Source organism: Haliotis asinina, chromosome 6 (genome assembly GCF_037392515.1).
Source record: "Haliotis asinina isolate JCU_RB_2024 chromosome 6, JCU_Hal_asi_v2, whole genome shotgun sequence".
Classification (NCBI taxonomy): Eukaryota; Metazoa; Mollusca; class Gastropoda; order Lepetellida; family Haliotidae; genus Haliotis; species Haliotis asinina.
This window is the reverse complement of record NC_090285.1, coordinates 32,760,395-32,904,573: the sequence shown is the minus strand read 5'-3', so window position 1 is coordinate 32,904,573 and position 144,179 is coordinate 32,760,395. Positions and strand designations below refer to the sequence as shown.

Below are 144,179 nucleotides of genomic sequence, written 5' to 3'. Positions count from 1 at the left end.
TCATTGCTTCCAAAAAAGAGGGAATATAAATATACTTTACATCTAACCTGTACACTTGTTGTTTTTCCAAATTAATGATGTTTTACATCTTGGAAAAGTGGTAATCAGCATCATGTCACAACTGCAATGAAACAAGGGTCATCAGAAGCTGACATATTCCCCTGGCCCCCAAATATTTAAAAGAATAGTTACTGGGGGTATGGTAGGTGAGCTGGCTAAGGTGCCAGGCCAGTGACCCAGCGAGGTTGAGGTGTCAGGATCGAGCCCAACTGTGATCGGGTGTAAAAAACCTTGAAGTCAACTTTGTGTGCAGACTATTTCAGTGTTGCAGACCTCTAATGTACAGTGCACAACCCACAAATCCGTTGGCATATAACCAGATGGTGGCCACATGGATACTGGCAAACTCAAGTACAGCAACATGCAGGGAACTTGGACTAAGTACTGTGACTATGTGTCCCAGTCCACCCAGCTGTGAATGGGTACCTCGTAAGGATGGGAGAGTCACAATAAAACGTGGTGCACCTAGTGGCAGCATGAGTTGCATACTCCCCAGGGAGTTGAGATTGATAATACAATGTGCTGTTCAGACTGACATCCAGTGTTCGAGGGAAACAATACCAGTGCCTTGAGTATGTACTAATGCGTGGATATGTGTATATATAAATATCCTCTATCATGTCATATCATATCATGTCATGTCATGTCATATATCATACCACACCATACCATACCATACCATACCATACCATACCATACCATAGCACATCACATCACATCACATCACATCACATCACATCTCACTTAAGGTTAAAGGCCAGCTTGACTAATTCCAAATCATTTCCATGAAAAATATAAATGCCATATATCTGTAATCAGCAAAGTCACCATTTCAAGATCTGTATCATATATCTGCCAAGATCTGTTGAAAGATATGAAATGGTTTTCGAGTTGTGCTCCAGGAACAAATCCCATCCCTCTATTTTGAGACCAAGTCCATGGAAACCAAGAAAAGAAGAAGTCACAAAAACCTGTAAATACCAAAAGGCACCACTTTGGGGTCAGCCACACATATCTACCAAGTTTTACTGACAGATATTTCAAAGTTTTTTGAGTTCTGCTCCGGAAACGAAACACACCTATAACTTTTGAGAAACTTTTTGTCCTAAACGTTTCCACGGAAACCGAGAAAATAATAAATCACAAGAGTCATCAGAAGATGACATATCCCCCCGGCCCCCACATATTTGAAAGGACAAATCATCTAACAGTTACTTAATGTCTTTTTAGACTAAGTTTGAATTGTTTCAAAATCAAGAAAAATATAAATGCCATATATCTGTAAACAGACAGGCACCACTTCAAGATCCTCCATTTTGAGACCAAGTCCGAATTGTTTCCCTGGGAATCAAGAAAATGATAAATCACACAAACCTGTAAACAGCAAAAGGCACCACTTTACATTCTGACTGTTATATCTACCGAGTTTTGCAGAAAAATACTCAACGGTTTTTTAGTTCTGCTCCAGAAACGAACCCACTGCACCATTTGACTAAGACCAAAAGAAATGCCAAAAAACTGTCACTAGCAAAAGGCACAACCATAGGTTGAGATTACTGTATCTATCAATTTTGGTCTAAAATTATGAAACGGTTTTTGAGTTATGCTCCGGAAACGAACTCCATCCTTCCCTTTTGAGACAAAGTCTGAATTGTTTCCAGGAAAAAAAATGACAAAAATCTGTAAATAGCTACAGGCCCCACCTCAATGTCTGTTTGGTATATCTACCACTTTTACTGAATAATATCGAACAGTTTTTGAGTTATGGTCTGGGAAGAAAATCATTATGGACAACCAGACGGACAACAGATGAGATGTTGACTATAAAAGGGAACTGAATGATACTTCAATACTTTCTCCTGTCCAACATATCCATAAAGAGGAGATTTTTTGCATTGAAATAGCTGTTAGAGACAAATTAGGTCTATTATAACCCTCAGGTAACACTATTTCAAAAATGCTTTGCAAAATGTATTTCTGCATTAATGAAGAATCTTTTATAATCATACATATACCGTGGGATTTCACTCATTTGTCACAAAAGAAGGGGGTCATGTCATAGTTCCAAGCAAAGGCATATTTCGAATATCGAATAATGTTTAAACCTAAAAACTAGTAACTACACAACTTCCTGTTCATAAATGGTCAGTTGTTTGCCTTCCTCTGCTGACACAGCAGAGTCTACTACATTAAAGGAATATGATTTTGATACTCATGACCTCATGTGATTGAGAAATTGCTTCAACAACCCCACATTTTATACATTAGTCAGTTTTTAAAAAAATGATGAAAATTTAACCCTGATAACTTAAGGAGTTTATTGGTTACTCTTCTCAAAGTGAAAAAAAAACCCTCAGAAATACAAATCTAATGAATAAGGGTAAGTGAGTCATTAAATTTGATAATGAGACACAGCCTGGACCAGAAGACTTACTAAACATGGTATGTACCTACATGTCCAGTTGTGACAGCATCTACAAGGTGGTAGAGGATATCAGTGCAAAAGGAGGGTGCTTGATTACATACTGCCAACATTATACTAACTTGGATGTGAAGGCTTCTGATTATGCAAAGATACACCTCCCCAGTCACAACAAGTCTTTCTACAAGTTGAAAATGGTGTCAATATCATGGTACATGTCAAATAAGAAATTATCAGCCATGAGACTAAATAATTGAAAGCCATTAATGAAAAAAGTGTTTTTTAAAAAGAAAACTATGTCTATTCATATGCGAAAAAGGTCAAACAGAAAGAATGAATCATATGCAACATTGTTTACTTCAATTAAAAGGGTTTGTGACATGTTGTGCCAACAACAGTGAACACATTTCATACTCACAATACTCACATCTTGTGACTTTACACGAAGATTAACTCAGACACCCAAATAAGTGGCAGAGGTGACTTTATCCTAATTTATTGTCAAATTTATTGGTTCTATAAATTTAGAAACCAGGTAACAATGACTCGATGTGGGCTCTTGTCACTGATAGACCACAAAACAAAGCTGTGTTCAAATCTGGGCCACTAAACAATCCATTCCATTTAAAGTAACTATAGCTTCACGCCCAGTACTATGAAATCTGTCACTATTTGCCAAATGGTATCCATGGTAAAATATCAACAGGAAAGCATAAAAGTATGAATTATTAAAGTGTGTACTTGCCTTTACAGGTTGCTTAAAACTGAAATGTTTTCCCACAAACTTCCACAGCAATATTATGTTTCACTGAAAAATAACCTCTTTTAACAGGCTCTTAACATGTTGCTGAAAAGTTATCACCATATTTTAGCAGTATTTACGAAAATATTCCACACAGTCAGAATTAGTTATGGTACTTACTGAGCTGTTCACCAATATGGCCTGTCAGTTCACTGTTGCTGATCATGTTTTCATATAAGATGGCAGAAGAGAATCATGGCAGTATAAATTGGTGTTTCCTCACAATTTACTTGATCGCCATTTCAGAATTCCTTGTCTCATTTGTGAATTAATGTATGTTTGAATGATACAGTAACCTCTGATATTTGATTGTGTGACTGGTTGATTGATTTTTGCGGTAGACTGATAGGGAATGGAGCAATTAATCACTTTTGTTAACATGAACTATTATGTATGATACAGATTGTTGTTATATTGATTGTGTGATATTGCCCTGACTAAGGTGAAAACATTTATGCAGTTCATAACTTTTTCTTTAATTTTCCTCTTATGTTACATCCCATAAGATTCTTGAGCTGTCCTTTAGTGTTGTGAAAAAACATTGCAAACAAAACAGAAATTGTTAATTCAATGCCCCAAACTGTGCACACTGATACTGATGTATTGGCGATAACTGTTAAGAAGCAATTACTATCTGACAGCCATAATGGCATGGAATGACCATCTCAATTTTGCTGTGTCCACTGTCAACAATGGTCACCCGAAGTTTCAATCTGAAACACACTAAACAACCTTGAAATTGGGGTCAAATCATGGATGGGTGGAGTCAATACAATGTGCAGATTGTGGACCAAAAGAAATGTCAGTAAAGTTCAGCATCTTTCATCTGATGTTTTATGAAAGCTATCACAAGTCACCCTGAAGAAATTCAGCCCAGACAGAACAGCCCATTTACACAAAACACTGTATTCTCCTATTCCATTATATGGCAGGGGGATAATAATGAATAATGTTTCTCTGATGATACATCTGTATATCCGGAATGGGATCCCAAACTTTCGACTCTAGAAAACCGTTAGCAAAACCCACTCAAAAACATCAATTTGTCGAGCAAATGACGTTAGTGCCACATCAGGTTTTGCATGTGCAATCGTTCATGTGATCATTGCATCGAAGTTTTCTTCATTTGCACATGTTTGCATTGGCCTCAAGAACTGAAACAAGAGTCATCAGAAGATGACATATCCACCCGGCCCCCACATGTTTTAAAGGGCAAATAATCTGAGAGTTACTCATTGTTTTTTTAGACTTAGCTTGAATTGTTTCCATGGAAATCATAAAAATTATAAATGCCATATATCTGTAACCAGCAAAGTCACAATTTCAAGACCTGTCTGACATATCTGCCAAGATCTGTCGAAAGATATGAAATTGTTTTCGAGTTGTGCTCTGGGAACAAAGCCAACCCCTCCATTTTGAGACCAAGAAAATAACATATGGAAACCAAGAAAATAATACATCACAAAAATCTTTAAAAACCCAAAAGCACCACCTTGGCGTCTGCTACACATATCTAGAAAGTTTTGCTAACAGATATTAAGAAGTTTGAGAGTTCTGCTCTGGAAATGAAACACACCTCTCACTTTTCAGGCAAGGTCCAAAACGTTTCCATTATCACAAGATCCTATACATAGCAAAAGGCACCACTATAGGTTCTGATTGATATATCTACCAAGTTTTGCAGAAAAACATTGAACGGTTTTTCAGTTCTGCTCCCGAAACGAATCCCATCCCTCAATTTTGAGACTAAGTCTGAAACGTTTCCATGGAAACCGAGAAAATAATACATCACAAGATCCTGTACATAGCAAAAGGCACCACTTCAAGTTCTGACTGATATATCTACCAAGTTTTGCAGAAAAATACTGCATGGCTTTTGAGTTCTGCTCCAGAAACGAAGCCCACCCCATCATAAGACTAACACCAAAATGTTCCACAGAAAAACGAAAAAAATATAAATGCCAAAAATCTGTAAATAGCAAAAGGCACAACCATAGGCTGAGATTACCATATCTATCAACTTTGGTCTAAAAATATTGAATGGTTTCTGAGTTATGCTCCGGAAACAAAATGATTACGGATGGACGGACCGACGAGGCGTCGACTATATATAAAAAACTATATAAAAAAACACCTTTAAACCACAGTTCTAACGATACTTTAAATGGCATGACAGTCAAATGTGCAACGTGAATGTGCCGTTGGCATGTGAAAAAGCGGGAAGATCAGTTATTGACGTCGCAAGAGCAGTGGGATGCAGATATCGTACTGTGTATGACTTGCGAGGTCATCTACATAAAAACTGGCACCACTTCTGATTGCAAAAGGTCGGGTTGTCCATGTGTGACGACACAAGCAGAAGACCGTCAAATCATCCTATGTCACCTACGTGACAGATTTCTGCTGGCTACACGAACCAGGGCTGAGATGTTAAGAGGTCGACTGTCCTCACGGACCATTTGAAATCATTTGCGGGCAGCCAGTCTCCATTCTCAACGTCTATATTGTGACTTGACATTCTGTATACCCATGTTTTGGAAAGGAGGTGTAGCCTAATGGAACTGATTGTGGCACTGTCAGTGTATTGAGTACATCACTCAGTTCTCAACGATGAAATAAAAACAATTTAACCATCTTGCCTTCTCCTGTTCTTTTATAGTGCCCTAAAGAAGGAATATTTCTTTTTTGACTCAGAATACTTAAAACCTTGTCTGCACACATTCTGCAGAAGTCATCAGACTAGAAAAGAAGCAACTAAATATTAGAAATTAGTTTTAATTACTGCATGGATAAAAAATTTCAAGAACACAAAATTCTTACACAAAATCATCAAATCACAACTCTAGCTGCCCTTAAACTCCAACAGGGTCTTAAGTTCCGACTGGTCCTTTTCAGAAAAGGTAGGGCAAAATGAAGATGCTTTTCATTTCCTACCACTCTCTTGGGGTGTCTGGGGCTGGATGGAGCTCCCCTGAGCAGCTGCCACAACCTGTCATCTGCCCACTGACTGTTCGCCATGAGGCGCTGAGAGTGCGGAAAGTGGTGACTGAAATGAGAGAGAGAGTGAATGAAATATTTGGTCTACAGAAGGCTGTACAAGCTCCAAGTGATCAGGGGAATGGTCTCCACCAGCCACAATCAACCATGAGGGGCCAGGTAGGGGGCAAGACTTCAACCGGAGCTTAAGACCTTGTCGGAGTTTAAGACCAGCTCTAGCTGCCGTTAAACTCCGACAGGGTCTTAAGTTCCGACTGGTCCTTATCAGAAAAGGTAGGGCAAGATGAAGATGCTTTTCATTTCCTACCACTCTCTTGGGGTGTCTGGGGCTGGATGGAGCTCCCCTGAGCAGCTGCCACAACCTGTCATCTGCACACTGACTGTTCACCATGAAGCGCCGAGAGTGCAGAAAGTAGTGACTGAAATGGGAGAGAGAGTGAATGAAATATTTGGTCTACAGAAGGCTGTACAGGCTCCAAGTGATCAGGGGAATTGTCTCCACCAGCCACAATCAACCATGAGGGGCCAGGTAGGGGGCAAGACTTCAACCGGAGCTTAAGACCTTGTCGGAGTTTAAGACCAGCTCTAGCTGCCGTTAAACTCCGACAGGGTCTTAAGTTCCGACTGGTCCTTATCAGAAAAGGTAGGGCAAGATGAAGATGCTTTTCATTTCCTACCACTCTCTTGGGGTGTCTGGGGCTGGATGGAGCTCCCCTGAGCAGCTGCCACAACCTGTCATCTGCACACTGACTATTCACCATGAAGCGCCGAGAGTGCAGAAAGTAGTGACTGAAATGGGAGAGAGAGTGAATGAAATATTTGGTCTACAGAAGGCTGTACAGGCTCCAAGTGATCAGGGGAATTGTCTCCACCAGCCACAATCAACCATGAGGGGCCAGGTAGGGGGCAAGACTTCAACCGGAGCTTAAGACCTTGTCGGAGTTTAAGACCAGCTCTAGCTGCCGTTAAACTCCGACAGGGTCTTAAGTTCCGACTGGTCCTTATCAGAAAAGGTAGGGCAAGATGAAGATGCTTTTCATTTCCTACCACTCTCTTGGGGTGTCTGGGGCTGGATGGAGCTCCCCTGAGCAGCTGCCACAACCTGTCATCTGCACACTGACTATTCACCATGAAGCGCCGAGAGTGCAGAAAGTAGTGACTGAAATGGGAGAGAGAGTGAATGAAATATTTGGTCTACAGAAGGCTGTACAGGCTCCAAGTGATCAGGGGAATTGTCTCCACCAGCCACAATCAACCATGAGGGGCCAGGTAGGGGGCAAGACTTCAACCGGAGCTTAAGACCTTGGCAGGGATCACCGAGATTGTCAAGAAGGGATAAAAATATTTCCATAAATACTCCGAAATTGTTGATATTTAAGTGATTTATAGTTATGAAAGAAATATAATTGACATTTAAAAGTCAATAAGTGTACTGCCTTGAACAACAACCGTTCCACAATGGTATTCTAGGGAGAACAGGCCTGCTGCAGACATATTACCTGGTGAAGGTTTTGGCATAGTGGTTATTTTTTTATGCTTTATATTTATATTGGCTTCATACCAGAAACTATTAAATTTACACTTTAAAATAATTTATCTGTCTACTTCAGATACAAGACCAAAAATGCAGAAAAATGGGTTGTCATTCTAGGAAAAAATGGGACATATTTTTTTTTTTTCAAAATGTGAACTAGCACATAGCGTGACTAGCATTGCTTCGGCCTGGGTAACCTGTCTTACATCAGTGCACTATCAGAGTTGACCCACTTTTGACATTCGCGGAAATAGCCTAATTAGGTGTGACAATATGCATCGCATAAGTATATTACGTCGGATGACAATATATTTTACTGTGTATGGAAGGATTGCAATGAAAAGTTAGGGCTGGGCTGAGACATGGCATAGTCTAATGTCAGCCAGTGGATGTTCTCGAGATGGCTTTCGAAATCGCTTCAGCTCCGCCAATGCTACCTGTAGGAAGCTGCGTCTAAAAAATTCAAAAGCACATTATATTGAATAAACGGCACATATACTAAATACTTACACATACGTCGTATGCATCTTGTGGTTGAGACATTGCATAACGCAAAGAGGCCTGTCATTGAGACATGTATTCTATCCTTAGTTCAACGGAAATCATGGTTGCCTATATGTGACGTAGCATATAAGCTCCGCCCACTAATGATTATTCATGTTCAATCGGGACTTAAAGGGGCACTGATGCGGAGCGAATAATGTTTCTCGACAACGGTCTAATTACGAAACCAAACTGCAAATTGGTCGGCGCCCGCTCCCTCGACCGTGACGGGCAAAGGGACTGGGCTCCTGTCCATATTAGCACAATTTCTTCACCTAAACAGTCAAGAGGCCGGATGCCCATCATATGCCATTATTTAAAAATATCCACGGTATTCCTTGTCTGATCGTAACCAAATATCCCAGCAGTGTAGTTTTTTTCCCGATGCTTGGATGGTATAGTGACTGATCCAATTTGATCCTGTTTCTATCCCGAATATTTAATCATGTTGCGTGAAAATATGATGTCTACAGACACGTAGCAAGCCATTTGTTTCAGTCCGAAAGATTGCAAAGCTTTATATTTAGGTAGTTTTGAGTGTTAGTTCAGCTGTGATAGCAAATATCATACGTAAATTTTGGTAGCTATGGTAGGTAACTACCCTGGTTTATTATTTATGATAATAAAAACACACAGTTGATTTATTTGAATTCGTAAACTAAAAACGATGACTTTGCCTTTGGTAGAGAAATCTGAAATTTTTCTTACGTAAAAACCCAACTTATTACACCTATATACCCAAGTACAGAGAAAATGCCAGTATGTATTCCGTATGTAACGAAGTTCCGTTCGTATCCTCAAAACAGTTTCGGCCCATAAGTGTTTTCAGGCTGCATGCGACACAGAGATTACATCTTCCTTGCTGTAACTCGCGTTTGATGGTGTAAACCTACACGTGTTATTTGTCATCATTCTTTTGATGGACAGTTAATGAATTTATAACAGAAATTGGAAATCAGCCTGCCATGTTTCCATGCTCGCGTTGCCCGTCTTCCGTCATCGGCAGTTTGTCCGAAATAAATCTAACATCCCAATGCATGTCGTACACAAACACAAGCTAAGTCTTGAATGTTCACACTATCTTCGGAGGTCCAATATACGGGGGGACATTCCACGTCAAAATCGACAAGTTTCCTGACAGTGAGTGAGATCAAGCAGTTACAAACCGTCGCCGTGTTGCTCGCTCTCCTCTCAGTGACTCTTCTGACGACGAATAACTTTGCCATTAACAATGTTTCCTAACAGTCACTTAAGTTGATAAAGATTAAATTTCAATTCAAAATGTGTTTGTATTTTTTGCCTTCGTGCAAGAATAGCTAGTCAATATTACTTAATATAATTAATTACTTAATAGCATTACACTGGGAGTTTACGTCCATAGTGACGTATCACTGTTTTCTTACGCGACCTTCACCTTTACGTCAATCGACTGATTTCGCTTTACGTGGACTTACTTGTTTAGAAATAAAATGTTAGATACAAAAGGATAATAAAGAAATTAACACTCTCGCGAGTGTGTCATATTGTTTTGACGAAACTCGTGTCAGAAAAATCCATATTTCCCGCTTCCAGTAGCAAGTGCGAAAATCTCATTCGGAAAAACCGAGATGTTAGTATACTTCAGTTAATTAGCAGTATCTAACTAAAGATAACTGAAAAAAACTGGCACCTTGAAAAAAGTGTGCAAACAGCATACCGGAGGTGATCAGGAAAAAATTGAGATATCAGTATGATACAGAGACCTTGTAATAGGTGTCACAGTGATGACTAGGAAAACCTCAGATATCAGTGTCATACGAGCGTCTTTTGAAATAGTAGAATATGGAGAGAATTGGGAATACATGAGATATGAATATAACTGAGGCGTGTTGTAACAGGTAAAACGGTATCACATTTAACGCGATCAGGAACGTGTGACATAGTAGCACAAAAGGAAATAACTATTTACACTAGCTGTAGTATGCACCTGCTCTCGGTATAGATTTCAAAACACCTTTCTATCGAGAATCCTTCACTCATCTTATTATAATATACGGTTTATGTTATATTATAATTTACCACTGCTGTTCTAGTTCAGAGAAAAATACTCATACATATAAAAGAGCTTGAAGACTGCCAATGCCGAAACACGTAAAGCATACAAAGAAAATACAATCTAGCATCCTGTCCAGTGGCACCTTCCTGGTTTTAACAGTCTCAGCGGCTCCTTGTTTGGAACGGACACAGTCAGTGTCATCCAGAGGCATGACCTTCACCTGTCTGCGTCCTTGGGGGTCTCCGTTGTCCTGGACATTCTGGCGGTGATGGTGGACATTCTGGACCAAGATAGTGGCAGCGATGACGAGAAAGCTTTGGATCTGCACCATGACGAGATACATGGACAGATTGCAAACATAATCAGATGTTGAGGGTGTAAAGTTGAACGTGGAACAAGAACTTCCTGGACAGATGTATGTAGAATGTGGCTAGTTCGTAACTTTCTGTTTCAGTATACGTTCTTTTAGCTGATGTAATGTTTACAGTCTCCCATTCTCCATTGGTTTGCAGGTTCAGGTCGTCACCGCCAATAGTGATTTCTTGTTCTAGGGTGATCTTGTATCCCCCCCTGAAGAAAACAACACTAGACATATCTGACTGTCAAACGGATAATTTCTCAGATCTGTTTTGCACAGGATAGATGTTGTCATTGCATTCTGCCAGAAAAGACGACCATCATATCTTAATGTGACAGGCATTGACGTCTGCAAGGGGCCATAACCCGAGGCCTTATTCGCCAGAATCACATTTGGTGTCCATAACTCCTGAACTGCAAGTTCCACTCGATCTATACCTGAGTAATTAGAAGGATTCCACTTCAAAGATGAGTCCGTCCAGACAAGAGTTACATAGAACCCCAATTTCAGAATTTGGTTGGCATCATCTAGATCATGCACCTGAACCGGCCCAAGTGTGATAGTCACATGAGGAACATGTGTTCTGGAGACGATGGGTGGTCCTAAATCTAGACGAGACTTCAATATCTTCAGACTCTCTTTCCAGTCAGCATTCCCGAAGACACTTGGAGACATTAGGGAGGCAAAAGCACAGACGAACATCAGCCTAACACAGCTCATCGTCACACCTGCCCACCTAGTACTGCAACTAACGAAGACAGAAATAGGTGTTGCTCGATAATTCACACACAGTACCACTGCGCAGATTCGTACTTTAATCACTGACTACGTTAATGGGAGTGAATATGTCCACAAACATATTACAGCGGAAATACAGTCTCCCATTACCGATTAATAACTGACAATGTATTCTCGCACATGAAGACTGACGCCTTTAAAACATAAACCTTAAGTGGTCAGCACATTCATGCCGTGCTGGCTGGAATCTAAAACGCACGAAATTTAGCTGTGGCTTTTATCTTTATTGACGTTATATGGCGAGGCAGTGCATCCCTCGACTGGGTGACAGACAGACAGTCTATCTGGCAGGTGTGGTAAACATCGTTAATGCACATAAATGGAATTCAAACCAAGAGAACTGATTCAACACTTGCTGTGGTCATGTCTCTGTTCTGGTCAACAACATGAAGGTAAATTGAAAAAATTGGAAATTTTTATTCAGTATATCATATACTGATATCTCTCATTCGGGGCATGTTTCCATCAAAACTAAATGTTTTCATAGACTAAGCGTTTGTTTGAACAGCAGTAAGTGTGTGGAGGGTTTGGGTGTGAATGTCGGAAACTGCTAAATGCTGCTTTTTCCTTCATTCCATTTTCGTTTTTTTTTTAAAAAATGGATTAAGTTGGACAAAGACATTTCCACGTGATTAGGGAATAAGTTTGACCTTATATGTGATGACATATGTGTTGACATATGTGTTGACATAGTTTGAACAATGTCAACAGCAGACAGCCTTTTTTACTGGATTTTTATTCAAATCACAGGAAACGCCAGTAACCTCGCAATTCCTTGGGACTTCATGGTCTGTTCAGATGGCCACATGAATCATAGTTTTTTATCATGTGAGCAATATGAGTGACTACCGCCAGTTCGTCCCCAGTGCAGAATAGCGCTCCTTTTGACAGATATATATAGGATACAAAACGACCTTCCGTGTAATACCACTTATGTTAAAAGAGTTAATGATTTGGTATCTAAATACTAAATATTTAACGTGTTTAATATAAATGGTATTTCACGTAAGCGGGGTTAGTGTTCTGTTTATTACTCGCCAACACTAATTGACAGAAACAGTGTCGAAATTGCCTAAAGTGTGAAGACTCTCAGCAAGGTCTTGTAAAATTGAGAAATCGACATTAGCATTGTGACGTCACGACTTTGAACCATTTTTACGTCATACGTCAAGCGGTATTACACTAGTGTAATATGGCCGTAAAACATTACACTGTAGTATCTTCAACGGACGAGTAATAATTAGTCATCTTCTCTCGAACTACCGGGTCAAACACGTGCGATATATCCTGGACGTCTGTACTGGCATAGCAACTAGTGTCAAGAGCTGTTTGTTCTCGATGTACGATGTACGTGTATTGTTTAGTAGTTAACAACTTGTTTCACCATTTCCTTCGACGCATACGTCATGAGATTGCTGAATCGCCACTCACATTGGCGTGAAACCTAACACACTCAACCCAAATTTGTTTAGCTGCTTAAGTCTGTAATAAAAACAAGTAAGACTTAGAACTTTGTTCTTTATAGCTAATGAGAAATATTCGATCTGGAAATGATGTATGTTCAGTTGAGACCGCATAACAGACGGGGTCTCACACAGTTCAATGTATTTTACTTTACGTCAAATCCACGGTATGTACGCTTCGGTCGAACAATTAAGACTGACTACGTCATGACAGTTTCAATATTATTTTCCATGCTGATGCGGCAGACTCAAATGTTTATGTATATTTGTAAATAGTTCCTAGTTAGCAAGATCACATTAAGTATCAAGGTGAATAGCACTGTTTAAATTTAATAACTTACACTATTAAACATTAAGAACACTTATAAGAATCTTAGTAATGTTTTATGCTTTGTTTTACTCTTAGTCCAGGGCTCTGCATAGTAAGCAAGCAATATAACACTCAGTCTAACCGCCACTAATTGTCGCACTGCATGCTTTCGACAGTCTTTGCCGCAGCTCTCAAGTCATTTCTGTTGTTCACTGGTAGGCCAAGCTGACAACTGCTTAAGTACAAAGTTCAGATTTTAAACTCAGATGTTGTCTGGTCTTGTTGAAGGCAACACATAGCTATGGTCGTGAGAAAGTTATGATTTAAGGTTGGTCCATATTGTATAAAATACTGTATATATGGATAATTCCTTGTTTATTATAATCAGAAATATGATTTACGGTAGCACGTAATTTAGACTTGATATACTTGGAATATAACATATCCTATTTATATGTGTAACAGATGAGCTATCAGATCACTATGTTATAGCAAATATATGTAATATTTAAGTATTAAATGCAAGGCTAAACGTATATTAACTGAATCTCAGGCAACTTGTAAAAGTAATCACTTGTTCATTTGAACGCATGAATGTATGTTTGAATGCGTGTATGCATGTATCTTTGATGCGTGTGGTTAACTGATGCATATATGTAGTTCAATGTACTTTTAAACCGCCTTTTATGGCATATAGAGCCTTGTATAGAGGCTCTTTGCATACATTGTTATTTGCCATGCAGATCTGTGGTCACTCAGACGGATATCCTGATGTATCAGCTTGGGTACAACCAACCTGGTATGTAATGCCTAAATGTATATCATAGATGTATTAATTATAATATTTCCTAATGACGCCTTCAGCTTTTATGATCGTTGCATATTTGTATCGATGTTATGTAACATTACAACTTGTGGCATGGTTCAGATGTATTTGATCAGATGAATTACATACACTTGATAAGTGATTTGAATATGAGCATACATTATTTTTTTAATTGTATTTAATATATTCCCTGTGTTCTTTCAGACTGTTTAATGCATAGAGTGGTAATAAACACGTCAGCCTCACAACCCACAGCTGTTTGTATTCTTGTAAACCAGACGCATGGTGCTGTTACAATGATTGTGGGAGATTTAATCAGCGAAGTGCTTAGAAAGGAGGGTCCAACATTTCCATACTTAAACTTGCTACAGACAACTATCACAAAGGGCAATACTCGTATAAGCCGTAGGACAAACTATTGTCACAAGCTGAGTACTTGGACCATTCCTACAGTGTTTGTGGGAGGTATGGGAATATATATCCTCTTATACCGATGCTCCTGCACTAAATATACAGGAAAATAATAATATCACATGTGTTCAAGGCACCAAAAGAGTCAATGATAAACAGTACAAATTCAGTTCACACGTTGTTTATCAATACAAGCTAGATTGCCACGACAGCGGAATGGCATACACGTACCTGAAATTGCGGACCCAAGATGCAACATAAACATTCAAACCTCTGAGCCATTATTCTCGAGAGGTATTTGATTTCAGTTTTGATTTGTCAATGCAGTCCACTGATAAACATCTTCAATCACTATGACAACTCAAACACAATAACGAACCAGAGAGATAGAGAGAGAGTGTGTGTGTCTGTCAAACAGCTAATGTTGCATGATATCCAGTACTGGAAGTGAGCGTTCCATGACTGGTATGCCAAAGTAAGATAAACAATATCTTGGAGATTGGCCTTCCATTTCTCATAAGAATATGTGAAAATATTGGGGTCGACACACAAGAAATTACAAAGACAGGGGTGTGTGTTTCAGTTACTCAAAGCACCTTGATCACAGGGCACACAACATCACAGGCCTTGAGGATGTAAAACACATATGATGCACATGATGTCAGTGTCTCCATCATAACACGTCCCGACATTATCAATTTAACGTGAAAATTTAACTGACGTGAAGTCATTGACTGAGGTTGTTTTCGCTAGCTTTCTAACGTGCACAAAATGCACAGGTCATCAAGCCGGAAGCCCACATATATCTCAAACTCATGGATAGCTTTCCCACATGAGTGAAATACGCATCTTGTCGGGAAGCGCCGTAAGATCTCCAGCTCATGGATAGTTTTGTCCTTGTGTGGCCCTAAAGATACATTGCATCTGCTGGTCGTTCTGAAACACTAACAAGTTTCATAAGCCATAAAGCCATATTATTTCCATTCCACTTGCAGACCTTGGTGTTTTACACTCAAAGTGTTTTACACTCAAGCCAACCTTCAGTAGATCATATGGTTTAGTTGTGCTTCATGACTTTTATCACTTGCATGACAATATCACTTTTCTTTTCAAATTCCTGATTATCATGTCATATGTTTTAGCTCACTGACTGAATATGGTGTTATCAAAATAAACAAAGTTAATCTCGGCCGTTAAAAATGAACCTTCTAATTATATTTAATTCTCCAGCAACCTTTCGGAAATATACAGAATGGCAGCTTTAAATTTTCAGTTCCCAAACAGAAAACAAACGGGAATGCCTTATGCAGTCGTCATCCGTATATGGAAAGGATGTCACGTTCACCTTCAGCCTTTTGACCACAACAGGGCGCGAATAGATCACGTGATGAATGGGCAGGACAACTTTAACTACCCATAATTGCATCAGGTCGCCTCTTTTAGGGTCATTAACACATTCCACCCAAACGTATATAAAAGAGCCTTTGAACATTAAAACTGAGGAAGTAACTGGGTTTCATACATGCGATGTCTTCCATAAAGGAATATAGTCAGATGTGCATTACTCTAGAGCATGACACGAGGCAACCAACAGTTCAGTATTGCGTATTCTTTTTGTGAGTTGTTTTACATGTGCATTGAATATGTGCCGGGTGCAGAGCTGTGTCAAGATGTTTGGAAATATAGGGCGATTGCAACAGCAACATAATGCAGACGTCTCTAAATAACTGAAAAGACAGTTTAACAGTTTAACTGAGCTATCACTCTAAACCAGGCATCAAGAAATAGGCGCGATACGTAGCATTTGATGAGATTAGGAAACGCTTCCGGTAACAAGTGCGAAAATCTCATTCGGAATAACCGAAATATTAGGATTATTCAGTTAATTAGCAGTATCAAACTAAAGATAACTGAAAAAGGGCACCTTGTAATAAGTGTGATGGTAGCATACTGGAGGTGATCAGGAAAAAACCTGAGATATCAGTGTGATACGGGCGTCTTGTGAAATTGTAGAATATGTAGGGAATTGTGAATAAATGAGGTATGAATATAATTGAGTGAGTGAGTTTAGTTTTACTCAGCAACATCCCAGCTATATGGCGGCGGTCTGTAAATAATCGAGTCTGGACCAGAAAATCCAGTGATCAACAACATGAACATCGATCTGCGCAATGGGGAACCGATGACATGTGTCAACCAAGTGAGACAGCCTGACCACCCGATCCCGTTAGTCGCCTCTTATGACAAGCATAACGCCTTTTATGACAAGCATGGGCTGCTGAAGGCCTATTCTACCCGAATATAATTGAAGAGTGTTGTAATAGGTGAAACGGCTGCACATGTAACTATTTATACTAGCTGTATTATACTCCCACAAAGATATAAATGACATCACTTACAACATTTCCAAGCCAAAGTATTTTCCACACTTATCCCAATACCAAAGAACAGCTCTCAATACAGACTTCAACACACATTTCTGTCGAAAATTCTTCACCCATCGTATCACAATGTTGTGTTCTATATTTGCTACTACTCTTCAAGTTCAGAGAAAAATACTCATACATATAAAAGAGCCAGGAGACTGCCAATGCCAAAACACGTAAAGCATACAAAGAAAATACAATCTAGCATCCTGTCCAGCGGCACCTTCCTGGTTTTAACAGTCTCGGCGTCTCCCTGTTCGGAAGGGCCACGGTCAGTGTCGTCCAGAGGTGTGACCTTCACCTGTCTGCGTCCTTGGGGGTCTCCGTTGTCCTGGGCATTTTTGTGGCGATGGTGGACATTCTGGACCAAGATAGTGGCAGCGATGGCGAGAAAGCTTTGGATCTGCACCATGACGAGGTGCATGGAGAGGTTGGAAACAGAATCAGATGTTGAGGGTGTAAAGTTGTGAATTAGACTGAGAAAGAGAGCATTCGAAACAAACACGGTCATGACAAAGCCCATCTTCTCCCCCGAGCTAGCAGGCAATAAAAAGACGAAGCTGTTGAGAGCAGACTGTAGACACATTGGGAAAACCAGGTTCAAGACGTGGAACAAGTACTTCCTGGACAGATGTATGTAGAATGTGGCTAGTTCGTAGCTTTCTGTTTCAGTATACGTTCTTTTAGCTGATGTAATGTTTACAGTCTCCCATTCTCCATTGGTTTGCAGGTTCAGGTCGTCACCGCCAATAGTGATTTCTGGTTCTAGGGTGACCTTGTATCCCACCCCTGAAGAAAACAACACTGGACATATCTGACTGTCAAATGGGTATTTTCTCAGATCTGTTTTGCACAGGACAGATGTTGTCATTGCATTCTGCCAGAAAAGACGACCATCATATCTTAATGTGACAGGCATTGATGACTGCAAGGGGCCATCACCCGAGGCCTTATTCGCCAGAATCACATTTGGTGTCCATAACTCCTGAACTGCAAGTTCCACTCGATCTATACCTGAGTAATTAGAAGGATTCCACTTCAAAGATGAGTCCGTCCAGACAAGAGTTACAAAGAACCCCAATTTCAGAATTTGGTTGGCATCATCTAGATCATGCACCTGAACCGGCCCAAGTGTGATCGTCACATGAGGAACATGTGTTCTGGAGACGATGGGTGGTCCTAAATCTAGACGAGACTTCAATATCTTCAGACTCTCTTTCCAGTCAGCATTCCCGAAGACCCTTGGAGACATTAGGGAGGCAAAAGCACAGACGAACATCAGCCTAACGCAGCTCATCGTCACACCTGCCCACCTAGTACTGCAACTAACGAAGACAGAAATAGGTGTTGCTCGATAATTCACACACAGTACCACTGCGCAGATTCGTACGTTAACCATCAACTACTTAAATGGGAGTGAATACGTCCACAAACATATTACAGCGGAAATACAGTCTCCCATTATCGATTAATAACTGACAATGTATTCTCGCACATGAAGACTGACGCCTTTAAAACATAAACCTTAAGTGGTCAGCACATTCATGCCGTGCTGGCTGGAATCTAAAACGCACGAAATTTAGCTGTGGCTTTTATCTTTATTGACGTTATATGGCGAGGCAGTGCATCCCTCGACTGGGTGACAGACAGACAGTCTATCTGGCAGGTGTGGTAAACATCGTTAATGCACATAAATGGAATTCAAAACAAGAGAACTGATTCAACACTTGCTGTGGCCATTTCTCTATTCTGGTCAACCGACCTGACGGTAAACTCTAAAAAAAAATGATGGAATATTTTTTTTAAATTATCGTCAGTATATCATCTAATATATATCTCTTTGTAAAAGGCATGTTTCCATCACAACTCTATATTTTAAGAGTAAGCGTTTCTCTGAACAGTAGTGTGTATGTGGGAGGTGTGCGTGTGGGTGTGGGTGTGGGGACTGCTATATGCTCCCCCCCCCCCCCAACCCATTCCATTTTCATTTTCAAAACAACTGGATTAAGTTGGACAAACACGTTTCAACATGATCAGGGAATCAGGCTGACTTTATATGTGTTGATTGGCGTGGCAGTTGTGTGTCATGGCTTTGCATTACGTGGTATTTACTATAGTAAAGAAGTAGAAAGAGCAGAGTTGAAATTATGTAAGTGGACTCTTAGAGTTAGTATATTTACATCAGATAACATGGTATTGGGGTAATGTTGACGTTTGCCTCTACAGCTGGTACAGCGGTGTCTCATATATTTAGGAACAAACATGGCTGATGTCACTGGAGAAACGCACAGTAGTGTCAAATTCAAACTCGCATAAAAAGTATATTACTGAAGTACTGACCTCAGTATTTAGTGATGTATCCCTTCGCAAGCAATGATTTTCCTCAGACGCCGCGGAATAGACAAATATAGGTTTCTGATATAGTTCACCGATATATTGTCCCACACGTCGGATTTCTTGGTCCAAATCCTCACGGGTATTGATGTAAACAATACGTTGTCGCAATCGATTTTTCAGTAGTAGCCAACAATTTTCTGTGATAGTGGCATGTGGAGACTGTGCTGGCCACAACATGCCACTGGTGTCATTTCCTTGTTTATATTCTGCTACGATACGGGCTCTGTGCACAGAAGCATTGTCATCTTGAAATATATAATTTTCATTGGGGACAATAACGGGCCATAACTGTGAGTCACGAATATCAATCTATTTCTGAGCATTTCTGTTACCTCCCAGTTAGTGTCTCAACACCGTGCCAAGTAACACAGGCCCAGACCATCAAAGAAAGAAGTGCACGACACCCGCGGCTCAAACACTGCGGGGTGCACTCTTCTCCTGGTCTTCTCCACACATACCACGGTTATTTTCTCCAATGACTATTTTACATTCATCTCTGAATATGACACCACTCTTCATTAACACACCATCGAAGTTTTCCTCTGGCCCAAGTGAGACGTTTTTTCACATTCATTTCTCTAATTCTGACGTTCTTTCGAACGACAATCTTTGACAATTATTTTCGAATAATTTCCTTTGAATTGTACGCTTGGAGACAGTTCTGATCCTATTCTGGTTAAATGCTAGGGTAATTTCTGATAATGAAGAAATACGTCTGCTTTGCACTAACGTTAAAAGTTGATGTATCTATATAAAGTATGGAAATTGAGAGCCAACACTATTACCACACAAGTGCTTAGCCTTGCAGCTATTACTGGTACACAGTAGAGTTTCTACCTTGCATAGCATGCGTTTGTACTTATGTGAAGTATGGAACTTGAGAGACAACAAGCACGATGGCCTAATCCATAAACATGGAAACTGTGACCCAACACCACTAACACAAAGCACTTAGCTGTTCAGTTATCACTGGTATACAGTAAGATTCATCATTTAAAACCAGAAATGTATAAAATGTATTTTATTGTCCATATAATATTTATTACACATTTTCACACTTGTGTCTGTTCAGCAGCTACATTCTCATTATTATGATATCACTACGAAAGTGTGTATCATTGGTCCGAGGCCTCTTTTTGAATAAATCTGTTGTGTTGACAGAGTATGAACAATGTCAATTTCAGACAGCCTGTTTTAAAGGATTTTTATTCAAATCACGGTAAACGCCAGTGACGTCGCAATCCTTCGCCGCCTCATGGTCTGTTGTGGTAGAATGAAGAAAAATGAAAGTGTTGAACTGTACGGGGCACCCTCAACCTAGAACTGATTCATTGGTGTCCCATGTAAGCATATATAGTATATTCAGAGTTTGTTCACCAAAACTAACAGTTAACTAGCCTGGGGTGTTTGGAGTTTCCCACACAGGCTGATGATCCCATTTTGACAAACTTCAGATGACCACATGAATTTAGAGTTATTAATCTTCTCAGCAATATGAATTTATAGTGTCTTCCCTCAGCTTGTCTCGAATATCACGCCTTTTGAAAGCTATTTAGTCATCTCTCGAACCACTTGTGTCAAACATTCTAACTAGTATGTATGAAAACTTGTACATCTACAAATGTGGGTCTACTGATAAAGTCATGGGCATCCGTACTCGCATGGTAACCAGTGCCAAGAGCCGTTTCCGTTTGTTCTTAGGTACTATGTACGTGTATTGTTTAGAAGACAACTTGTTTCACCCTTCCCTCAGACTGACACGCCCTGATATCAATCCTCACATTGACATGAAACCTAACATACTCATCCCCAACTATATTTATTTATTAAAATTTGTAATACAAACGTAAGCCTGTTCTCTAGGGGTATAAATATTCAGTCTAGGAGTGATTTCATGCATGTTTCAGTCGAGAAATGTTTCATGCATGATTCACTACGAGTAAGAGTGTAACTGAACACCAATTCCATGATACGACGCTACACTTTCCATCAAATGCACAGTAGTGTCGTTTAATTGGTGAAGTGTTTGCAAAGGTAGGTCCAACAGTTCCCAACATAAACCTGCTTCTGACAGCTATCACAAAGGGCAATTCCTATATATATAAGCTCTCACCGAAGCTCACAGAAATATCATATCATGACATTTCACACAATCCCCAATGTAACTGGGTTCCGATTCGAAATGTGAAGATTCAACGGTCAATATAGGAGTGAACTTTGTGACTTGTATAAAGTCGACCTCAACGAATGTGGACCAGAGACATCACAGATCAGAAAAAAGAAATGTCTGCAAGAAGTTCCAGTGACGTGTTGACGTGACTGTCTCACTCGTATGTTTCCGAAATAACTACTCCAAGTACTCGGAGATGGATTTATTGTCTATCTAAAATAGTGATACTGACTTTAAGATTATTGTGCAACATACCACGTCGGAGTTGACACGACACATTATGTAAATATAATGAACATTATTTTTAAAATACAACAAAGGTGAACACGTCTAAGCACAAAAAGCACCAACATTAACATGAAAAGTGAAAGCAGTTCCCGACATGAAACATGAATGATGGTTGCAACGGCAACATAATTCAGACGTCTCTAAATAATTGAAATGACAGTTTAACAGTTTCACTGAGCTATCACTCTAAACCAGGCATCAAGAAATAGGCGCGATAGTAGCACTTTAAGAGATTAGGAAAAGCTTTCAGTAACAAGTGCGAAAATCTCATTCGGAATAACCAAGATATCAGCATAATCCAGTTAATTAGCAGCATCTACAGTAAATAAAAAAACAGGCACCTTGTAATACGTATGACAGTAGCATACAGGAGGATGATCAGGAAAAACTGAGATATCAGTATGATACAGGCGTCTTGTAATAGGCGTGACGGTAGTATACAGGATTTGATCAGGAAAACTGAGATATCAGTGTGATGTGGTCTCCTTGTAATTACGGAATAGGTGTGACGGTAGTATATAGGAGGTGGTGAGGAAAGACTGATACGGTCGCTTTGTAATAGGTTTTACGGTAGTATACAGGATATGTATAAATATTGGGATCGACACGCAAGAAATTACAAAGACAAGGGGGGTGTGTATAGCGGTAATTACTTGACGCACCTTGATCACCGGGCACACAACATCACAGGACTTCAGACTGTAAAACTGTTGGTTCCAGCTGTATGTGGGGCTCTGTTGGGATCTCTGTGTGATGATCAGAGTACCAAGATTTTGGATAAGAGACAGTGTGGTGATACACATGATGTCATTGTCTCCATCATAACGCGGTCCCAATTCCGAAATTATCAATTTAAAGCGAATGTTTTCAAACTTTACAACCATTGATAGAGGTTGTAACATATTTTCGCTAGCCTCCAACGTGTACGAAATACACAGGTCATCAAGTTGGAAGCGCGCATAATATCTCAAACTCATCCATACTCTCCCACGTGCGAGAAATACGCATCATGTCGGGAACCGCGCGTAAGATCTCCAGCTCATGGATAGCCTTCTCTTTGCCCGGTCCACTTACTCAGTTATTGCTTGTGGACGAGAGAACCTTATGGTTTGTGGCTAAAACGCATGCTTGAACAGCGGCAGTTCAATAGTTCGATCCCTAGCAACGTCAAACCAGCTGCCGTGAAAAGATTGATAACCGTGTTCTTATCCTAGTTGTAGATCTAAGTAAGAGAATAAGCAAGACTTGGCTTGTCCGCAGTCATTATACTCTGTGTGAGTGGCGTATGTAGGTTAAACTGTGGGTTTGTATCTCATGAGGGTCAGATGGTTAATCTACAGATATATTAGTCCGAACGGGTGCTAACAGCAAACACACGCACACGCACACGCACGCGCAAACGCACACGCACACGCAGGGACGTACACACTAATATATGCGGACAATATTCTTGAGAACAACGTTTAACTCTTTTTCAACACATTTAGTCATCTTGGTTCAATAGCCCCAGGCAGATGCTAACGACAGGCTTCATAACTCAGAGAAATGATCGTTCAATGGCAGTAAGCACTGTTAAGGTTAGCAACATTTCATATCTGCATCAGATGCTGACATGAGAGCAGTCATTTATACCAACACAGAGAGAGAGATACATAAATACATACATACATACATACATACATACATACATACATACATACATACATACATACATACATACATACATACATACATACATACATACATACATACATACATACATACATACATACATACATACATACATACATACATACATACATACATACATACATACATACATACATACATACATACGAGGGATCAAGTTGGTGACCAGTACTTCTGGAATGGTTGACACTAGTTCATCATATAGTTCATTCAAACCAGTCTGATTCAAACTTGTGTATTTAGTTTGTTATGTCCGATTCTTTAACAAACTCAAGTTTTCAGTGCTGTGAAGGAAATCAAAAGGAATATTTTCAACATTATTCTTCACTCTATATCTTGCAGGTTTTCTAGTGTTTCCTGTATCATTACTTGTATAGATTGAAAAAATCTACTACTAATCTACTACTAGTATTTCCCAAGCTATGACTGAATGGTCTGGTAAAGCTGTTGGTGGGGTTAGGCCAGCCTTGTTCATTAATTCACTGATTCTATGTACTGAAAGGTTTTTTCACATACTGATACTGTTCATATGGGGTTAAAACATATTCCACTACAGATTTACCTTTGCGCTATGTGTAGTCTTGAGTAAAAACACGACCATTTAACATACACAAACTGGAATCCTAAAGTCTGAAAGTGATTCACCATTAGTATTCATTACATGGTCGATAACCTCTCCTAATTCCAACCTGTCAGCTCCTTCCTGGCACCTGCCCAGCCCATACCGTCCGTATTCCTCAGTCTTCCCCCAGATCAAATTCTCCTGGTCCAGCTTTGAAAAAGAGTCTGTAACTTTACTGCATTAAAATTAAAGGCTAAAAGTATGTTTCTTGAGCCCCTGTAATATGAACATTCCAGTGGAAAATGAATCTGTTTCAACTTGACCTTTGTCACACAGTGTACATAGTCTCTCGTTTAAGGGAGTAATAGGCCTGGTGCATCTACCTCTTTCAATGTTGAGAGGCTGGTGTCCACACCTCAGTGATGCTACCAATCTTCTTTGCTGTCCTGACATTGCAGTTTGACATAAGCTGAAGTGGATGTTTCCTCTTTAAACAAGCTATGAAATCTTAATTTATTACCGTTTAACTTGCAACTCCTGTCATTAAATAAATCTGAGTTCCAAATCTTATTATCTCATATTCCAAACACATTTAAAGCACAGCTTGGATCTGTTTGTTGATACACAATAATCAAATACATCATGCTCTCCATGAATCTGAAGTCCCTCCATAAGTTCCATAACTCTGTAGTCCCATGAAGACTTCCTTCTGACTGACCATTTATGAACAACAGCGGGTAGATGACTCACTATGGGCTGTTACAGTCTTATGAAATTGTCTCAGCACGTCAATCCTGATTTTTGAATGTAAACGTCTCCATCCCATGTCACCTCTTACAGCTGTGTTAGAACTATTTTTCCTCACTCCCTAGAAAAATCTGATGGTCTTATTTTGAATGTAAATGATTTCCTTGTACATATTCATTCCCCAAACAGCCTATAATTAAGTATAGACTGCATACAGCTGCCAAACAGCTGGGTATAAACAGGGTGGTTGACGCCACACAGAGCATTAAACTTGCTCATTATCAAACCAAGTGCTCTGTTTGCAGATTTACACACCTCTCGTACAGAGCTTTCGTAATTACAAAATTCAGTTATCCACATACCTAAATATTTATATCAAACACAATATTTTATTATCATATCACTCGGAGGAATGATCGGGATTACATTCTATGATATAAAACCGTTAAAAGGCAGCAAGCACCGTTAAGTTTCGGAACATTTCATATCTGCATTACATCAGATGAGAGCAGTCATTTATACCAACATTCTTAACATCAGATCTAGATGCACAATACCCTATGGAATAAGGTATTCGCATGTTTGTGTACTACTTTGTGTACTTCCAGCTGCTTAGAAAGTGTAACTGGAGGGGTTTAAGGTACCGATGCACATATAGATACGCACAAGACAACGATACGCATATCAATTAAATAACTGACAACAATAAAAGATCAATTATATGTTTACAATAGGCTCCACACAAGAGAGGGATCATCCGGGTTGTCTTAAAATCGCTGAAAGGCAGTAACCATGATGTCGTTTACCACCGTTTCATATGAGCATTTTGTAAATATCATGAAATATACACGTAGAAGAACAACATTCCAAGAGAATTACGATTTTGTCCATTTTGTAGGAACACTTTAGAAGATGATGTTCCCTTCATGTTTATCTGCCCACAATGTAATGATTTAAGAACACGGTATATGTTAAATATTGACTGCAAAGATTCCAGTCCCCTCATTCGCCTTCTTCAAAATAAATAATAATTATTTATATATATTTATATGCAAAATATATTAAGGAAGAGTTTATGCGTCGTAGTGCATTATTATTGTCAATATATATCAAATATGTTCTAGTTATTGTGAACATCATTCATTCCTTTGTAATTGCATTATATATTGTACATGGGCCTGTACCCTTTCTGCTGAATAAAGCTATGTTAAGTGTACAGATCATGCAGAACATCGAACCTGAGAGTAGTTATTTGTACAAATACTTTAACATGAATTACCCTTTAGCTTGTTTTTTGTGCTATTGGTATAGTTCCCGGTCCGGTTCTACAGTGTGACTGGATGGATATGTATATGTGTATTGCTACTGTTTCAGCAGCCTAAGAAGCAGATACACAGTACGGTATACACAAAACATTGACACGGTGTAGCAAATAAATAATGCACACAGACAGCAATGATATTCAACGTTTACTGCTCAGCATGGTGACAAAATAAGCTAGGAAGTCACATACTGATAACTGTTGTTTTCATTGACATTGACGATTTCAGCATTATACATAATGTTCTCAGCCATCTGTTGCTTTGATTCTTCTTATAAAATTTTGAAATATATGAAACTTTGAATTACGTTTACCAAAACGCTATTTTCTCCTCGCTTCATGTTCAGTCAACTTTGATGACCTCGTACATGTAATTACCAAGCACAAGGTCACCATCGGTGTAAATCAAGATATCTCGATTTGAACCAGCTTCTCGAACCTTGGACTTTGGTAGCTGCACCCTGATTGCCCATGACGCCCTCATCAGCATGCCTCTGTTAATATTGACAACACCATCCCAGTTGTTCCAGGCTATTTTCTTGCGTCCTTCAGAAGGATCCAGACTTGTTCCATATACACCTACAAAGCATTACACTGACATGAATAAACATTACAAACCGACAGGTGCCGATTATATAACAGAAGTGACTTTGGAATAGGGTTGTAGAATTTATACGCATGCAAGTGAGAATGCATGGACACCAACTTCAGGGAAACCCAACGGTTTGGAGTAAACGTGCATTCCTTCACCTGGTTATTGAATGCCAAGATGGAGAGAGCGCATGAATGTACATGTAAGAATTACATTACATAACTGACCTATACCAGTCAGCCGCTGACCACGCTTACGTAATCTATAGAACTGAAAACATATGCATCAAGCAAACTGTAGAAACAAACCCATGGAATCAAGATTTGATGCTAAGTCAAAAACACTAGAAATTGGACAAAGGTCTTCAGCTGTATTCAGTAAAATGATAAATGAAGAGTGGGTAAATTATTTGTGGTGTCTTTTGAAAGTGGACAGGCCAAGTTCCTTTGCTTCACAATACTGACATTTCTAATCTAAGCAACAACTCTGTCGATGTATGGTTCGTTTTAAATGCACCTTTAACAGAGGTTAAACTATCTTTCCATATTGATAGGCTTGGTAAAAATAAATCACCAGATGGTTTAACCACATTATTCTTACAAGGGCTCCACCTTACCAATACTGATAAAGCTGTTTAATAAGATCTTTGATACTGCACATTTTCCAGCAGAGTGGGGGAAAAACACTATTTGTCCATTGCATAAATCTGGTAACAAAGATAACCCAAGTCATTACCAAAGCATATCCTAAATAGATGTATTATGTACAACGTTCTGTTCCGTTATGAATTCTAGAACTGAACATTGGCATGATGACCAAAACTGTATAAGTGATGTGCAGGCAGTATTTAGGGAGAATTATTCAACCACTGGTAACATTTTGCTTTATATTCTACATGTCAGAAATATTCATCAAGGAACGGCAGGGGGTTCTATTGTCTTTTTGGTGATTGTTCCAGAGCGTTTCATTTAATAAGACATGGTGTACTTCTGAACAGTCTTGCCGAAGTTGGTATTGGTGGCAAGTTTCTCCACATAACGTTGTTAATGTATTCAAAACTTTGTGCATGTGTGAGGATGTCAGATGGTCTTTCCACGTATTTCAGTCGTAATAACGGCACCCGACAAGGCTATATTTTGTGTCTACATATGCTCATAATCTTTAAAATAAACTACACAAAATAATGCAAGAATGCTATGGGAGAAGGGTTTATATTCCCAACCATTTAATAATCTGTCTTCTCATGTTTGCTGACATATGTCTTCAGTAGCCAATTGCCTAACATTGCAGCGTTAGATCTATGCTTTGGATAAAATTTGTGATCAAACTGGAATGAGGATACATTTGGATAAAACTAAAATAATGGTATTTTCGCAATGGTGGTCCACTGCCATCATTTGGAAATGGTATTTTCGCAATGGTGGTCCACTGCCATCATTTGGAAATGGTATTTTCGCAATGGTGGTCCACTGCCATCATTTGGAAATGGTATTTTCGCAATGGTGGTCCACTGCCATCATTTGGAAATGGTATTTTCGCAATGGTGGTCCACTGCCATCATTTGGAAATGGTATTTTCAAGGAAAACGAATAAATGTTGTTTCCTCATGTGGATATTTATGACTTGCAAACAAAGCTATGATGTCAATTTACGGGGAGTCTAAGAGGTGTGGAGGTATCATCATCATCATCCTCTTCATCATCATCATCATCATCATCATCATCATCTTCATTCCCTCGAAGTGTGGAGATTACAAGAAAATGAGAACATGAAACTATGTACATGTTTATGTATATATTTATATATCACTTCATGTGTCTATTGGGGAAACAGTCTTACACGTCACATAAAGTGTGGTGTGGTTTAACACAGTGAGTTGAACACAGAGGCGAGGGCACCTGGGAAGCTGGATGTGAGCTTCAGGAACTCATTACTGCAGGATACGTCCAGGTCGGTGGACGGTGGCATGCCCATCATGTAGAACAGGAGTTGCTCGTCATCACAGTCGTTCAGCATGATGTGCAGGTTGATGGGGTAGCCGTCACACATGATTGCCCACAAAATATCCCTAAATCTCAGGATGTGTGGATGGGTGCAACATGTCGCAATGTGTTGGATGATATCCGTAAAAGGCGTGTCACAGTGTTGGCAAAGATACCGGAGATCTTGGGATGGGGCTACCCAGAGGCAGGGGAGGAAGTTGTTTGACGTAACGTCTGTCCCTTGACGTCATCCAGGTGACAGCTGGTTTGGTGGATGGGTGCAGTATCTGTAATCTTCGGAAGTCTCTATCAGTCTGCACTCTATCGCGCCAGGCCGTAGAGTAGGAAAGACTGACATTGGCATTTACAGTTATTTTCCACAATGATCTTGTTGGCATAGCTCCAGATTGTACATATTGCAGGAACAGATCCTGCATGTTGAATTTATGAAGCTTTTCCATGATGTCCGTGATGAAGCTGTGCTTTTGACTTGAAAGGGTGTCTGAAGTGAATAGGCTGATGTTGAAGAGGTGCCTGGATACGGTGCTGGAGTTTAGCGGAGGAACAGCAGCTTTCTTTTGTCTATTTCAACCTCGATGCAGTGCTAGCCTAGCATGCTGAAAGACATGTCCGTTCTTGTTTGCTGTTGGAAACCTTGAATGTTTTTGGCAAAATGCCTCCAAGTTGTCTCAAGTTTGTTTAGGTATGTCGTGTTGATATTGTTCCATACTTCACACCTATATAACATCGAAGGCAGGACTGTGTTTTTAACAAGGCTAGCGGCAGTAAGTGGATTGAGGGATTTGGGTTTTATCCCAAATCCAATGATGCCATGAAAGGATGCTTTTCCTTTTCTGCATGCGTTATCAATAACGTCAGTTGGGGACTGTTTCGAATTTAGATGGAATCCTAGCTGCTTGACGACATTGACAAGCTTGATTGAGTAGTTGTTGATACATGCGAACGGGTTATGGGGTGATACTTTTACGTAGGGGGAGAAACAGATGCTTTCACATTTGTCGGATGGATTTCGAACCTCCATCTGTTGCTGTAGTTGTAAGCAATGTTCATCATGAGTTGGCGATTTCTTGGACTGAGGGCTATAAGGCATATATCGTCGGTGAGAGTCGGATTTCCACAAGGCAGTGATGCCACTTTGATACCACTGTGCTGGAGGAGTTCTAAGAGTTCGTTGATGTAGAGGAGATACATAAATGTCGGCAGGACTCCTCCTTGTCTGACTCCGCGTTGTAGAGGGAACCATCTTGAGGTACAGCAGTTACTGATAATGCAGCTCTGGGGATTTACATAAGAGTCCGATAGGATTCTAAGTATATATCCAGGAAGGTGAAGTCGGTGGAACATCCACAGTAATCCATTGTGCCGTGCAGTGTCAAATGCTTTCTTTATGTCAATGAAAGCGGCAAATAACCTGCCCCCAAGGCTTTGGTTGTGTAAAATGGCCTCTTTGTTGGCCTCTACGTTGAACGCGGCTGTGATTGTACCAAGTCCTTTCTGGTATCCTTGGTGTTGAGGGTTGGGCAGTATGGGATCGTTTTCATAGTGGTGTTGTATTATTCTGTGGTGAACTACATTCTCAAAAAGCTTGTAGATGACGGGGAGCAGTGATATAGGTATGTAATTTTCTGGGAGGTGCTTCGGTTTTCTGTTACCCTTGTATATAGGAAGTATTATTCCTTTCTTGCATGCTTCAGGAATTTTTCCAGTTTTCATCATCTCTGTGAACAGCTTGGCTAAATAGTATGCAAGTATGTCACCACCAAGTGCTCGTTCTCGATGAGGAGTTGAGAACTTCGTTTGTAGTAACTTCCACTGCTTCTTCTGGTGAGTCCGTGTGAGAACTATCCAGTAGACGTTGAACATCGGTGTCAACTTACTTCTTGAAACAAGCATCAAACCCAGGCGAGTACTTATCACTGTAAGTCACAATAGAAGTCGGCAAAAGATGAGCAAATGAGGTGTGGGTCATGGACATGTTTATCGTTAATCTGGAGACTGGGGCAGTTGATGTGAGGAGTTTGACGTTTCTGATTTATCGTTTTCCAGAAGAGGTGAAAGTCTACTTCAACTAGTTCCTCGAGGTCTTGAAATGCCTTTTCGTGTATGTCTTCAGTTGCCTTTAGTATTGGCGGTAGAGATGGTTATTGGATGCATCACTGGCTTTCTTGATGCTTGATATTATATGATGATACATGTCGTTAATATCTGTAGACTTGCATGATATAGATGTAGGTTCCTTGCAAATATGGTGTCTGTATTGTTCAAAATGTAGAGTGTTTTCTACTGACGTTGGGTTAGTGGAAAGTCAGAGCCTCAGGTGGAAGGAGGATTGTCATCTTGCTGGGAACATGATCTGAGGCGTAATTCCAGTGGTCGGGTTCCATAATGTCTATCCTTTTAATTTGATTTGGAGAATAGTCTGTTATGAATATGTCGTCAAGTAAGGTCTGACCCGGTTGAAATGCGAATTGAGGCCCTGTGCAAAAAGGTTGTGTGTTTAGACACGAGACACGTTTTGTAAAGGTCAGTGTCATATTTAGCAGTAGGCATATACACACACAGTAGGAAAAGACGGCAAAATACACCATCGGGCCAGAAGAGTTCATCATCTTCTAGTTTGTGACAGCAGGCGGTAGGAATGTCAGCTTTACTGAGAGCATGTCTCGTGAGTGTTTGTTCTCGAACAGTTTGAGTCCTTTTACACTGACTTCTCTGTCCGTGAGATAGTTGATAATCCCTTGTCTAGAAGTGGTGCAATCTATTCCATTGAGATAATAACGAGTTGATTTGACTCGTTTTACTCCTACAAACTCTTCATCTTTGATGGCAGATTAGTTCGTTTGGGTGTCATTTCTGAGCTGAACTGCTCTGCTTGTGTTAAGATTATTGGATTCATCATGCTTTGGATTCAATAAGACATGGTGTACTTCTGAACAGTCTTGCCGAAGTTGGTATTGGTGGCAAGTTTCTCCACATAATGTTGTTAATGTATTTAAATCTTTGTGCATGTGTGAGATTGTCAGATGGTATTTATGACTTGTATTCACTTCAAAAGTGTCTTGGAGCAAGGTGCAATGTTGTCTCCGCTCACAAGGGGATTCTAAGAGGTGTGGAGGTGTGCCATGTAAACATACACTAAAGATATTGGATAATATGGTCGTGCCAATTGTGTGTCACGGCTCAGAATTATGGCGTATATACCATAGAAAAAATGTAGAAGGAGCACAGGTGAAAACCAGTAAGTGGATTCTTACAGTTGGTATATCTACATCAGATAATATGGTATTGGGGGACAGCGGACGCTTGCAGTCAAATACTGGTGCCGACTCATTGACTCTTTATCCTAGCAGGTTACATACTAGTAACCAGTGATATTAGACGCTTATGTCCCTTGATAATGTAGGCCCCACTACTTGGGTTACAGTTATACGACTTATCTTATTTAGATTTTAGTTAGGTTTTGTCTGGGTTTCAAAGCAGGTTGGTTGCATGAAATCTTTCATGTCTTTATTCAGACAACGATTATTAGAAAATTTGCAACAGTCATGGATTTCAACCTTAAACACTTTCTCCAAGTGTAACTGTTGTAGACAGTTCAAATGATTGTTCAACGTAGAATCATATTTGTCAGGTGATAGTCCTTTTCACTTACGATCTTCAATGGATAGATTTAGATGCCAAAATTATGGTCGTGCAATAGAAACCGGTAGATACAATAAGATTAAGAATTTAAGGATAGGGTTTGTTGATTTGGCATATTAAACATAATTATATTGAAGATGAACTTCAGATACTGTTTGTCTGCGACACGTACGATATTTTTGAAAGAAATGTCTATGCCCGCTTATACCATATGTTATATCCCATATTGTGTCGCAAGGTATGGTGAATTTACTATCGTCACGCAATGTTTCTACCTTGCATAGTCTACATAAAGTATGGAAATTAATAGCCAACACTATTACTCCATAAGCACTAAGCCTTGCAGTTATTACTGGTACACAGTAATGTCTCTATCCTGCATAGTATGTGTTCACATGCATGTATAGTTGGGCTTCTTCAACCCGTGATTGTTGTAACAGGCGATTAATGAAATCGGGTCGTCGAACTCGTTGAATTAATTTATGGATGTTATCGAATAGCAATTGCATAGAACTGAATGCGACCACAACACACAAACAACATGCTTATCTTGATTTACAGAGGTTTTGTCCGGTTTCCGACTCGTGTGGTCAAGTACATATAAAGTATGTTTCTGTTATTTGTGACCTACCTATCCCATACTGGGCATCTCTTGATCCATTGCTTCGGCGTATTCGCCCCTCCGTGACAATAGCGTCTTTCCCCGACTCGTTCGTGTAGTGGTAAAAAGTAATGGTCGCCATGTTCTATCTTCTGAAACGCAGAAAATATAATTCCTTCATTTAGTCATTTCCTCAACAAACAATAACACAGTGAAGTCATGTATTCGAAAGGTATGTTTCAAAAAGCATGCGAATGGCACTTTATAGATTATAAAAGAAAATGCATGTAACACGTCACAATTTAATTCTGGACTCACAATAGTCCAGAAACTCTCCGCACTGTGGCCACTCTCTCACAAGAGATTTGGCAAAAATAAACATGCAGCTATTATGAATATGTGCTAAGGATGAAAAAATGAAAAAAAATTTTTTCGAAAACTGAAAATTTAAACTCGCTCGCCCATGGGCACGCCCATGGGCGAACAGCGGCCGAACAGCGGCCCATGGGCGAGACTGTTTAATTTCGTCCAAAATAAACGTTTTGGAGGTTGTAAATGAATGACAAAATGTTAATAAGTATCATGACTCAAATTTCAGCTCGATTTGACTTGACTCCGCTAACTGAGAGTGATTACAAAAAATCTCGCCCATGGGTGAAAAACATATTGGCCCATGGACGAGAATATTTACTTTCACTGGAAATACATGTTTTTTTTCCATGTTTTGTAGTTTGCAAAGTAAATGAAAGTATATTTATAAGTGTCGTGACACGAAAATCAGCTTATTGTGACTTAATTCTGATAATTTAGAGCTGATTTAAAAATATCATTTGGCCCATGGGTGAGAATATTGACTTTTACTCAAATTACATCTTTTTGCATGTTTTGGGGGTTGTAAATGAGTGAAAGTATGTTCATAAGTATCATAATACAAATTTCAACTTATTTTGACTTAATTCCGTTAATTTAGAGCGATGTTTAAAAATCTCGCCCATGGGTGAATAACATTTTGGCCCATGGGCGAGAACATTGCCTTTTACCCCAAATATATCTTTTCACGTGTTTTGGAGGATGTAAATGAATGAAAGTACATTTATGAGCATCATGACAGAAATTTCAATTCATTTGACTTAATTCCGCTAATTTAGAGCGATTTTAAAAACTCCCGCCCATGGGCGAAAAACATTTTGGCCCATGGCCGAGAAAATATTGTTTTCACTCAAAATAGATCTTTTTGCATGTTTTGCAGTTTGTAAATGAATGCAAGCATATTTATGAGTATCATGACACGACATCCAACTCATTTTGACTGAATTCTGCTAGTTTAGAGCGATTTAAAAACAATCTCGCCCATGGGCGAGAATATTTCCTTTTACTCCAAATACATCTTTTCCAATGTTTTGAAGGATGTAAGTGAATGAAAGTGGCTTTACGAGTATCACGACACAAAGTTCAACTGATCTGACTTAATTTTACGAATTCAGGAGGATTTTAAAAATTATACGAGAATAATTACTTTTACTCAAAATACATCTTTTCCTGTGGTTTGGAGGTTGTACATGAATGAGGATATGGCAAAAAATTCATTTTGACTTAATTCCGCTAACTACAAGAATCTGCACTTCCACTCCAAATACATAGTTTTTTTTATTGTTTTAGAGGTTGTAAATGAATGAAAGTGTGTTTATAAGTATCACTCCAGTCTTAATTCGACTAACCTCGCTCGTGGACAAAAATATTTTCATTTGCTTGTTTTCTTTATTTTGCAAGCATATGGTTAAAATTCAGATGAAATTATAGTGAAAAATAATTTCAGTTTAATTTAGTGAGTTTAGTTCTATGTCGCACTAAGCAATATTTAAGCAACATCAATTTTCGACCAGACAGTCCAGTGATCAACAGCATGACCATCGACCTGCACAATCGGGAACCGATGACATGTGGCAATCAAGTTAGCGAGTCTGACCACCCGATCCCGTTAGTCGCCTGTTACGACAAGCATAGTCACCTTTCATGGCAAGCATCGCTTGCTGAAGCCCTGTTCAACTCCAGATCCTCATTGGTCCTGAACGCAGAGCTATGAAATTGAAGTTATTTGTGAAAGTCCTTACTCCAGTGACACAAAGACTATGCTGGGACACATTAATAAACAGCGTTGTGAGATCTTTAAGCTGTTTTGAAATGTGTCTTGTCAACCCCACTGACATTCGCCAATAACCACTTAAATATAGAATATATAGTCCGTGCTCCTTCGGAACAAATAAGTAATTAAGGATCCCCAACTGGGTAATTAAGTAAACAACTCAAAATACTGTCACTTTCTGCCCAGGACATCACGCGTCACCAGTCGTGAGCTAATGACCTTGTAAAACCCCTCCAAAGCACCAAAACCAGTACAGGAATAATCTACAACAGTGATAGGTCACTCGCTTGCTTTCTTTACCATTTGTACCAATTATCATGTTCCTCGTCATGTTCCAGTGCACACAGTGACTTGGTTCGTTTCCAGCGCAACTTCGGGTGCGTGTAACAGTACTTCAGCCAGTTTACTGTATCAGTCGAAATCTTACAATGAATGAATGAATGAATGAATGAATGAATGAATGAATGAATGAATGAATGATAAGAATTAAGAGCAAGATGTATATGTGAATGAATGAAAGAAATAATAAAAGAAAGAAGTACATATGTGAATGAATGAAAGCATAAATGATACACCACGGCCATCCCTTCCTAAACATGCTAAATAATGCAAAACTATCGTTAGATCACATGTGTTAACATCAGCTAATTATAGTCTCCCTTGTCAGACATAACAATTTTCAGAAAGGTTTAAACAACAAACTATCTGCTTGACTGCATAGCTGCCTGTTGACGTAGTATACCCACCTCACCTAATTTGCCTGCGTAATCTTCATCTACACCACCATAAGCAGAGAGCACAGAAGGCCGAATCCCTGTAACCACTGAACCGTGGCGTCTCACTGGAACAGGCTAAGTTCCCAAGTGCGGGTGTCCTTCTCTACCTTTTCCATTAATCTTTAAAACATCTAACAAGCTCAACGCATGCAACTTTTAACTAAAATGTGATGTTATACATATCATAGAAGTAATTTTTAGGTATTATTCAGTTGATAAATTATCATTTTATGATGCATATATGTATGACATGCTGGACGGGTATTGGGCATTTTGTGATAATTTACCATTATCATTTTCATAATGCATAAAAAAGACACTCATTAATCTATCTCTGAGTTTTGTCATTCTTTCACTCCAATACGGTCGTTAAATCCCCTCTGATCATAGTATATGGACTCTCCCATACCCAATTCACCTAATCCTGAGACATCAACCAAGCATGACATACCCACATCACCTAATTAAGTTTCTGTACCTATCGATCAAAAAATACATAAAATGGAAGGACACCCTGTTCACTAATGGGAGTGAGCCTTGTAGGGAGTACCCTCACTCTCACAAACCAACCGACTGGGGAGAAGCTGCCGTGTTTGTCGGGGATTCTTCTGACTTAATTTTGCTTGCTTTTTGTGTAACTACCCACATTAGGACATTGAGACCATTCTGATTTATCGTGTAAAATACGATTGTATGGTTTAGAATTTGAATCTTGGCATATCTTACCGGTTTTGCTACTTTTGCACACTACCTTCTTACCTGGGGCGAGCATATTTTGGTGGTTTTAGTATTTCATCTATTTGTTTAGATTTATTGATTTATTTGTTTTTGTTGTGTTTTTAACTGCTAGTGGCCCAGCGAGTGAGTCTGCTTTGATAACTGTAAGTTTATTCTGACGCTTGACGAGAGAGACATGAACAAGAACATATATGGAGACCTTGCATCAATACATATTTAAGACTAAAGGTTTTGAAAAAATAAAATTATTCTAGACCAATATTTGTACATAACTGGTGAAATGAAACTGCGCGTTCAAGGTTCATAAGCACGTAGAGGGCACATTTATCCTACTCCATTTAAGAATGTCCATTTCTGATTGCTTCATGTGACCTTTCGAGGGAGAATATATCAGTTTTACCCAGCCACGTGGGAAAAGCAAGCATCCATGGCAGTAAGTGAACGTAAAGCAGTGATTCGAATCGACTTTAGTCAGTACCATGTTAATAAAAATACATTATTTCAGTTTGTTTTGATGCTATATTTACATAAAGTGAGATTTAAACATTCGTTATGGTAAATGAGGTGTAGCATTGTGATCCACCGATCCGAATGTTAGTATCCTCTTTTGGTTCACACCCGGAGTGTCAACTGTTTGATCGAATACACAACTGGACTGTCGAGAAGCAGCGGAGTGTGAGTGTCGACTGCCTTGGAGAACTTGCGCCTAAGAATAGGAGAAGACTCGGCTCCACTCTAATTAACGAGGGAGAACACATACACAAAGACATCGGTGAAAGAAGGAGCTGTGGAAGCAATTCCCGAACGATAGTCGTCGCACGAACAGTAATCGAGAAAGTTGGCATCATCGTGAATCGAGGGTCTGTGAGCAATGTAAACTGCATATTGTAACACAGTGGCCACAGTAAAGAAGACAGAAAGTTTCAGCGTGTCAAGGACCAGCTTCAGAGACAAGAGATTGCCATAATAAGCTGTGCTGATCAGACAGTCTACCTCGTTCATAGTGGTCACATTAAAGCATGTACTGTTAACGGATTTTGTTTACCTTCTTGTCCGGTGTGTTAAGGCCATAGTGTTAACGTCGGGTTACCTCCTAACATATTAGCCGAAACATCGAATTTACAAAATTTCAATTTTCGACAGCCCAGGTGCGTTGTTTATTGACGGAGTAAGAGGATTATGAGGCATGGTCGACTAGGTTTCTTTGTTTAACTAATCCCACACGGCCTTCACCAATAGAGGGAATGATTTCTGTTCAGTTATGACATCGCTGTTCTCCATATGTCTCTATTTTCTCAACACATCTCCAAGATGTTGTGTTTTTTGTGTGTTTCGTAAACACTGATTGGGACTGGTGAACAAGCTTTACAGTTTATATCAGTACTTCAGCCACACAACATATAATACAAAATATGAATGCAGCATGTGTCGTCATCCATATGAACTATCACATAATAACATATGCATACATATCATTAAATCAAATAAACATCTATCATATAGGTAGACATGAAAAAGAGAGTTACGGCTTGTTGTGTCTGACTAGCTCTTTGTAGAAACACTGAACAATTGTGAGAAGGTTATTGATAAGTTAATTAGTTTTCTTTTAAAAAAACAAGCTTTGTGTTTGCGTGATAAAATCATTGACGAATTCAACTATTTTCTGGTTTTCACAGTGTATAAGTTCTTTGTTTTCGTTCACCGAAGTCATCACAGACCACAGTGAGAAAAGGTCCATCTTCAAGCAGTAAGGAAGACCATGATAGAGTATGGAGTACTTGTGTCTTCCTTGGCTTGGTCATCTCCACCGTTACCCCCTCCTCCGAAACCACACCCCGCAAGGGCGTATAGGATTGTGGGGCCGTGTCAGCGACAATTTGGCTCGGTGGATAAGCAGGGACTCCTATAACCCCGTATACCCTTCATCACAATGCTATAATTTGTCGGCTTTGCGTATCCGGTTTTGTGCATTCTGTAATATTGTATAGTACTGGTGAAGTATTAATCAACGCAATATTTTGTTTGCTAAACGAACGAGATTCTTTGAGAATCAAAATATGTTTTAACTACATTTTCAAAATTGAAATACAGCATGCACACAATAACTAAATTGAAAAGAATATCGTGCAGGAGAAGGTTTTCCAGAGTACATGCACATAAATGCCATTGTCTTTCACAGACTAATATGTGCAGGTCTTGAAGAAGGACAAAGTCCCCATCCCTGTTTTAGTAAATAGGATTGTTCAATCACACATTCATGTATATATATTGATTTCAATATATATTTACAGTAAAATTTAATGCACATAGAATTTTACGAAAGGTCGAAATTCGAGATTATTCATGTGCATATATAAGGTCTGCATGCATCCCCAGTATAAACAACAATGTATTTAGTTCACATGGCAAAGGAGGTTTATACACAAAACCGAAACCAATTGGTCAGCTCGACGCCTTGTAAAACAATTAATTCGAGATTTCCTTTGAATGTGAGATATTTGGCTACGCGTCATGCGCAGTCAGTCTTTTTCATCCATATACACTCACGAACACCTGTTCATTTCAAAGCTGGTGTCACCTAATGATCTAGAGTAATCCATGGATGAGATGTCTATATGACAAGTAAAATACACTTGAAAGCGGCAGCTGGTTTATTCCAATACACAAGACCAGCGGACGAGACACGACGCGCAAACTGTAGCAGGCGCTTTGCGGAAATTACGTAACTGAACGCGGAAACAGAAAACGTCATCGTTCCGCTCAGTGGTTTTGTCTTTGCGAGTTATGCTGAAATACTCAACAAATTAAGATAAAAGTCAGAATGATAAAAAGGTGGAAATCAGTGTGTGGATTAGAACTTGAAAAATTCTCATGAAGTCGTTGACAAAGTAATATCTGTTCAGGTTAAAATAATTTGAAAAACAGAGAAAGTTATATGGATATAGAAGTTCTTCTAATGTAAGCAGCATTTCGGCGTAGGTGTTAAACTCGTTTTGAAGCAAATGATGTCTACGGGGTAGTTATGTAAGTTAAACCTTTATTTTGGGTCAAGGTCAAAATCGTTTGGTGTAGTGACAACGGTGCTGTTTTAAGGGATTAGACACTGGTTTTCTAAAAAAAAACAAAATAAAATGTGTTTCTTTAGGAAACGAAATAAGACACGTGTGCCAATGTAATTGAACCGATGTTAGCGAGTTCACTCAGTGACTTTAGTTAATAAAATGAACTTTCAGTTCACCCCTTCCGTTAGTAATGAGTTATTCAGTTTCTTAATAAAATTGCTTAAAATGTGAATGTTGGAAATGACAGTTTTCTTTATCATTTTAACAACTTCAGTTATGGCAAATGCGCTGCTGTACTTTGCGTTTCCTCCTACCTATTTTACCTAAAGACACCTTTTTGTAAAAGGTTATATGTTCATTGTGAGAATATTTTTGTAGTAAAAAGGGAGAATGTACCTCGTGAAAATGAATTTTGAAAGACTGCAGATCAACAGTTCCAACAGTCTCAACAACATAATTTCTAACATACTTAGAGACCACAACCATGGACCTGTACACAACGAAGCCACGGTAAATGTTTTCGACTGTAGCAAAAATAGCGAAAATTTATTAAAAGATAGAAAAGTAAACGTAAAATCAATCTTGAATATTTTACGTATTCCTCATAGCCCAATATAAAGATTACACATTAACAGTATGGATACGTTAATCTATAGTTTAAACTAATCTCTTAAAGTAATCGTGACTGGATTGGCAACCATAATCATGCATATAAATGCCACTCCATACCAATAATATAATTATATAACATACATGATAACTACACAAACCTCGTCAACCGTCAGAATAAATTTACAGTTATAAAACAAATAAATCAATAAATCAAGGTAGAGTGCAAAAGTAGCAAAACCGGTAAGATATGCCAAGATTCAAACTCTAAACCATACAATCGTACTTTACTCGATAAATCAGAATGGTCTCAATGTCCTGATGTGGGTAGTTACACAATCAAAGCAAAATATTGATAATTTATCAACTGAATAATACCTAAAAATTACTTTTATGATATGTATAACATCACATTTTAGTTAAAAGTTGCATGCGTTGAGCTTGTTAGATGTTTTAAAGATTAATGGAAAAGGTAGAGTAGGACACCCGCACTTGGGAACTTAGCCTGTTCCAGTGAGACGCCACGGTTCAGTGGTTACAGGTATTCGGCCTTCTGTGCTCTCTGCTTATGGTGGTGTAGATGAAGATTACTCAGGCAAATTAGGTGAGGTGGGTATACTACGTCAACAGGCAGCTGTGCAGTCAAGCAGATAGTTTGTTGTTTAAACCTGTCTGAAATTGTTATGTCTGACAAGGGAGACTATAATTAGCTGATGTTAACACATGTGATCTAACGATAGTTTTGCATTATTTAGCATGTTTAGGAAGGGATGGCCGTGGTGTATCATTTATTCTTTCATTCATTCACATATGTACTTCTTTCTTTTATTATTTCTTTCATTCATTCACATATACATCTTGCTCTTAATTCTTACTATCATTCATTCATTCATTCATTGTAAGATTTCGACTGATACAGTAAACTGGCTGAAGTACTGTTAAACGCAGCCGAAGTTGTTGCGCTGGAAACGAACCAAGTCACTGTGTGCACTGGAGCATGACGAGGAACATGTTAATTGGTACAAATGGTAAAGAAAGCAAGCGAGTGACCTATCACTGTTGTAGATTACTCCTGGTCTGACAAATACGAGAATACCCCATAAAACCTCGGTCGAAGAAAACCTGGGACGGGCAAACGAGAATTAATAAAAGTGGATCCCACAATATTAAAACGAAACATGCTAAACTGGGTAGGTACACTTAAAACCACTGGGTAGGTACACTTTCCAATCGTAAGGTTTTGCCCACTATAGAATGTATTCCACAACAAATATTTTGACAACATACCGTGTGTCACCTAGAAAGAAATACAGTTTTGGTGCTTTGTGTTTCCTTGTGAGGGGTCACTGTGTGCACTGGAACATGACGAGGAACATGATAATTGGTACAAATGGTAAAGAAAGCAAGCGAGTGACCTATCACTGTTGTAGATTATTCCTGTACTGGTTTTGGTGCTTTGGAGGGGTTTTACAAGGTCATTAGCTCACGACTGGTGACGCGTGATGTCCTGGGCAGAAAGTGACAGTATTTTGAGTTGTTTACTTAATTACCCAGTTGGGGATCCTTAATTACTTATTTGTTCCGAAGGAGCACGGACTATATATTCTATATTTAAGTGGTTATTGGCGAATGTCAGTGGGGTTGACAAGACACATTTCAAAACAGCTTAAAGATCTCACAACGCTGTTTATTAATGTGTCCCAGCATAGTCTTTGTGTCACTGGAGTAAGGACTTTCACAAATAACTTCAATTTCATAGCTCTGCGTTCAGGACCAATGAGGATCTGGAGTTGAACAGGGCTTCAGCAAGCGATGCTTGCCATGAAAGGTGACTATGCTTGTCGTAACAGGCGACTAACGGGATCGGGTGGTCAGACTCGCTAACTTGATTGCCACATGTCATCGGTTCCCGATTGTGCAGGTCGATGGTCATGCTGTTGATCACTGGACTGTCTGGTCGAAAATTGATGTTGCTTAAATATTGCTTAGTGCGACATAGAACTAAACTCACTAAATTAAACTGAAATTATTTTTCACTATAATTTCATCTGAATTTTAACCATATGCTTGCAAAATAAAGAAAACAAGCAAATGAAAATATTTTTGTCCACGAGCGAGGTTAGTCGAATTAAGACTGGAGTGATACTTATAAACACACTTTCATTCATTTACAACCTCTAAAACAATAAAAAAAACTATGTATTTGGAGTGGAAGTGAAGAATCTTGTAGTTAGCGGAATTAAGTCAAAATGAGTTGAAGTTTTTGCCATATCCTCATTCATGTACAACCTCCAAACCACAGGAAAAGATGTATTTTGAGTAAAAGTAATTATTCTCGTATATTTTTTAAAATCCTCCTGAATTCGTAAAATTAAGTCAGATCAGTTGAATTTTGTGTCATGACACTCGTAAAGCCACTTTCATTCATTTACATCCTTCAAAACATTGGAAAAGATGTATTTGGAGTAAAAGGAAATATTCCCGCCCATGGGCGAGATTGATTTTAAATCGCTCTAAATTAGCAGAATTAAGTCGAAATGAGTTGGATGTCGTGTCATGATACTTATAAATATGCTTCAAAATGTTTTTCGCCCATGGGCGGGAGTTTTTAAAATCGCTCTAAATTAGCGGAATTAAGTCAAATGAGTTGAAATTTCTGTCATGATGCTCATAAATGTACTTTCATTCATTTACATCCTCCAAAACACGTGAAAAGATATATTTGGGGTAAAAGGCAATGTTCTCGCCCATGGGCCAAAATGTTATTCACCCATGGGCGAGATTTTTAAACATCGCTCTAAATTAACGGAATTAAGTCAAAATAAGTTGAAATTTGTATTATGATACTTATGAACATACTTTCACTCATTTACAACCCCCAAAACATGCAAAAAGATGTAATTTGAGTAAAAGTCAATATTCTCACCCATGGGCCAAATGATATTTTTAAATCAGCTCTAAATTATCAGAATTAAGTCACAATAAGCTGATTTTCGTGTCACGACACTAATAAATATACTTTCATTTATTTACAAACTGCAAAACATGGAAAAAACATGTATTTTCAGTGAAAGTAAATATTCTCGTCCATGGGCCAATATATTTTTCACCCATGGGCGAGATTTTTTAAAATCACTCTCAGTTAGCGGAGTCAAGTCAAATCGAGCTGAAATTTGAGTCATGATACTTATTAACATTTTGTCATTCATTTACAACCCCCCAAACGTTTATTTTGGACGAAATTAAACAGTCTCGCCCATGGGCCTGCCCATGGGCCGCTGTTCGCCCATGGGCGTGCCCATGGGCGAGCGAGTTTAAATTTTCAGTTTTCGAAAAGAATTTTTTTCATTTTTTCATCCTTAGCACATATTCATAATAGCTGCATGTTTATTTTTGCCAAATCTCTTGTGAGAGAGTGGCCACAGTGCGGAGAGTTTCTGGACTATTGTGAGTCCAGAATTAAATTGTGACGTGTTATGTGTATTTCAACACACCAAGAGTGTTCTCTTCCTCGTCGATGCGCAAAAGCTTTGTGTTAAAGTTGCTGGGTTAACGATTTAGGGTGACAAACAGAAAGTGAAAATAGGAATGATCCCTTACAATTTCTACGAAACGCAATCAATAATGCATGCGTCATACCAGTACACACCCAGAATATCTGATAGAATTCAACTCTATATATGTATCAGGATATTCTGTACGTCCGGTTGTGTTTTTGTTTTCCCTTCGTGGAATCAACACAATGTCAGTGTGACATTGTTGGTGTAGTCGCCTTCCCTGTAGAGTCAGGTCATCTTTAACTGTCTGTGATAATATTTACTGAATTTTCTACTTTTGGATGAGTTATCACTTCATCTGTCTTTATCAAACATTAGGTACAGTTAATTTTACTTATGGACATCGTTGTTTCTATATGCTGAAAAATAAACAAAATACTTAAAATGGCCTCGTGATATATAATCCAAATGACGTTAAAGTTAGTCTGAATCGCATGTTTGTCGGTTGCTGGGAACCCATATACAACGTCTACATAACTTCCTTTGCATAAGACGTGTAGTGTAAATGAATGTCAGGCCCGTTGCACTTACGAACGGTATTGGGAAGGTATTTGAAAAATTTGATTCAAAGATGCTTTTAGCTTTATATTCGGGATAATAATATCTTCACAAATTTGCATTCAGTATTTATGCCAAATTTATCTATTTGACTTGTAGCAAATGCTTTAGATAATGGAAAAGAAGTGAAAGTCGTTTTCTATGACATTATTAAAGCTTTTCACAAAGTATGGCACATGGGAATATTGTTTAAATTAGAGGCCTATAGAATACGTGATAGTTTAATTGGATGGTTTCACAATTATCTTACAAACAGGGTACAAAAAGTAGTTATGGATGGTCGATCATCAGATTTAAAACATATATCGGCAGGGCTCCCCTGGGAAGAGTCCTAGGGCCGCTACTGTTTTTGGTATACATACATCAATGATATTGTAGATGACATCAACAGCAACATTCCACTATTTGCTGATGACACGTCCGTGTATATAATTCTAGGAGATCCACACATAGCAGCAGGAATTTTGAACGATGACATAAATCGTATTTCTGATGAGGCTGATATGTAGCAAGTAAATGTATATCCAAATTTTATTTTAAATACCTCTGTATGTTCACCCATAGAAATGAAAGGAACTCAAGGAAATGAAGTAAATGTCGTAAACATTTAGCTGTTTGTCTTCAAAAAGATTGACGTACAAAAAAAATTGAAGAAATAGTAAAGGTTGTAAGTATTTTAGTAAACTGTTTGAGAAGCTTTAAAATCAACATAGACTAACCGGACATACATCAGAATGTATGTTAACCTATTACATACTTCCACACTTCAATTATTGTTGGCACAAATGGGACGACTGCTCCAAAACGACTGTCAGTGATCCTGGAAAATGTACAATTAAACGCTCTAAGAACGATTCGTGGAGCGTAGAAAAATGATGACACGAAAAATAACTTTGCTCCAAATATTTTATCGGATTTAATTCCAGAACATGTTTCAGTATTAAGTTCTTGTGAGACATAATAAACTCACAATCAGTAAATCCGTCCAAAACACGATTGCAGACCAAACAAGGAAATATTCTCTTTGATAAAAACTTTGGATCTCCAATTTGTCAAATAGCCCATGGTCGTCTCAGGTTGGGTTACAGAAACGTGAACGCTCATTGTTTTGATAGACATATTTCAGATAATCCAAAGGGTGATAGTGGGTATGCGGGGGAAGGTTCTCTCCATTACGTTTTCATGAACTTAATTTTTCTTGAATTAATCACCTTATTCTGGACTCCTAGACCCATAATACATTCAAATAGATTCAAATTATTCTAAACTCTTATCCATGCAACTACTATGAACCGTTTAATGTAATTATGTGGAATATTTCCTATTATTATGGATTTCTTGCCTTTGTGCAAATATTTGCCTCTGAAATAATAGCACCTGTACTTTGTTTGCTCTGAATTACTTAATGGGGGGAAACTTGAATTAGCCGTTGGCTTGTTGTGCCAACTCATATTCATGTAATGTTCATATGTCCTTAATAAAATATGTTTAAAATATATTTACAGGGATTTTCCTTTTCCTCTTACTTCTTGATGGTGGCATTGGGAAGTTTACTAATATTTTACTAGACTACATGGTCTGGGTTAGAATATCAGCCTCCAGTAACCCATGCTTGTCATAAGAGGCGACTAAGGGGATCATGTGGTTGACTTGTTGCCTTGGTTGACACATGTCATAGGATCCCATTTGCAAAGATCGATGATCATGCTGTTGATCACTGGACTGTTTAGTCCAGGCTCGGTTATTCATAGATCGGCGCCATATATAAAGTTTAGTTTAGTTACAATATAGTTTTACACCGCACTCAGCAATATATATCTCTGTCTGTCTGTGTGCGTGCGCATGTGTGTGTGTGTGTGTGTGTGTGTGTGTGTGTGTGTGTGTGTGTGTGTGTGTGTGTGTGTGTGTGTGTGTGTGTGTGTATATATGCTCTTCATTTGGAATAATGAACTTTCAGTTTGGATAGAAAGTGTAAACGTTAGCAAACGTTTCAAGGACATGGACGTACCACCATTTCCCTCTATTACCACCCCTAAACACAACGCATGATATGCACGTGCACAACGCAGTAGCCCTATACTCGTGCATGGGGTCCCATCCTTGATTCTGACGTTTTTCAAGAAGGTCGAGAAATCACTTAGAACATTACTTTTGACACTCATCTTGCATCACACATTTCTTAGTGTTTGTTTCTAGTCGTTTGTTTTAAAATGAACATCGCATACATGCAAATTACATGCCATACACCAATCATCTTTCAAAAGCGACTACATTCCAAAGAACTATGGTTGCATGGTGATGGTGATGTACTCTCAAACATTCAATAATATAACATCAACATTTATTGGCTCTGAAAAATCTCCTACATATTTTTAATTGTAAATAAAAGAATGAAGATCCCCTACATTTTTAAGTGTGTGTGGGGTACCTACACACGCATATGTATTTATGTGTGCGGCGTAAAACTAAACTCACTCGTTTTATGTATGGGTGTCACTATGAGCCATTTGTCTGATTTTACTGACTTGTCACAGCCAAACAATCGGCTCACTGATGTCATTTTATGGATGACCATAAAATGGCTGTACCATGTAATGTCAACAGCTCATAATTCACAAGACAGGCCTTGAAGATATGTAATCACGAGGCTCAGAACATATCATTCATCCATTGTACATATGAGCTTCACACATATTTAACCATACACATTAAGGGCTTCTGTTAGTTTACCAAGATACCAAGTTTACCAAGTTTAATAAGATATGATCGTTCTAAATTCTGACTTCCATACAACTGGCCTGACGATAAAATGCACCCATTCCCATATTTTCTGGGAATGTAAGCATAGTGAGATATGTATGTTTGTGTTCAACAGGATCCGTCCCACATCAGCTGCAGGGCAGACAAACAACCATGATGCGGAAATCGAGCCACCGACATGATCCACAAGCTGGACTGTTTATAGTAGCATGAAATGAGGTAACCAACAGTTAAGTATTGCGTAATGTTTTTATGAGTTGTTTTGCGTGTGCATTGGATATGCGCCTGGTGCAGAGTTGTGTCCCGCAACTGCGTCTAGATGTTTGGACGTTGAGTGGACTGATATCCTTCGCCAGGTAACACTCATGCTAGTAGGTTTCCACAACGTGGTAATGACTTCGACCTCTGTCACTTCAACTGACTATCACGGTAGCTGTATGCTCTAATCTGTTAATATGTTGTGAGATGCTATCTTAAATAAAATTCGAAATGGAACATGATGTATATAATAAATTACGGCGGTGTATTAGGGCCACGGTGAAAATTTTTTTGGTGTCACTATCTTCTACGTAGGACTTACTATATCCCACGTAGGACTTATTATCTCCTACGTAGGACTTATTATCTCCTACGTAGGAGTTAGGAATACTATCTTCAACGTAGGACTTACTACCTCCTACGTAGATAGTAAGTCCTACGTAAGAGATATTAAGTCCTACGTAGGAGATAGTAAGTCCTACGTAGGAGATAGTGACACCAAAAAAATTTTCACCGTGGCCCTAATACACCGCCGTAATTTATTATATACATCATGTTCCATTTCGAATTTTATTTAAGATCACTCCTCTGAAGAATCAGCTGTCAGCAAAAGAGTGAAATGTGTGACTAGTACAATGTTGAAGTCGACCTCATTTATGGAGGAAATAACTACCCCAATCACTTGTAGAGTTATTGTGTGTTTGTGTCAAAGTCGTGATATTGACTTTAAGATTAATGTGCAAAATATCAAGTCCAAATTGATTGACATTGCATACGGAAAATGTAATGAACATTAATTTCCAAATACCACAAAGGTAAATACGTCTAAACACAAAAAGCATCAACGGTGAGAACATAAGAAACATTGACGGATATAAAACATAAACGTAACGTTTATAGAAAAAAGCATGAAAGGCGATTGGAATAGAAGTATACATATAAATCTCATCACTAACAGCTATATTAACATTCCCCAATCGAAGTATCTTCCGGACGTACCGATTTAAATTGATTCACCTGTACAACACATGGTTCCAACACATGTACGCGCCTTTCTCTCAAGAATTCTTTCAAAATCCGATTATAACGTAATGTAATGTTGCTGCTCTTGCAGATCAGAGACCTCATACATATAAAAGAGCCAGGAGACTGCCAGTACCGAAACTAGTGAAGCATACAAAGAAAATACAATCTAGCATCCTGTCCAGTGGCACCTTCCTGGTTTTAATAGTCTCAGCATCTCCTTGCCCGGAAGGAGCACGGTCAGTGTCGTCCAGAGGCATGACCTTCACCTGTCTGCGTCCTTGGGGGTCTCCGTTGTCCTGGGCATTCTGGCGGTGATGGTGGACATTCTGGACCAAGATGGTGGCAGCGATGGCGAGAAATCCTTGGATCTGGATCATGACAAGATACATGGAGAGGTTGGAAACAGAATCAGAAGTTGAGGGTGTAAAGTTGTGAATTAGACTGAAGAAGAGAGCATTCGACACAAACACGGTCATGACAAAGCCTATCTTCTCCCCCGAGCTAGCAGGCAATAAAAAGGCGAAGCTGTTGAGGGCAGATTGTAGACACATTGGGAAAACCAGGTTCAAGACGTGGAACAAGTACTTCCTGGACAGACGTGTGTAGAATGTGGCTTGTTGGTAAGTTTCTCCTTCATCAGCAAAAGTTGTTTTAGCTGATGTAATGTTTACAGTCTCCCATTCTCCATTGGTTTGCAGGTTCAGGTCGTCACCGCCAATAGTGGTTTCTGATTCTAGGGTGATCTTGTATCCCATCCCTGAAGTAAACAACACTGGACATATCTGACTGTCAAATGGGTATTTTCTCAGATCTGTTTTGCACAGGATAGATGTTGTCGTTGCATTCTGCCAGAAAAGACGACCATGCTATCTTAATGTGGCAGGCATTGACGTCTGCAAGGGGCCATCACCCGAGGCCTTATTCGCCAGAATCACATTAGGTGTCCATAACTCCTGAACTGCAAGTTCCACTCGATCTATACCCGAGTAGTTAGACGGATTCCACTTGAGATATGAGTCAGTCCAGACAAGAGTTACAAAGAACCCCAATTTCAGATTTGGGATGGCATAATCTAGATAATGCACTTAAACCGGCCCAAGTGTGATACTCACATAGAGAGCACGTGTCTGTGCCACAATCGGTGGTCCTTTCGGGTCTAGCTGAATCGTGAAGTAGGAATTCAGTCTCTTCAGACTCTGTCTCCAGTCATCTTGATTCTCGGAGATACTCAGTGACATTAGGGAGGAAACCGCACAGACAAACATCAGCTTAACACAGTACATAGTCACACCTGGCTGTGTAACTAACGAAGACAGAAATAGACTTTCATAGATAATTTATACACGATTCTATTACGGGGAGCTATTACGATGACCTACTCCTGAATTCTATCGTTTTCAATGAGTGGAAATGCGTCTACAAACACATTTCAGCGGAAATGCATTTACCGGTTACAGATAAACAACTGACAATGTGTTCTCGCATATGAAGTCTAACAATTTTCAAAGATACACTTGCCAGCATATTCATGCTGCGCTGGACGGAATCTAATGTCAAGCAGCAGCGATAATCGTTATCGACATTCGATAACTGATTATATGGTAAGGATATTGCACCCCACGCCTAGAGTGGCAGACAAAATGTTCATCTGGTAAACATTGCTGATGCACATGGATGAAATACAAACTAAGAGTACTGCTGCAACTCTAAAATTGGATTACAATTACATTGTGTTGGGAATTACAATATCAACTCTGCTTTGAGTAGACATTTCTGATGAAAAAGGCATTTCTGCTTTTATGTTACATTTTGTCCCCAATCGGTAGTGTTGATTTCATGCAAAGACTGAACCTATCGGCACAAGATAGAAAGCTGACGACTGTCCACAATGCAAGATAAAGGTTTGAGTTTGTATCCTGGTTCCAGGTCTGTTAAGTGGCTCGCCTGAATGGTGATCGGTTACTTGTCAGCACCGTGTATCTGTACTCGTCATAGCATAGCATAGCCTTTCATTGCCACCTTCAGTCATTACGCCTGGATAAAAACAGGTTGTGTTCCCGAAGAGATATTGTGGAACTGAAAATTGCGTGAACCATTTCTTTGTCATGTACATGTTTATGTACAGAAGGCCACCAACAGCCCGGTGTGGGTATTGTGCACAGTGTCCGTCTAACCGTGGTAACACTGTGACAGTCCACCTAAACACCATTCGTACACGTAAGTGATGTTCTGCCAATACGCACCTGACCTACCATTTGTTTTCTTTATTGTTCTGATGTTAAATATTAACGACAAAAAATACATTAATATTGTATGTTTGCAGAGCATTGAGAAGTGGAATACATGGGATTTATGGATGTCATCGTCTTTATCGCGAATAACACGACGTTTGGGAGCATATGCTTGCTCCTTCATCAGCAAGAGAACCATTGTTCAGAAGTTGTTTAGCAATACAAAGTAAACTGCCATGACAACGAAATGATATACGCATTTGTAGACCCAAAGTGCAACGTACACAGTCACACTCATGTGCCATTATTCTCGGGAGGCATTCGATTTCAGTTTCAATTTGTAAATGCAGTACGCTGACAAACATCTCCAATCACCATGAAAACTCACCATGCCTCTTTCGGATGTATAAATATCAGATTCGATTCCAAACGATGCAGTTTTACAACCGCTACATTAAAGAGTTTGCGCCTCTAACGCAATGGTCAATGTTTGATTAACACTGTCTAAACATCTTGCTTTCAGGGCTAGCTGTGAGGGTGTAGCATGTTACGTTGGAACGTCATTAGCAGAGGCTGTTACCCCATCTCGTCATCTTGGTTCAACAGCCTCAGTCAGCTATTCACGACAGGCTTCACAACGTGTAACCTGGGTTGTCTGAAAAGGGAGTAACCATGGTGATGTTGATCAACGTTTCATGTATCCATCATGTCAGGACTGCAGATCATGCAGAACATCAAACATGAAAGTAGATATTTTATACAAATATTTTAACATGAAATGAACTGTAGCATTGTTTTGTTTGTTTTTGGGGGTTTTTTTCGTTTTTTTGTTGTTGTTTTTTTGGGTTTTTTTGTTTGTTTCTTTGTTTCAAATAAATTATGCGCACAGACAACAATGAAAGATCAATGTTTACTGCTCAGCAAAGTAACAAAACATACCAGAAAGTGGCAAACTGATAAACGTTGTCTGCATTGACGATGTGGCCTGATTAAAGTATCATTCATACATGCTCATATGTTCTAATCCATCAGTGGTTTTGATTTTCCATATAAAATTTTGATAATATGAAAATTATGACGATAACATTCTTGTTTTCTCCTTCGCTCCTCGTTCAGTCAACGTTGATGATTTCGTAATTGCCAAGCTCAGGGTCCCCACCAGTGTAAATCAGGATATCTCGATTTGAACCAGCTTCTAGAACCATGGACTTTAGTAGCTGCACCCTGATTGCCCATGACGCCCTCATGAGCATACCCGTGTTTATTTGCACAACACCATCCCAGTTGTTCCGGGTTATTTTTCTTGCGTCCTTCAGAAGGAGGCAGGCTTGTTCCGTACACAATCAATACAAACAGTTAAACTGGAGGCGAGAATGTTTCTCACAGTATTCTATACTGGACTGAGTAAAAATTGCAAAAGCTGCTAGTGAGTACCTTGCACAATAAAAGTGACGTTGAAAGGCATTTCTACGCATATAAGAATGAAGGGATGGATGTCAACATTAGAATCTTTACTAAGGGAAAGATAATGTTTTGGAGTATACTACCTTTGCTTTCTTATGGCCTAGCGATCAAAAGGCTAAAACATTAAAGACAATCCGCCATTTTGTCCAACGTGTCTGACACTACTTTCATGCGTTTTGTATACAGTGCAGTTGCTCATTATGCATCAGGATGTAACATATTAAGACATCAGAAACGTACAGCTTGCGTACTGGTCACCAGTATAACGACACCAATTGATTGATCGGGTTAGTATTGGTCTTCATGAACACATGATCGTTTACGTAACAGGAGACTAATGAGATCGGGTCGTCGGGCCCACTGACTTAGTTGATGAATGTTATCATATCCCGATTACATAAATCAATGTTCATGATGTCAGAGCAGGTTATTCAGAAATCACCGTCATATATCTGAGGGTGGTCTTGACTCATATACAAACAACATGCCTATCTTGATTTGCATGACGTTTGTCTGTTTACCAGATTGTGTGGTAAAGTTTGAAGGCATATGTTCCCGTTATGTGCGACCTAACTGGCCCACATGGGGCATCCTTTGCTTCATGACATTGGCGTATTCGCTTCCCCCTGACGATAGCTTCCTTCCCCGACTCGTTCGTGCAGTGGTAAAAAGTAATGGTCGCCATGTTCTAACTTCTGAAATGCACAAAATATCATTCCTTCAATAAATTAGTGATTTCCTCAACGGAAAACACAACTGAAGACATGCTGGGTGGTTGGCTGGTGGGTGGGTGGGTTTGTTTGCACTCAGCAATATTCCAAGTGTGTGTGTGTGTGTGTGTGTGTGGGGGGGGGGGGGTATGTGAATAATCGAGTCTGGACCAATTAAGTGGTCGACAGAAGGAGCATCAATCTACGCCACTGCGAAACAATGGTATATGTCAACGAGCGTACATTTTAAAGGCATACTTTTACAGCTAAATGCCAAGAGCGTTCTCTTCCTTGTCAGTAAATGTTTTGCGTTAACGTTGCTGGGCTCGAACGATTTATGGTGATAAACAGAAAGTGAAAATAGGAATGATCCCTAACAATATCTAAGATACGCACCCAAAGCAATCAAACATGCATCAAACCATCCTGGTTCCCGGGACCTGTTGCATTAACGCTCCGACACTGACCCTGGCAATCACTACCGGACATCACTGCTAGGCGACTGTAGAAAATTCGTCAACGGGTGATTAGAATGTTTTCACAGTATTTTCATCGACAATATGGCAAGTTGTGCGTCACCGAAACAACGCCCCATATGCTGGAAATAAACTGAACACCCAGTAACAGTAACCATAAAACGGCTGTTACCACATTCTATAAATGGTAATAAATCGATCTCATACATTACTTATTAATTCAATTATATATTTTTAACAATTCATGTGCTTTCGAATTGGAAGAATAATATTTATTAATTTTATTTATTTGAAACACATAATTTCAATAAAACATCCATATCTGTTCTTCAATTTTGCATCGGACGGATCATGGTGAATGCAATAGACATTGATCTTAAAAAATATGGATATGGACAATCACATGACTATCATATCTATAACACTGAATATACCCCACCCCACTCCAATCCCAGATATATCTGCAGTTTTGTTACGTAATGGGTAAACGGACAAATATTGATAACTGTGCGTGTTACACACAAACATATATTAATATACCTGACTGTATACTATACCTGCCACTTTGTTCTCAGTAAGATCAGTTGTCACCATAGCGACAGAATGTTGGAGTAACGCTGTGCGTGTTACAATCGCTCATTCACGTACTCTGAAGCATTGTGCCCACAAGGACGAGATCTCTTAAAGGGAAAAGCGAAATTATTTGTTATCTGCCTCTGCACTAGTTCCGTCTGAGCTTTACCTGATGTGTTTGTTAGTTTGAGACCGAAAGGCAAATGAAACATGATAGTCGTTACAATTCACAAGTAAAGTATTTATATATACATGGATGACAGTGTAACTATAGATCATCGAACGCTCATAATATCCCCAAAGTGTTGATGAATTACGTACAGGCGTAGGTCCTTATTGAACTATTTATGTTGAGAATGCTTAGAAATAAATTCTTATTAGAATCACATTACATGAAGAGAGGGGTATAGAGCTCACTGACGATTTACTAACATGCACTTGCCTTGTTGCGGGCATTTCACCTTCACCCTCACTTACCGTTGTATATTTACCGTCTAGATACTGTACGGTGTTATACGATTACCAATGTTAAAGAGATAACTTTGTCTTCGGAAGATCTGTGTTGAAGAATGCAATTTTCAATCCTGAGAATACCAGAAGTTTCATAGATATTTACCATGCCTACAGAATCATTTGGAATCATTTTATGACAACGATGTCATGATATGTGTTACTTCAGATGCGATATTCAACTCAGGTGATGTTTTGGTAACGTACATGTTTGTCAATTTGTCAACCCTTAATTCAAACTCGTGTTTTCTAAAATCGCAAACTACGTTCTTTATCCTAAGTGGAAGGGAACAAACAACAAATGTTAATAAGTATTAACTGTTTATTTGATAATATTGATATTCATTTCCTATTCAGTCAAGATTTTTTACATGGTGTTTGTAGAGAAGATTAGAGTACTGACTTGCTTTTCTAAAATCGATTTATCAAGATAAAATAGCATTGTCAAAGAAAGCTCGGTAGTCAAGAATAATATTAGTTTCTCTGTCTATTGCACACGTATAACCTTATAGGGGTTGGTCTTGAGTGAGAGATCGCCTTTGTAAAGGAGAATATCACGATCCTTGGATACCGTCGCCACCTTGGAGCTGGGTAATTCGAACTTGATCGCATAATCCAGTCTTCCCCTCTTCAAGTTAGCCTTCCATCCTCCTCGATAATTGTTTTTAGCGATTGCCACCTTGCCGTTTTCAGGGCCCATTTCTGTACCATACACTCCTGAAATTATTACAGATTGCTGATACAAGTACTGACACATGGGCAAAATATTTAGACAATGGCTAACGGGCGAGTGATCTTCCCCGTCACGCGTTAGTTATTGTTTTCGTTACCCATATCGGTTTTCGATCTATAAACGCTAATTTGAAAACAGCAGTTTCCTTGTAAGGAAACCCGCTATGCGTCTGGTGCGGCTTCATTTCATTGGCTGAAATCAGCCAATCAACGTTCGCCAAACGGTGTAACGTCCCCAGGGACGTACAGGAAAATACTGCCCTGTGTCGTCATTTCGAGTCAAACTGCCTATCAGACGTTGTGTGACCACAAGAAGCACGTCTAGATCGGTGGGCAATACCTCTGCTTACATGTAAGGTTCAAAGCTTGGTACACCTACACGCCGTCCATACAAAATCAGATTCCTTTGTACTTCAAAGGTATTGGTATTGTTTGGCATTGTTCAGATACCTAGAAAGCATTGCAACGGTCTCGCTTTCTTGCTTAATACTGTGACACGGTCAAATACATTTTAAACAAGAAAACAGTAATTTTGAAAATATACGGCATGATTGAAAACAGCTTCAGCGCGAAATTGCGGCAGTTTTATCTGTTTCCCTTGTTTAAGAACGTTTAAAGAAATATCCGCCAAAACGTCACGAAGAAAATACTTAAAGACCAATACAAGAAAGCGCAAAAGTATACGGCATCGATCACCATAAAGAGGCAAACGTTGCGTTTAATTTTGTCCTTCGATTTTGTGTGGAAAAGAGCGAATTATTAGAACTGAGTGCCTCCAATCGAAATATCGCCGTAGATCGTCTTGAAGCTTGGGAGTCACAGTCTGCAGTTGCCCGACATTTCCACAGAACCCCATGTCATGCCTTTGGCATGGGGTCGTTTCCTGCAGACCAAGTGTGTCCAACATCATCCGAGAAGCGACCGTCCAAGAGTTACCACCCATGTCAAGATCCCCATAGACCCACTCGCTTGCAGTGGTGTAGAGCCCGGAACTGGACGATGCTGAGCAGTAATTTACTGCTAAATGTGGTCATGCGAAGAACTGACTTTGTCTCCGTCTTCGGGACTCGCACGAAACAATGTCATGCCTTTGCGTGTGATCGTTTCCTGCACACCAAATTTGCCCAAGTTCGTCCGAGAAGCGGCCGTCTAAGAGTTACCACTCATGTCAAGACCGCCGTTGGCGCACTCGCTTGCAGTGGTGTAGGGCCCGAAACTGGAACCTTAAAAGCTGGACATGAGTCTGGTTCAGTGATAAACTCACGATTTGTTCTTCACCGGCGAGAAAAAAGACGTTTTGCCCCAGTTGCATTCTGCACGTTAACAGATTCTGTAGAGACAAGTGTCATGGTGTGGGATGAGATATTCAGCGCACAGCGATCTGATTTGACAGCAAACCGATGCAGCTACAAAGGTTATCGCATTGCAGGAAAAGTGGAACAAGATCGACTTACGCAGCTTGTCCCGAGACGGTGCTGAGTAGTAATTGCTACCAATTATGGCCATGCGAAGAACTCACTTTGCCGCCATCTTCGGGACTCACGCAGAATAATGGCTCCTAAATTAACGCAATAAATTCTTCTAAGAAAGGCTTATGTGTTACATTTTTAGTTAGTTAGTTAGTTAGTTAGTTAGTTAGTTAGTTAGTTAGTTACTTAGTTAAGAGAGAATATAGCTGTGTTTAGAGTGATAGATAATCTTATCTTCTAATTGTTTCGTTCGTTCGAAGTTCGTCACATCGAGGATACGTGTCCTATTTACCCCATGGGAACAATGCGTGAAGCCTAGTTTGGGTGTGCCCTTTTGTTTTGTGATATGTTGGTGGAACATTGCCAACAACGATGTAAACCCATACTCACGCACTCATTCACTCACTCTTTGATCTAAAACAATTCATCCACATGCTTGTACTTCTTTAATAATATCAGTTTTGATAAAAGGATGTATGTTCCAGCAAAAAGAAAAAGTTCCCTAAAACGTATCTAAACGTATTTTGGGGAGTCGGTCAAAAAGTAGTCAGCTTAACTTAGTCTATATTCTCCATATTCTATGTTTGAAAAACTTCCATTATTTTGAAGCAAAACCATATCTAAAATGTCACATACGTGAGTGTTGTTGTTAACGAGATATTAGTCATCGCAGCACACGGGGGTGTAATATTTCTTTTAAAATGCAGAAAATGGAAAACGATCTCTTGTTTGGTACACATGACAACAGATAATATGACACAAAGTATGTTCTGTACAGTATTGATCTATATTTACATTTAGTTTTTATGGATGTTCCTTAAGAACATCCCATTTTAATCTTCCCAAAACATTATGTCCAGATATATAGGAAAATACTGAAAGCTGGCGATGTGTGACCATTCTATAACCGGACTGAACCCTTGGCATCAAACATGAATAAGTGAAACCATTAGGATAAGTTATGTCCTTATGACGACCGGGATAGTGGTTAAGGAGGGTCGCTTTGTCATGTGATTGTAGTCAAACAAACTGAGGATCATGAGGCACGAACATGGCAAAATCAATATGTTTCAGGTTATCAGTTGTATACATAATATACATTTGAAAACAACGTATAGCATGTCTAAACATGAGATATAACAGTTGTAAATATAATGCATAATATTTCTAAAAATGATCTACAAAATAGCGCGCGCGCTCTCACATACACACACACACGCACGCTCGCTCACACACACACACACACAGAGCGAGTGTTTTCGGTGAGTCTACATTTTTGATGGGTAATATATAAAATATATATATACATGATATACCAACCATTTCCAAAATGTGCATATTTCGGGTTTTTGCTCTGTCGTATGAAGCCACTGCGTTGTATAGCATCTGCCCCTGCTTTGTTCGTGTAGTGGTAGAATGTTATGGCATACCCAGGCGTGACTGAAAGTATAATTCTCCATGAGCAATGAACGACGACAATCAGCCGATTATGCCTAACTCAGGTATAACTACTGTAGTCAATGTAGATGTAGACAGGAGTGCAGGTATCATGTTGTGTATGAAGTTTTCCTAGTATCTGTGTCAAATAACACCAATACTGAGGTGGCTGACATTCTTACAAGCAAGTCTCATCATACTCACGGGATATCAGCAAAAGCAATATCTGCAGACAGACTAACTGCGTCTTCAACTTCATCATTGCACTGTAAAAAAATATCGATAGTATTATTATACTCATTTCTACGCCAACTGCATAAAGGCGATCTGCGAATAATCTGGAAAAGTCCTGTGATTGAGGCCAAGTGTCAACAATGGCCTGCATTCAGCCACGTCGAGGATTCATTTCAGTCGCCTCTTAGGACAAGTCTGGTGACTGAAGTCTAACAGCTATTCCCTCCCGGAATACCCCACAGTGTGAATAATAGAGTCTGAACCAGACTACCCAGAGACAGGCGGATGTATTCAGTTCGGACTTGTATTCCATTCAGTAAGTTAAAAATATATTTACATGCTCGACGGAATGTCTAGAAGTCCAGAATTATACGAGTACCTTGGCTGTGGTATTCACAGTATCATCGTCTGCATTTACACACTTAAATTAATTTGATTTACGAAATATTGGTCGGTAGCTATGTGAGATGAGGGTAAGGTTAGATGTGACTTAACATTACGACTTAAAATCAATTACACATTTTCATATTTGTTGTGAATAGGCTATAGGCTTGATGTCTCTGCCACCCGACCCTTCAACATTAGCTTTACACTTCTTCTGAGTTTCCGTTACAATGAATGGTGTATCATATGTGGGTCTGGATAGTTCTTGTTATGAATTAACAGAAACAAGTTTGGGATGCCTCTTTTTCTTTTCGTAGTACAGCAATGGACACCACTTCCTGTGCAAATTGTTCGAATGGTGGTATCTCAGGACACGGTTACCCCTTCGTGAACACCCGGTGTCGTCCAGAACTTTCAGTGGATAATTTTTACTATAATTTGTTCAGCCATTTGGCCAGCGACGCCATGTTTGATGTGTTTCGGGAGATAACCAAGACTGGACATTCTCTGGCGTGAGCACTTTAGGTTTCACTGATTGCACGTGAACCAGTAGCCAATCAATGAAATGGTTTCTGTCAAACGCATAAAAGCGTCTTCTTTTCTTCTGGTTTAAGAATTGTTTTGATCTCCATCAGTTATGATGAATCATTTCTTAAAACATTTAAGCAGATATTGGCTGGTGTAGTGACAGAGTGAAGTCGGTACTTTTGAAGTGTTTGTGCTAAAATAACTGTGAGTGCTACGAATCACAGCTTTCAATTTTGTTTAAACTCGGTAAGAGGTCAGCATGTTAGAAGATACACACGTATTGATAATGGCGGCGTTCTCTATGTTTCATAATTTTAAAATTATGCTTGAAAATGCTTTGAGTTTAAAACATGGAATGTTACTTTTTAAATCGATATGTTATAACTTATAATGACCATTCACGATGCTGGAATCAACTTTCCCAACCAGTAGTTGTGTATGGATAGTTTTATTCACTACATAGCTGTTTTATTCACGTATGTTGAGGCCACCCTGGGTATAAGGTATCATTGAAGCGTGTCATTTCAAAAGTAATCACAAAAACAGCGGACTTTCTGCTGGATCGGATAAAGACTGTCAAAATGTGTGTGTGTTCTGCTGTGATTTTGTAAAGTTTGCCCTTCAAATATTAGCTGAAGTTATCAATATTAATCGATGCCAAGAATATACGATGCAAATGGAAATGTTCACTTCCCATCAACAAATGAAACAATATACTTGCAACTTAAAGGGAGACAATTCTCGACCAGTCGTATAAATAAGACTGTGCAGAGTTTCGTCCCTTAGACATGACTCAAAATAAAGTCCGGCACTGGTTTCCAGCCCCATATTTACTCTGAAAATACTTCGAAATTTCACACTGTCATAATCATCACTAATATAAGTGATTGGTAAATGTTGACTGAATAAGAAAAATCCACATTGATTTAATTGGTTTTGTTGTCATTAACACATCTGCCACGAACATCGCAGAATAGTTACTTTATAACATATATACTTGGTTAGTTGCACAAATTCTGCACAGTCCACTCCTTCTTCCGCCTCCTCAAACAGCTTCTCTGTCACCAATATCCATTGTACTGATAGTATAATAAAATCAATTCTTACCTTGATCCTCAGTCCAACAAGCTCTTAAACATTCTAATAAATCAACAGATTTATATATGTCTAAATGAACGGAACATCTGCTATCAGTCAAAATACTATTCGCACGTACTTAATATTTGTCATGGCGATTAATCCTGAACATCAAAATCTACTGAACTGTACCAACACACACTAAAGATTAAATCAGCAACCTGTGACACGTCGAGCCATTAATACATAGAGTGACTGAGAATTTGTGCCAAAGTAAACCATAGTTTACAGTTTATTTTTTGTGTCAAATGACATAAATGTGTTTTTGTCACCAAATGACAAAGTCACAGTGGTACCAGATGTTTATATATTCTGCATCGTGTGAAGAAACCGCTGGGTTGTCTCTTTGTCAAGTGTGATTTACGACTTATTGACCGTGACGTTTTTCAGTATTAGAACTTCAACTTTAGTGTAACATTCATTGCAATGTTCTGTCTGATCAGTGAAAACATAAAACCATGTCTGATTATATTGTACTGAGGTAATATCATTAACCACAAATGTTCTTAAAAGTATTAAACGCTGCACCGAGGTCCCCTTTAAGTGTCCTTATGTTGCGTGTACGGGTTGCAAGGGGTAGCTATAATTATGAGTGAGTGAGTTTAGTTTTACGCGGCACTCAGCAATATTCCAGCTATATGGCGGCGGTCTGTAAATAATTGAGTCTGGACCAGACAGTCGAGTGATCAACAGCATGAGCATCGATCTGCGTAATTGGGAAAAGATGACATGTGTCAACCAAGTCCTGACCACCCGATCTCGTTAGTCGCCTCTTATGACAAACACAGTAGCCTTTTCTGGCCAACATGGGTTGCTGAAGGGCTATTCTACCCCGTATCTTCACCGGTCTACAGTCATAAAAAGCCCTGGCTTACATATGATCGTTGCTGAAAAGGTTGGGCAACGCACAATACGATCTAAACATAAAGCTTTACATCACATCAGGTGTACACAAAAAACGTGGCTTGCTACGCCCCTGTTTTGTAATTGCAAAACACGTGTTTGCACTTATACATTATGATGTGTCCGGATGTGAACTCCAAATGGCTGCTAGTTCATCGAGTTTTACACTCACTGTTTTTCTGAGTTGCTCTGAATGAAGTCCTTCACCTCATCGCGCACTCGTCATTAGGACACGGGGCAGAAGGCCCAGCTGTTCGCCGGAGTCCCAAACTCAAATCAAGGGTTCCCAATCAAGGATTGGAGGTTGCTAAATGTCTTGGCCGCATATGATCTTGATGGTTTAATACCTACATAACTTGGAGTTTCCTCCCACGTTAAGATGGCATGATATGACACAACTGATGCACACTTCAAAACGGCGTCAAACACTCCTCTTGAACCACTGCTGGCGACCACATCAGCACCAGGAGGAGCCACGGCTCAAGTAAGCGTTTTGAACAGGAGGAACCGTCCTCAAACTTGACTTCCAGGATAACCCAAAGATGTTTGTATGTGGTTCATATCGGCCAACTGTGAGGAAGGGACGTCTGATGGGACGATATTCTCAAAGACCACCACCCTACTTCATGGTGGTAAGGCTGAAGAGTCTAGTCCAATCCTTCGGCTTGGGTCAGGGAATTGTGTCCTGCCAGACCAATTAGGTCACGGACATTGGTCTTCTTTGGTCTCTGGATGGGCCTGTACTTCAATGCTCACTCTGTGGTAAGTGTTAAAGTTATCTCGTATGTTGCCACACGATACGCCAATTGGCCATCATGTGTTGCTAGTGTTGACAATGTTTTTGTATTGTCCACTTTTAAGTCAGTTCAGGAAACTATAGAGGAAAAACTGCAAAAATGAATAACATACCCCAGTGTGCTTGGTGTCTTCGCAGTTCCTAATCAGACCACTGTAGCTTTAGAGCTATTGTGTGAATCACATTGTCAGCACCATTCACCATACTCCCATCTCCTTAGCTGTAGTTTTCAACACCATTCTCCCACATCCTTAAATGCCACTGCGACCATTCCCATCTCCTAAACTGCATTTGTCAACACCATACTTCTACCTTCTTAAATGCAACTGTCAGCACCATTCGCCATACTCCCATCTACTTAACTGCTGTTGTCAACACCATTTACCATTCTCAAGTACAGAAAACCAAACACACTTTTATTCTTTACACACTATTATTCTTTGCATTTTCATGAAACATGTTTAGTTTCAAACTATCACTATACCTGACAAATGAACTACCAGTTCACTAGTTCAAAAATATATCGTGACAAAAATGTGCCTGATTAATTAAAGGTCACATGCAACGTAAAACACAACTTTGCAGATTCTGATAAGGATTTACTTATCATAACAATTCATCAAAAATTAGAATTCAGCTTGTAAAGTTGTAAAAAACGAGATGTGAAAAATCCCGCGAAATCGGAGTTCAAACGATTCGCTAATTTTCCCCCAGCGCTGGGGAAAAAGTGTTTTCAACAGCTATGCGGCGCTGCGCTCATAACGCATGCGCAGTGAGTAGGTTCGCGGAGCTTGAAACAGTATGTCTGCCCGGAGTATGAGGTCGTTAGCAGTAATCTAATCTTGGTTGTATACATAAACAAGAAAATAATCTACTCGTTACATAAAAAAACATGTTGATTATGACAAGCAGATTCTGTCACAGAGAAAACTCAATGTCTGGTTTATTGACACCTATTTGTATGTCTGCCTCCCTGCTATTGACAATATTCACTGACCATTTGCAAATTGAAACTAACACCTATTGGCCTTATAAGCCATAAACAAAGAGCCGGCTAAGGGCATCGGCAATGAACCACTGGCCAATGACAAGGCGTCTATACACATGAGTGCAGACCTACCGGCTATGGCTGGGTTCGGTATGGCGGCTACATCGTTTCAAAAGAGGTAGAACCAAGTACAAAATACTGCACTTTTGATTTGCGATTATGTGTTTATAACTTTGTTTACTTTTTTCATAATCACCATTGCATTTTATATATCATGACCAACTGATGACAATGTTTTAATTATGTTAGATTTTAATTTAAGTTAATTATGGTAAAATTTAAGTAAATGGTTCTTAAAATAAACTGTAAACTATGGTTGTAAACTTTGGCACAAAATGCACAAATATGCCATAACACATAAAAACGTCTGACAAACATATCCTCATAAAAAATATATGTTAATAATGGCTATTTATGAAATGCCTCTTTCAACACACTTGTGAATGTTCGAAGTGCTGACATACTATTTTATCCCAGATAATCCAAGCTGCATGTGAGTTTCTATAATGTTAATATTCATATGACCTATCCCACTGGGTACCCATTTTTCTGCCGAGTGAACAGAGGCAATTTTGAACAAATCTAAGGAAGAGATCTCATGTATCACATGTGCCTCATTGTGGGGCAGGACTGAAGTCCTAGAAACTCTAGCAGTCAAGCTGCCGAAAACGGTCACCAGTCCAAGAACTTTCTATGCCCGACGTTGCTTCAACGGATGTGTGACCTGGGTTCTATGCAAAGTACCACAAACTAACACCACATATTTATAATCAAAGCGTCATATATTGTCAGATGTTTGTGGTTCCACCTACCCTACATTACATTTCAAATTTTCTATAACATGCATCTGTGTGTTCAGAAGCATTTCTTCCAAAATATCTTTCCTTTCCATGATTTGGATTGACTTTGACACGCGCAAATTGACATTTCGGAGTATGTGGTTGGTACTTCTGGGACTTCATTCACTTTTGTTTTCATAGTAATGTTTAGCCGTCAACATGAAAGCTTCAGCTTTCATCATGTTAGATCATTATGACAGACCAGTAATCAATTGCAAGTAAGCATAGTTCCAATAAATAAAAATGTCATCGACTTTGAAATTTCAAATGTTGGTTACATTGTTTTCCTTTGGAATGTATACATATGGAAATTAATTAAGCAACACCAAATTCAAAGACACATAAAAACTTAACAAAGTTTAACGAAGTAATTTTGATGATTGATTATTCAATTTTGATGTATTGACATACAGCATGAGCTTTTCATGGGTTGATATGACGCGCGTGAAGCTTGCACAGCGCACGTGCATTGCTTTAACCTCAACTTTCGAAAAATGCACTTTTTCCCTGGGGTGTTTACAAGCGCAGGTTGTCGATTGCATTCGGTTTTTCATTCATTTCAATGTCATGGCACGTAGGAAATTATCAGAGGCCACTCGTTGGCAAATAATCGGCATGAGGAATGCTGATATGTCTCTAAGACAAATCGGGACTCAAATCGGACGACATCATTCCATAATTTCAAAACTTTTGAAAAAATACCGGGCCACTAATGAAGTTAAAGACCTGCCTAGACCAGGAAGACCCAGGAAGACCACAGTCCGGGAGGACAGAGCTTTACTGAGACTTGTACGGCGCAGGTCCTTCGACTCGAGCTCTCGGTTGAGACAGGAGTGGCTTCCAGGGAGACCCATCTCGAACAGGACTGTTCGGAATCGTCTGAAAGCTGCAGGATACCGGGCAAGGAGGCCAATCAAGCGACCCAGACTGTCTCCAGCCCATAAGGCAGCCCGACTGGCCTGGTGTAATGACCGTTTGCACTGGAACATTGCCTCTTGGAGGAAGGTCCATTTCTCAGATGAGAGCCGGTTCTTGCTGCACATGGTGGACGGTCGTACTCGGGTCTGGAGGCAGAGGAACACAGCAATGGCTCCACGGAACATCCAGGAGACTGTGGCCTTTGGGGGAGGTTCCGTTATGGTATGGGGGTGCATTTCCATGAACTGCAAGTTGGATATCATTACCATCCGTGGCAACCTTAACGGTGTTCGTTACCAACAGGAGGTTCTTGACAGGGCTGTGGTACCTCATTTTGAGAACCATCCTCTGGCAACGAGACCCATATTTATGGACGACAATGCTAGACCTCACAGGGCGCATGCTGTAAATGATTTTTTGCGGCAAAATGCAATTGACAGAATTCCATGGCCTGCCATGAGCCCTGACCTCAACCCCATTGAACATTTGTGGGACTTTATTGGCCGTCGTGTGAGGCAGAGAGACCCACCAGTCCATAATCTCAACGAATTGACGGCTGCCCTGCATGAGGAGTGGAACAGGATCCCCCAGAATCAGATCCGGAGACTCATCCAAGGAATGAGGAGGCGTCTGGAATCGGTGGTGCGTGCGCAGGGAGGACACACTAGATATTGATGAAAGTCGGTGTGCAGACTCTCAGATGACTGTTCTTTCTTTCCATGTGACATTTGTGTTAATACACCTGACAACAACGTCTGTGGATGAATAGTAAATTGTGTCCATTTTTTCATGAATTTAAGACAGTTTTAAGAATTTGGATTTCGTTGCAATAAAGCAAAGTCTTGATACTTTTTCCCTTTAAGTTGTTTGTCAGAGATCGTCTGTTGAATAAAAAAGTGTCAAACTATATCAACCCGGCATATTTTGATTGTCAGAACACTTCAAAGTTGCTCCAATAGAAAAAATTGGGGTGTTGCTTGATTAATTTCCAGGTGTATATAACACACAACTCATTTGATAACATGTAATTATGATTAAATGAAAGTATGAATCATGATTGCAGTTGAGCACACTGGCAACATCTTTGTATCTGTGTCCATGTTCATAGGGAATTTAAATAATATACAACAATCAAAGGCATGCTAATTCTCATTTCAATGGCTGTAAAGTCACTATCTTATTGAATGCATCATATTACAGCAAAGGTGTCCATCCACACTCAGTTTATTAATCACCTTCTCCCAAACTCTTATTCAAAATCACACTCGCCAACATCACAAAGCCACACGTCCAGCTATCGCCGTAGACTGTACTGAAAGCAGCAAGAGTTGCTAGGTTGTTGTGTGCCAACTAAATGCAGCGGACTCTGAAACACAACAGTATCTCTATATCAGGCATTCAAGTGATGACATAACAAAACTGAACAGTTTTGTCATGGTGAACAGATAACGTGTCTGCATGGAATGAGAGTTGGCCAGTCATCGTTTAGCATAAGCTGTTGTGCTACGCCCTGCTGGCCTAAACTAACTAACACTTGAGGGGCAAGTTTGGCCAATGGCCATAATGTGTAGGAAAAGGCACACAACTAATCCTTGAAGATCCAAAAGCTGAATTCTTTTTTAACAGATAAATATCTATGAAATTTGGATTATTCCCTTAAGGATTTGGAATTCGCTGTTGCCATTTACAAGCTTAAATGCTGATTGGTTCGAGGGTTTGGGCAAGAGCAAAAACCAATATGCATGCTTAAAATAGAGATAAAAAGAACGAAAATTAAAAATAAGCAATGACATTTGTAAATGTACACAGCTGTATCACTATGCTGCTCAATTATACCCAGGTTCAAGAACCATTTCATGCTCCAGATTAACTGTCTCACTTTCCCCATTTCACAGGTAGTTTTTCCAAGTGGATACAAAATATGATTTTTCTCATTGGGTTCTAAACTAAAGTAGAAGATGTCAAAAAAACTAGTCCAACAGAAAAGCTTGAGAGTTTCCACAGGCTGCACTTACTGGTTGAGGTAATGAGTCTGTCGGCTGACAGTCAAATCTCTGAAGAAACGTTGCTATGAACATGTGGATCTCCAGCAGGGCATACACAATGACACATATCTGACTGTGGCATGTTGTTTCCACCCCAAGCACAGACAGAGCATGACTTGACTGTCCATTCAGATCAAAAAGTCCCAAGATATAATAATTCCATTTTTTTTAACTTGAAGGCTAGACATAATCCTTAGAAACTGATATCATCTTTCACAAACAGTACACAGTTCAAGCACCCATACATTTATTAAAATCTGGAGTGTACATAGAGTTATTTAGCAACTTGCATTGAGTAATGGTACAGTTTCGTTAAAAATATTCTACCAACTGAGCTAAACATTTTTTACTATACTCAAATTTTGAAACGTTTAGAAAACCCTTGGAAGGACCTTGTCCAGAACCCCCATTCCCTATACTACTCCAGGGGTTTACTGTCTATGTGACTAGCAGTTATAACAACATGTGCAACACATCACCCTCCAGGGCACTTGTAACGGCCTCCTGCAAACGCTATAAACCCATCTTCATCAAGTTCCAACAATCTCTTTAATTGTACTTGATGCATCGTTTCAGTATGGATTCATATACCCTTGTCAAACAAAATCATATACATTAGAAAAAGTTGGTATCCATAAAGAATATAGAGAGAGATATTGGGTTTTGTAAATACATGTTCTCTGAATTTGCGTTCGATCCAATCAAAAATCATCTCAGTAGAGATGAACCACTGATGGCTGGAAACTGTCATTCGTCCAAGTGCAAAGGACTTAAAACTGACAAGAGTTTGCACCAGTTTCCGTCAGATTCAGTCATCAGAGACAAATGGATGTAGTTTGTTTGCATCCCACAGACATAAATGCATGCCATGTGTAAAAGTATCACACCTGCCTAATTACATAATGCGGCAGAGTCAGGACTCTGGTGCACGAATCATAAATCAATGTATTTTGTTTATGGCGTACAGCCTGATAGGTGTTAAGTTCAAATTGCATGTGGTCAATGATTGAGTGAGTGAGTGAGTGAGTTTGGTTTTGCGCCGCTTTTAGCAATATTCCAGCAATATCACGGCGGGGGACACCAGAAAAATGGGCCTCACACATTGGGTCAATGATTGAAGTTGTGTATTGCATATTGTCTTTAGCAGACAGTCAGGCAGACATATAGGTGTCAATAAAATTTCTGAATGTAACGAGTAGATTATTTACTTGTTTGTGGACACAACCAAGATTAGACTACTGCTAACGACCTAATACTCCAGGCATGCATGTTGTTTCAAGTTGTTTCACTGAGCAATAACAACACAACTAAGTAATGGTCTATTGCTTATGGAATTTAGAGTTGACCAGCACAACAACTGGGAATAGGAATTCAGTCACCAGCAACTGTCTTCTTGCACGGTAAACAGATGACAGATGGAGAGAAACAACTGGAATTAGTAAACCGTATGGTCACAGTGCAGTGCAATGTAGTGCAGTGTGTATGTAAGGTGTCACATATGTCAAACTTGGGATTTCTCTTTCTTAGTAAAGTACAAATTCTAGTACTTTTGTGGTTGAGTCCCATCCGGAATTCGAGCACGCACCCTCAGAGTCAGGCACCTAATCGCCAGCACTCAAAGTCAGCCGTCTAGCCCGCTCAACCACCGCCACTTCCTAAAAATGAAAAGTCGGACAACTGATAGTCTAAACTGCGTAGTTTGTGTACCCGTCTGACGTCTGAAGTTGGCAAGGCTCCCACTGCCGAAAGCTATGATTACACGATGCCGTTTAGAAAGTGGTCAAATGCAACACATGTCATATTTGGGATTTCACTTTCTTAGTAAAGTACAAATTCTAGTACTTTTCGGTTGAGTCCCATCCGGGATTCGAACCCGCACCCCCAGGTGTCACTGTGGTACAAGCATTACTGAGTTAAAACCCCTAATTAAAGTTCAGTCCTGTAAATGAAACCTGTGCATTGGCCATTTCAAATAACAGCAAGATGCAGGCACTGTTTCAGCAAACCCTTCCTCCTTCCTTCCTTCCTCAACTTGTGGTGGCTCTGTCATCAGCAGTCCGTAAAGATTCCTCACTAGGGGCACCATTACATAACCGGGATGTGAATGACTACATTGAAGACCAGACATTGATTACAGGTTGTGGGATCTTTATCTCTATTGACAGGCACAGCTTTGAAGAATAAAAACCAAGTTCAGGATAAACTGATAAATATATATAATTATATACAATCATTGCATCTTGCATATTATTTCTAACATATAAGGAATAAATCTAACATCTAATCATTGCAAACATAAGCACAATAAATAATGCGGCAATAGTAATACTGCCATTAACACGGTGACTGAAACCACCAAGAACAACTTACAGGGCTCGCTATGTGTAACATGTACTGAACCTGAACAGAGAGGTTATGGGATTCTGCCGATTGTGTATAACAATCACGGCGTGGGCCGGCACACAAAACATTTCTTCACGACGAAAAGACAAGACGAGACTGATGCACACATGAAGCACGGACGCCCCACTTACAGTAATCTCCTCTGGCTCACCGCGGCACGCGTGATGCACGGGTATCAGACTAATTAAACGGACCGTCCGTCTCATGTTTATATCTCATATTCCTCTCCTCCAGTAGGGTTTAAGATTACAAGATCTTTACAAACCAAATTATTTTTACGTCGTGTATGAGCTGTTTTAGAATTTACACACAGAAAATCAAAGATTTTACTCACAACACAACCTGTCTGAAAATGTTTCTTACGAGATCTAGGACCAGTCAGAACTTTAACTGCAACGTTATCACCTATTTCAAAGCTTCGCGACACGTATCTTCTTGACGTTCCTGTTTGGCTTGAACATGTTTCTTTGAACACTCATGTCTGCTACTTCCTCCCCTCCAGAAGAAACACTACTGTAGAGACGACACACGTCACTTGATCTGGCGAAATAAGGTGATGCTCCAGTTGGTCTGTTTGGACACGAATTGTGAGCCAACACGATTTCGGGTAACACCTTGTCCCAATTCTTTTCACTGTTTGCCGCTTTCAGCATTGGTGACTTCAAAGTTCTGAGCACAACACCCCAATGATCCATGAAATCCTTAAATTCAACGGACGTGAAAGTTGAACCATTATCAGTGTGTAGTGTATGTGGCGGTCCAAAGATGGAAAACAGTTTTTCAAGCACATATTGCTGACGAAGAGGTAGCTGATCGTACGGGAAATGCAAACACCATACGTGTCAGATCATCCAAACATGTATACACGTACTCAAAACTTTTCGATGATGTAGGGAGTGATCCTACAAAGTCACAGTGGATAATTTGCCAAGGTACTGAAGCTGTCCGAGTTTCACCAGTGACACCAGTGACAGCAGCACAGCATGAGGACCCTCAATGCATGCTGAACACTGACTGACGTATTCTCGAACTTGTCTCTGTGTAACTTATCAGTCATCCTTGCTAAATTCCATGTACGTATCACACCAAAATGAGCAAGATCATGAGCACGCTTGATAACAGCACATTGTTTGTCTGTTGATAAGGCAGAGATAGGTAATTCCTCTGAATCGTCCACTGGAATCTTGACAGAATGTCACTTAAAATGTTATCTTTCCCGGGTATATATTCTGCATCAAACTGATAATTCGAAAGTTCTAAATACCATCTTGCGCATTTATCAGATTTTGATGACATAATAAATGTCAAAGGCCTATGGTCTGTTTTGATAACAAACTTTCTACCATAAGTATATTCTTCAGGATTGCCAAGATAAGTGCCAAAGCTTCCCTGTGCACAGTGGAATAATTCCGTTCAGTTTTTGACAACGTTTTTAAAGCATAAGAAACAGGATGATCATTCTGCAGAAGTACCCCTGCTAAACCTGATTTACTGTCATCTGTCTGAACAATAAATGCAGGAGCATTAGGACTAAAGTCAGGGCACAGGAACCCGACATCGCACTGTACGTTAAAACGTTAAACATAGACCATAGATCTACACGCTCGTCGTATATATTAATAGAGTAAAGGAGCAGCAGCTGCCATATTGGATTCCGATTTCAGGCTGAAATGTACGCTAAGAATTTGGTGACATTCGAAACTCTCAATTATACATTTCCACACACATCCTGCCTGATTTCCATGACATAACACCCATTTTATTAACTTTAATACGTCCTCAAACTCGAAAACCAAAGTAAAACACCTCTGGGGTGAACGTTATCCACCACTCGCAGCCTCTCGAGCGATCCTATTGGTCCCCTGAACAAAAGTAATTTTTCCAGAACAAGTTCATTACATTCGCGCAAAATTTAGAATCGTTCTGCTGCTCCTTTACTCTATTAATATATACGATGAGCGTGTAGATCTATGGTCTGCTATATCGGGCTCCTGTGAGTCAGGGTGTGCTAACACTGGCGCCTTAGTGAGAACAGCCATAACTCTGTCAAACGCCAAACATACGCACGAGATTCTACTATGCGACTGAGTGGCAACATCAGATCGGAAAAGTTGGGAATAAATCTATCAATGTTATGTAGCCAAAGCACGAAACGACCTCACTTGCTCCCATGTACCAGGAACTGGATAATTCCAAACCGCCTCAATACCTTTCTTACCAGGACCAACTCCACTAGCAGAAATTGTGAAATCAAGATATTCTGTTGTATCCATGAAGAAATGACACTCGGAAGGTTTTAATGTCAAACCAAGAGACGTCATTCGCCCAAACACCTCACGTAACACTGACAAATATTCATCGGCGGTGGACTAATGGACACACACATAGTCCCAATACACCAAAACATGATCTTTCGACTACCAACTCAGGACAAGATGCATAGTGCGTTGGAATGCTAAAAGAGCAGTTTTAAGCCAAAACACATACGCGAGAATTGCCAGACACCAGACGACGTCTCAAATGCAGTCAAGGACCTTGGCGTTTCATCCAAAAACAATCTGGTTATGAGGAGAGTTCATGTCAAGAACACTTAAATATTTTGAATGTTTAAATCTCATCAGTGCCTCATAAGGAGTCATTAAAGGAAAACGTTCGTCAAGCAGCTGGCCATTCAAATTTCTCAGGTCCAAACAAAATCTTATCAGCCTTCTTAATTTGTGAAATGATAGCTGATGTTGTTACGGTTAAGAATTTACCGTGACAAACGATGTAAGAAATCCCCCTGTGAACCAGCAAAACAGAACAAAGACAAATCGTAAACGTTCAAATTCTGTATTATTATGCAACGAGAGCAACGTATACAGAGTCACAAGTCAATAGCCACAATGCTGATTACAAATTCAATACAAATGAAACAAAATCTAAGGAAATGGGTCACAAGATATAATATATCAAACTCACCAAAGTCTCAGTACGAGAGTTAATCAACTATGCAGAATGTAAACACAGCGATCGGTCTGACAGCAGATAATGTAGATTCAGACGTTGTCGGGTTTTGATGATCAAGCGTTGTCAGTGATGTATATCCTCCAGTTAATATGAATGAGTGTCGCCCTCAACACAGCAAACAGCCTTTTTATATATACTAAGTCATTTCCGAAAGTTCGGGCACTAACGAACATTGTCAACACTGTAGAATACCCTCGAATAAGTCTACCCGAAGTAAACACAGAGAAAACTAAGAGCAGATAAATTCCGGAAACCCAGAATCCTAAAACTGTTGAGCATCTATTAAAACGAAATGTGACCCATCATAATTATTATTCAAAATACTAAACATTGTGACCCAATAATAATTATTACGTAATTAATAACAAAATACACAGAAAATACACACTCGTAACAATGTACTTGGTTCCACTATACCTTGATCAACCATTGATTTAGTTTGCTCATCAACGATCTTATCTACATGAGGACCAAACCGCTTGCGACGCTGTGTAACCTTACTCAAATCTGCATCCGGTTTAAGTAAGCTTGAATGTATAGCCATTCACATTGCCTAAACCTGTAAACATTGTATCTTTGTATTCTCGGAGCAGTGCTATTAACTTTTCCCGATGTAAATCATCCACGGGTCCTATGTTAAACGTAAGATCGCTTAACTCGCTCTGTTTCGAAGTTTAGGGAGCATTTGAACAGACAGAATTCTTTCACTCTCGAGCCTTACCAAGAGTCTGATATCTGTACAGCTCCTTACTCACTGGTTCTGGAGTCATTACTAACGCACACAGATTCCTCGAGCTAACAACAGACCTGGCTATAAACAATGTCTTGGTTTCAAAATTCTCATTACGTTCAATCATCATCTGTTCACCATCACCCAGGTTCCGATTAACACCCGCAACACTTTCTGACACCTTGGTTGTGTAACAACAGATTCAGTCAAATGTACAGTGGCAACCCTGTCACTAGACTCGATTAAGTTACCAAGTTTGACTTCATTATGCTTAGGTACAGAGTAGCACCATCACATTTTGGTAAGAAATCCTAGCCAAGCAGAACATTGTCGGTTTTGTTTTCCAACACATGGAAAGTACACTCGCAGATACTACCGTCAATGCAAACACACGCATTAACTGTACCGACAGCATCTAATGTCTCGCCAGATAAGCTCTTAAGCTTCGTCTTCGTTTCCTGTATGGACACACCACTAGGAAAAGCCGTCTCCGACGAGTTAACACTAATGCATGACACACACGCACCCGAATCAATGACTGCTTGCGTACTTAGCCTACCGATTTCAACAAGCAGAAGGTTGCACAATATTCACGCTCTTACGACAGAATCGCGTAATGTGACCTCGGATACCACACTGTTAACACTTCCTCTCATCATGCGTACGTCTCCCGGTACTCGATGCACCACGTGACCCAAAGGATGGTGACATAACACCAGAATGTGCACCCACCTCACTAGAGGCTAAGAGTAATCTAGTACGACAATCTTTCTCCTTATGACCAAGTTTTTTGCCAAATGAACATTTGATACGCAATACTGCAGCATTATCACAGTTTTTCTGAGACCCAGTATCTTGTAAGCGATGAGTTCAATCTACAAATTTGGGCAGTTTAGCTTTCTGACAAACAATGGCCTGTAAATGATCCTTAACTGATTTGGAATACAGACCATCATAGACACGCTGAGCACATTGTACTTCCCTATTTGATTAAGCAAATGAAGGATAAGCCTCGTGCACTTTTAAAGCCAAACGATGTGCCAAGTTATCAATGGTTTCAGAAACATTTTGTGACAAAGTATGGAAATCACTTTCTGCATTTTGTTTACGTTCAACAGTTCTGTCAGTTTCTTTTATCAAATACCTCTTGAAAGTTTCAAAGTCAGATTTTAATTCAGAGGGGCAGAGACCAAACACTCTAGCACAAGTGCAAGGCCATGAAATTTTTGTCTTGGACTCCAACCAAATTCCCAGGCTTTTATTTCGTAAATATTAGACATCTATGCAGAAGATGTCATTTCCTTTGGGTCAGAAACTGGCATTTTAAAACCTCCTCCGAAAGTACACGACTGGTCAGCATTCTGGGAGCCAGCTGCCTTTTCTCCCCCGGGGACGGACATGTTAGCCTCACTCAGCGTTGAACACTCAACAAAAATTGCGACGATGATAATGAACAAAGTCAGTTTTTCACTCTCACGTCGGGTTTTCATCTGTTGCAACTTCAATTTTCTTTACCGTTACCACCTAATGTAAGGGATAGCAATCAAGGCGCCGGCCGGCACACAAAACAAGACGAGACTGATGCACAGGGAGCAGAACAATTACCCCCGGAACAAATGCCACCTAGGGCAATTCCCACCTAGGACAATTCCACCTTGGACAATTCCCACCTAGAGCAATTTCCACCTTGGACAATTCCCACCTTAGACAATTCCCACTTAGGGCAATTGTCACCTAGGGCAATTCCCACCTTGGACAATTCCCACCTAGGACAATTCCCACCTCGGGCAATTCCCACCAAGGACACTTCCCACGTAGGACAATTTCCACCTTGGACAATTCCCACCTTGGACAATTCCCACCTAGGGCAATTCTCACCTAGGACAATTCCCACCTGGACAATTCCCTCCTAGGACAATTCCCAACCACTCCATTACCTCCCGGACAAATGCCACCCAGGGCAATTCCCACCTTGGACAATTCCCACCTAGGACAATTCCCACCCAGGGCAATTCCCACCTAGGACGATTCCCACCTAGGGCAAGTCCCACCTAGGGCAAGTCCCACCCAGACAATTCCCAACCCAAATTAAAGTAACATGAAGAACATAGTTCAGCTTCAACATTTACTCATTTTAACATATGTACCATATAACAATATTCCATATGAAACAAACATGAACCTTCTTCTTGACATGCTTTAGTATCAGTTTTACTGGTCCTGAACTATTGCCTTCTTCTTGACATGCTTTAGTATCAGTTTTACTGATCCTGAACTATTGCCTTCTTCTTGACATGCTTTAGTATCAGTTTTACTGGTCCTGAACTATTGCCTTCTTCTTGACATGCTTTAGTATCAGTTTTACTGATCCTGAACTATTGCCTTCTTCTTGACATGCTTTAGTATCAGTTTTACTGATCCTGAACTATTGCCTTCTTCTTGACATGCTTTAGTATCAGTTTTACTGATCCTGAACTATTGCCTTCTTCTTGACATGCTTTAGTATCAGTTTTACTGGTCCTGAACTATTGCCTTCTTCTTGACATGCTTTAGTATCAGTTTTACAGATCCTATTTAATATATAACAAATGATAGCATTTTTTAAGTAAGGAGGCACTATTTTGTGACATACATAAGGTTACTGTAACTTTTAATATTACCATGTTTGCATGATATGGTACAACAGTAGCACCCCAGCTCAAATATATTGGTTTTCTGAACTTTCGATCTTAAAATTTCATTAAATTTATACTTTATCAAAGTGAACATTGCACAAACTAAAAGCTTCAACAAAGTCAATTGGTTTTAATGTCACAATTTTATCAAAGTTAATATTACACACAAAAAATTCAAAGTAAAATTTCTTTATTTCAATATGGTGGGGGTTATAGTGAAAATAACTGGGTGGGAATTGTCCTAGGTGGGAATTGCCCGGGTGGGAACTGTCCTAGACCCGATGCACACATGTAGCATGGATGCCCCGCTTACAGTAATCTCCTCGGACTGGCTCATCTTGTCACGTGTGATGCATGGCTGGTTGCGGTAATAGTTATATTGGCATAACCATGGTGACTGAAACCGCCAAGAATGGCGGTTCTATAAGAATGTTTCAACTACATGGTACCAACATCCACACAATTATAATGAACATGTTAGCACATTAGACAAAATCTATCAACTATGGGATGAACATAAATACTTTACACATGTGACACAAATAATGAAGCTGATAGCTATGTGTTAATAGAAAAGTGGCTAGTGGCTAGTGTGTGACGTTTATGTAGAAATCATACAAATCTAATCAATCCCCAGCCAATCAATCAAATTCACAACTAGTGTATCAACTTCTATGTCACTGAGATACAGCACAGAGAATAACCTATGTATATATGATTTGGTGCAGTATGAACCAGTATACAAATACACATTCCAACATGCCTACAAGCATTAGTCTTATCTATCAATAACACTGCATCGTAGTCTACTCACAAGAAATGCCTGTGCATAAGATTTACAATTGCACTAATGTACTTTAACTTATTTAATTATCATCAAGAACACTAATTACATTGTTATTTAGTGCAACACATATATACAATACTTGAAACATTGTTCCTACCTTAGATCTGAGGTGTTAGTTGTCTGTTGATCTGAGATGTGGTCGAATTGAAGTGAAGTGTAATGGCTGATGTGCAAGTAGTAGTTTGTTTCAAAAGAACCAATCAACACAAGAGGTCAAACAAGTCAAAATGCACACCACAAGCAATGACACAATTTCTTGTCATCCCTTAAACCTGCAATGGACTAAGCAAGATCTAAAAACAATCATAGACTAACACTTAAAAAGGGTACTACATGAGTTAAAATTATAGACGACAGCTTCAAACAAACCAAATCTTACATGACTTCATACCTACCACATCACTATACTCCCATCTCCTTAACTGCTGTCGTCAACACCATTTACCTTACTCCCATAAAACAGAAAACAAACATATTATGTCAGTCATGACTTTTTTTATTACTCTTTGCATTTTCATGAAACATGTTTAGTTCAAACTATCTCCATACCTGTAAAAATACACTAAGAATTCACTGGTTCAGAAGAATATAGCAACAAAAATGTGCCTGAATATTTAACAATGTAGATTTAAATAAATGGTTCTCAAAATAAACTGTAACCATGATTGTAAACTTTGGCACAAAATGTACAGATATGTCTTTACAAATAATAATGTCGGTCAAACATATCCTCATATCACACAATAAATATCAATAACGGCTATTTATGAAATGCCTGCTTCAACACACTTGTGAATGTTCAAAGTGCTGACACACTATTTTATCCCAGACAATCCAAGCTGCATGTGAGTTGCTACAAGGTTAATATTCACATAACCTTTCCTACCGGGTACCCATTTTTCTGCTGGGTGAACAGAGGCAATTTTGAACAAATTTACTTGCCTTAGGCGAGAACACATGAATCACATGTGCCTCGTTGTGGGGCAGGACTGAAGTCCTAGAAACACTCATGATTCAAGCTGCCAAAAACTGTCACCAATACAAGAACTACAACAGATCTGGGCCTGGGTTCTATGCAAAGAACCACACACTAATACCACATCCTTATAATCAAACTGTCATATACTGTCTCATGTTTGTGGTTCCACCTACCCTACATTACATTTCAAAGTTTCTATCACATGCATCTGTCCACAAGCATTTCTTCCAAAATATATTTCCTTTCCATGATTTGGGTTGACTTTGTCACACACAAATTGACATTTCTGAGTATATTGTCGGTATTTCTGGGACTTCATTCACTTTTGTTTTCATAGTAATCCTTAGCCATCAGCATGAAAGCTTCAGCTTTCATCATGATAGATCATTATGACACACCAGCACTGGTAAACACATATAAGATGATCCACGACCTGACAAATGACCCCAATTTGCATACTTGGGAACGCCCCACAGAACGATCCACTTGAAACAAGAGGGAGACAGGTTGTCTGATAAATATCGAGAAGTTCATTTTCCCCGTGCGTTTCACGCATGAATTGTTATTGCACACTTAATTTGGGAACAGGTACAATCCCAACGAATTGAATCAACACAATATACTGAGCAATTATGTTTAGGACCACCGATCCATTTCATGAAGCAAATGACATTTTCCTGGGTTTTTTTTAACAAAATTGTTGAATATCTAAAATGCTTGTCAATGCCCCAATCATCTATTTGTCTTCGCCTTAACTAAAGGTTAGCGTGGAATATCATGAAATTGCAGTCATATCATTCGAAGGAATATGCAGTGTTGTTTTAATGGGTAAAGTTGACTTTTCGTCTGCTAAATATTAAACAGATAATAACTACATATAGTTAATTGTGTTTCATATGTTACCAGTTATCTGTTACTAAATCTGAGTAGCAAGGGGGAAATATTTTTATCCCATAATTTTGTTCCTATTTCTCTGTACGGGCTGATATTCGTCAGGGGTAGCGGTGTTGATTTCATGTCAGGGTTAGCATGTATTGCATGTGCATAATCGTCAAGTTACCTGTAGCAGCTGTGTACTCGCCAAATTTGTTGTACCGCCTCTCTTGTCACATATGCGTTTAGTTAGCAGGATCATCTAATATGTGCCTAGCAGTAATTAACTACACGTAAGTATAGTTCCAATAAATAAAAATGTCATCAACTGTGAAATTTCAAATGTTATTTAAATTATTTTCCTTTGGAATGTATAACACACAACTCATTTGAAAACATGTGATTATGATTAAATGAAAGTATGAATCATGATTGCAGTTGAGCACACTGGCAACATCTTTGTATCTGTGTCCATGTTCATAGGGAATTTAAATAATATACAACAATCAAAGGCATACTAATTCTCATTTCAATGGCTGTAAAGTCACCATCTCATTGAATGCATCATATTACAGCAAAGGTGTCCATCCACACTCAGTTTAATCACCTTCTCCCAAACTCTTATTCAAAATGAAACGTCAGTTAAACACGTACAGCTACCGCCGTAGACTGTACTGAAAGCAGCAAGAGTTGCTAGGTTGTTGTGTGCCAACCAAATGAAGTGGACTCTGAAACAGAACATTATATTCACATCAGGCATTCAAGTGATGTCAACTGACAAGACAAAAGTCAACAGCTTTGTTATGATGAAAGATAACTTGTCTGCACAGAATGAGAGTTGGTCATTCGGTGTTTAGCATAAGCTGCTGTGCTACGCCCTGCTGGCCTAATTTAACTAACATTTGAGGGGTAAGTTTGGCCAATGGCCATAATGTGCAGGAAAAGGAACACAGAAAATCCTTGAGGATACAAAACCTGAATTCTTTTTTACAGATAAATATCTATGAAGTTTGGATTATTCCCTTAAAGATTTGGAATTCAATATTCATATTTACAAGCTTAAATGCTGTGTGGTTTGAAGATTTGGGCGAGAGCAGTAACCTATATTTATGCTTAGAATAGACATAAAAAAGAAATTAAATTAGAACAGACATTAAACATAAGCAATCACATTTGTAAATGTACACAGCTGTATCACTATGCTACTCAATTATTTCCAGGATCAAACACCATTTCATGCTCCATATTAACTGTCTTACTTTCCCCATTTTGCAGGTAGTTTTGCCAAGTGGATATTAAATAAGATTTTTTTCTCAATGGGGTCTAAACTAAAGTAGAGGAACCTAGTTTCAAAAACTAGTCTAACAGAAAAGCTTGAGGGTTTCCAAGGCTGCACTTACTGGTTGAGGTAATGAGACTGTCAGCTGACAGTCAAATCTCTGAAGGAACATCGCTATGAACATGTGGATCTCCAGCAGGGCAAACCATCTGAAATACACAACGACACATATCTGACTGTGCTGTGTTGTTTCTACCCCAAGAACAGGCACAGCATGACTTGAATGTCCATTCAAAAAGTCCCAAAATATACACCCATTTTTTACTTGAAGGCTAAACATAATCCTGTGAAATTGATATCACCTTTCTCAAACCGTACACATCTCAAGCACCCATACATTTATTAAAATATGGAGTGTACATACAGTTATGATACTGAACAATGGTACAATTTTGTTGAACATACTTCACCAAATGAGCTAAACATTTTTCACTACTCTCAAATTCAACAAATTCCCCAATTGTATAAATGTCTCACATCTCCTCCTCTGGGTCAAAATACTAGTTTGGACACGAAATGCAACGTCTTGGAGGTAACCAGTTTGGTTTGGTTTCTTTGTTTTATTTGCTGAAGACTTTTCAGCTTCACTTTTCAATATTCCAGCTATATGACAGTGGTCTACGAATAATCATGTATGGACCAGACAACATCATCAACCATATCATGAGCATCAAGCTATTCAATTTAGTTCTGATGGCAAGCATCCACCAATTAATCACGTCTGACCACTGGAACCCATACACTGCCTCATATGGCCTCTATGAGTTGCTGGAGACCAGTTCTGACCCACAGGTCACAGGGAAGCATGTACTATTATGTCCAAAGAACCAGTGGATAATGAGCTTTACAATATGACTATAGAAAAAAGTAGATCTAGTCCAGGGGTTTACTGTTCATGTGACTAGCAGTTATAACAATGTGTCCAACACATCACCTTCCAGGGCACTGGTAACGGCCTCCTCCAAACGCTATAAACCCAGGTAAGAAGACATTCTTGTCTAAATCTGCTTTCTCCCATCGATTCTAAAGTCAGAGAAAGGGTCTCATTAGTATTGTGATAATGCTTAACAACACTTAATGTTTAGGGAATAATGTTGGCATATGCATATATAACAGCAACAGGTTCGAGATGAGTGATGGGGTTCGAATCCCCTCCAAAGTGAAACCTGAAAGCTCTTTGTGTACTATGCAGAGCTAGAGGCAGTACAATTCCAGACTGATCCTGAATCCTGATCCAAGAAAGCACATGCTAAAGTCTTAAATCAGAAAGTCTTTTGCCTCAGGATACCTGAATGCCTCAGTAGTAAGAGATTCCAGTTCAGAAAGACAAATGGTTAACACACAAATTGGGAAACAGAAAGTTCCATGTCTCAACCTGTATCTTTGCAACATCTATTTTCCACAACCTGAGTGAGCAGCATAGTTTTTTTTAACTAAAACAAAAATATCAATATATATGTTTGGTGACTACTAAAACATTTGCTGACATGCATAAACCAACAAACTATTTGGCTGGTTGGTTTGTAGTTTAAGGCTGCACTCCGCAATATTGTAGCCATATGGTGACAGTCTGTAAGTAATCAAATCTGGACCAGACATTAAAGTGATCAACAGCATGAGCATCGATCTATACAACTGGGACATGATGACCTGTCTCAACCATGTTGGCAAGCCTGTCCACCCAAGCTCTTAGTCATCTCTTAAGACATGCGCACGTTGCAGAAGACGAATTTCTTACCTGGATCTTCACTGATAACAAACCAACCACACTGACATGGTACCTGATGAGAAGCACTTCAGCAAGCATTACACCGATTTTTGGGAACATGTAATGTGTGTCATTGTTCCAAACCATGTGTGTTCACTTTACATAACAAAATAAAATATGACAGGTTGATTACAAACTGTTTATGAAAAGTCATACTGGGCAAAACTGTTCCGGCTGAGGGAAGTATCTGGGGTTGCGGTGAGCCCAGTACGGTGACAGCATTAGCATATCTCCTGCCGCTACAGTCATCTCCTGTACACAGATAGTAATGTACGAAGCACCATGAGTAGGCAATGTGCCTGAATATGATCGCCATACAAGCTGACTGTTACTACTATTACTAGATATGCACAGTAATGACACATTCAGTATCTCCACCATGGTAGAATACATATAATCAGTCTGGAATTCCTAAAGTCAGTGTCATGAACTAGCACTTATCTAATCCATATTAATATACAAACTTATAGCCTCACAGCCCACAATTTTGAGGGGAGCAACAAGATACCATTGATGTGTATCAAAGGCACCAGCAGGATAGAAATCTGTCAAAAACATTCACATACAAGTGCTTAAATCTGAATGATCTATTGTGTACCAATAACAGTTTGCATGTGTTTTAAACAATACATTCCATGGTTCCAGACTGCATGTGAACCTAATTCAAGATCTAATCATGTTTATACATGGAGATGGGTTCACAAAGTCTCAGCTGCATGAAGTCGGAGTTGACTAAGAATTTGAATTTGATACTATAATGGCATTTCAGAAATCTCTTGTTGAAACATTGATTGGTTCCATTCAACAAAAATCAACCTTGACAGTGAAGGACTTGACCACTCTCCTCGTGATGATCCCTGGTGACCGCAGTCGGATAGCCTCCAGCATGCAATACTTTAAGAAGGGCATCTGTCGCAGGTCTGTCTCGCTCACTACAACAAAAGCCAGTATACTTGAGGTAAGGCATCGGTCACAGGTCTGACTCACCCACTACAACAAAAACCAGTATACTAGAGGTAAGACATCTGTCACAGGTCTGACTTGCTCACTACAACAAAAGTCAGTGTACTTGAGGTAAGGCATCTGTTGCAGGTCTGACTCGCCCACTACAACAAAAGCCAGTATACTTTAGGTAAGACATCTGTCGCAAGTCAGACTCGATCACTTCAACAAAAGCCAGTATACTTGAGGTAAGGCATCTGTCGCAGGTCAGACTCGCTCACTACAACAAAAGCCAGTGTACTTGACATAGGGCATCTGTTGAAGGTCACACTCGCTCACTACAACAGCCAGTCAATAGTCACATCAAGTTAAAAATCAACAGTATACACCTCCAAACAGTAAGTCACAGTCACACTTCTAAGAAATCATTTTTTACAATACACATATTACAGTGGAGACCATTTCTTCCCCTTAATCCCTGCTATAGTCTGGCAGAAAATGTTTCAGGATGGTGTTTGGTAACTTTACTTTAAAACTATAAGTGCTATCCATTTCCAATTTGGTTTGAGGCTCTATAATTCTTCTACCATTGAGGATTTTCATTGTTATAATTTATCACTTGATAATAAGAAAGTCGTCTATAAGAGCTGTCATTATTTTAAGTCACAACACCACCAAACATGTCAAGGGTGTAGAGCTACTTACCAGAACAGCCACCCGGTCATGCAAATAGGCAGGTCACATGTCAAATCCTTGCATTATGCTCGGCAGATCATGTCACGTGACTTCAAGCACATGCATTACACGAAGTGCACACACATCGGCACATAGAGAAATGTCCACATCCAATTTATGAGCTGATGCAAAAGACTCTATTAGAAAAATATATAATTATTTCAAATGAGAAAGTGAAAGGTGCCGTCCATTTGTAGCTCCAGAAAAGTATGTCAAAAGGACCCAACATGACTTGGATCTCTCAAAGGACGTGTTGAGTGGAATTATTCATGCTTCGTCTATGGACATTCCAGAAGACCATCTCAAAAGTTGGTTGGAAATTACAACCGGATAGTTTTGATCAAAGGCTTGTCAGGGACACAATTAGAAAACTAACACGTCAAAATGAGCATGTGTCAGTACGGCGATTGAAACAAATCCTTGCTCAAGACCAACAGCTTGATGTCTCTCGTTATACTATTTGCTAAGTATAATTGTTGCTGAAATTTGGTTACAAATATGAAAGTGTTCAGGGTATAAAACTTGCCATGTGTGAACGGCATAACATCATAAAATCAAGAAAAACTTACTTGAGAACAATTAGAAAAATATGCGCTGATGGTTATGAACCGGTGTATCTAGACGAGACATGGGTAAATGCCTCCCATACAGCATCTTACCAATAGCAGCATCCTGACCGACAGGAGTCGTAGCAGAAGCTGCCAGCTGGTAGAGGACAGAGACTTATAACTCTGCATGCTGGCTCACACAAAGGATTTCTGCCTGGGTGTGATTTGGTATTTAATCTAAATCCACCGACGGGAGAGACTACCATATGGAAATAAATGGGGCTGTCTTTACACAGTATGTAGAAGAACAACTGATCACAGCCCTTTCAGAAAAGTCCTTGGTAGTCATGGACAATGCTCCATACCAACATCCAATTGTCGTAAAGCAGAGATCATTGAATAGCTTCATCGAAACAACATCATAAGACCTGACAAAGCAACAAAACCAGTGTTGTATGAGCTTGTGTTACAGCACAAACCACCACCTTCCTATGCCATCGATAATAAGTTGAAGAATGTTGGTCACGAGGTTCTACGACTATCGCCATACCATTGCGATTTGAATCCAATTGAACTGATATGGGGGGAGATCAAGGGGAACGTATCACGCTACAACACGACATTCAAGTTATTTGACGTTGAAAAAATTGTTCACATGGCAATAGGGGAGATTGATATCAGTCGGTGAGAAGCCTGTGTCAAACATGTATTGGCAGTTGAAAATGAGTACTGGAAACTAGATGGCATTAGAGAACAGACCATCCCACCAATCTTAGTACATCTTGGAGATGAATAAGATACTGAACTGTCCAAATTAGAGATGCTTTGTGATTGAAAAATCTTGTAAAATTCGAAGAAAACAAGTAAGTGATCAAACCCCAAAATACAAACCAAAGACCCACTTCAGTAATGTGTACATGCATAGTTTCACAGAAATATGATTAATGGACTGTGAATAATGCCTAGAAAATAAACCTGTCCCCTAACTACTTCCAAGCTCAAAATATTTTCATGGAAACTAAACAATCAAAATTCTCCGTTATGTACATACACATGAAAAGACATCGCAATAGTAGTTTGAAAACATCATATAAATTATGTGACTCATTTGATTTTGAGATGACCCCTTCTGCCCTACACAGGTATTGACACCATTAACTAATGCAAAATGCACATGCTTGAAGTCACGTGACATGATCTGCCGAGCATGATGTAAGAATGTGACATGTGACCTGCCTATTTGCATGACCAGGTCGCTGTTCTGGTAACTCAACACCCTTGACAGCTCCTTTAGACAACTTTCTTATTATCTTATTATGAATGATAAATTATACCAATGAAAATCCTCAATGGTAGAAGAATTAAAAAGCCTCATACCAAATTGGAAACGGATAGCACTTATAGTTTTAAAGTAAAGTTATCAAACATCGTCCTGAAATATTTTCTGCCAGACTACAGGGCAAAAACCACCTGATATAGTGTTTTAAGAGACCTTGAAATGATTCTATTAAGAACCAGCGGATATTCAATTGAAAACCAGTATCCTATCATGTCCTTGCATAAAGTGAAGAGTTGAGGTACCTGACAACACTTTTATGAACATAGATGAAGAAACTGACCGCTAGTTTTTGACTTCAGGACACTGTCCACTTCATGTTTGGCTTTGTTTAGGATATCCTTGTTCTGCATCATGAAAGCCAGTGTCCAGAAGGTAACCTAAGGGTGAACAAAGCATGCAGTGTACAAAAGCACACAATGTGTTTCTATATCTGGGGCTTTATTTCACTTAACTATCATAGCATCATTTGTCTTTCTTTATCATCATATTTGTTTTATATGTCATTCTGGCAAATAAAGCACACAACCATGTTTGAAGAATTGCTTTGTAGTTTAAACAAACCAGTCAGTAAAAATGGTTTAATATGTTCAGCACAACCAAACTGATGAAATACAAGAGATACTGCCTTCATTCTGCCATGGAGAAACGGGAAGGTTGGTGGGTTTGATCCCTCAAAGTGATGTTAATGACATTAGAACCTATGTCAAAAAGTCGCCTTTCACAGAACAAAGACAAAGTATTTCCACAAAATTATCATTCTTATCCTATAGGATATTTAAGATATCTATATAGCGCACATATCCATGCCACTGTTGCTTGCACAAGGGCTGCCATTTGTTTTCCCTCGATCATTGGATGTCTGTCTCAGCATCGCATCGTATTATCAATCTTAACTCCCTGGGGAGTATACAAGTCTTGCCGCCACTAGGCGCACCGAGTTTATTGTGGCAGTTTCATCCTAACGAGGTACCCAATTCACAGCTGGGTGGGCTGGGATGCATAGTCACAATTCTTTCTCCAAGTTTACTGCATGTTGCTGTACCCGCAACTAGGTGTATGCACGTATTCATGTGGCCAACATCTGGTCATATACCAACGGATTTGTGGGTTCTTTCAAGTACGCAAGGCTGTGTACTGCATACTAGGGGTTGTGATAACACGGGGAGAGTCTGCACACAAAGTTGACTCCTAGGTTTTCGCACCCGGTCACAGGTGGGCTAGATCCCGACACCTCAACCTCACTGGATCACTAGCCTGGCACTTTAGCCAGCTCGCCCACAGTGCCCCATTGTTCTTCTAATGCAACCTTTGTTTAGACTGGGTAGTGATTGTTAGAGTTCTCTTGAAGACACTTTCCACAGATGTGTTGTCTGGTGTTCATGAAGAGATACACTGTGTCAGAATTAAAGGACAGATGTTATTGACAAAGACAGTTTCATCCATGGTTCCGAATCGATTGGCAGGCACTTGTGGGGTGAAGTACTAAAACTATGGTGAGTGCCATTGTTTCTTTTCTGTTCATGGATAAGTAACTGGTCAACCCACATCAGCACTGTTCAACAGGCAGACGACACTACTTCCTGGACATACCGGGATGGCGTTAGCTAAAGCTGCCCACAGAAATAACAAGCTGTAGTTGGCCATACAGTCCTGGTCTGCAATACCACAAACAATCTGTAGAAGAGTCTGGAAAACAAATTGCATCCCTGTCAAGATTTATTCATTTATGCATGATCCCATACTGTAAATCTGGACATGAATAGGTTACCAAATTTATGCAAGTGTCACCCCTGGTTTTACCTGTGTCATGAAGTCAATGGAAGCATTCCTGTCTTAACCCTCTACAAACTCCTCAGCTCACCACAACACCATCACCGTAAACTTGACATAATAAAGGGTCATAGCATTCAGTTGAATTATATCCTTTGTTATCTTCAGAAACTTAACTTCAAATGTTTGACATGAAAGGAAAAGGCAAACAATTCGAATGAGAAAGGCTATGTCACCACAATAGACATTCTCGATATCTAAAGGGTATATGTTCCGATAAGTCACCACTATACCCTGGATGCATCTACTGCACAATAAATATATAACTTCCCTTGGCTGGCTTATTATCCAATCAGGTGTCTACCCTGGGAAGTTCAGCAAACCAATCAAAACTCACTTTCGCTTTTTTAAGTTATCTCACCGATTAAACCTGGCAACACAAACCATGCAGAGGTCCTCTGTAAGAGGAGGTAAAAGGAATTCTTCCATATATTATTTTAAAGTTTCGGATCTTTCAATTTATGTTTGTATGATTTCCCCAAAATCAGAGTTGCACTGCAAACAAACCTTCGCAAGTGCAACTGCTATCTCTCTACAGTGAGAATGCAGAGCCAGCAAAGGGAGGTAATAAAATTATCAGGCCCGTAGATGTGTCCAGGGTATAGTGGAGTCCTAGTGGAACATTGTACACCAGTGTGTATTCAAAGTAACTGCTATTACAACACTGGACATTAGCACCTCATGGTGTTGTAAAGATGCCATAAAAATAATACCTCCACGTGGATATTATGTACTGAACATTCATATTTTACAAAGAAAAGACCAAGTAATCAGACACTTCTAAACTGATTTTCTTTTAAACTCAGCAGTCTAAAATGTTATATTTGAGGTTTCACTTTCCAAGTATTGTGTATTCATAATTCTGGTATCATCAGATCTGTAGAACACTTTCATGTCACAACAGCACGTCATTCAATCAAATCTTTCTTTAATAACAGCTAACCTGAGCCTTGACATAACAAATATAAAATGCTGAAGCGCAATTTTGATATTTCCTTTTCAATCCAGGCTGATCTGAACAAGTTTCATTCTAGGTTTTCACAAACCTACTTTCTGTGACAGACTGCTGTTATCATGCATCTGAATCTTGCTGACCACTGACCGGAAGATGTTCAGTAGAAACTGCTTGGATCTTGACCACTCCCTGTAAACAACAACACAGCTGACTTCACTTCTTGTATGGCTCCATAAGGTGATGTTTATCAATCTGATTCATATCATTAAGTCCTAGAAACAGAACTAAGTTGTTTTTTTTATTTCTACTGTAGTGATTATTCTTTTGTAGCTAAATCATATTCCAACAAAAGCAGCCATTCAGTCACAGGAATTAACTGCTTTTTATGTCCTTACTTTGACTTATCTTATGACCTGTGTCTAGTGCTTGTCTAGATGAGACACTGAATTAAGCATGCTAAAACCATGTGGCTGCTTGCTACAAGAAATAAGACGGCTGTCTCTACACAGTATAGGTTGCCCTAGATAATCCAACAACACAGGCCATTATGACTCAATGCATAACTTGTTTGAGTGGCATTTTAGAAGTTGAGGTGTACAAATAAGACAAATTGTTATGGATAACAACTTTTTTATTATGTGAGTGCGATGTTTCAAACCATCCAATCCACAAAGACATCTCTGATGATTAACATAGGAGCTAATCTGGACTTGACTCCTGAAAATCCAGGTTAGGGCTTATCTCCAACAACTCATGCTGTCATAAAAGCTGACTTAAGGGACTGGGTGGTCAGATTGACTGACTTGTTTGCAGCCTATTTGGTTTACCTGCTTATCTATGCTGATTGCTAAATAGCTGGAATATGAACAAACAACATTAAACAACAAACAAATATTGTCTGTAATCCCCTTAGATTTCAAGTACACTTGGTAATCATACAGATAAATATTTCTATGCAGTCCTATCCCAGGGAAACGAGACTCCAGAATCTGTAGCTCACACATTTTGTATTATCATCAGGTGTGTATGTCCTCAATATTTCTAGGGTATATGTTCTGATAATCTCCACTATACCCTTATGCCTCTACGGCTCAGATCAAAAAATTTATTACCTCCCTTTGCTGGCTTCCCATTCTCACAGTAGCCAATCAGCTATGCAGCCATTACAACCAAGCTTGCCAGAGTCAACAAAGATAGTGGTTGCAATGACAAAGGTTTGTTCCCAGTGCAACTCAAAATTTGGGGAAGTCATACACACAAATTGACAGGACCGCAGCATTTATAAAATATTTAAGAAGTCCTTCTACCTCTTTCAGAGCACCCCTTCATCATTTCTTTTGCAAAGTTTAATCATTTAGATAAAGAATAAGCAAAAGTGAGTTGTGATTTGTACGCTGAACTTTCCCAGGGTAGACACCTGACTGGTTAAAAAGTCAGGCAAGGGAGGTAATAAATTCATCGGGTTGAGGCACAGAAGCATCAAGGAGATTTATTTCAAAGTATACCCTGGATATTATTGAGGATGGGACAGAAACTGTCTTATAGAGTTTCAACTAAACAGCTGAAAGTCTTCACCAGTGCTTTCAAATGTTTCTAACACTGAACTGGTTTTGCCCAGAAAAATTCCATAGATACATCCAGGGTGTAATGGAGATTTATCAGAACGTATACTCTGGAGATATCAAGGATGTAGGTGTGTAAGACAACATTATCGATATGTACTTGGACTAATTACATAAAAACTTATATAATCCACGTCATCAGACTTGAGCAAGCAATCAAATAAATACATGTTCAACTAGACCTTGACTTGAGCTTGCATGGACTGCCAAATGATGTGAGCTGAGAGCCCCTTTAACACTCTACCCTTTCCTGCTGATGTCCACAAAACAAGTAGTACCAAAGGAGTACTCACTTGAGAAATACACCCGGCAATTTTGCTCCATACTCAAACTGATCATCAAAGGTAATAAAGTGCTGTGCAAATAAGTCAAAGTCGTCCTGGAAAAACAAACACAGGTCTTTAGTTCATTAGTTCACTAGTTCACAAGTCATCCAAATTTGTCTGTTTCCATCAGGGTAATAATGTAACGCCATAGAACAGCATTCTGTTGGATCCAGGGCATCAAAATTAGCATTCTCGTTATGATTACTAAATACACATGAATAATGTTCAGGACTCCCAAAAAGCTGATAAAGTATAGAGCTATAAAAATCATACATCGTCCAAGTCTGCAGCAAGTGTGAATCATGAAGCTGCTATATTTCTTTGTGTCAAGTGAGAATATTCCCTATTTTCACTCTGACATCTTCTGAAATTGATGCCAAAGGACAGGCTGCTTCATTCTGGCCCAGCCTGCTGCAAGGTAACACATTCAGGTAGCTGACCAAATCCATGGATGTTTCTATCAAACTGAACTATTTCTGTCTCAGCTAATGCATGTGTTGATACATGATATTTTGATCAATATTGACACTTGTGTATTGATATACACCAGATGAATAATTCACCTTCCTGGTACAGAAACTCTCTCTTGATGAAATAAGTAAGACAGTTCTCAAAACTTCTCAAAACCAGTATCAACTCTGAACCAGTAACCATGGTAACAACAAAATGTGTCATGTATTCCACTCCTGAATACTTCAAACTTTGTAAGGATAAGACATATGCATAAACAACTTCCTTACTGCAATACCAGTGATTTTTCTGAGTTGGTTCTAATTCCATTATCAAGCAGTATGAGTGAGTGAGTTTACTTTTATGCCACACTTAGCAATAGTCTGTGAATAATCTGAATCAGACAGTCCATCAATCAACAGCATGGGCATTAATCTTAGCAGCTGGGATACGATGACGTGAGTCTGCAGAGTCTGCCAGCCTGACCACCTGATCCCACTGGTTGTCTTTTACGACAAGCATGGGTTACTAAAGATCAATTCTAACACAGATTTGAATGGGTGTATTATCAAGCTGGAAGTACACAGTGTGGAATAAGAGGCATATGTATGTATACACAAGTAGAAGGAAGTGTTTTCCCAGTTGATTTGATGAATGTTCCAGTAGAGCGGAGAAGCCAGACAACTACACACTGGGAGAGGGCAGGATTAAATCACTAACCTGGTGAAGTCTCTTCAAATGGAGTCATGGATGAGATGCAGGACAAGATACAAGGTGGCCATGTTGAAATGATTATATGAGATGCAGGACAAGATACAACAAGGCCATGTTGAAAGGAGTATGATCATTGTCTCATAACCAGATATGTACCTTTGATACCTTTGTCAGAAAATACATGTGATTCCATGATCATATTTGGTACTGAGAACTAACCTTTTCAGCTATAGGTAACACATCCTCACCAAACAGGTTCTTGATGACAGCAGGGTACATTGCTGACCTCACAACCTCCATTAGGTCATCCTGACCTGAAGGATCAAACACGACATTAGGATATGAAATAGTGACCTCAATCTCCTGTCATGTCAAGTTTATAAACTTCAAACAACAGCTTTGTTTCAAATTCATGAGCTAAGCTTTACAGGTACATTTACACATGAGTTCAAAATATATGAGTGGAACATGCAGATTACAAGGTCCTAATTGTGTAGCAAACCCAAGAAAGCACATGGATATTCTTCAAAGAACAAAATACACTGGAACCTGGCTAACTCTAGTGTAAGGATGAATTTGTAAACTTCATGAAAAGATTGTTTTTGTAACCTCACAGGCAAGATGAAAATATAGCCATTTACAATTCTTGGTACAACAGCATCACATATTGGACATGTCATGATATATATACTCCAAAAGGTAGAAAAAAAATCCCACTATAAGATATTTATTTAGAAAACAGAAGTAGAACTAGACTTAATATACCTCCTGCAAGCTTTTCGAGATTTTCTCTGAAGTTCTGACACAAGTCATCCGAAAACAAAGCTAGTTGTGAGGCAGCTAGTTTGCCTTTTACTGCATCGTGGATCTTGGTATGATATTTGAAGAAGGAATTCTTTGGCATTGAAGCTGAAACATGATTGAAACCTGAAGAAACATCTTATTGATTTTACCTACTTAAAACACTTTTTTAATAATTAATAAAAAACACTTACAAATATATATAGATGATACTACATATTCTGCAATTTATAAAATAGCACACAAGATGAAAGCATACCTAAAAATGACACAATTGCAATATATGTCATGCAGTCGATACAGTTTTCTAATACAATAAACTATAGTTACAAGGAAAGTTCAAACCATGTTTTAGTTCTTCATAAAGGAAGTTACATTATTTATAATCATTTCAAGTAAACTATACAGCAAATGCCTTAGACAAAAAATGTAGTTTGCCAATTTGTTATAAGCACATTGATCATAAATAGAGTAACCTGTTTGTTAGATTTGTTAGATGTTATTTAACATCATCACACACTAAAAAACATCTTTACTTTTTTCACATATTTCTTTCCTGGTTTGTCTGCTCTGCTACCATGGTTACAAATAAACTGACACATAATATTAGCTTTGAATACAAACATGACATATTTCTTGGCAACACTAGTTCATTGCTAGAAACATTTAAAAGCACTGCTGAAGACTTGTCATCTTTTTAGTGCAAATACTATAAGACAGTTTTCTGTCACTGCTCTGGTTTTCTTTAATCATGATTTAAATCACCATAATTGTAAGCATAGTGTCCATACCAACACGATTGGTTGGATCTTGAACAGCTTTCTGAAAATCTACATTTGGAGAAGTGAAGAACTTGTCAAAATCTTCAGCCTCCATGAGAAAGGTGTATCTTTCTCCAGCAACACACAATGTAAAGACTGGACCTAGCTGTAACATAGAGATATTACATTTTATAATGGTGCCAAACCAGTCAAAGTAAACTTATCCTCAGTACTTTTTGCTACACTCCATTACTGAGTCTAACAAAACCTTATGGGCGGTCACATCAGGCAGGGATAGTCTACAACAGGGATAGGTCACTCGCTTGCTTTCTTTACCATTAGTACTAATTAACGTGTGCCTCGTCACGCTCCAAAGCACACAGTGACTTGGCTTGTTCCCAGTACAACTTCAGTTGTGTTTAACCAGGGAGACTATATAGAGTATATACTTTGTAGATTATCCCTGGTTTAACAGAACTTCAACCAGGTTATTGTATCAGTCGGAATTTTACAATGAATGAATGAATGAATTATAGTACGAATTAAGAGCAAGAATTATGTGAATGAATGAAATAAAGAAAAAGAATAAAAGAAAGAAGTACATATGTGAATGAATGAAAGAATAAATGATACACGCGGCCTTATCTCCAAAAACATGTTAAAGAACACAAAGGTATCGCAAGAACATGTGTTAACATCAGCTGTCCTTTTAAAAAATATACTTTGAAACATTTTGTTTACATTAATAATTAATTCAGATATTTTATTGCATGTGGGAATGGAATGGACATTAACAAAATGTTAACTGACACTGTCACACTGCCCTCAAAAATAAAGTGTAAAACTCTCACAAAGCGTTCTAAAACACTTTTCCAGTTTTGTCAAATAATAAGATCAACAAGAAAGGAAGAAGCTATGGAACTATAACCCTCAAGCATCAACAGCGAATCAGATCAGATAGGCAATATGCCATATTTTTCACACACCTCAAATACACTTTAACAGTTTGTTCTAGATTACGGAACTATCACTATTACTTGCAAAAACATTCCACATGATAGTATATTCCACTCATAAGAATTAAAGGTGTGTGTGAAAGATGTATTTGAAGCAATAACTAGAAACACTCAAACAACAGCGTATAGTATTTTAATGGCGGATCAGAGCAGATCGGTAATAAGTAACATTTTTCACACACCTCATATACACCCATACATTCCTTTCTAGATTATGAAACTATCACTATTGCTTGCAAACACATTTCACCTGATAGTATATTCCCCTCATATGAATTAAAGGTGTCGGTGAAAGATGTTTTTGAGGAAGTAACTAGAAATACTAAAACAACGGCATATAGCATTTCAATGGCGAAATGTCATTTTTTCCACACACCTCAATTACACTCTAACAATTTTTAAGTCATAAAACTGTCACTATTACTTGCGAATACCTTTCAACTAAAGGTATGTTCTCCTTCTAAAAATTGAACGAATGTGAAAGAAGTTTTGATCGGCACAATTTAGTCTATCTTCGCGGTGAATAGAGAATAGAAGCCAGTGAGCTATAACTTACCGACCTGAAACTTTACTACAAATCTACTGTCCTAATACGGACACTAATACCAATTACTTGACTTAAACTGAAGTGACAAAATAGTTAACTTATCTTATACATGTTGGATTTCAGTTGTTATAACACTCCACAAACTTAATCAGCTGTTGAAAGTAAAGCAGGCTCAATCTTAAATACTACGCTGCTACCATATAGACTACACTGGTTAAGTAACAACCCGAGACATACGTTCAATGGATTTTCGAGGAGTTTCTTCTCCCCCTCTATATAGGCTCCCTGCATCATGTAACCTTTGAGACTGACCAATCAGAACACAGCTTACTAAATCACAAAAGTGGACATTCGCACATACCTTTTGAACCTTTTATCTCGAAAAGGTTCGTACCCCAACGATTCCGAATGCTATTTAGCATATGTTCGTTTCCGAGTGATGCACATAGCATACGTACAACCATGACAACAGTGAGTAAACAGTCGCTGAAAATAGTGTTTTTGGCAATATCCAAGGATGTCATCTTCCCGAAATTTTAGCTAATGGTAGCCATGTCAATAGAAACCCCAGAGTGTATATACTGCAGGTTAAATAACTGTGGTATATGCGGAGTTTTGTTTGTGGAGAGATCTGTGTCAGTGACCTGAATATTTGTAAGTCCCTCCGATCCCTAAATAATGGCTGTTGTCTGAATGGTTAAATCTATTTAACCGTCTAGCATTTGATTGGATGGTCATTGGTCGCTCAAAGTTTTTAAGGTTACCTGATGTGACCTTCAACTAGGTTAGACTCAGTGGTGGAGTGTAACGAGATACACTGTTCTCTACTTCTACATGTCTACTTCTACGCATATTGAATTGATTTTGTTCACACACACACAAAAAAACAATTCTGGAACTTTTTCTGGATCAGTTTGATCAAGCTTTCTATTTGATGTTAGGGTAACCAGAATATGACAATCCCCTAAATATCAGCAAGACCACAGGGCTGCTTAGATGCCCACAAAATATCATATCTTCGTATACATGTCTAAATTTTAACCCAAGCATAGAGCAGTTGACTTTCCGAATCAGGCAGTCTGTGTTGAAAATAACCCATTCCGGGCAGTCGAGGAAGCAGGTATTTCAAACACTGGGTTAACAAAACATGTTTTTCCAGTGTTCCCAGATATGCTGGTATGCATGGTTTTAACACACCCTGGCATGAGCAGCACATGCTCTGCCTGCCTCTAGTCCTATAGTAGAAGGAGTAGTTTCACAGTACTCCTTGTCTTTAGTCCACTGGTTCAACAGACGACCAGTGGACTAAAGAGGACTATCAAACAATATTTCTCGTGTTTATATCACAAGACAAGATATGGTATATATCAGCTAATCAAATGTGTTTTGACATTAAACACCCAGATAAAAACTCCTGACATGAGGGTTTTCGAATCGAGCCAAAACAATATATATCAGCTGATATATGTACTAGGTATCATTAATAAGGGTCAAATGATATATATCACATGTAAAGAAAAGTTTCTCAGAAATAAAAGAACTAAAGTGCGTCATCATAATATTCAGTGTGTTCAAAAATGTGAGACATCGTGACATACAGACAAAAAGTTCAAACAGCACTAACTAACATCAGTTGTATGGACCAAACCCTCAAAATGAAAATGACAAGCATGAAGCACTCGCTCATTCAATGTTTTGTGTACCAGATCTCCCACATCCAAGACTCAGGTGCACCTTGTTCTCATGCTCCTTATCAAGTTCATGAAAATTAATATAGCTTATGGATCCATTCCTCGATTAAGAGTCCTGGGAGAGCCCAGAGTGCTGGGTGATATGTGCACACACTTCAACTGAGTTCATCTCAAAGATGCTCAATAAGGTTGAGGTTAGAGAGCAATAACGCTGTCCGGCAAGATTACCACTGACCATGTGCAGTGAGGAGTTATCCCTGCCAAAACCATGACCAATCCATTATCAGTTATGTGTGGCCAGAGTTGCATCTGTGATTTGCTGTCCATTGCAGCAATAACAACTCTGCGGACCATCATGAAGGACAGATGGTATTTGATTTCATCTCTGAAGAGCACAAAAGACAATTGACGATTCCAACGGCCATGATGTCTACTACATCTCCAGTGCGTCTGCCTGTGACATGGTGATATATAGGACCTGCAGGTCCCCCACAGCAGAGTCCAGCGACCCTTAAACGTCAACAGATAGTTCTACTGGATATCCTTTCATTTCAAACATTGAAGTGTTCTGTCTGAAGATCTACAGGGTTAAGGAATCTGTCACATCACGCAATGTTAATCATGTGCCTATCAGCTTGGCCTGTGTTGACAGCCACCGGACTTTGTTGGCCTGCATATTCCACAAACCCATTGGCTTGAAATGTCTGCCACAGTCAAAAACGTCTCGTTTAATTTGAGATTTCAAACAGGTGCCTGAACACCAAACGACGGTGTCAATTTATGCATCAATGCATGTATGTTGTGTCCATTTTCAATGGACTTTCCACGCATACCACCGACATTAAGTGACAGGTAGATTTCCATTTTGACAATTTGACAAAGAACATAATAACGACATTTCGACGGCCTGATGTACTTTTCCATCCCATTTAACAAAAACGACGATTTTACAACTTTTCATAAAAAAAATTATCAATAGCCTGACCCTTCATTAATGACGCCGGGTATGCCATATACTCATACTGCCCACCTCTTCTTGTTTTTGAAGGATAAACGTCAGAGGAGATCTTCCAAATTCAATCGCGCAGCCAAGCCACGGTATCCACCCTTGATAGACAGGGGGTTGCTTGTCATGATTTCGTCGTTTCAAACAGGTGACAAATACATAAGCCAATAGCAAGAGACTTAGAACTACCATCAACGCTACTGAAAACACATTGAACACGGCCATGTTGTGACCTTTGACATCTCGTATGGTTGTTTTGATCGAACGAGACCAAACGAGAACTGTCGGTTGCCTGCCGAAGCTATCATTAGCAGGTGTGAGGGATTATCTTAGAAACGATACACACTTTAGCTGTCGGCGAAGATGTCACTGAAAACACTGCCCCTGCTTTTCATCAATCTTGGTGGAGAGATGATGTATATATTAGATCAAAGATTACGAGCTCAGAATATTCCAAGCGAAAAAGCAAAGAAAGGTAAGATAAAGAAACATAGCCTCAGACTGACAGTGCTCCGTGGCCACGACCGGTGGCTGTTTACTTTAGACTGAATAACTGTCAGTTATTTGCAGTTGTACATTGAACATGCTGCAGTAAAGTTGGGAGCATGGTGAGTGACACGAAAATCATACAGTATGTCACTTCCCTGCTTCTTAATGCACAGCCACAGATATGCCAACATGCTGAGAATATGCCAACATGCTGGAACAAGACATCAGCACTGGGGTACTGCAGTGAATGTGACACGAGCTAAAGAGATAGTGCTATTGATCTTCCAGCTCACATCACGCTCACAATAGTCTACTGACCTTGTTAATGTTCACATATTCACAAAGGGGAATGTAATTCGGTAAATATGAATTAACTTCAGCAGCCTTTTCTTAAGAGACGCTGTCGGTTCCAAATGCATTCCCGTGCTTCGAATACTCAATAACACTCGGAAATTGGCCAACACATGATGTTTATCGACATTGTAAACACATAAGTAAACCAAAGGGTTTTACTGTCTGCACTCGTTTACATCGAGTACGGGTACAGCAGTGAAGTGTCAGAAGCAGGCCGTTTCAGCTGGTTCCCATGGTAGCGTCTGGAGTTGCTCATTTGTGACGTCATTCTGACTTTATGTCACAATATGATTTAAATGACGTCACCACTGTTGATGACTCATCAAAACAATTGTTTGCGAGGTCAATACACAGTGAATAGTCTTGCAGTTTCCGGGAATCTAATACCATTTGATCATGTTTTTCAACCAATCAGATTACAGAACACAGTGACTTTTGGTTTACAATACTGAATATACTCTAAATTATGTCCCTTTGTCATATCAGGATATTATATGTGTGTGATCATGCCCATCGCGATCATGAATGATTAAGTATTGTCTACAAATTGTCAGCACCATAGCCATAACGCTTCCCCCAACACAAGCATTGGTTCTTCATTGCTATTTCAGTAACCAGAGACCATATAATTATATGGTCTCTGCAGTAACACAACAGAGAACATTTTGAGGTTTCAAGGTATGATAATTTAAGCAAATGACACAGGACTTAAACTTGATAATATATTGTGTTAATGAGCAGGAGGTCGGTAGTTTCTGCCTTGAATATGTACAATGCATGTCATTACCCCTCCTGCAACAATGTCTGAGAGACAGACACAGGTAACATGCTTGGTCTAGATATAATAATTGTGGGATAGTCTTAATCATGACGTGATGAGAGCTGGAAGATAATCAAATGACTTGACAAGCAAGGCCACAGGGTCAATGTAAACTTCAGCGATATTACCCAGATGTTGAAGCTCACTACATCTCACTAGATGCAGGTGAAAATCAATGATTTTCTATGGCAGTACTAGCTAGGGTTGGGCTTATGAGAGCATGTTGGCTCATTATTTGGGTGAAAGAAATAATTTAAGAACAGCTAATTAATGAGAGAGGCAGAATACAGTGCAAGCCATATCGTCACAGTAATGGGTGATCTTTTTGAATTTATCTGCCCGTTACTAATCCGCTAGGTGTGCTGATCCGGACTGTCCACCCTTAAACTGACAGCGCATGTCATATACGTGATGTGCGCCATACGTGTTACTATTACATTTAGAGACAATTAACCAGTATAGCCTTTGCCATCACTGGGAACGTTCACGCTGGTGCATGGACAGCATATCTTTTCCGTTATACGATGATATATCAAGTGTTATTTCCTGAAATGTTTATTCTGTGATTCTATGATACACCTAGGATAGGCATGGCTGCTTACATTGCAAGTATGAATTGCGAAATGGCAGTTCGAAGTGAGGCGGTGGAATCAGATGATCGTTTTCAAGTTATGTTTTGTCGTTTTGTTGATATTTTGCAGTCAGTAATTTGCGTCTGGCACTATATGTCTCAGTATCACACATTTAAAACTGCAGTGTATTTTCATTGTATATGTACTCAAATCGTCATAGCATTACGGAAGATATAGCTGCATTCATGGAATTCATTAAAGTGGTGAGTTGATATGATGTGCGAAATGTGGAACACTGAAAGTCTTGTTATGTAAATTTTATTGGGTCGTTCATGATGGGATTGAGATTTCTGACAATACAGATACTTATCAGGTACAGAGGAAAGGGAGAAACAATGGTGAAGTGATTGTAAAATAACAGTAACGGATGAATTATGGCAGTTATCACCTATATGTAGCCAACTTGCAAATGCGATGAAGTGGGGATAACTAAAATCCCTACTGTACTTTTTTATGTCTGTAACGGTTTGTGATGCATGAAATATTAATTCACTGTATGGATAAATAATAAATAAAAATATTGCAAATTTCTATAATGACTTCATTTTAATGATCCTCAATTAAGTGTATAAATTAAAACGTTTTTCTTAAGTTTTAATAAAGGAAATAGTATTAAAATATTAATTTATTAAATATACTAAGCAAAACTACCATTAGGTTAAGTACACATTCAAGGGCACTTTCCAAATGTTATTTTCATTAGACAACTAAACGATACATATATTCATATTCATAGTAAATTTCAATCTCTAATATAAATGGTACTGTTAAGTGTTGTCAGCATCGAATGGTTTACATTTTTCTACAGTGTCTACATACATCTTGTCTTCACAGTGATCAGATTATTGTAACAGTCATGAAAAGTTCGTATTTCATTTTTTAGACCTTGCTCTTTCTGCTTTGTTGCATTATATGAATTTTTCAAATTCCAACACAAATATATCAATGAAGTCGATATCTTTTCCCACTTTACATTGTATTTGCACTGTACAATGTTGAAAATCTATCTGATTCTTTGTATGCTGGTGCATGTATACTTTAATATTACATTACACATGCATGACTTTATTCAGTCATTGAACATTGTACTGTTATTTGTTATAATATAAATAAATGCATCAGCATATCTTCATGTAATCATTGTGGGGTTAAATTCAAATTTATCATCATCAAAAACATATATTTGATGATAAACAAATTTTCTGTGTGTATTCCTAAGAAACAGACATAACCTAAAGTTTTCTTTTAGAACTGTTGAATGAAAATCAGAAAGTTAGATAGTACATGGTCTGTCATGAGAAATATTTTGTCAATTTAATGTTACCATAACATGAAATATATGAAATGTCATGTTATGATTCACATCCTCTTGGGTGGTTAGAATTATATGCTGTTTGTTGTGAGAAATCTCTGTAAATATATTAAGAGCTTTAAGTGGTGTTAAACTTTTGTAGGAAATGATTCAGTAAATGCACTTATATAACAGGACGCACAACACTGACTGGTGGACATATTTTATAAGGGGTAAATATTTTATTTCAAGCTATGATGACTGGTTTTTCTGATGCAACCGACTAACTGCTTGGATAATAGATGCATGACACTTGTATAAGTATACATAAAAATATACAGTAGTGTCAGAATTTTAAACCAAAATGGATTCAGATTAGTGAAGAACTGCTGCTGAAAACGTAATATTTATGTTTCTAACTAACTGTTAAATTTTATATGGAATTTCTTCAGTTGTTAAGGATGTGTAGTAATCACAAATTCTCGATAAAGAACTTCCAGGGAATACTCTTTTGCCGGAGGTGTATCTCCGATTTTCTTTTACGTTGAGATTGGTGGTAGTATAGGAACTATTTGTAAGATTTTAATGTGCACAATAGTTAATGAATTACCATTGGGAATAACATAAGGGCTGATAACGTATAAAAAAAGAATTTTCGTTATTTCATAGATGCTATGACACCCGAGACTTGTTCTGTCGTAGGAAATGCTGTGACAATACAGCAACTTTTCATGGCGTTTTCCCTGTTATCTTCTATCGTGTCAGTTTGTACTGCATTTGGAAATTAAACAAACGATGCCTTTCTAAACTAAAAAGCAAAGCAAGACGTGTGTCCGTTGATGACTTTTCGTCATAAACGATCAATTTTTTCAATGAAGGTGACCACGGCAACGTGTTTGCTGGGTTCTGTCTTTACATGTAGCAAGTTGTCGCAGCGCACTTTGAGTCGGAAACCAGAACGGAAGCGAGAAGTTGGACCGTCACTCATATCATTTCAAAAGGAGAGTTATCGCCCCTCGCAACAAAAAGATCGCCCATTGTATTGTAAGTAGCAGGGGTTCAAAAATCCCATTGCCCAATACTCGGGACAAGTCATTTTTCTTTTCGGGCAATCAAGTAATGGCATCTTACATGTCCTGTATCTTTCTTGTCCTTTGGCTACTACATAATTGCTGCTTATGGTTTCAGATTGCAAATAAACTTGGATTTAATTTCATATCTACTCAAAATGTATCTATTAGATTTCGCAATGATAATAAATTTTGGTTATGTTTCTTGGCTATTTATCACTTTTCAATGAAAAGTCCTCTAAATATTAACATCAAATACCATGTTGATTTATTTCTTCATAATTACATTATCATGATTATGTCATAGAAATCATTGCAGGTGGAAAATTAGTCAGGACAGGTGACTTTCTTAAAGTCACTTAAAGTGGTTTTTAAGAAACATTTTGAACCCATGAGTGGTTGCTGTAAGTTTCCGAGATGACCAAATTATCATGCCATCTGCCTAGTCAAAATGTGAACATGTTAAGAAGGCTGCAGTGTTTTCACTAGTGCTTTATTTGTGCATGTGATGTCAGTATCCCATTTCAAAGCTATATCCAGGGTTACCATGGTTACACAGCAGTGGTTCAAAGCTTGTGTACATATTGATTTATTCTACTCATACATTAGTAATGGCCGGTAATATGCTTAAACTAAGTTAAAGGTGTAAAATTTGAACTATACTTCTCAACTGTGGGAGCGGTTGCCTAGCCAAGTGGTTAAAATGTTCACTTGTTATGCCAAAGACACAAACTCATCTCAGTTGTTTTCTCCACGTATCACTGTTTATGATGTGTTGAGACTGTCATTCTTCATTGAGATGGAATGAGAAATCTTTGTCATAGAGCCAACATGGGTCATAAAATATTGTCATCTTTCCATCACTAGTTAAGTGAAGTCCGTGTATGAGCAGGTCCCTTTCGTGTCATCCTTGAATTAGAAATGTACAAGATAGTTTGACATTCACACTGAGGTTCTGTGCCACATGATTAACTGCCTGTCAATGCTTCATTCAAGCAGGTATCGATAACTCATTCACATAGGTCAATACCTCAACCAAGCATTGTCAGTAAGTGAATAACTGATCACACATGGGGAAAACGGGTGTATTGTATGAGCAGTAACTTTATATAGGCTGAATGAAATAAAAAACAACAACATTGTTTTCACGCTAAGAGAAGCTTCTATTCTGTTACTTGATATGGAACACCAAATGTAAGGTGACTCCTTTGTGCCCGCACACCCTACACCTGTCTGGGTAGAACTATGTTCCTTTAGCATCCTTAACTTAATTGGTCTTGTATCACAATCACTGGTCAGGCGTAAGCCCAATTTGATTGTTGCAGACTGGCAAACATTAGAATTTACCTGTGTCATAGGAACAATTGATGTGCAGCTTTTGATACCTTGGATACTGGTCAGAATTCCAAGACAAGTAAAATTTACTTCAGTCTTGATAACATGATAGCATGGTAGTTGATAGGCATTGATCATGACTGATGTGAAGAGTAAACCTTTGGACATATAGGTGGAAATCAATCTTTGGAACAAATGGTACTGGCATGCTACAGGATTGGTATTCTTTTGAATCACATGTACGTCCTTCCTGTATTAATCGTTCATATCTAATACATCCTGAAGGGGAAGTGTACACAAAAACATCACTTTTTTTTTCGTATGTGAATCAAAATAGAAATTTTTCATTTCTTTTGTGTAACACGCTCTATAAATGCTGAGATGTTATGCCATTATGAGGCCTCTGCTGAGCAGCCTCAGTTCCCACCCTTTGATTATGACATAATTGGTACCAGCTGATTTAGACTGGTCTCCTGTCTACTGTCTAGTATCAAAGCCAAGAGGTCTAAATACTGACAAAAATCTCGTAAAAACACAGATGAAAAATTGCCCTTCAGATGCATGTTTATGCAATGGGTAGGCAAATATCACTCACAGTATGAAAAAACTATCCATGGTGTACAGTCTGAGACAAGTCCTTTCTGAGTGTGGCACCTGATATAGTTTGCTAGATATCACTGAGACACTTGGGATTGATGACAAAGACTATTTGTCATATTATTTTGAACTGTATGAAGAATTCAAGGATTCATGTAAGGAAGATTGTTTTGAATTATAGTTGTGATGTAATAGGCAAAATGTAATGAACATCAGCGTGATCTTATAAACACACTGACTGAAAGTTCACTACAACATTCATGTTGTTGCTTATGGAAGCATTTTCAGCAATTCTCGGTTTATAGCCGATGTTTCAGAATGGTCATCTGAGATTTAACCAAGCAGTAAAAATTTTAAATACTGGTGATCATGATGATGCGGGGCCTTTTTCAGTGCGTGCGTGCGTGCGTGCGTGCGTGCGTGCGTGCGTGCGTGCGTGCGTGCGTGCGTGCGTGCGTGCGTGCGTGCGTGCGTGCGTGCGTGCGTGTATAAAAGATATGCTATTTGTCACAAATTATTATGAAAGACGCAATAAATTGTGATTTAGTAACAAGACTGGCTAGATTTACAAACCATGTAATTTTCACTAAATTGTGAGCAGATGATATTATACAAAAGCAAATTTCAAACAGAATTCAGATGTGCGAATTGTATCTGCAAGATGTATTTATGGATATGTGGTTTCAGCATCAAAGTGAAGATTGAAGAGGAGGGACTTATATTGTATGATTTATGTAGTAATGTACCAAACGTAGAATGTCTTCGGTAGTGCATATATACGTTTGAGTTTGGGTGAAAGAATTTATAGTTGCTGTTAGCTGGCAGTAGTTAGTTAATTTGTGATTACTTACTGTAATCCTCAATTCCGGCATCAGTCTATTCCATATTTCTTCGAAAAAGAGACCAGCCAAATGACTGTTTGTACAGTAATTAATGCTGTCTAAACCAGCATGTTGTATCTCAGCTCTCCTGTTTATTGGAAGACGGGCTTATTGTGTATTAACAACACAGTGGGTTACCATCAGCGTGAAGCTCATTGATATTGCCTGATGAGGTAAGGTAAATTGGCGAGTGGCATGTGTCACTTGCATTTTAAATTAATTGTTATGGCACAGTTTGTCAGTCATCATGTCAAAATGGCTGGACCAGTGAGGGAAAGGTTCACTAAACCGGCACGCTCTCTTCACTGGCATTTTGGGCTTCCACAGTTAATAATTTCATGGACAACACAGTAATTTCATCTAAGTTGCCATGATTCACTGTAATGTGTCTCAATCCTTAATATGAATGTATGGCAACATACTTCTATTCAGCCATATTCAGTGACAATGTTTTATGTACTTTCTATGGTCATTATGATTCTTCAGCCTTTCACAATGTATACTTCAATTAAGAAGTATGGGAACACCCAAAATTTTGATAGTCATGTATAAACCAAAAAGTGGTGAGGTCCTTCATACTTTGAGGTAAATGCAACTTTTCATGTGCTTGATGGGCACTTTAAACGACATGTTACAACTTGAAGTGATGCTACTGATTCAGTATTCATTGGGTTTCAGTGAATAAAACATTGTCAAAAAGAGCAAAAAGCCAGGGTGGTGAAACACACCAGGTTGTTTCCATACTTTTTGTTTGTAATATATGTTGCAGGTTTGATGAATACAAACTGATACATTGGCTCTATGATAATGTCACCATGGCACTAATGAACTACAAATATATGTCACTGCACATCTTATTATATTGCCGAAGTGTCTTCATTCATTAGCAGACAACAGCTGACAAATTTGATATTATTCCCCTCTTGACCTATTTCATCAGAAATTTCTTTGCCTCAGATAAATAAATTATGTAAAGATTGTTGCAAGTATATAGCTGTGTTATGCTAACAGCTCAAACATTCAAGGAAGAATCTAAAACTGCACAGTATTAGTACCAGATTCCCACCATTCTCTTTTCAGAAGATATATACTGAAATCTCTTTTATGAGAAGCAGCATGTTTGGTAACAGAACGTAAGATGTCTTGTGAATATCACCATGGTTTAACTCAAACTCTACCAATACTCTCATTCACCAGCCTATGTTTCCTTCATAAGTAATTTAACCTGTGAAGATCCAGGTTAGAATTGATCTCCAGTAACCCATACCTGTTGTAAGAGGTGGCTAACAGGATTGGGTGGTCAGACTAACTGACTTGGTTGACACGTTATTGGTTCCCAAATGTGTAGATCGATGCTCCTGCTGTTGATAGCTGAATGTCTGGTCCAGACAGCGCCATATAGCTTTAATATTGTTGAGTGCGACATGTCACTAACAAACTCTTTAACTCTAAGTATATGTCAATACATGTTGCAGTATAAGTACCAGAATCAGAGTGTATTGCAATACAGCCTATTTGCCAATACACATCCCATCAGGTACTTCACATGTTAGCAAGGTATGCTGACGGTAATAGATTAAACTTTGGACTGGTAACGTAATGACATATGTCCCATTGACTCATTCATTTGCTTTGTTTCAGTGCTGAACGACATCGTACAGACGATGTTTAACAAACGCTTCATGGAGGAGCTGTTCAAGCCACAGACGCTGTACTCCAAGAAGGCCATGCGGACAGTTTTCGACAGACTGGCCCATGCTTCCATCATGAGGCTCAATGCTGCTAGTATGGACAAGGTCAGTTATCATACATGCAGGGATCATGCACTGAAATGTTCTTGCAAAACCATTTGTTCTTGAATATGTATGATATGTCAGTTAATAGTAATGTTTAGAAACACTTATGTTTAGATAAGGCACATTAGATACTGGTAGTCAAACAGGACCAGATATTTATTTTTTTACATACATCATGCATGATTGTTGTCATCAGATTTACTTACAAGGAGGAGAATTTATTAATCCAGCCCAAAATCTACACTTTACAGGAACATTCATCATATTCACTTGTGAAGAACCTGCCAGATATATTTCCATTCAGTGATGTTTGATGTATGACATTTTAGCTGTATGATCTGATGACAATGGCCTTCAAGTACCAGATCTCCCTGTGTCTCCGTCCCAAAGAGATTCTGCTCATCACCCTCAACCACATGGATGCTGTACGCAACTACATCGACGGGGACACCAATGCCAGACAGCAGGTCGACCATGTATATAGAATGTTAATTGAGGTATGTGGTAATTGATTGAACAGTGAAATCTATTTTGCTAAAAACAACTTTAAGTATTGACAGACTGTCTGAAGCATGGTCTGGATGAGATGATTCTTCAACAACATACTCGTACATCTCAAAAGTCAATAAGTATTGTGGAAAGCACCCTTTTGTTGTGGCAGAAATAAAGATAACAAAAGGAAGATCCTTTACAACATTTTATGCATATGCCCGATATCATTTGTTCTTAAAGAACTGAACTGTTCAGCACCATCTGAAGTTAAACATGACAATTTCAGGTGACAATATGTTCCCAAAGGTTGGAGTTGTTGATATTTAATGCACAGATTGATGCTCATGATGTCAGTCACTGGATTGTATGGTCCAAACTCTATTATTTTGCAGACCACTATCATATAGCTGGAAAATTTCATTCAAGAAAATGCATGTGCCTCTGTTTTCCTTGTAAAACATGTAATGAGCGTTGCCTGTACTTTCAGACATACGTACCAATGTCTGCTGGGGAGTTCCACCTGATCAGACAGACACTTCTCAACTTCTTCCAAGATATGCACATCAGGGTGAGTTCGTCTGTTGAGATACTGGGCCTCTTGTTGGCTCAATATGGACTCTTTGAGTCTGACTGGGAGAGCTGTATCTGATGCACTGTTTATAGTCTGTGGCCTCTTTAGAAAGAAATCTGATATTTCCTCTATTGTACATTCAGTAGCATTCATATTTGTGTATCTGATGTCTCTGTATGACCCATATGATTTCAGGTCAAATGAAGTGAGAATATACATCTGCATCTTTTTTTAAAAACAACAACTCAACCTTGTTTGTTAATGAAAATGTGTAAAACCACAAGCATGTCCTTATCAGTACATAGAGTGACCTGCCGCTCTGATGTGATAAACACCTGTTCTGCTTGCATTCAGCAACTACATTATAAGGTGCTCACTGGTCATGAGGGGGACATAGGATGATGTTTGTTTATGTAAACAAAAATAAAGGGTACATCAACCCATGGGCCCAGAGGGACAAGTGAACAACGTATTTGTCTTCCCAAACACTTCAGTGTTAATTTTTTAAATATTTTAGGCATGGGTACAAAACCGTTTGTAGTCATTATGAGATTTTGAAGAAAACCAGATTTAGAGTTATCTCCCTTCCATTGTTTCGCATTCGCAAAAGCATCAGTGATTTCCATACATTTTATGAGATTCAATGTTATTCAAGATAAAGAATTCTAACCATGAAGTACCAAATTAGTTCTGCATTCCCAGCGAGGTACATAGAATGTTACTTGCTTGAAAGTGAGGTACACTGAAAATGATGGAGGAGTGCTCAGCCAATCAGAAAACGACATTTATGTATGAATTAAAATATGTGACCTTGTATGAGGCAGTTCACTTTCTGACTACTACACTGTGGCTGTAACTGACTGGTTGAGTGTCTAACAGCAATATTTTATTTTGTCAATATTGTTTTCCAGGTTTCTATATTTCTAAAAGACAAAGTACAGAGTAACAATGGCCGCTTCGTGCTGCCAACATCAGGACAACTCCCCTGGGGCACAGAGGTGCCTGGCACTATAAGGTGAGTACAGGCACTGTGTCATTGCTCTCTGGAACAGTACAAAAGTACATTTAGGGACCAAGTTGACCTAACTGTCAGTAATAACATGTATTTTGTTCAAATCCTTTATGTAGTTCATTATGGCTCAGTACACAGGGACTTGTTACAATGCTAGATCAAGGTGTAGGAAGCATTTTAGGAGAAGCTGTATGATTTGTTTAGAAGTTTGCTCAAACTTCTCTGATGTTTATCAGCAGGATGTTCAATTAGCAATTAAGAGTATCTGTGGTCAGTGTAGATAGGCAGCCCTACCCCTGACTGGCTGCTGTGATTGTGTTGGCAGATCATTCACTGAAGACGGCAAGGTGAGCAGCAGTTCCTTCCCCTGCAACAGCTATTCCTTGGCCACCAAGGAGGGGTCCTATGACATGAAGGGGGACAGGGTCACCAAGCTGGGCACCAACATGTGAGTATGTCAATCATCAGAGGGTCACCAGGCACTGTACATCTCTCAGTGAACATGTGGCTCTCATACAGCACTGATTAGATATAGATATCCAATGTGATCTGGGAGATATTTGCTTCATTATACACACTTAGTTACAGGTGAACAAGTTATAGTGTAAGATATATAATGTGTTACAGGCAGTTTGATTCTTCAGTTATTTCATTTTATAATTATTATATATATACTTCTTAAAATCCTTGAAATAATTTTAGCTTTACTTTTACAATGTTCCTTGAATCTTCTGTAACATACCAGAGCAGTGTTGTAGTTACATGCCAGGCCTGTATCGTAACATACCAACACAATACCAGTGTAACAAACTTTGTTGGTACTGCTGTAACTGTACCACAGTGACATGTTAAATCAATCCCATGTTGACAGACCAGAACAATGCCAACACAACAAGTTACATCAATACTGGTGTTAACAATCCATGTTCATACGCTTGTAACATCCAGAACATTGCTGCTGTAACATACTGTATTGTGTATGGTTCTTCAGGTACTCTGTAGCCCGGCCAGTGGAGCTGACCAGTAGTTCTGCACACAGTGGCTCCACAGTGTCCGATATTGTGAGTTTGGGTTGATGTTAATTCATAACAGTTCTTTTGAGAAAGCCATATCTGCAATGGCAAGGTCACAGCATAGAATGCTTATATCTCCAAAATGTGCTCTAGGTGAACAATAGTATGCTCTCCATCAGCCATCAGAAAATATTCTTGTCCACCAAGCCATTGTACATCTCCCTCTTTCAGGACTCTGCCACGCCAAACCCACTTGCCAAGGCTCACCTGGACCTTCTGTCACAACTCATTGGCACAAGTGTCACAAAAAATTCTGAATTCCGTCTGAATCTTTTCCACACAGATGAAGAGGAGGAGTAAGTACTACACTCATGTTCTTTCACTATCATCCTCCATCATCCCCATAGTCTCATAACGTCTCGACATCCACCTAGTTTATCACAAACTGAAAACATTGGGGATCATTGCTGACACTGCCAATCATAGGTTTCTCATGTTTGTGGGGTCTGTGTGGCAGCCTAGCAGTTAAAGTTGGCTCGTCATCGACAAAGACCTGGGTTCCATTCCACACATGAGTACAATGTGGGAAGCCCATTTCTTGTGTCCCCTGCTATGATACTGCAGGTGTAAGCTCGCTCACTCCCTCACTCACTCTCACTCACTCACTCACGTTTGGTGACATGTAAAGAAGTTGTTGTTCCATATTCGGAGTACTTTTTACCTTTCCACAGACAAGCAGCAGCAATACGGCCAATAGAAACAGCAGAATCCAAGGTGGTCAAGATAGACGCATCTAAGGTTAGCAGCATTTCAATATGGGAGCATGAACGTGATGAGAGGATAGTGGATCAGATAAAGGTCAACATGAACATAGTCCCAGTATTATTCGTTCCACTCCTCTACTGAGTCTAGTAAACCTTAGTAGGAGGTCGCATCAAGTAACCTTTGAGACTGACCAATCAGAACACAGTTTACCAAATCGTAAAAGTGGACATTTGCACATACCTTTTGAACTTTCACCTCAAAAAGGTTTGTACCCAAATGATTCTGAATGCTGTTGTCCATACGATCACTTCTAGGTTTTGTATATATCGCCAAACCCTAAATATTGTCTGATTGGTTAAATCCATAAGGCCATCTTGCGTTTGATTGGACAGTCATAGGTTGCTCATAGGCCTTATGTACATGATGAAGGGATGTGGGTCATATAAGTGGTAACATGAACGTGATGAAGGGATGTGGGTCACATAAGTGGCAACGTTAATGTGATGAAGAGATCATTATTAGTGATGAGATATATGGTGGCACTGATTATTGTACAGCAGGGAATTGTGCACTTGTCTTACTTCTGTAATATATTTCCTCAGAAACAAAAGAGTGCACAACTGAGTAAAATAATGGGTGAGTTGACAGTGGAGGGCAACTCCTCCAGCCAAGGTGACGACCTGCTGGACCTAATGGACAGCTAATGACAGCATGGTGTAAACAGGACATCTCAGGACACTCAGCATTGTGTGCATGCAGCGAGACTAACAGAGAATTACACCTTTGGTTTTTATCCCATCCATGTATGAAGCCAGTTGAAGGTAACATCTGGTAGCATTTGTGTTTTCTTGAGTCCGTCCATGACAGCATGGCTATATTCATGATGAATGACTGGCACATAATGTCAAATACCAATCAAATAAGATTGAAAAATAAAAGTATATTGATACCTATGGCTATTGGTGATTTATCTTAAGACTGAGTACTGAAATTCAATGCAGTTAATTGTTACGGGAGGCACAATTAAATTATCAAAGTTGAATTGACTTGTTGATGCATTGGAGTACATAAGAAGTGATAAGAGCATAAACGTGATGATTGACATGTAAATACACTACTCAGATTCATGGCAGATGAATGCCCCAAACAGGTGAGAAGAATCTCTTTCATTTCTCAAAGTTTACACTGAGTAGTATGGTTTTATGCTGCTTTTAGCAATATTCCAGCAATATCACGGCGGGGGACACAACAAAGGGGCTTCACACATTGTGCCCATGTGGGGAATCGAACCCAGATCTTCTACATGACAACCCGACTGGCCTTTTCACTGAAGAAGATGGGAATTAATTTGTTAAACACTGTTAGTATAATCTGTTTTAAGACCTTGTAATGTTACTGTCAGTTGTTGATGATATAACTATTGCACTGACATGTCGTTTATGATGTATAAACATGGCCATTTGAAAGTTAAAACTTGTGTTATATTTATCATGTATGTAATGATCAGTTTTCTTGATCCTAATCCAGACTTCAGGCAAATGGAAAATAGATCTCTCTGAGGTGTTGTTTGAATCAAACAAAATTTTACTTAATTATTGAAACATTTGTTTACTGTTTGTAAAGTGTAAGCATAGCACATCTGTAGAATCTGCCATTCTCACTCACTCACTTAAATGAACTGTGTTGGAGCATTTTCTAGTAATCACTACATTGTACATCATTTAGGTTCTGTTTTCACAACTTTTTTTCTTCAGTGTTCTTTCCTGAGAGTGAATAAGTTTCATGAATTACATGTCAGGAATATTGTGTCAAGCCTGTGATATACATAGCTGTCAGAACACTAATGCTGCTTATATTGGTAAAATAGTGTCACATAAAATATTTTGGAAATCTGTTACCATCTCTAACCAAACTGACAATGGTATACTTTCCACAAAATGTTTGATTCACAGAGATTGTTATGATTCCAAGTTTGTCATCATCATACCTGTCTTCATGGGATTGAAGAAAGTGGTAAGTGCTTTAGAACTGCATCATTTGAGGCATCACTCCTATGTTTGGTTGACAGAGCAGTGATGTAACCATGGTAACCGACGTGATGGTCAAAGCAGCACACAGTTAAATACAAAAGGCATCAGATGACAGTTATGGACTCCTGGTTTGTCAGTCAGATGGTAAGCCCACATGTCAGGGGTTATTGCCATCACTGATCATGTGTAGTTTCTGCTTGCATTATACTGTTTGCTGCAGTTTTGTTTATTTGCCTTACAAGTGAGAGGTTTGGTTTGTAACCTGAGTATAGTGTGAATGACCTGTGTAAAAGTTACTTTTGGAATTATGGAATCTTTTGTTGCACTATATTTGTAGTGATTGTAGTCTCTGCATTCCATGGAACATTTCACTGAATTTATAGCAAGCAGTAGCATATTCACCAGCATACGCACACATGTGTTTAGAATCTTGATTATCTTTAGTCCGTTTGGCTCAAAAGTGGACCGATGAATTGCAGTCTTGCTTGAAAACTAAGAAACGTAACATACTCAATGAAACGCTGATCATAATCAGAACATCATGCCAACTCTGTGAGGTTTTTGCAGAATATTTTTCCATAAAATAAAACAGTTGCTTAACAAACTATCATGAATATATTGACACAGTTCACTATTTGTAATGAGGGAGGAGTGCAGAGAAAGGGACAGCCTCGTGTGCAAGATTGCGTTGAGACAGCACAGCACAGGTTAATGAATAAATAACTTTCTCCGCACTTGTGCACATGCTTCTCAAACACATGAGTCTGCACTCCTCCCTTGTAATAAACAGTGAAGAGTTGGTACGCTGTTTTGATTATGATCAGCGCTTCACTGATTATGTTATGTTTATTAGTTTTCGAGTTACATTGCAATTCATCGGTCCACCTTTGAGCCAAACGGACTATACATGCATGTCAAACCATAGATTGAACAGTAGGAAACATACATTGCTCAAATATAAATAAAACTGTTTTCAGCAAAGTAAACAGTCCTTTAGAAAGGTTTCTTTGTAAACATAGAGATTAGGAAAATATGTGCATATTCAGATTTTTTAAAGAGTGCTTACAAAGGTTACTCAGTGATAAGTGTAGAATTTGATCAGGTCTATCTATCTTATTTTTATGAATGATTAATATTAGCTCTTAATGTCTTATGCAGTGGTATGATGTTGTCATGATGGAAGTACTGGTGTGCTTTGCTTCACACACCTATTACCAAGTATCCATGGTGAAATATAATTGAAAGAGTGTGTGTGTTTTTAGTGCTTATATTGAGACAGCCGTCCAGTTAACGACCAGCTGTTTTGGTCTGTGATACCCCAAACCATCAGTTCAGCTTATGTTATATTTTTGTACTTCCTGCAAGCTATAATGTTGAAATGTAGTTACTTGTTTGTTGTTCAATGTGCTCGCTTCAAACCCTACAACTTGAGGGATTATACTGATGTTTTAATGTACAGAATAGAGTTCTGCAGGTCAGTACTTGCGCAGAAACGTATGGAATCATTGAGCTGGAGAAGTCAAGCAATTTCTTTTTAATAAACCGGTTCTAACATTCTGTACCAATATATGCATTGTTGAGGCTATGCATTGTTCTCAGGTCCTCTTCCATTTGTGAAAAACTGCATATAAATATTTAGTCCTCCTTTGAGACAAAAATAGAGTAATGTTAACCAGACAAGAATGCATTTAGAACTTTTTTTTGGACAGGCAGTTACTAGCACTTTGATTTAATTTTTCTTTACTTAGGCAACAGAAACAATGCAATTTCTACAGGCTGGTACTGGCTCTGAAATACCTGCATGTTTTGACCCTTTTCTTCTCACCAAGCAAAAGACTGTAAATGAGTGTTGTTTTGGCTCAAGATTTTGACAGTTTTGTTTGTGAAGTATACATTGTGATACATAAACTCAATCACTTTGTCAATAAATGTTGACTTGCTGCCTCTGCGTCCGTGCCATTAATTATACAAACAATCTCTATGAGGATAAGGTTGTGAGGTTATATATGTGCTGAGACATTCTGGACTAGGATATGGTGACCAAGGAAACATACGTAATTTTAGTTCCTGTGGACAGTCCCCGCTGTGGATATGGACACAACACACTTTCAACCCCTCAACTTCTAGTACACTATACTTTGTAGTTGAACTGGTGTGAATCAGGAACGTGAAGAGTCGTAAGTACAGCATGTATTTGGATTGGTGACCTGAAGAACCATGCAGCAAATATCCGTTGTGTTACAAAGGACACTTTATAAATGACGATTTTAACATTACACTTTGTTACATTATAAACGCCAGCTGACACAAACAATAAGAACTATAATGCTGAAACTATTAAGGATGTAGCTGCCATGGCATCTCACTAGAACTGTCAGAACGGGTGTCACAGACGGTGCATGGGCGGGCTCGGGAAGGAGCTTAGAGATATCAGCTCAGATATGACAATCATTGAGAGGAAATAAACTGGGGAAGCAAATGGCATGCCATAAATATTTGCAATATTTTACAGTCCCGATCGGGTCGTCATGCCATCTATTTAGATGAGACATTTATAATACGATGGCTGATTTAAATGTCTTTGAGATGGCCCCTTGTGCTTCCACATGCATTTCATGTTAAGTGAGTCGACATCATACCTGGTTGAATCTATAGTCTGATGTATTTTTTCCTGGTATTTTTTTCCTGATTTCACGAGTAAACATGGTTGTATACTATTTGCAATTGTGTCAATTTTAGAGATACAGGGTAACAGTCTAAAAACAGATTTTTTCCCTCTATTTCCAACGATACTTTAGTATACATGTACAGTGTGTGCATACATGTGTGGGTATATGAGAGATAATATTCGTCATAACGCCTGTCATCATAATTGTATATATAATTCACGGTATGGCTGGGTGTGGATTATGTATTGCATCTTCTCTCTTAAAAGGTGATTAAAGTTCGAATCCTGGTTCAGCCCAAACGTACTATGAACATAACGTTTTGGCCGCACCCCTTCGACTGGATGTTTGAGGAGACAGCTGGTTTGAACTCTCAGCAGCGCATAACGTGTGTGTGGACACTGCAGTAACATCTGATGTTCAGTTTCCATGTTATATAAAAATCCCGTGAAACAGTAAATACAAACAACAAAATAATAACTAAGAAACATAAGCGCGAGCGCGCACGCACGCACACACACACACCAAAGTAATAAATAGTTTAAAACCCTTAAGAAAACAAATCAATGCCAGCATTGACTCACAAGTAGCAAATATAATAGAGGTTTAAATTCCGTGATAACCACCCGAGACTTAACATGGCGATGAAAGAAGACGAAATTAACGAACACATTTTATGTTTTTTATTCTGATAATACATGTCAGTTGACAACTGATTGATGTAGTATATTTACAAGTAACTGATAATACATAACTCTGTGTGACCCAAATGCCTATAAACACTTTGAAATGTTCTTCATAAAGATGCTAGTTGGTTGTCATATTATCCCATGCACCTTGTGGAAAGGCACCTGTTTTCTCGTTTCATCCACAGAAAGTTATTCATTATTTAAACAAAAAACCCAATCATACATGAAACAAACCATTTTTTCTATGTGGAATGTTGCAGTTTGCTTTTTATTTACCCCACAAACCGCATCCCGTCGCCCATCTTCCCACACCCCATCCGCCCCGTCGCCCGTCTTCCCAAACCCCATCCGCCCCGTCGCCCGTCTTCCCACACCCCATTCCCCCGTCGCCCATCTTCCCACACCCCATTCCCCCGTCGCCCATCTTCCCACACCCCATCCGCCCCGTCGCCCGTCTTCCCTCACCCCATCCGCCCGGTCGCCCGTCTTCCCACACCCCATTTCCCCGTCGCCCGTCTTCCCACACCCCATCCGCCCGGTCGCCCGTCTTCCCACACCCCATCCGCCCGGTCGCCCGTCTTCCCACACCCCATTCCCCCCATCGCCCGTCTTCCCACACCCCATTGCCCCGTCGCCCATCTTCCCACACCCCATTCCCCCGTCGCCCATCTTCCCACACCCCATTCCCCCGTCGCCCGTCTTCCCACACCCCATTCCCCCGTCGCCCATCTTCCCACACCCCATTCCCCCGTCGCCCGTCTTCCCACACCCCATCCGCCCCGTCGCCCGTCTTCCCACACCCCATTCCCCCGTCGCCCATCTTCCCACACCCCATCCGCCCGGTCGCCCGTCTTAACACACCCCATTCCCCCGTCGCCCGTCTTCCCACACCCCATCCGCCCTGTCGCCCATCTTCCCACACCCCATTCCCCTGTCGCCCATCTTCCCACACCCCATTCCCCCGTCGCCCATCTTCCCACACCCCATCCGCCCCGTCGCCCGTCTTCCCACACCCCATCCGCCTAGTCGCCCGTCTTCCCACACCCCATCCGCCCGGTCGCCCGTCTTCCCACACCCCATTCCCCCATCGCCCGTCTTCCCACACCCCATTCCCCCGTCGCCCGTCTTCCCACACCCCATCCGCCCCGTCGCCCGTCTTCCCACACCCCATCCGCTCCGTCGCCCGTCTTCCCACACCCCATTCCCCGTCGCCCATCTTCCCACACCCCATCCGCCCGGTCGCCCGTCTTCCCACACCCCATTCCCCCGTCGCCCATCTTCCCACACCCCATTCCCCCGTCGCCCGTCTTCCCACACCCCATTCCCCCGTCGCCCATCTTCCCACACCCCATTCCCCCGTCGCCCATCTTCCCACACCCCATTCCCCCGTCGCCCATCTTCCCACACCCCATTCCCCCGTCGCCCGTCTTCCCACACCCCATCCGCCCCGTCGCCCGTCTTCCCACACCCCATTCCCCCGTCGCCTATCTTCCCACACCCCATTTCCCCGTCGCCCGTCTTCCCACACCCCATCCGCCCCGTCGCCCGTCTTCCCACACCCCATTCCCCTGTCGCCCATCTTCCCACACCCCATTCCCCCGTCGCCCGTCTTCCCTCACCCCATCCGCCCGGTCGCCCGTCTTAACACACCCCATTCCCCCGTCGCCCGTCTTCCCACACCCCATCCGCCCGGTCGCCCGTCTTCCCACACCCCATTCCCCTGTCGCCCGTCTTCCCACACCCCATCCGCCCCGTCTCCCGTTTTCCCGCACCCCATCCGCCCCGTCTCCCGTCTTCCCACACCCCATCCGCCCAGTCGGCCGTCTTCCCACACCCCATTCCCCCGTCGCCCATCTTCCAACACCCCATCCGCCCCGTCTCCCGTCTTCCCACACCCCATTCCCCCGTCGCCCGTCTTCCCACACCCCATCCGCCCCGTCGCCCGTCTTCCCACACCCCATCCGCCCCGTCGCCCGTCTTCCCACACCCCATTCAGCGGTCGCCCATCTTCCCACACCCCATCCGCCCCGTCGCCCGTCTTCCCACACCCCATTCCCCCGTCGCCCGTCTTCCCACACCCCATCCGCCCCGTCGCCCGTCTTCCCACACCCCATTCCCCCGTCGCCCGTCTTCCCACACCCCATTCCCCCGTCGCCCGTCTTCCCACACCCCATCCGCCCGGTCGCCCGTCTTCCCACACCCCATTCCCCCGTTTCCCGTCTTCCCACCTACGTCACCCGTCATCCCATCCCCCGTCACCCGTCATCCCACCCCCGTCACCTGTCTTCCTGCACCCAATCCCCGTCACCCGTCTTAACACATCCCATCACCCATCATGCCAACCCGTCACTTCGGGCTCAGGGAATAAAAACACACATAGAGGGTACATCACCCCATGTTCCCCTCGTGACCAATGGACAATTTATACTGTTTCTTACTCTCACGTCTGATTAATCATACGGCTAGTCTCGCTTAGAAACAGCGCTAGGACATATTGGCATTTATATACCCTACCGTATTACTATATAAAAGGACAAGGCCCTTTGTGGTTAATATCACACTAAAACTCCGAACAACTCGAAGGTGGGAACAAACGTTGTAAAAATAAATATTAAATTTTTGATATGGCTATATTTTAATATTTTTATAAAACGAAATACCCCAAGGACAGTAAGATAGGCGCATGTCGATTGAACAGGGAGCGCCATGTTGATTTCATTCTACAGCTGAAGGTGCTGGAGCCGGTAGTGTCATGGCTGTTTGTTCTCGTTCAGGGACTGAAATTGAATTGTGCAAATGGAGCACTGCTGTTCCTTGTAAACAGGCAAATGAAACGACGAAAGCATTCATCACACTGCACCTCACTATTACATTTATGAAAAAGTCATAAATGACACACCATCTGACCTGGTCAACACTCGGCAGACTCCGGGACATACTTATGTCTATGTACATTTATAACCACTATCTGGAAGGAAGTATACTAGTGAATGTATGTGCAACCCTCTTTATTGCTGTAACAACAAAATTTAGAACTTTCTCTATCGGGATGTTGAGGCAACTACCATCTGTATGACTTAGGCAATGTCAATGAGTAATCAGCCAAACTCAATAAATGTGAGTTGGTAGACTTAAACAGTACGTTAGCCGTCGGTCGTGAATTAGAACTGCTAGTACACCTGGGTGACAGGATGTGTCGGTTGTAGGAGATACTCAGGCAGAAGCTTACACACCTGCAAAGCACCGGTTTTCCAGTTAAGCATTTGCGATCAATTTCGTTGCTACACCCTGTGCTACCGTACAAGCCATCTGGGTGTAGCTGCCCTAGCTAAGGAAGAAGGACTCGCAGTTCCTTCTGGCGTCCATCCCAGTTGGCCTTCAGATGGTGGTCCCAACTCTCCTGCTCTGTACATCCCACTGACTTCAGTACGCTTTCTGTTGCCACTGGCCTCCACATGTAATCTCTTGTCATCACATTGTACATCCATAACATTTGTCCTTATCTCATTCACCATCGTACGTGTAAACATGACACTCAAAGAAGTTCCACGGGGTTTCTCTGGCGCGGATGGCCTTTGGGTCCCAGGACCCCAGGCAGGTTACAGCCAACACCTCTCCTTGCTGACACTGGTGCTGAGTGCGAATACAGCTCGTCATGTGCGTGACATGAAATGGGTATGTTGAAACCCTACCCATAATGTCTGTTGACGCTGATGGTACTTCAGGCTCCTGCAACACGTACATTCACTTAAATATAATCCAATCAGAATCTAGCCTCAACGAATGAATGCGTCGGTACAACAAGCCCCACAAAGTAATAATAATAATAATTTATTCACCCGAAAGGGAATTTGTTGTACATCAGCTGATGTGACATGTAAAACAGTAAATAGTACGTATAACACTGCGAGGATAACAAGAACAACACAGCATTTACACAAGGGGGTTATGGCATGACATACATAACAAATAATAAATCCAGCAGCAGCAGCAGCATTGACAACTGGTATAACAAATGAACAGTTGGGTAAGAGTTTTATCGTGAGTGGTGTGTAATTTGAACATTAAAACACAGCACTCAGAATAGGCTTGAAAGAAAACTGGGTACAAATAACACTGAGACGAATGGCTGGTGCCGAAGCAACCTATTTAAAATGGAGACGATAGTAAAACTACGGAACGTAAAAAGTGAGGTAGACGAATGAAAATGAAACCGATAAAAAGTTAGAGTTTAAAAATTGGCGAACGAATGAAAATGAAACCGATGAAAAGTTTAAATTGGCGATGCTGGTTGCAATAAATGATTTTGATGCCCTGTTCGTTCTGGAAAGTGGAGTTTGGAATCGGCGTCCGGAAGGTTGGAGTATAAATTCGAAGTGAAGAAAATGCTCGGAGTCGGAAGCAATTTTGGAAGCTAGTTTTTCAACATGCCACGTATCTAAGAGAGTTAGATTTTCCAGAGACTCCTATTAATTTGCTGTCTTAATTAATGATTTTGGACGATTTGTTTTTATTTTGTTGTTAAAGGGAACCAAACCAGCTTTGTGTGCTAAAACAAAGAATGCTTTGAATAAACGTTTTGTAATATAAAACACGTGCGAAGAAAATGACATTAAAAGAGTTGAGTTTCCGTAAGAAGTACAAACTTTGTTGGCATTTTTTGTAGATTCTGTCCGTGTTCGCAGTAAAACTGAGCTTTTCATCAATGATGGTGCCGAGATATTTGTATTCTGGAACAACTTCGATGCTGCAGTTATCAATCAAAACGGGTCTATACATGGATTTCTTCATTCTAAAGTCTATAACAATTTCCTTTGTTTTCTTCGTGTTAAGAACTAGGAAGTTGTCATGACACCAATTACAAAACTCTACTGTTGCTTGGTGATAATGTCAACCATCGTTGTTAGTTACTAATCCAAATATAGGGCAGCATCATCGGCACATTTTACAGTTAGAGTATGCTTCAAATCATTTCTGCAGTCATTATTATACATTGTAAATTGGACTGGGGAAAGTACACATCCTTGCGGAGCACCTATATTTAAGACCGTGTTTTAGAGTGTGTAGAAATGGCTCGCCCATATGTGAGGCCATATGATGCCATATTTGGGATTTTTCTTAGTAAAGTACAAATTCTAGTACATTTTTGGTTGAGTCCCATCCGGGATTCGAACCCGTACCCTCAGAGTCAGGCACCTGCCAGCATATAAAGTCAGCCGCGGTGGAAGTCGCGATGGCTGAGCGGGCTTGGTGGCTAACTTTTCTATTTCGAAACAAACGGGTTAAAAAACCTCAATAACGAAATTATTGTTCGATGTGCAGTTGAGAAACGGGGTGACATATGGTATTCCCAACTGATCAAATGACAAATCGCAAGTACTTGAGTGCTCCACGCTAATAACTCACTGTTGCTTGGAGGGTTCCAATACAAAGCAACATTGGCCAATATGGGCAGATAACTCTTCGCCTTTCCCACGTCGTGCTTTGTCTCCGTCGGCAATCATGTGCGGGATGTTCCATGAGCCAGTCTCAGGGATCGAACCCCACATTTCGTCTTTAACCATACCAACGGCATTCACCGTGGCCTTTATTCCATGGGGGAAGCCGGTAGAACTGAACCACGACATGTACGGTCTGTCCTGGCATCCCATGGAAATAAATGCTGACACAACATCGAGAGTTGAATGCAGCAGTGTAGCTGTGTAGCCATGGACAACAATAGCGTCACGTGATACGCAGATCCCACCTCATATTGTGACGTCATATTCTGTCTCACTGCAGCCATGAGCACTAGAACTACCAAATACTGAACAGGGAGTTCCTGTCATAAGACACTCTCTTACAAGTACAGAATTCGATTCGGCCAGCCAGCAGAGTACTGTGCTATGACTTGTGACATACTCGCTTTTTTAAAGAATTACAGTTACATATTTCATTAGTTTTCCTCAATTTTACAATGTCTGTGTGCTTGTACCCTAAGGCACGTGCTATCAGAAACTGACTCGATCGCTGTCCGTGATTGTCGTATTTCATTGTTTTGCCCTGCTTTATGGTCGTATTTTCACGTAGGTCGCCAAGACCGCACTGAACAGCCAGTTAGCATTGCCGTGTGATACAACACGCACCTGAGGGTTATACCCAGTGGGTACCATATATATATTTCCCATTTTGTTGACTCTACGTATATTTTGTTGTTGAAGTCTAAGTCTGCACACCCTCAAGTTGCATATGTATTATGTTCCAGGATACTTTAAATGACATAACATACAGTTTAACACACAGCTTGAATCTCTCCTGGCGAGTAACGAGTTTCTTTGCGTTTTATTATGTTTATAAATATATGTATGCATATATGTATGTATACATGTATATATAAAATGACTGGACTAAATTTGCTTGGCAATGTGAAAAGTGTAGTGAACGTTTCATATATGCTGCAAAGATCAATTTAAAATAAAATATATTTCTGTAAATATCCTATACTCACACGCAAAAGCAACGCAAGTCCAGTATAAAGTGCACGTGTACATTGTATGTAATTTTCAACATTAAATACATGAAATGTCAACAGTCAGACAGGTAAACATGTGACTGGGGACATTTTACTGACAGCAAGGACTAGTGGCATCATTAAGTCTTCGAAATTTAAAGGTGTTGACAAGAACAGATCTCACTTGTGTTGACGGGTAATGTGCCGGTCTTGTCGAGAGGTGTTGATCGAAGGACGACCGAGGAATTAAGGTCATCTGTGGTCGGTGTGGCATACGTTGTGTCGACGCTGGAGACGGTAAATCGTGGTTATGTTTATGTTGAAATGCAACATCTTGGACAGACTCCCTACCTCCCAAACGTCCGAGTGCCTGATTTCTCTCAGTTTAAATTAAGCGTGGCATTGTTGAACAAGGAGTAACGGGTCCAATTTATGTGCATAGTCGTATACCCACCAATTGTTATGACAATTCATTCATGTTCAATTTCATCTCCAATTCCCAAATATGTGCATTTGTATGGTGCGTGTTTTACGAGGGCGTTCCAAAGTGCATCAAAAATTATTGCTAATACCATTGGGTTTCACATTATCCCAAACCTCATACTAATACGGGACTCCGAGTTTGATTCCTATTGGGATCACAAAAATCCTCTCTTATGCATGTGAGCAGAGACCATACATTATATGGTCTCTGGTGTGAGTATATACGTATTACATGCATTCAACTCCAGAACTCTTTAGCCGAATCGGTTCAAGCATGTAAAACAGACTGGAATGTAAACATGGAATGCTTGAACATCCATGCTTATGAGACTCCGGCTAATAGTAAGATGAAATGTAACTCTTTGCTTAAAAAAAATAAATATTTTTAGCCATATCTGACTTAGAGCACTATGGCACCTGGAATACGGTTCTCACTAAAGAGCATTGTCACTGAATAATACCAGTAAAACATACATATTCACAAAGCTTTTATTCTCAGGAAGAATGTTCTACCCACACATGATCAGCCTAAATATTGTACTACAGGCATGTGGCCGTCCAGTATGAAATAAATATTCATTGACTGACTGACACTCTCGTGAAATACCATTCATAATGTTATAATTGTTACATTCTGTGCACTGGGGCAGAAGCATTATTTGTCCTTTTTATAAATCTGGTGGCAAAATTAACCCTAATAATTGCAGAGGTATTTCTCTTATTGATTCAGTGTGTAAAATATTCACTTCCATTCTTAACAGTAGATTACAGGTTTGGTGTGAGGAGAAGAATATTATTCATGAAGCACAGGCAGGATTTAGGAGCAATTATTCTACCACTGACCACATTTTCTCACTTCAAGCTATGGTTCAGAAATACTCAGTTAAGAAAAAAGGAAGGTTCTACTGTCTGTTTATTGATTTCTCTAAGGCCTTTGATACAGTTAATCACAAAATTCTGCTGTCAAGTCTGAAAAGAGTTGGTGTGGGTGGTAAATTCTATAACATCTTGGTATCAATGTATGATAGGTTGTCAGCCTGTGTTAGAACATGTAAAGGTCTGTCAAGCTATTTTGATTGTAGTATAGGTACTAGGCAGGGCTGCATCCTCAGTCCCCAACTGTTTGTTATCTTCATTAACCAGCTCATGCAAAGTATGGAGCAATTTGGCGGCCGTGGTGTATTTATTTCACCTGACGTTAATAACCTATATGCTCTAATGTTTGCGGACGATGTTTCCTCAGTCTCAGATACAGCATTCCAGCTACAGAAGAAGATTCATGGCCTTGAGAATTTTTGTCGAGTCACTGGTATGAAGGTCAATATTGATAAGACTAAGGTTATTGTGTTCAGACATAGTGGGCCCCTTAGACAGTATGAAAAGTGGTTTCTTTTTGGGCAAAAGCTGGAAGTTGTTTCATACTACAGGTATTTGGGTATCGTGTTTACTCCTAGGTTAGTGTGGACTAAAGCTCACACTACTCTTGCGTCACAAGCCAATAAAGCCGTTATGGCTATCTTTAGATTCCAAAAACGTGTAGGTTTTCTGTCATGTGCAGATCTTTTTAGAATATTTGATGCTATGGTAAAACCGATTCTCTGCTACGGTTCAGAAATTTGGGGTGTTACCCACTGTAAAATCATCGAACAAATACAGATAAAAACATGTAAATATTTCTTAAAAGTTGGTAAAAATACTTGCAACAACATGGCACTAGGTGAATGTGGCAGATTCCCTCTTCAGCTTACTTATATGTCAAGGGCAGTTAAATATTGGTGTAGACTTTTAACTCTCCCAAGTTGTAGGTTGCCCCACCAGTGTTATTTAATGCTAAAGTCACTAGATGAATCTGGACGAACGACTTGGGCATCTCATATCAAGAATATATTATATAGACTTGGGTTTGGCTTTGTCTGGATTGCACATGATATTGGTAATATTGATGTCTTCATGTCTGTTTTTAAACAAAGACTATCTGATAATCTTTCACAAGACTGGTTCTCATCGCTACATAATACAACCAAGTGTTCTAATTATATACTCTTTAAGTCCACCTTGAATGTTGAATCCTATCTCTCTATAGATATTGCCCCATATTTGAGAAATTCTTTAACAAAATTTAGATGTGGCAAATATAAACTTTGTTCTGAGACTGGCAGATACAACAATATCCCTTATGATTCAAGATTCTGTCACTTTTGCTATCAAATGAATTTGTATGTAATTGAAGATGAAATACATGTTTTACTTTATTGTAAAGCCTACCTAGACATAAGAAAAAAGTTTCTGGATAAATACTTGAAACACCCTATATCACAACACAGTTTTATAAACATTATGACTTCAAAAAATATAGATGTTATAAAAAACTTATGCCTATTTTTATATAATGTTGGGAAAATAAGAGATTCTGATGTATTTAGATAAACGCATGTAAATTCTAATTATACCTATGTTTGTATTTTGGGCCACTGGCCTATTACTGAATAAAATGTCTGTCTGTCTGTCTGTCTGTCTGTAATTGTTACATTTTTCCAAATCAGTAAACTATATGCGAAACAAATTTATTGTATTTTTCCACATCCATTCATATGGTAGTATTCTTTCATATATTTCTTGTATACTTCGTTCTTGTCGTTGTTGAAATCATAGACTATCAATATTAATATTTATATGGGTACTTCAACAAACTAGTATTAAATTACTGACAATTTCTGCTCAAAATCACATTCCTGGGCCTTCTATTTCTTCGTTTCGGTTAATAATCTATTTTTATACCACCTGTCATGTGACAAGCTATGCACAGTCAAAATGGCGGCAGCTTCTGTCGGCGACAGACATACAATTGACACTCTTGCAGCAAAAATGAGCAGCCCAGAATGTTTTAATGATTTTGGTTCATGTCGATCAGTCCTGTCTAAAGTAAGAATATCATCTTAATTACTGATGTAATGTTTCGCTTGGGTAATTCGGAAGTAAACGCTAGATGACAGTTCAATTCATGTTGCTGCTAAGTGGAACTTGGAAGCAAATATTCAAAATACGCTCTTACTGGTCGCTAATACATAGATTCTTCATAGCTAGAACATTCTTTAAAAGAAGAAACACGGTGATTTTGCACCGCTTTCAAGAACTTTCGAGTTCAAGACGAACATTTTGTCTCTGAATGCATGAATGGTAGCTCTGTCGATAACTTACATGTCGACCGCTTTAATGAGACGTTCGTTGCGATCCGTCCTCAGTTTTCTTGTTGATCCTATTTTTCAAAGAATGAATAGTGTGCATTGTTTGTTATGTTGCCCCTTTTGGGGACAACATTGTTGTTATTGTATTATTAGCAACCCTGCAGAAGTGCATGTAGTGATCTGTTTTCAGTTTTGGAATAAGTATCCACGAATTTAAGTAACGGTTATGTTAATAAACAACTACAGTAACATTTATAAAAGAAGAGACAATTCATGTGATTTGCCAGGTACTTATTTGATGATATTACTTGTCGATGACTTAATAATTCTTTAGGGCAGCCATCTGTCCAACTTGAGAAAATGTAGATAATGCACGATGACCAGGATGGACCATTATTGCATCATCAAGTACGTTCATCCATTGTACCAAGACTGTCGTGTAGCTGGAGGGGTCATTGTAATGTGCACAAAATGTGCCCTGTCTGATACCAAACTACAGTAATGCATTTACAGCACACTCAGTCTTAGTATACGCCAACAGTTTATACTATGTTTGAGGCTTTGTTACAATAGATCAAATATTGGTTGTTAAATCTTTTGTAGGTAATGACCTTAAGTGCCAACAATGCTGACCTGACACCACTGCTGCCCTCTGCAGTCAAGCTCCTTGCCCACTCAGACATGTGCATGAAGAAGATGGCTGGTCACATCCTTATTCAGTATGGTGCCAATGACCCGGAAATGATACTTCTTGCCATAAATACACTTTTAAAAGACTGTCAGGAAAGTAACCCAATGTTAAGAGGCCTTGCTCTTAAAACTCTTTGTGCCCTAAAGCAGGAATCGGTTCTTGAATTTGCAGACAAGGCTATAAAGAAAGCCTTTTCAGACAAGAGCTCCTATGTAAGAAGGGCAGCTGTAGTAGGAAGTGTCAAAGTTTTTCATTTCAATAGCGGTTATATCCGAGATAGCCATATTATTGACCAGTTGTATTCCATGATTCGAGATCCGGATCCCCTTGTGGTGGTCAACTGCATATCTGCTCTAGAGGAAATACTTCATGATGAGGGAGGCATTGTCCTTAATAGGAATATAGCTCATTATTTGTTAAACAGAGTGAAGGACTTCCCAACGTGGTCGCAAGTCAATATATTTATGGCCCTGAAAAAATACACACCTTCATCAGATGATGAAGTATTTGACATTATGAATGTTATTGATCCATTTCTGAAACATAACAGCTGTACTGTAGTCTGCACCTGTCTTGAACTCTTTCTGCATATTGTACGTCCACTTCCTCATCTGCAAAGTGAAGTATGTAGGAGAGGCAAAGAAGCTTTAGTAAGTCAGCTTGGTTCTGGCAATATTGAGCTTATGTATTCTTTAGTGGATTTTTTGTCTTCTCTTTCTAAGACACTTCTTCAGGTGTTCAGTTCTGACTATCAGTCATTTTTCTGTCGCTACAAAGAACCTCAGTACCTGAAGATAAAGAAGATGAAGTTTCTACCTGAGCTGCTTACCCAGAGCAATGAAAATGCAATTGTTGATGAACTGAGCCTCCACTGCATAGATGGATCTAAGGAAGTGTCAAAATGTGCAGTCAATGCACTAGCCACCATTTCTAGGTCTAACCAGCATCTCAACCAAAGCTGTTTGGAAAAGTTCCAAGGTCTTCTTGAGAGCTCCTCCAGTCATGTGGTATCTAATGTTCTTCAGGTCTTACAGACAATGTCTTTCGAAGACAAGGGCAGGATCAAGAACATCATCTCAATCCTGCTAAACATCCATAAGACTGTTGAAGATGATTCTGGCACTATTGCTCTCCTGCATCTGTTAGGTGCATATGGGCATCACGCTGAGGATGTTCCCTACATTCTAGAAGACTTTGTGGACAGATTTGGGGAGATGGACAACCCAGACCTCAAGGAACAGCTTCTCAACACAGTCATCAAAGTCTTCTTCTTTCGACCTGGAGAGACTCAGTCAATACTAGGGTCACTGTTAGAGGCATGTATCAGTGATTCGGATCGTGCTGTGAGGGACAGGGCACAATTTTACTATAGCCTCCTAGAGGCAGATGTGGAATATGCCAAGTCAGTGGTCTGTGGAGTAGATCCTGAATGAAGACTTGGATGTGAGATAACAACGACTTCAGTATAACTGAAATATGGCACATATTTGTTGGATCATCATTGTGAAAGTATTTCAGTCTAGGTATGTGATAGCAGCTGACTGATTATTGATGTTTGTGATTACTGATTGAGAGTGCTAAACAGGGTTGGAAATTAAAGGTCACATGCAACATAAAACACAACTTTGCAGATTTTAATACCACTTACCAAAACAAATTATCAAAAATGCCAATTCAACTTATAAAGTTGAAAGAAGTGCTATAAAAACGCCTATGAAATCAGAGTTCAAACAATTCACTAATTTCCCCCCAGAAGTGGGTGAAAAAGTGGTTACATTACCTCATAACGCATGCGCAGTGAATAGGTTCATGGAGCTTGAAACAGTTTGCCTGCCTGGAGCTCAGGAGCAGTAGTCTAGTCTTCGTTGTGCACACAAACAAGGGAGGGAGGTAAACCCAAGCATGAAAATTATTTGTTTTTTCTCAGTCAGCAATGCATTTTACAGTGTTCACGATGGTCTTTCAAAGTAACAGGACATTGGGTCTGTCTGACCCAATGAAACTTCACAGGACCCACAGAATTAAATTAAACAAACATTTCAGATTTAACATTTCTTGTAATTGGCATTGAAATTATTAACACTATATGATAACAAACATAAGATTTCTAAACAGCAGTCAAGTGTCACATGGCACAGTTACCAACTTCATACATAGACATTGTGAAATATTCAGTCAGACACTGGGGCTGGTGGGTTGGTGATTTCTATCTGACCACTTGCGAATCTGCCAGATTTGTCAGAGGGTCAGACGCTATTCGTGAACACTGATTTTATATATTGTGAATAAGTGATAACTGTTTTAATTATGTTTGCTTTTTTGGTTGCATGTGATCTTTAGCCAAAAAGATCTGCTTGTCTGAGTAATGATAAATACAGCAATAACTTACACTCAACAACCACTCCCCAGGCCCTGACACACTCTCTCACACAATGTGTGTTAATCCACTAGCATTTCAAGTTAACATCAGCATCAGCTGATCCAAGCGAGCTATCATTTCAATCCTTGTTTTCTCCATGTGTAAATGTAAGCTGCTACTTTGTCAGTCCTGTATGATTAATTTGTGAAACCTTTCTGAAAGTATAAGACTACTTGTTGTAAAATCTGTATATGGTGCAAGTTTACAACACACACGCATGCGCACACGCACGCACACACACACACACACACACACACACACACACACATACACACACACACACACACACACACATAGCAAATAAGTACAGATATTTATGTATGTAACTGAACATATATCCCTGAAGCACACATTGTCAACATTCTACCTTGGCTGCGAGGTCTCTATGATGTCTATGATGGTCTCTATCTGATGTGTTGTTATCATTATCATTATTTGAAAGTGAGTAAGAATGTTTAGTAAATGCCATGATATCTGAATGTGTGTATACATATCATCTCAAGGTTTATCATCTCCTGGTTGAATCTAGCATAGCAGAGTCACATGGTCTAGTCAAAGATGTTCAACTATAACTCAAATAATGCTGTATTCCAGTGTTTCAGATGTTTGTTTATACTGTTATACTTCTTAAAAGAGAGCTGACTCAGCAATAAATATATTCCAACACTGAAACTAGTGAAAGAGTAGTTTTTGTTTACTCTTGCATCACACATTCACAAACAAAGTTTTTATACATTTTAGGCAACAGAACAAAATGAATCTCATCCTTTGCCCTTAGTTATATACTTTCTAATAAGAAAATATTCAGATCGATCTGAATGGTTACCATGATCATGAGATAAATCATAAAGACCAAATGAGGCATTGTTTTTTCTTGATAGTGTGAAGCAGTTATCAATTTCGTCCATTGGAGACATGACTGTGCCTGAATCATTTGGAAAAGGATTACAAACACATAGACGTTGCAAAAGTTTAGATGTACAATACAGACACACTTTATGGATAACAACTTCTTTATTTTTACTAATGTGTGGATTACGCAAGATGAAGCAAGTCTAGGTTTCCTCAAAGTCTTCCCTTCACAGCAGGCCTCCTTTTTGGACTGACATTCTGAAAATATGTTGTGTTTTAAGTGAGTTATTTTGTATTTTATAGAATTACATTAGAAACCCTTCAATACCAATGCCAAAGACAGTACACTTCAAGCCTATCACTCAGCCCACCTGCTGGCGTCAGCGTTTACCCTAGATACTTCATCGGGTTTGAACGGAATTAGTGCTATAGTATCAGGTGACTGCATGTAAGTGTACAGTACGTTTGTGTTTTAATTCTTGTATTTTCAGTAAAATCGTGAGTACAGCCAGTGCCATTACATATTTTAATCCCCATGCCACGTTTCTTTGTATTTCTTAACTATCGCAGTTCACGTGGAAAATATTTTACGGGCGCGTCATTGAATATCATAAAGGGTAGAAAACTGTTACCGCCTTTTTTGCTGAGGTTTATCTCTGAGGTACAAAGCATACTTCCCTTGCACACTCATAAAAGTGAACTTGATCTTTCTTCATGTACATTTATTAGCAAACATGTATTTTCTAAGAAGGGCGCCTCGCTTTGTATCAGAAATTCAGAGATTTATTTAAAGGCTGTTTAAAGTGACATTCATTCATGCATTCTACCTGTGATGGTCCGGGTTGTCTTCAGTTATCCATGTTTGTCCTAAGAGACTCGCTGATTTGTTTGACATATGTCATCGTATCCCAAATGCGTAAATCGTTACTCACGTTGTTGTCACTGTATTGTCTGGTCCAGACTCGATTATTTACAGACTGCCGCCATATAGCTAGAATATTGCTGAGTGCGGCGTAAAACTACTCTCCAGTTAAACCATTATGTTGATGGAAAGGTTTGGTCGTTCCCGATGTGTTGCGATCGATGCTCATGATGTTTATCGCTTGTCTGGTTCAGACTCATTCATTTACATACTGGCACCATGTAACTGGAATACTGCTGACTGTGCGTTTAACAACCATAACTACCCAGGTATGTAGCAATAACGATAAGGTGTCTATATGCAATTAATGAAACGAGTCACATTTGGGGATTACCGTAGATCTGGCAAACGACACATTTAGGCAGCTGTCCCCGAAATCAGTTTGCCCCTAAATTTTCATAACACCGGTTTACAAATGGATAGTCTTGAGGATTCTTTAACTAACTGACATATTGATATAACCACACACATATTTGACATAATTCATATTTATGGATAAAAAAACCCCACATACAACAACAACAATCAAACACCATTTCCTGGTTTGTCTTATTTTCTCAACGCGATACCTGGTAACTACAACGTGAGGATTTCGACTTAAAAAGACTATGCAAGTTTTAACGCAAGGGTCAACATAACAGTGTTAAATCATGTTAACCCCGAAATTTCCTGCACACCCTTAATCTTGAACAATAAAAGCGACTGGAAGTATACCCGTTCCTGGTCACTGAATGTTTGAACCCAAATGTTACAAAATCAGTTCACTTGACTCAGTGCATGGACGTTTCAGGCCTGCATTTTGATAAAACACTGAAATGTTCAAAAGGAACACGCAAAACAGCACAAACAATAAACGATGCACCACAGCCTTCATTAACTAAATGAGTTTGTTTCCATGAAATCTTAGACCGGGGTCGACTCACCTTGTGGGTACAATGTGTGTAGGTGTAGCCCATTTCTGGGGCCCCAATCCCCAACCCCATGCTATTGCTGAAATATCGCTAAAGGCGACGTAAAACTACACTCACTCACTCACTCACTCACTCGTGATCTCTGTGATTACCATGTGCTCTTATAGAACACACGATTTTTTTCAGACCAAAATAAACGTTCTGTGCCCGTGTGACGCATGCATGTAAAACCCTAGACGGTGTCTGTAAGCTACATCGGTTATGTTTGCCTTGACTTGCATAGGTATCTAGGATAGTGGTGGTCCGGTTATTTGAAATAATCTAAGATCGGTCGCAACTGCTAAACGACCATGCAGTCGATCGTGTTTTCTTATACGCGAACACAAACAATTCTTGAACACTTGTTTGCATTAACAATATTTAAAATATAAGGTTGGATTTGTCTGTCATTAATTTCACATTTCATAAGCAGCACAAGCGCGTTCCTAGTCATATTTGAATTTATCTTCAAGACCCCAGGCAATTTATGTTCCTGAAGTACTAATGTTCCTAATGACGCCTGCCAATTGTTTCCGATGATTGATCAGCTGTACTGAACCAGTCAGTCATCAATTAGGAGCTTTTAACAAATACTACGCTAACGTATAACAACCAGTAGTTTAAATACCAATTTCTAAAAAATATATTTATAACTGACAGGCGTCCTTACATGTTCTATCCACTTATCTAGGCTTGCCTCTTGAAAGGATGGGACTGAATATTCATCCAATGTTTCAGAATTCAGCACAGCCTTGGAGGAAAGCTAATGTTTGCTCATAGTTCAAATGTACACTCGTGAATCACATAAATGTGACCATAAGGCATATCGGAACCTAATATTCTAATTATTCTGAAATGTGATTTTATTTCTTCCAAGGCCAAGCAAAGCGGCCATCGTCCCGACCGCAGTTTGACATTGTTTACATCTCGTGACACGAACTATTTTAGACGTCATTAGTAGGTGTTGCACGCGTAAATCATGCGTGAGCCGTCCCGGACAGAGTGTACATGAGTGGAGGGGATGTAACTTCTGCGCACTGGACCAAATTGCCTGTTCCACGCACACTTTTTGTTGTCTAGTGTACCTCTATCTTGAAAGTGAGTCAAGGCCTTTCGTGTGATAGTTTCCACTGTATATTTGGACATAAACAGTGGCCTTCGGTGATAAGATCCAACGTGATTGGACACAGCGACCTCGCCATTGTTGTGTGACGTAGACAGTCACGGTGTTGACATGTTGTGTCTGCATGGATCTCGTGTTAATTATTTGATTTGTAGGTTAGCGCGTGAAGTACGAAGGTGAAGCGGCATAAATTACACATGAACTCAAGTACGTACGAACTCGGGTCAGTGTCAGTCATCTTTTCAGAAAATGATTAAGTATGAATTTTATCATTTAGGCAATACGTGTTCAAGTCACATGAGGTGAATGTCATACAATATGCCTTAGTCAGAGAATTTCAGTGTGGATGTTTCTTAAAAGAAAACACCAATGAATGCACATCAGTTTCCGATTAGTGTTAAATGAGTTGAGAATATTGAGCAAAGCTAATTGTGTGCATGTATATATACTGAGGGAAACAAATAAGGTATCACATGAAAGCACAAGTGTTCCTATATTTTTGTCCACGTTTCTTTTCAAGATGTGCGATGGACCTGGACCAAAATAAACACTTGTGCTTTCATGCGATCCCTTGTTTGTTTCCGCCAGTATATTTACACACTCTTCGTGAATATGTATTTCTTGGATGCTGACTGTCGATAAATATATGATGACAATGTCAAATCACAGCGAGTCGACAGATTGGGGTTTATGAATAATAGTACATAAAATTCATGCATTCAACGTTTGTCTATAATTGTCTGTAGAAATTCAGCTTCGGTATATGCGTATTATGCGGTACTGTTTGTTTTTCAGTTATTTTTTTTTAAAAAAACAAAACACCAAACTGATGAAATGCACTGCAAACATTTTCTACAATAATGGAAAGGCGATCCGAAAACTACCGTCCATATTAAACACGCTTATACCGCATAAATAGAACCTTTTGGGAAAATGGACGTACGCAAGGCATAAAACAATAGTGAAACATTTAAAAGTAGAACTGATGAACGAATTTTGCATTCAATCCAGTATTTTATTTTCTGTACGAGGACTTGTCTAACGTATGGTCTATGTGGAAGGTATATATACTGGTCGTCAAGGACATTGCAATCTTGCGATATGGTCGCCGCCAGACATCGACTTTCAGGAATCTCTACAGCCAGGCACTTTTGCAGATTTTGAAGACATTTAGTAAGTCAGTTCTGGTTAGAGAAAACATATTTGAATTTGCCCAATACGAAGCGAAGAAAAGTAAACAAAATGAATCTTTAGGCCGTTATTTATCACGATGTCAACACGTTCCGTTGTATTCCAGTTGTCTCTGCGATAAATAACATGTGAAAATCCAATTTCTTGAAGAATCTAGAAACGTTCTTTGGAAAATACCTTTGTTCAATATGGTGGGTTCAGGTTCCGACCATCACGAAATGTGGGCTACATGCGTAATGTCGGCCAGCGCTTTTGAAGGAAATTCCAGCACGGAGTTCAGACACTTGACCCTGTTCTATTTACGCGACAGGGTACTATCACTCACTGTGTGAATGAACGAAACTGTCTACACTGAAACGTAACATTGCCCTGTGACAACCAGGTCAAGTCGTACACCTACACTGCTCAACAGACAAACGTGGCTATGTTATCACCGCGATTTTCTGGTGGGTCAGTCAGTTTGTGAACGGAACACTGCACCTTAGCGTAGACGCAGATTACAATTTTAGAGTGTTAGGGGCGGTGAGAGTAGCCTAGTAGCGCTCGCTCGTCACGCTATGACCCGGGTTCAATTCGCGACATGGGTACAATGTGTGAAGCCGTGTCCCCCGCCGTTGTATTGTTGGAATCTTGCTAAAAGTGGCTTAAAACTCAATTCACTCTCTTTTAAGTGAAGGAGAAATGGGATGTAACCACGTGCATATGGCTAGCTGCTTATACTCGTAGTACAGACTGATGCCGGGTTACAGTGCTGGACCACCGAGGACCAAGTCACGGTGCAACAGGCTATCCCACTCAGACGCTGTATACTAACTCCTTGCGGTTCTTGTTTTATTTTTTTTTTTAGTCAATGCTTGGTACCAGGCAGGGTAGCAATAAATACCATATTTTAAAATGTCTGGTAATATGTCAAGGACTCCACTCTACAATATATCGGATGCTCTCCATTTTTCAGTGTCAAGAAAATGCAGAACACAACGCGTAGGCCGGCTAAGATAACTGTCTAGTGGCCCGAGCCAGCCTTATATTTGATGGCCTTCTTCAATGTTGAGTATGAGAAAATGTGTTCCAAACCAGCGGTTTGGAATGCCATGTTATATTTTGCTTGGAAAACTGTTTCTCTTGTAGTTACGATCACATGCTATGTTAGAAGTTGTTCACTGGTCACGAAGGGGACATGGGTTGATGTACCCTCGATGTTTGTTTATGTTCCCCTCGCCCTCCGGACTCAGGGAACGGTGTGATTCCCCTCCTTAGTATGCACAGGGACTACATTTGAACGTGTTGTCAAAATTTAATTAATGGAATGCGAGGCAAACCTTTTCGTAACCATCGCTAAATTTTGCAGACTATACAAGAAAAACAAATTTAGAGTTATCTCCCTTCCATCAATTTGCATTCGCAAAACATCGGTAATTTTCATGGATCATGCGTGATTCAATATTATTCGAGATAAAGAAGTACTACCATGAAGTACGCATGAGCTGCCATTGTCAGCGGGGTACATTGCAGTGCACACCGCTTGTAAAGGGGGTACTTTGAAAATAATAGAAGAAAAAAACCCGACATTTATGTGTGAGGTAAGATAATGTGCATTATGAACCATTTCTCTAGTCAAATAGTTTTTTGGCAAACAAACTGTGCAGCTTCTTAACAGTCATTTGGTCTTTTATATTGTGGAATGTGGATGCAACTGATCCAGAATTGTGTTATCTGACTTATAGTTAGCAGACTAGATTTGTGAATATACATATGCGCGTTTCTTTCCTTTTTTATGAGTGTACATCCGGTCGTGTACTTACTTGTTTGTGTGTATTTTCATAGATTTCTTCAGATACAATTCAGTGTCAATAAATTGTCTACTGTTGGATTACGGATGAGATTTGTGTACCGTGTTTTGTATGTGTGTGTGTAGTTGACGGCGAGGAGTGTATTCTACTCTCTCAAATGTGATGACATAACATGCTACGGACCCGTGAAGGTCCCGGGGTAGACTAGGCCTTCAGCAACCCATGCTTGCCATAAAAGGTGACTATGCTTGTCGAGGCGACTAACGGGATCGGGTGGTCAGACTAGCTGACTTGGTTGACACATGTCATCGGTTCCCCATTGCGCAGATCGATGCTCATGTTGTTGATCACTGGATTGTCTGGTCCAGACTCGATTATTTACAGACCGTCGACATATAGCTGGAATATTGCTAAGTGCGACGTAAAACTAAACTCACTCACTCACTCACTCACATGCTACGTGTGTGCGGCTACGTGACTTCCAGAACCTTAGGAAAACATTGTAGACACTGGATGGCTTTAAACTCTCTAAGGTGCCCCACGGAGAATACTACACGAGGTCTCATTACGTACGAATTATACGAAACGAGTGCCCTTCCTATAGTCTGACCGAGCGAAAGTGTAATTCGTATGTAATGAGACTGAGTGTGGTATGTTATTTATTACCCGAATCTAGCATACATTAAACTGACAAACTAGCTTATTTTTGTTATTTTCATGGTTTCAAACAGTAACCGGTTTCATAAAGAGATTTGCGCAACACTTTTAGCATGATGTGTCAAACTGTAATAATGTCACTACCCGCTTTAGTAACCGACGTCACGATGCATGTCAGCTATCCTCTAATCGCACAGTGTGAAACAGTAAACTACTCCGTAGCACCCCGTTTCCTGGTTTGCAGTCGCTTCTTTCAGCTAATATCCCCGCTGGAAACGTTTGTTTTTCGATGCACATATAACGCCTCTGTCCGACTGACAATTAAACACTTACATGGCAACTTTCGCAATGTTTACATTCCCACAATGCATATAGGTTGTAGAATGAATGAATTCATATGGTTGTTATGAATGGAAATGTAGTTCCGTCACAACGTGACGTAATTGAGAGGTCATCAGTATCCAATCAAGCCGTTACGACACAGGTCAACCCGATGCGACACTCGTGTGACGTACGAGATTAGTATCCAACTACCCATACGTTCAGTTTCTTGCCTGGTGAGGTCAATCTTTTTCAATCTTTTTCTGGTGTGGTTCCGACATGATGTCGGGGAAGTCAGCGGTTTGATTGGCCGAGAGCTTGCGACTTGTAGTAGCAATTAGGACAAGTCTTATGTCTTACAACTTTACAACTACTGTAGTTACATAGTCATTACGATTAGGGTGTTCTCACGTTGCAACTGTGTTGTTACGACAAGTCGCAACATGAGAACGGGCCCTAAAAAAGCACACCTTTGCTTCCCCTGTCTGTGCCAGTAGCGCAATCTGTTCGTGGGCTGCCAAATAGTAAGTGTTTAATATTTCTGTTGTTTCAAGTTTTTCCCCACATTAAACCGACGCACCGTGAAATGACTGGAATTGTGTTGAAATGAATCCATCTAAAATTTGAATCAGTATGAGAGGCACATTTTGCTCGAATGTGAAATGTAACCATTCTCTGTATCACGATGGGACTAGTGTTCACACTTTCGTACAAGTATGTCTGATAGATTTAAGACTCTGGCAGTCTGTCCCTTTATTTGAAAATACAACAATATACTCAGAGTTTTGTTTATGGCACACAGATTTCGTTGCATTATACAAACCAATTAATATTGTAAAATATGCTTGCACATCTCGTGTTCAATAGTTCTGTGGTAAATTCAGATTTATGTTTAAAATAGGGATATATACAAATTGAATTTGATAATTCTATCTTCGTACCTTCGACTCTCCAAACATTAGCAGAGAGCTGTGTTTGTAACCGTAGACAGTTTACAATGTTGTTATTAATGTTATCGTAGAACACACGAACACACACAACATTCACTTGTCTTTAAGCAAATGTAATCGAAAAAGAAAAGGATATAACTAGTCTCCTGAGTAATCGGTGAATTCATCAGAAACCAGAATATCAGATAAGCCTCAACTTGTCGACGAAGATTCCAAACGTGAAGCAACTTGATTAAAAATTTTGCATTTTTATATGAAACTTGTCTCGTCATCAACGTCTTTTAAAGGCTGAAATGATATTGATGGAACGTTAAAGTGCAACTCACCCGGGAATGTAATATGTATTAATATGTAAATGTAATATGAATGTAATATGTATTGATATGTAAACACGAAGTTGGAGTGTCCTTTATCTGTGGAAACTGTTCTTGGCCTAAAGGGACACTTAGCTTAGTTATATCCCAGTAGTTTCACACCTCAGTTGCCAGACCAAAGGAAAGGCTGTGTTATGTGTAACTCCTTCAAGACCACATTGTGAGGATACTTTTAAAATCCCCTCTGTTAATCTGGGGGCATGTCATTATATATGACAATATGGGGTCCTTTTATGATCAGGTGAAATAATATATTATAAGCCGGTATACACGGGTCATATATTATTACCTTCTGTGAGTGCTTTGACGGGCAATTAGAAGTACGGAAGCACTGAAGGGACGTGATGAAATAACATTTATCTTGAGCGCACAAGTTAATAACTCCCCTCGCGTGGATAACTGCTGCAACCCTCCTCCTCATGCTGGAAATCAAATGCTGAATGCGCATCATTGGAATCCTCTGCCATTCCTCATGAAGAGCCTAGGCTAATTCCTGTAGATTTTAAATACTTCATTTCACCTTTCTATACCCCTCAGTCGCTTGTACCATGACAGAACTTTAGCATGAAAAGCATGCATTTGAATCAGCACGTGAATGTCATGCTAACTACATGTGTATTTAAACATTGAGTGTTATGCTAGATTCTACAACTGATGTCTGGTGTATTGGAAGTAAAGTCGACCTCTTACAGGGAACTATAGTCTGTAGTCTGGGTTTGGCGGTATCAGTAACTATTTCCTAACATGGGTACAATGGCAGTTTAACTCTGTACAATATCGTCCTGATTTTTTTATCCATTAGTATGTCCATGTATAGCACACATACCGACTATATTCCTTACTAAAATACCACGTTCAACACCATCCGGGTCTAACACTCTTAACAACGACCGTGCAGCCTCCTGTTTCTCGTTTAAACCGCACTGGATACATTTTTTACGCATCCAACCAGCAAATCTGGTATCTGGTGCGACAGATCGACATGCACCTCAGAATACGTTTCACGTGGCATGCTTAACGATAAAATATCGTGATTTTTTACAAGAAGATGTGTTACATGTGTGTATTGGAACCCAAAAGTGAAATAAGCTGGAATAAACTCGCATCTCCGGTCCTATATTGCTTCGACATGAACTGCTTACTCAGCAGTATCTCAAGATGCTAGGTTGAGTTGAGTGTATTAACTTGTGGACTCAACATATTAAATTGTGCACTCAACATACTACCTCGTACGCTCAAGATAAATTATATTTCGTCAGGTCAGAACAGAAGTCAAATATTTTCTGGATATCAATTTCTTTATTTGCTGTGACACGTCGTTTTAAGGTGCACACTGCAAGGAAGTGGAGTGCTGAGAAACCAGGTAGTTTCTAGATTCCAGGTACCTGGTAGAAACCTGGGGGGGGGGGGGGGTGACTGAGTTCTATCGCCTGTGGTAATACCAACGAGAAGTGCAGATTTAAAGCAAACAAAATGGCATTCTGTGTAATACATACTAAGCATAATGAACATACTAGTCCCATAACGGAATATATCACAATACATATACGACGCAAATACAGGTAATATATCTACATGCTTTGTTCTTGTGTATAGTACTGGACACCTGTTAGCCTATGCCTTGGTAACAGTGTGAGTCACTGGACCGCTAGCCCGTCGTTCGTCGTTAGTTAGAATCGTCTCGGACCAGTAAATCACCACAGTTACTCGTGTAATTGCCTAGTGAATTTTCATGAGGTCATCTTGTAAATGTATCAGTTTCTCTGACTCCTTAAGTTACGCTTTCCAGCCAAAGGTTATGACCCGAAATGTTCATCATGTTAGCGGCTCAATGATGACACATTTATCATTAATTTATTAGAGCATTCAGACAGCTGTTTTCTTATTTGCTTTTTATGGTATTTTACCTTTTTTCTCTGATCGTTTGCTTAGTTTCTACATTCACATTTTGGGCACGTGTCTTTGAGGTATTATTGCTAACCCGACTGGGTTTCAAAATTTGGAAACTATTTCGCACTCGGCTTGGTAATCCCCTCAGTCATGATCTGTGACTATAAGCTTTCATCGTCGTATTCAAATTGTGTAGACTGATGCTCGTGCTGTTGATCACTGGATTGTCTGGTCTACACTCGACTATTAACGGACCGTGGTAATATATCTGGGCCTAGAATTTCGAAGCTCTCTTTGCGCAGAGATAGTCATTCTTAGCGCTATGAGAACTTCGAAAATTTAGGCCCTGGAATATTGCTGAGTGCAGAGTAAAACTAAACTCTTTTTTAAAAAGTGCTCAATAATATTACCAAAGGCATACTGTCATATTTACTATATCGTGTTGATATGCACTAGTTGTTTACATGGGTGACGACGCTGAACCTATACAACAACCGTTGCAATGAACGTGACTCAGCCGAAGTACCAATATACATTGTGTAGATACAAGCACAATATTCAGTGTCAAGGACATACTTCCTTGGTTAAACAGGAAGTTGAGATAACTTCAGCAATGTGATACCTAAATACCCAAATATTCTGCATCGCTACTTTCTCGCATACACATTAACACAGCGTAAAACATGGCAGATAAAACACTTAGGATGCCAAATGGTGGAGACAAATGTGCACCATTTTGAAAATCTAAAATGGCTTGAAAATCATGAATGAGAGTTAACATCCCCATACATATTCAAGACCGACATGTGGGAACAAAATCGAAATAAAATAACAATTTGTCAGAAAACTAGTTGAAAACGAAAACAGAGAACTGGCCATTACGATGAATACTAAAGTCACAGATACTGTTTCAAGATATGTGAACACCTCCAAGTTCTGACTGAGATAAAGGCGAACTATCTTTTGTTAACAGACTTCGTATACAATAACATATAAATTGAATTAAAGCATCTTGAATGAGCATGTGGGAAAATCACCAGTTCAGATGGACATTTGCCTATGAAAGGGAGGTGAACATCGAGTTTCTGCAAATATCGAGGTAAAAGCGTAATTTTCCTTGTTTGGACAATGATATGCCTATGGAGGTAAAACAGCTTAAATAATGATAGCTCATGAAGGATTTTGTTTGGACCGAGATGTTATATCGGGACAACCGAGATCACAGCTCGACACAACGGTGCTTGACTATAATCGATAAATACATATCAGTTGATAGTGTATTGTTGTTTTAAGACAGAAAACATGGAATCAACTCTTATGCATGGTTACTGAAATGATTCACCAGAAAACTAGGATAACACATGTATGGTCATAAACATGTTGACACAATTATTAGGAGATCACTTTCTCATTATTCGTTTGCTTTGCTGTTACATGGAGGAAGAGAGCTGACCCAGTGCGGATGAAGACAGCAGTAAAGCTGACATTACGTGGAGGAGGAGAACTGACCCTGTGCGGATGATGAAGACAGTAGTAAAACTGGTTCTACATCGAGGTAGAAAAATGACGCAGTGCGGATGAAGACAGTAGTAAAGCTGGTGTTACACGGAGGAAGAAAACTGACCCTGTGCGGGCGATGAAGACAGTAATAAAGCTGGTATTACGTGGAGGAAGAGAGCTGACCCAGTGCGGATGAAGACAGTAGTAAAGAAATTGTTACGTGGGGGAAGAGAACTGACCCAGTGCGGGTGATGAAGACAGTAGTAAAGCTGGTGTTGCGTGGAGGAAGATAGCTGACCCTGTGCGGATGATGGAGACTGTGGTAAAACTGAAATTACATGGAGGAAGAGAGCTGATCCAGTGCGGATGAAGACAGTCGTAAGGCTGGTGTTACATGGAGGAAGAGGGCTGACTCTGTGCGGATGATGAAGACAGTAGTGAAACTATGATCGATTGTTAAACAAGTTTTATCCTAAGTTCAATAAAATTCGGAGGTTTAAATGTTCAATTGGCAAATGCAAAAGGTAGAATTATTAGATTTAGATTATTAGTATTAGATATACGTTTTTTGTTTGAAGTGAAATTCATCGGTACGTTTTCACTGTAAACAGACTATAGTGCGGTTGTTATCACAGTGATGGAGTTTGTTTAAGTGGAGTAAAGTGGACATTATATCACCATAAAGAAAGTGATATTGACAACAATAAGTGACAGAAAAATAAGAAACATACATCCAACATCTAAACTGCTGGCAATATCCGTCCACGAAACACGTTGCCTACTTGGGCAGCTATCTGCTAACTGAACCCCGTTGGTTGATTGACAGTTCACAGAGGTCACAGAATCTTGCTGTTGAGTGAAGCTGTTCTGCGCTGGGACGACGCGTTTCTTGACCTGTCGTAACTTCCAGCAAGTAGTTCGTGTTATCCAAGATGGAATAGGTCTAGAGTCCGAGATGGCTGAGATCTTGAGAATGAGGATTGTCATGACAACTGACAGAACACTGATAGCTAACAGGGTGGTGATGTAGATGGACAGAAAGGAGATTTGCACAGACGACCGTGGGAGAGTATCTCCAAGAACACTCAGAAATACCACAAAGGACAACATGACGGACATTGTGAAGCTCACCCTGTCTCCATTCTCCTTAGGCAAGGCAAACACAAATGGTATCAAAGAAGATAAAAACATTATAGGGAGAAGAAGATTGAGGACATAATATGAAGGATATCTTCTCATTTTCATGACAATAGCCACGTTGTCCCCGTCTACCTGTTTCGAAATATTTACAATTTCCCACTCACTGTTCGGGGTGGCATCTGTCATATCTGCGGAATGATCGGGTACCAGAAGACGCACTTCGTCGTTGGAAAGCCATAGTCCAACAATGATCATACAAATCTGAGAGTCAAACGGAAAATAAGTGACGTCTAACTTACAACGTGTCTTGTAAACGTCTCCCGGGGACCAGCTGACGTGTCCGTCATGACGTACATACACCAAGAGATCATCATATCCCATAACCCTCCTTTCCTTCAAGGTGTTTGTGATCATGAGGTGAGGAAGCCATGTTTCTTTCTGCTTGAAATACACCCCAGTGGTACTGTATTCATTCACGTCCCAAGCCAATCGGGCATCTGTCCAGTCAACATCCAGCCATCCGCCTACAGTTAAGGACTGGTCCTTCTCGTTTAGATCCACCAGGGTTTCTAAATTAAAATCGATTGTAACGTTGATAGTTGTGCCGTTTATTACCGGTGGGACATTCCGAATGTAACCCATCATCAACGCCTTGGAAAGCTTGCTCTGAATGTTCATAGTATCAGCATTCGTTGGTATCACCAGACCAGCGAGGTAGGACCACAGTATGATTTGAGCTAACAAGAATTTCATAGTTGGTTAAATGACAGGCTAACATATGTCCATCTTAAATGATGATTATCATTCATTAACAATTAATCAGACACCACGGGAGACATTCCAGTAAACCGTTCCAGCGGAGTACCACTCAATAGTGTGCGGTGAAACATCTCTTACTCTTGATCTGATCCTATGGCAGTACTTGTATACCCCATTTCACAATTGTCGCTGAGTTATGTTATATATTTGTCGTGACTCAGCACTCAGCAATATTCCAGCTTTACGGCGACGATCTGCAAACTGAAGTGGACAGTAAACACAATGCCTGTTGTTTAAAGCGTTCATTCCCCATATGGGTACAATATGTAAAGCCCATTTCTGGTTTCCCCCGCCATGGTAATGCTTCAGTATTACTGAAAACGGCGTGCAACTAAAGTGTTCTTCAACAACATTGTAGGAAAAGAAATATCCTCACTTAATACGATACGGACTATCATGGCTGATTTCCGTTGTCATTGCAGTTTGATTCATTAGCGTGTGTTCTTTTCGATAACTTAGTTTTTCTTGCAAGTGTAATTGCTATTCGAATTCACTCCACCCCCCACCCCCCACCCCCCACGACAGAGATGACGTTTACATACGACTTTAGGTAAATATTTGTACATGATTAATCACGGGAAATGCTTCCGAAGAATTAACAATGCTCTCATTCCTATATGCCGTGGGAGAACAAACTACAACACCTTCTGCTGTCTGTCCTTGAAGAAATACAACTGAATCCTTCACATAAACATATATCATCTGATTTAATGCCTCCAAAATATAGACTGTTATTCCACACGGCAGTTATAATTTTAATGACCAATTAGGATATATGAGACAGTCATAGAAAAGAAATCTGCATCAACTGTTTTATTTCTTGGTTCAAAGTTAACGATTTTGACTGACAGCAGAAAAATGTTGCAGAAGAAAAAATCATTTTGTGAAAAATGTACCGTTCAAAAATGATGACAAACAATTTACATCGAGACACGATGTAAATCATGGGCAGGTAATGACCCACCATTGATTCCACCGAAATGGAAACAGTTGTGGTCTCTGCCTAGACTAACACTTAGCCCCGGAATATATAATTTTGATTGCAACAAATAATCCCCACTTAAATTGAAAGGGAGCCCTAAGGAGACCAGAGATTCAGATCCTG

General features: G+C 39.6%; 9 protein-coding genes and 1 long non-coding RNA gene across 11 annotated transcripts in view; 2 read left to right on the top strand and 8 right to left on the bottom strand.

The window, feature by feature from the left end:
• Positions 1 to 8,414, bottom strand: part of LOC137287671 (uncharacterized) — a 10,451-nt gene extending 2,037 nt beyond the window's left edge. For both annotated transcript variants that reach the window (XR_010957047.1, XR_010957046.1), the window contains exons 1-2: positions 8,326 to 8,414; positions 6,219 to 6,330 (exon numbers count right to left, since the gene is read on the bottom strand). This is a non-coding gene — a long non-coding RNA (uncharacterized lncRNA). The remainder of the gene's footprint in view (positions 1 to 6,218; positions 6,331 to 8,325) is intronic.
• An 8,704-nt stretch (positions 8,415 to 17,118) lies between these two features.
• LOC137287799 (neuronal acetylcholine receptor subunit alpha-3-like) lies at positions 17,119 to 18,237 on the bottom strand. Its single transcript, XM_067820188.1, has one exon. It carries the CDS (start codon positions 18,235 to 18,237, stop codon positions 17,119 to 17,121), a length of 1,119 nt encoding a protein of 372 aa, XP_067676289.1.
• A 36,698-nt stretch (positions 18,238 to 54,935) lies between these two features.
• LOC137287798 (uncharacterized) lies at positions 54,936 to 58,345 on the bottom strand. Its single transcript, XM_067820187.1, has 3 exons — positions 58,291 to 58,345; positions 57,970 to 58,089; positions 54,936 to 55,165 (listed from the first exon to the last, which is right to left on the bottom strand). Exons 1-3 carry the CDS (start codon positions 58,343 to 58,345, stop codon positions 54,936 to 54,938), a joined length of 405 nt encoding a protein of 134 aa, XP_067676288.1.
• An 18,717-nt stretch (positions 58,346 to 77,062) lies between these two features.
• On the bottom strand, positions 77,063 to 97,070 carry LOC137286835 (24-hydroxycholesterol 7-alpha-hydroxylase-like). Its single transcript, XM_067818846.1, has 13 exons — positions 96,849 to 97,070; positions 92,595 to 92,730; positions 91,768 to 91,911; positions 91,222 to 91,316; positions 89,806 to 89,891; positions 87,986 to 88,079; positions 86,696 to 86,791; positions 85,386 to 85,482; positions 82,358 to 82,473; positions 81,698 to 81,793; positions 80,708 to 80,796; positions 79,835 to 79,922; positions 77,063 to 79,162 (listed from the first exon to the last, which is right to left on the bottom strand). Exons 1-13 carry the CDS (start codon positions 97,047 to 97,049, stop codon positions 79,091 to 79,093), a joined length of 1,410 nt encoding a protein of 469 aa, XP_067674947.1. The 5' UTR covers positions 97,050 to 97,070; the 3' UTR covers positions 77,063 to 79,090.
• Positions 97,071 to 97,086: 16 nt separating this feature from the next.
• LOC137286834 (protein OSCP1-like) lies at positions 97,087 to 113,914 on the top strand. The gene is made up of 10 exons (XM_067818845.1): positions 97,087 to 97,299; positions 105,935 to 106,089; positions 106,419 to 106,586; positions 107,069 to 107,149; positions 108,064 to 108,167; positions 108,490 to 108,612; positions 109,156 to 109,225; positions 109,409 to 109,533; positions 109,909 to 109,975; positions 110,545 to 113,914. Exons 1-10 carry the CDS (start codon positions 97,188 to 97,190, stop codon positions 110,644 to 110,646), a joined length of 1,107 nt encoding a protein of 368 aa, XP_067674946.1. The 5' UTR covers positions 97,087 to 97,187; the 3' UTR covers positions 110,647 to 113,914.
• A 1,681-nt stretch (positions 113,915 to 115,595) lies between these two features.
• On the bottom strand, positions 115,596 to 116,345 carry LOC137287797 (ribosome-binding protein 1-like). Its single transcript, XM_067820185.1, has one exon. It carries the CDS (start codon positions 116,343 to 116,345, stop codon positions 115,596 to 115,598), a length of 750 nt encoding a protein of 249 aa, XP_067676286.1.
• A 4-nt stretch (positions 116,346 to 116,349) lies between these two features.
• On the bottom strand, positions 116,350 to 116,769 carry LOC137287796 (uncharacterized PPE family protein PPE62-like). Its single transcript, XM_067820184.1, has one exon. The coding sequence runs from the start codon at positions 116,767 to 116,769 to the stop codon at positions 116,350 to 116,352; it is 420 nt and encodes a 139-aa protein (XP_067676285.1).
• A 42-nt stretch (positions 116,770 to 116,811) lies between these two features.
• On the bottom strand, positions 116,812 to 117,501 carry LOC137287795 (uncharacterized PPE family protein PPE40-like). The gene has a single exon (XM_067820183.1). It carries the CDS (start codon positions 117,499 to 117,501, stop codon positions 116,812 to 116,814), a length of 690 nt encoding a protein of 229 aa, XP_067676284.1.
• A 7,594-nt stretch (positions 117,502 to 125,095) lies between these two features.
• On the top strand, positions 125,096 to 129,267 carry LOC137286429 (AP-4 complex subunit beta-1-like). Its single transcript, XM_067818285.1, has 2 exons — positions 125,096 to 125,222; positions 126,089 to 129,267. The coding sequence occupies exons 1-2, from the start codon at positions 125,112 to 125,114 to the stop codon at positions 127,607 to 127,609; spliced, it is 1,632 nt and encodes a 543-aa protein (XP_067674386.1). The 5' UTR covers positions 125,096 to 125,111; the 3' UTR covers positions 127,610 to 129,267.
• Positions 129,268 to 141,331: 12,064 nt separating this feature from the next.
• On the bottom strand, positions 141,332 to 143,008 carry LOC137287794 (neuronal acetylcholine receptor subunit beta-3-like). The gene is made up of 2 exons (XM_067820182.1): positions 141,847 to 143,008; positions 141,332 to 141,414 (listed from the first exon to the last, which is right to left on the bottom strand). The coding sequence occupies exons 1-2, from the start codon at positions 143,006 to 143,008 to the stop codon at positions 141,332 to 141,334; spliced, it is 1,245 nt and encodes a 414-aa protein (XP_067676283.1).
• Positions 143,009 to 144,179: the final 1,171 nt, after the last annotated feature.

Bases quoted from the DNA above. Each gene is read 5' to 3' on its own strand.
- LOC137287799 (XM_067820188.1), bottom strand. From the start codon at position 18,237: ATGTCTCCAAGGGTCTTCGGGAATGCTGACTGGAAAGAGAGTCTGAAG.
- LOC137287798 (XM_067820187.1), bottom strand. From the start codon at position 58,345: ATGAAGTTGAAGACGCAGTTAGTCTGTCTGCAGATATTGCTTTTGCTG. The intron at 58,090-58,290 runs GTGAGTATGATG...TTATACTTTCAG, and splicing joins ATTGCTTTTGCTGATATCCC to TCACGCCTGGGTATGCCATA. The intron at 55,166-57,969 runs GTTGGTATATCA...TAATAATTTCAG, and splicing joins ATATGCACATTTTGGAAATG to GAGTGTATGGTACAGAAATG.
- LOC137286835 (XM_067818846.1), bottom strand. From the start codon at position 97,049: ATGGCCGTGTTCAATGTGTTTTCAGTAGCGTTGATGGTAGTTCTAAGT. The intron at 91,912-92,594 runs GTATGGACACTA...ATCATGTTTCAG, and splicing joins AGATCCAACCAATCGTGTTG to CTTCAATGCCAAAGAATTCC. The intron at 79,923-80,707 runs GTGATGTGTTGG...TGTGTATTTCAG, and splicing joins CGTTACCAGTGCCCTGGAAG to ATGGTTTGCCCTGCTGGAGA.
- LOC137286834 (XM_067818845.1), top strand. From the start codon at position 97,188: ATGTCACTGAAAACACTGCCCCTGCTTTTCATCAATCTTGGTGGAGAG. The intron at 107,150-108,063 runs GTGAGTTCGTCT...ATTGTTTTCCAG, and splicing joins TCCAAGATATGCACATCAGG to GTTTCTATATTTCTAAAAGA. The intron at 109,534-109,908 runs GTAAGTACTACA...ACCTTTCCACAG, and splicing joins CACACAGATGAAGAGGAGGA to ACAAGCAGCAGCAATACGGC.
- LOC137287797 (XM_067820185.1), bottom strand. From the start codon at position 116,345: ATGGGGTGTGGGAAGACGGGCGACGGGGCGGATGGGGTGTGGGAAGAT.
- LOC137287796 (XM_067820184.1), bottom strand. From the start codon at position 116,769: ATGGGGTGTGGGAAGACGGGCGACGGGGGAATGGGGTGTGGGAAGATG.
- LOC137287795 (XM_067820183.1), bottom strand. From the start codon at position 117,501: ATGGGGTGTGGGAAGACGGGCGACGGGGGAATGGGGTGTGGGAAGACG.
- LOC137286429 (XM_067818285.1), top strand. From the start codon at position 125,112: ATGGCGGCAGCTTCTGTCGGCGACAGACATACAATTGACACTCTTGCA. The intron at 125,223-126,088 runs GTAAGAATATCA...AATCTTTTGTAG, and splicing joins GTCGATCAGTCCTGTCTAAA to GTAATGACCTTAAGTGCCAA.
- LOC137287794 (XM_067820182.1), bottom strand. From the start codon at position 143,008: ATGAAATTCTTGTTAGCTCAAATCATACTGTGGTCCTACCTCGCTGGT. The intron at 141,415-141,846 runs GTATGTTTCTTA...TCATCCGCACAG, and splicing joins CAGCAGTTTAGATGTTGGAT to GGTCAGCTATCTTCCTCCAC.